The sequence below is a fragment of the Physella acuta genome, unplaced genomic scaffold (genome assembly GCF_028476545.2).
Source record: "Physella acuta isolate Inbredline_101_S28 unplaced genomic scaffold, ASM2847654v3 ptg001905l, whole genome shotgun sequence".
Lineage (NCBI taxonomy): Eukaryota > Metazoa > Mollusca > Gastropoda > Physidae > Physella > Physella acuta.
The window spans coordinates 25,619-169,797 of NW_026733410.1; the positions used below are offsets into that span (position 1 = coordinate 25,619).

A 144,179-nucleotide genomic window follows, 5' to 3' on the forward strand; every position below is an offset into this window, starting at 1 on the left:
TGTCTGTCTGTGTCCACAGGAAGCCTGTAACCTGTCTGTCTGTGTCCACAGGAAGCCTGTAACATGTCTGTCCACATGAAGCCTGTAACATGTCTGTCTTTGTCCACAGGAAGCCTCCGTGTTTGTGTTTGAGAAAAGGATCGCCGACAAGCTCCACAAGCCGCGGCGCCGTGAGGTGGTGGCCGAGACCCTCAGGACAGATGTTTGGCATCTGGAGCAACTCAAGCATCCCAAGATCCTCAGCGTGCTACACGGGATAGAGGAGTGTCAGTAAGTAAGGGTGGGGAGGGGAGGGGGTGTTATAAATGGGGTGTAATGGAAGGTAGGGATGGTAGGGAGGGGGTGATAGGGCGAGGGTGTTAGAGGAGGGTGTTGTGAGGGTGTTAGGGAGTAAGTTGAGGGGGTAAGCAGAGGCGTAGCGAGGGGGGGGGGGGGGGGCGGGGGGGGGACATATGTCCCCGGGCGCCGACCTTAGGGGGGGCGCCAAATTGACAGTTTGAGGGGGGGTGCAAATGAAAAGTTCGAGGGGGGGGTGCAAATCGAAAATTTGCTCCCGAGGGGGGCGCCAAATTGAAAGTATGTTCCCGGGCGCCGGGAAGGGTCGCTACGCCTCTGGGGGTAAGGTTATATGAATGGTAGAGAATGTGTAGGGTAGTGGTAGAGGATGCGTGGGGTAGTGGTAGGGAAAGTGGAAAAAGCTTAACACACATGTACAACATCTCCGAAATGTTTTAAGATATTTTCTTGCAAAAGGTGTAGCAGGAATTGCTTATTTTATTATGTATGTTCGATATACAATATATATATATATATATATATATATATATATATATATATATATATATATATATATATATATATATATATATATATATATATATATATATATATATATATATATATATATATATATATATATATGACGGGGTGGGCGTGGCCGAGTTTATTTGTATGTGAGTCATTTTAATACGTAATTGTCAATATGTAGGTTTTTTTTTCATAATAGTATTAACGCTTTATTTGCTTCCCGTTACAAATTTTAAATTTACTAAGGGAAAGAACCTACCAATATTTTCACACATTATACAGAAATGTAACTGTAAAAAAAAATATAAATCAAAAAGTATTATTTAATTTATTATTAATATAAGTATTTAAAATTGTATATTAAATGTGTCTAAATGCTTAGTTTTTGTAAAGATTTTAATAATTATTTACTTCTAATCTAATTTTGTAGCCATTATAAATTTTATATTCCTAATTTTAATAAATTTAATGGCCAACGAAATATAGTGTTATAAACGCCTTTAAATTGCAGAAATCCAACTTATTTTTGTTGATTAAAAAAAAAAGTATGTTGATTAAGCACCTTGATCCCCTATTCCAGGGGTCGGCAACCGCCGCATGTGGCTCCCTTGATGTCAAAGTGCGGCTCTACAGCACCTTGCACAAATATTAATAGTTATATTATTTTATTTTCTAAACTCATAACAAAAATTATACTGTAAAGCAGGGGTTTCCAAACGGCGGCCCGCGAAGTCCTCTCATCCGGCCCGCGGAGATCCTTTTGTACAAGGAAAAATCGTTTGTTGGTTATGGCTGAGGAACTTTGCGCAGAAAAATCAAAGACATGCCTGGAAGAAACTGGCTCCCGAACTGAAATTTGATAGTTAATGCGGCCCTCGGACTGAAAAGTTTGGAGACCCCTGCTGTAAAGCAACCCAAGTTTAAACAGAAAAATAAAACTCATCAGAGAACAGTGCGAATATGTGCACTAGAAAGTAAACGGACAGCTGACAGCCGCTTGCGCACCAGGCCCATCCCCACATCCGTGTTGTGGTCAGCCCCGTGGCAACAATTCCATGCTTGCCACTGCCCAAGTGCCGACTTTTTCGAATATCGTTAAATGTTGAATGTTATTTTATTCAGAATGCATTTCCCTACAGAGGCGTAGCGACCCCTCCCGGCGCCCGGGGCGAACTTTCAGTTAGGCGCCCCCCATATATATATATATATATATATATATATATATATATATATATATATATATATATATATATATGCGTGTGTGTTTGTGTGTGCGACAGTCTGGAAAAAAAAATAAATTAACAATTACGCTGATTGTCGTTCCCTAAAACTTCACTGGACGCCAATTAATTTCCCCTTAAGATGCCGAAACGAATAAAAAATAAAAAGTAGAAAATCATAAGAGCTTAGAACAGTGGGCTCCATCGAACCCAGAGGTTCGGTAATTCAGTCTCAGTGCTTCCGCGGAGGTCAAGACACACAACACACCCGACTCATAGGATTCACGATCGGATTTTCTCATTGTGGACGATACGACTATTAAGGAGGGTTCGGTGATTGCGCATATGAAACTGGTTGGGTTCGGTACTCCAAAAAGTTAAGAACCACTGCTTTAGAGTGTATTTTGTAGAAGGTGCAAGCTTTATTTGGTCTACTTTTGGTCGTGTCTTTAGAATAATTTCGATAATAGTAGGCCAATATTGCAATTTTGAATTATCAGTTAAGTTGAACAAAGTAATAATCAGTACAATATACTAATTTTCGTCTCTCTTAACATTTTGGCAAAGAGTGTCGCTTCCCATCCACCCGCTCCGACAGTCTGCTAACTCTTTTTAGCGCAATTTCCTTACAGGAATTGCGATTATTAACTCGTCATTTCTGTATCGATGGTTGGATGGATGTGCGCAGCTTTAAGTCGTAACTCCTCCTCAACGAAGCAATATCGAGGACTAGTTCCAAAAGCAAATATGTTAAGCAAGTTCCGAGGATGATTGTGGGTCAAAAAAATTCCCGGAATTCCTTCCTGGATTTCCTGGAAAAGCCAAAAAACCTCGAAAAAAATGCAGTTTTTGGCTCATATCTCGGCAACCAGACCACTTAGCTACTTGAAACATTTACCAATCGATTCCTGCCATAATTTAGAACAATATTGCCGAAGAAAGTTTTCAAAAATATCCTTTCGTTCGGTCACAAAAAATTAATTAAGAACAAATAAGTTTATATTTATAGGATGATATTTACTACTTTTTTAAACTGAGCATCGTGTAGGCCTAGGATGATACTTACTACTTTTTTAAACTGAGCATCGTGTAGGCCTACTCGTTAAAATAAAACTATTTCCGTTGATATAGGTTAATATGGTTGTCTTTTTTTAGCGCAAAAAAATATCCTTTCGTTCGGTCACAAAAAATTAAAAATTGTTATGGATAACATAAGGAAATTGCGCTTAAATTGTCACTAGACTTTTTATTAACTTGTTTATGTTACACAATCGTAAAATACGCTTTAGTTCAATGGGTTTCTTTTCTGGGCGATATCCGTTATTTCCTTAATCCGGTGTGAATTTTTCCGATTTTAGTCTTCGAAAAAGCGCCCCCCCCCCCCCTTCCCCATCTAGGAAGGCTGGAAAGCGGTTTTTCCGCTCACTGTTTCTTAAAGACATACGTTTTACAGTCACACAACCAAGGTAGAAAACAGTTAAATCAGTATGCAAAGGCTCTCAGCCGTTACATTTCTTTATTTTGACTGTTTATAATTTAAAACTGCAGCTTAAAATGAGCTTTTAATTTTTTTTTCTATCCCTTTTGGCGCCCCCCCTAGGGTCGGCGCCCGGGGCGGCCGCCCTCCCCGCCCTCCCCTAGCTACGCCTCTGTTTCCCTATCTGTCAGTAATACTTAATTTGACCTGAGTGACGTAGTTTTTTTTTAGTAATTAGCTTCCTACTGTTGTACCGGGTACTGGACGGTGGGGTATGAGTTTACCCTGCATTCGGTGGGGTGGAAGATAAGCCTGGTGAGAACCAAAGGATAGAAGCGACCGATACACGGTAATCAAACAATATCCAAGCCAGTTAGTCGGAGTTTGCGGTTTGCTTATGGTTTGCTTAAGCCAATGATGTCCGTAAAGAAAGAAAAAAAAAGTTTTCTGCTTCTAAAGTGGATTGGGATAGTCCTAAATTTTTATTTTTTGATTACTAATTTCATTATTCTGGCGAAACAAGTGTATTTTTTATATGAATAAATATTATTTCATATTTAAAACTATTTATTTTAAATAACAATTCAAATTTGCTTACCTATTCCTAATCAAATAATAAAATAGTAAAATTAAAAAAATTTTGGTGGCTCTTTAAAAACTGGGAAAATTTGAAAATTGTAACTTTTGGCTCTTCCATCTCAAAAGGTTGCCGACCCCTGCCCTATTCCCGATAGTCCACATTTCGGCCAACGAAATAGGAAACAGTCTGTTATTGCTTCTTATTAACGGCTGTCGAGGAAATAAACAATGTGATTATATCCTCTTAGAAAATCATAAGACAAATTGATTTAATTAAAAAAACACTTCCATTACCCGTAGATGCTACGAAAGATGTTCATCTCAGTCGGTTAAAATTCTCAATCGTTGTTCTGATTAAAGTCATTGATACTATTTTCTTAGAATAATCCAAACCCTTATTTCTAACCGCATACCCTAATGACACTTAACCCTAACTAGGATATAATGCGTTAAAAATATGGTAACAACAAACAAAAAATTATATAGTTAGACGCGGCGCCGGACCCGAAACATTTTTTAGCCTCTCGATTGTGCTAAGTGGCGCTTGATCTAGGGCAAAACACATAGCTCTTTATTGAATAAAATACTTGTGTTCAAAATGTATTAAATATATGTATGCCTATAAATAGAAGATAATTATGAACCAACGTGTAGAGGAAATACGGCACGTTACTTATCTCCTCAACTTAGAGTCATCCATAAATGACGTCACGCTTTTTTTGACGATTTTTACCTCCCCCCTCCCCTCCGTCACACGTCGTCACAAAAAGCCAGACCCCCCCCCCCCCTTAAATGACGTCACACCTCAACCTACAACCCCCCCTCAAAATTGCAGTTGAATTTTTTTTAAACATCGATATTTTTTCCAAAATCTTGTTTAAACTATTACAATTTATTAAAACAGTTATCTAAAACGCGAAATAACGTCTAAAATTCGTTTTCTAACATTTTTTTAAATGCAAAAATGTGACGTCGCAACATCTGAACCCCCCCCCCCCTCCCCTTCATCACACATCGTCACAAAATTACGGACCCCCCCCCCTCCCCCCTACGAGTGTGACGTCATTTATGGATGACCCCTTAGAGTCTAAGACAATATGAGCACTTCGTCTTTTCCCAAAGCCACCTCCATTTAAAATCAAATTTTTAAAAATTAAAAATTTAGTTTTTTGTTGATTTTTTAACTTCCTCAGCCTTTCCCAACTCTTACCAGAGAATTCAGTTGCAAATTAGTAAATTATTTTAAATTTCAGAATTGAAAAAAATTGAAATTAGACTATTAATATTATTTATGAACAATCATTATAAATGAATAAACGTACGTTTAAAAAAATGTTTAGCTTGTGTAAATCTGAATCAATCCTTACTGAGAGTAATAATGCAAGTGAAGAAGTTGGTAGGCTGGTTTCTAACCATGTCGATGAATCAAGTTACATAAACGCTTATACAAAAATTTTAAGTTTTCAATTAAAGGTTTTTTCATGGGTGTATTTTAAGGCTTTATTTCAGGGGTTTATTTCAGGGGTTCATTTCAGGGGTTTATTTCAAGTTTTTATTTCAGGCGTGTATTTTAGGTGTGTATTTTAAGGCTTTATTCGAAAGGAGTATTTCAGGGGCGTAATTCAAGGGATGTATTTCAGGGGTGTATTTTAAGGTTTTATTTCCGGGGTGTATTTTAAGGGTTTAATCCAGGAATGTATTTCATGGGTTTATTTCAAGGTTGTAAATTTAAGGGTGTTTTTTGGGGTTGTATTTCAGAGGTATATTCTAAGGCTTTATTTCACTTACCTGCACACAAAAACATTAATCGCATGCCTAAACAATTAAATTTTCCTGTTTAAAACATTTTTTACTAGGTAAAACAAAAATGTATATAAGAGAGCGATAAGGCAACACCATACATACTTGCGTACATACGTACATACATTCAAACATCCTCCAACATGGGCCACAGACCAGAGACCCCCAGGCAACTCAGTACACGACCATTCCCTCCTAGTGATAACCCGTCATTCGAGTGTCGCTCTCCAAGTCGCTCTCCAGAACTTTCTTTGCCCCAGGGGACTTTAGGTGAGGGGCTGTCATGTTGTCGTGGTACTCCCAGGGGTAAGGCTTGTCATGTTGTCGTGGTACTCCCAGGGGTAAGGCTTGTCATGTTGTCGTGGTACTCCCAGGGGTAAGGCTTGTCATGTTGTCGTGGTACTCCCAGGGGTAAGGCTTGTCATGTTGTCGTGGTACTACCAGGGGTAAGGCTTGTCATGTTGGCTTGGTACTCCCAGGGGTAAGGCTTGTCATGTTGGCTTGGTACTCCCAGGGGTAAGGCTTGTCATGTTGTCGTGGTACTCCCAGGGGTAAGGCTTGTCATGTTGTCGTGGTACTCCCAGGGGTAAGGCTTGTCATGCTGTCGTGGTACTCCCAGGGGTAAGGCTTGTCATGTTGGCTTGGTACTCCCAGGGGTAAGGCTTGTCATGTCGTGGTACTACCAGGGGTAAGGCTTGTCATGTTGCCGTGGTACTCCCAGGTGTAAGGCTTGTCATGTCGTGGTACTCCCAGGGGTAAGGCCAGTCTATCGCGAATGGGAACTGTTTGTGTTATTGAATGGCGGGATGATTGTTGTATGTATGTTTATTAACCAATGAGGAAGGACTATGTGTTCACTTGTTTCTGTGACATCAGCATGTGAAGAGATAGTGTGTTCAGCACTATGCCAAGGCGCCTTTACTTTCCCTAACGTGAGTTAGGTACCCATCAGAGTTGGGTTGACTCAGAGCGTCTACTTGCTTGAACTCGAAACTTACGGGTTAGCAGTTCAGCCCTCTACCGCTAGACCACTCCGTCACAATGTGTCAATCCGTGGTGTTGCAAGTTTTACGTAACGTTGTGAATGCCCTGTTTGGTAGTCACGCAGGGACTGCCTGTCTTCTCGAAGATGACTGAGAAAATGAACTTTTACAAGCCTTTTAAAACTCGCTTCCGTGTTCTTTTTGTCTGTCGTGCCTCTTCATGGGTAAAAATATGAAAGCGAAATTTTAACCACAACAATCAAAAATATTTAAAAATATAAATGATGTTTGTTTCTTTGTATTCGTTAGAATAGAGGAGTGAAGATCGGAATAGAAAAACGTCTTCTTTGTTACAAAAGCAGAATTACAACGATAGGGCTTGTCAAATTAAAATGTCCATAAGCGTTGCTCATTATGTTGATATTTGCCAATATCAAGAGGTTTACACGTATGCAATAAATGATGAAGAAATCCGTGCAAAATATCCTAGTTATCAACATTGTCAGAGACAAAGTATCTTAAACTATCGTTACAAATTACTGACAAACTACCTCAAATTCATTAGTGTGAGGTCAAAATATCTCTTTTAAAAACTATACTAGGTAAATTTCTCAAACATAATTTTAAAATATCTAAGAATAAATCTAAGTACAAAACATATGAGCAAAAAAAAAAGTCATGCATGTTAAAATTCTCTACGTAATTATCTCCTTTCTAACTCAATAACTAACTCCATGCGGTACATGCAAACGCACGATATTCCACATAACCTCTGTATTTTTACCGCTCACCCTGGCCATCTGACCGCTCACCCTGGCCATCTGACCGCTGAGCACTGAGCCACTCACATCTGTCTCATCGTGAGCACTTGCTCCCAATAATCAGCACATCAGCGCAGACCTGGGACAAATAACGTGTCATTACCCGGTCTCCCATCTTCTCTAAACATTTTCTTCTCCAGCGAGAAAAATTGAATTAACTTTTTTTTATTTTTCGTCTGAACTGAGAAGGATAATTTTTTTTTTATGACAGGACTTTTTTCTTTTACCTTTTGAATTAGCTACGGAAATTTCATTACCTAGATCTATCAGACAGGCTAATATATATAGATTATTTTACATATATACATATAGGTCTATATATATATATATATATATATATATATATATATATATATATATATATATATATGCATATATATTTGTATGTATGTATAATGGTCAACAGTTTATACCAGGAAACAGAAATCTATGCTAGGCTAGTTAAGGAAGAAAACAGGGATGTATATAACAATTGCTCCAGTAGAATCTGATATAAATCCCATAGTGTTTAGTAGCGCTAGTGTTTGCGTCAGCGATCACTATAGGCATGAGGACTTCGTCAGCTAAAATCATTTAAAGTCGTAATTTAAAGTCCAGCTATAAATGTCGTTAAATAATTTAAAGTCAAGGTATATAAATGTTGTAAAAATCATTTAAAACAAAAAAAATATTTATTACTGTTTTTACTTTATGCCATACAGTTTTTTAAAATTCTCTCAGGATTGCCTCGCGATAAATTCAACATGACAGTTTTTACACTTTCAGCCCCGGTGAAATACGGGTCTACTAGCTAGTTTTGGTTTAACACGAGGCAAAACTTATATGAGACTCGTTGCTAGGGACTGCTACGTTGCTAGGGACGGTGTTAGTGATGGTTAGCGTTAAATTTCCTATTATTCACTGTACGTCACAGTATGTCTCTTTTAGATTAGGGTTAAGGTTTAATTAGATAACATCGCTATATTTCACAAAAACCTGTTAGATTAGAGTTTAGGTTTAATTTCATAAAATCTCTAAAATTCACAAAAACCTGTGAGAATAGGGTTAGAGTTAGATTTTTATAGTATCACAGTATATCACAGTACCACTGCGTTAGATTATAACATAAACCATGATACTTTCTTTGGCGACCCTGCATTAAGATTTCGAGAAGACTTAGCACCTATCCGTAACGATATCTCTGTCGGATTAGCGAGACAGGGATTAGTGAGATAGGGATTAGCTCAGGTCTCCTGGATAAATCGCATTATGTTTTATCAATGGTTGCTTGTAATGCGGCCCAAGTTCCTCCATGTCTAGGACAACTCGATCGTCTCCGGAATAGAGGCGACAAATTACGGGCCTTGATAACAAGACTTCACCAAGACCGATTCGATTTGCTGAATTGCTTATGGTAAAGAAGGGAAAAAAAGGATTCGGAAATACCCGTTGTTCTATTTTTATACATTTTTTCCCCAAATCACGCGAGTTTTTTTTAATCTAGAGTTCGTCTAGGCTAATTTAGGCAATCCGATAAATCAGTATTGAAGGTTACAGAACTAGAAAGAGGGAGTTTTCTGGAATCGAATCCTTCATGGACGAGTTATATTCCCTGCCTTGTCTATTTAGACTGACTTTGTTTTGAATTTACATTTCGATTTGTGCGTTGCTCGTACGCTTCTTCAAGATGGAATGGAGCAGAAGCAATCGTGACGCTGTACACTTTATATTGTACACATTTTTAATGTGAATTTTTTTGGTGTAGACATATACATCTTTACACTGAAGAGAGGGGTAAATAAGTGGCAGCCTTAGGCCCCGATAGAAGACCTTAAGCACATTTTTCTTAGATTATGCTGTTTGTTTGTCTGTGGTTTTGTTACCTAATCTTTTAACTCACTTTTGACCTATATCTAATGCTGCGATTTTTTTCAAACTTTGCAGGTAAGTTCATTCCCGATTACAACATAAGGATGTCTAAATTCAACACCCCTCATCCTTCCCCACACTCCACCCATCCCCACACTCAACCCTTCCACACACTCCTCCTTTTCCCATACTCCACTCTCCCCACACTCCACCCTTCCCCACACTCCACCCTTCCCCACACTCCACCCCTCCACCACCTCTAAAAGCTTCTTACATCCTCAAGGTCCCGATCGCTAAAGGGCGGTAACAATAGCTATTTGCTGTAAAAATAGCGATGCTTTGAAGAGTTCTTCTCTCTTGTTATTCCTGCGCTAATTACCGTCCTGTTTTTTTTCCTGTTTGTCCATGTTCAAGATAAAATGCTGGATGGCGGGTGGCATGCAAGTGTCGGCATTTCGGGGGGGGGGGGGGGGTGTGGTCCCATGATTGGGATTTTAGGGATCCCTTTGGAGATTAGGGGTTATGGTTGAGATTTCTTAAGGATCCTTATGGAGAGAGGGGTCCCAGGAGTGAGACTTTAAGGATCATTTTGGAGAGAGGGGTTCCATGATTGAGATTATATGGATCATTTTTGAGAGAGGAATCCCATGTTTGAGATTTTAAGGCCCATTCTGGAAATTGGAGTCCCATGACTGAGATTTTTGGAGAATCCTTTTGTAGAGGAGGGGTCCCAAGATTGAGATTTAAGGGATCCTTTTGGAAAGAGGGGTCGTGTGATTGGGATTTCAGTGATGTTTTTGAAGATTGGGATCTCATGAATGCCATTTTAGGGAACTTTTTGGAGTGAGAGGTCCCATGATCGACATTTGGTAGGGCTCTTGATTGAGATTTCTTAGGGATCAGCGCTAGTATGAGGGGTGGGGGAGACACATGAACCGAATCCTTTGTAAAAAGTACTGTTTCGCAATGTTTTCTTTATTTTTGTGGCGGATCTCTGTTTATGTCGCTGTAATGTATATTCAACTTTACAATCTCAATTGGTTACGAAACGTATGAGTAAACACACACTTATGGCAAAGTTATTTTCTATTTAGCAACGCTAATTGGTATCAAAAATAGTACATCTGTTATTTTAATCACGCTTTTACTGTTTTGTAAGTATTGATTCGCCTCCCTTGCCTATTAACCAATCCAGTTTTAGCAGCGGAGATTACCATCAAGGTTTTTCCTTGACGCTGTTTTTATACATCTATTTCTTTTTTTTTGAACCAATGCCTGTACACTTCAGTGATAGTAGTGGCTTTAATAAGATAAAGCGGCGAACACTTTACACCATATACCACACACCATACATCATACGTTATCGAATCACACATCATACATCATGTATCATACACCACACACCATACATCATATGTCAACGGATCGTACACCACACACCGTACACCACACACCACACACCATACACCACACAACACACAACACACAACACACACCACACACTACACACTACACACCACACACCAAAAATCCACACACCATTCACAATACTTCATGCACCATACACTATACACAATACACCGTACACCACACCACACGCAACACACCACACACCAGACACCACACACAACAAATCACACATCACACACCATACACCATACAAGCAAAAAAGAATACAAATGACGAATATCTATAGTTGACAAACAACCTCTTTCTATATTTATCTAAACTTAAAAGGTTTCTTAATCTTATTTTCATCTAATTTAATCCAACCTTTCAGGATTTACTTTGAGAGTGTAACATGGGACTTCATAAAATAAACAAAACATTCAAAGATTCATTATCTCCCTTGTCCACTTTCTAAATTTAATTCCAAGATCTCGGGGCCTTTTCTTCGCTTTATATTTTAAATCGTTTCAGACATAATTGAATAAAATTAATTTCTGGAATTGTATGGAACCAAAAGAACTCGGGGTTCTAAGAAATAATTATTTCCATAGCTGGCATAATACAACCTTTAAAGGCGCACCATCAAGCTTTTTTCTACGGTTTTTGTTTTGTTTTGTTATTTGTTTACCGTAAAACTGGTGAAAAAAAAACATTTTTTTCTTCAAACAAAAGTTGTTGTTTATTAATGAGATGGTTAGCGAGTTTTCTTGGAAGTTTTTTTTAATCCTTTTCTTTAGCTGAATATTATTGTAAAGAGCAATAGCGGGGGGCTGTATTTATGCAAGAGAAGCGGGGAGAATAAGAGAAAGTGGGTGAGAAAGAAAGAGAGAGCGCGGAAAGGAATACGGAAGTGGAAATACACAAAAGCAGTGTCGTGGACAACGCACTGTTTGTGTACATTCTAAAACCGGAAGTACTTAGATATAAATTGAATGTAGGCTATTTCATAAGTATATTTGTTGTTTTTAAAAATAACTTTTGCTTTGTTTACAAACGCTGTTATTTCACTATCTGGTCAATAATTTATACTCGGTTTTCATTAGTATGATTTATTTATGGATTATTGCCCGCAAGCCAATAGATTGACAGATAATTTCGAACTGTCCAATGTGGGTGGGGGGGGGAGAGATTATGGGAGAGCTGTTACGGGTCATTTCTAGGTTAGATTAGAATAGGAAGAATAGTCTCGAACGTAGGGGAGAGGCGTGTGTGAGTTAACCCCGGGGTGTTTATGTATTGTTATCCCAAGGTCGAATGCGGGTTTAAAAGCGGGAGACGTTACGTTGATTTGTGAGTTAAGATGATATGAATAAACGACTTGAATTGTGTAGATTTAGTGGCATGAAAGTAAGTCTCAACAAAGAGCTAGCCTAAAAGGAGTAGCTTCTCAATATTTCGATTTTAACATCTCGTTTAAAAAAACCTTCAAGTGTAATCGACTACCATAAACTTCAATTCGATTCAAATCACACGCACACACGCACAGACACACGCATATACACACAAGCTGTTTTTATCACACACAATTATGGGACAATATTTTTTAGATTTATTTGCTAAGTTTCCTACGCTTGTGAAATAACCTACATTTAACAAAATTATGAATCACAGCAGGGATTGCTTGAAACCTTTAGAAAAAGACAAAATAACTTTATAAACGTTTATTTAAATACGAATTAAGTCAAAACACATTATTTAACATGAGTTATAATTAAAAGTAATATTTCTATTAGTAGACTGTGATAGCCTGTCAGTGCATGCATTATTCAAATTTTACATTTTTAAAATTCGCATTGTGTTAAAATTTAGTTCTTTAGCACTCGTTACGTCCCTTGATAAATTAGGAAAACCCAATTACTTCCCTTTATCAAAAACCCATTACATCTTTGGAAAAATATAATTTTTTACTTTTTATTACTTTGTTTCGGTGTTGGGAAAAAAATAATTACATAATTAGCGTGGATTGGAATGCAATGTGATAGGTATTTTAAATATTGCGTGTTATTTATTGTATACACTGAGCGTACTGTTTACTAATTATTATTTTTAATCAAAGACAGTAGACGTAACAAAAGACATCTTTATTCGGGAACGGGAATGTGCAGGTATATATATATATATATATATATATATATATATATGAGTGTGCGTGCGTATATATAATATATCTATACATATACAAAGCAAAGTGCTCGGGTGCGCGATTCAGCACTTCCTGGCGCTGCAGGCACTTTAAATTTGGCAGGATCCTGCCTTGGGGCAATAGAACACGAGGGCCGGTGCCGGCTTACCGACCGCAAAGTCCACGGAGAAGGGGTCAAAACTGACCTCGACTGACCGGCGCCTTGTGTGGGCTATATTACGAAAAAAAATTGCCGAACGATCCCCCACCTACCCTTGATATTTTGTTGGGTGATAGAAGAACGCCTGGGGGTGTCACAAACAACTCGGCATATCTGGGAAAACTTCCTAAAGTCGTCAAAACTGACCAGTCGTATTTCCCTATATAATCTTTGTATTTTATGGGAAAAGCAGAGGGTAATTTCAACAAAGAGTTTTGGACACTCACCGTCTGTACATCTGGCTCATTTTTTGCATGCATGTGTAAATGGCTAGGCCGTGTGGGGACTTGTCGGTTTGACTCAAAGCCCTCGAAAAGGGCAAAAAGATGACCACGAGTGAAATTCTCGCCATATCATATCTGGGAAAACTTCCTAAAGAGACCAGTCGTCATCTTTTAGCCATCGTTTTAGCAGACCAAATTTGAAGCGCCTGCTTTAGAATATATATATAGTTTCTTAGGGGGGGGGGGGTAACACCACGAAGTGCCGCGCACTGAACTGGCGACGCCACTGCTAATTCTTTTTTTTTTTCATATTAAGGGCATTCAAGGAAAAAATTATATGAGATGAAGAAGTATAGGGCAGACATAGATGGTTGGTTGTAAAATACAAAATGTCCAGGCTCATACATCTACATTACAAGGTGGTAGACCAAAATTAAGGAATGCGTGTAATGACAACCAAGTAACAAAAACACTTTTGAAAACTTGTCAGAAAACTTACCCTAAAACGATTGATGATATGAGATGGTTAAGTTAACTGTACACTTATATCCTTTCCCACGTCTCGAGGCAGTGGCGTAGCCAGGATCGTCTCAAGGGGGGGGGGGGGGGGTTCCAATTTTTACCCGGGGACAAACTTTCGATTTGCACCCCCCCCCCCCTCAAACTTTTGATTTGCACCCCCCCTCAAACTTTCGATTTGCACCCCCCCCCCTCAAACTTTCGATTTGCACCCCCCCCCTCAAACTTTCGATTTGCACCCCCCCTCATACTTTATATATATACCGAGGGGTCTATGGGGGGGGGGGGTTATGACCCCCCCTAACCCCCCCCTGCCTACGCCACTGTCTCGAGGTGTCTAGGACGTTACACAATGTTTCCTGCACTCAAATTGGTCTGAGAAGGGAAGCGTTGTTTACATCAGGCCAAATTATTTAAGAATTATTTTTCCAATTCAAAAGGAAGGGATTAACCATAACATAATGTACCAAAACTATTTATAAAATTATGTATGTACCATTTCAGGTGGATTTGTCAATTAAAATGACATAATTAATATTTTTTTTATTGTTCAATAATATTGGTATCTGCTGCCCGAACTGGCAAAATGTAAGCATGTAAGAACAGTTCACTTATAATAACAAATTTTTGTAAATTAGTATGGAACGGGATGGCAGAGAGGACTAGGTGTCAGTTATTCAGTTAACTCTCTCACTCTTACATGCCCTGTATGGCTGGGTTCAAATCCTCGGCACTATGGATGCAATAAGCATTTAAATTGGTAGAGAATGTTAATTGAACATTGAAAAATATAAAGAGAACAAAATATTTGGGGGAATGAATTAAAAAGTGAATATGTAAATAAGGATTACAATATTTAGAGAAATATATAGGAGGGAGGGACTGTTGGATGGGGATGGATAGTTGGGTGGATAGGCATCGATAGAGAGAGTTGGATAAGGATGGCTGGGGATGGGGATGAGGATGGATTGGATCTGGATGGATTAGATGGGGATGGGAATAGATTGGATGAGGATGGGGATGACTTGGATGGGGATGTGGATAACGATGGGAAAGGGTAAAGATGGGGATGGGGATGGATTAGGGATGGGGATGGATTGGGGAATGGGATGGGATGGGGATGGATTGGGGATGGGGATGGATTGGGGATGGGGATGGATTGGGGACGGGGATGGATTGGGGACGGGGATGGATTGGGGACGGGGATGGATTGGGGACGGGGATGGATTGGGGGACGGGGATGGATTGGGGGACGGGGATGGATTGGGGGACGGGGATGGATTGGGGGACGGGGATGGATTGGGGGACGGGGATGGATTGGGGGACGGGGATGGATTGGGGGACGGGGATGGATTGGGGGACGGGGATGGATTGGGGGACGGGGATGGATTGGGGGACGGGGATGGATTGGGGGACGGGGATGGATTGGGGGACGGGGATGGATTGGGGGACGGGGATGGATTGGGGGACGGGGATGGATTGGGGGACGGGGATGGATTGGGGGACGGGGATGGATTGGGGGACGGGGATGGATTGGGGGACGGGGATGGATTGGGGGACGGGGATGGATTGGGGGACGGGGATGGATTGGGGGACGGGGATGGATTGGGGGACGGGGATGGATTGGGGGACGGGGATGGATTGGGGGACGGGGATGGATTGGGGGACGGGGATGGATTGGGGGACGGGGATGGATTGGGGGACGGGGATGGATTGGGGGACGGGGATGGATTGGGGGACGGGGATGGATTGGGGGACGGGGATGGATTGGGGGACGGGGATGGATTGGGGGACGGGGATGGATTGGGGGACGGGGATGGATTGGGGGACGGGGATGGATTGGGGGACGGGGATGGATTGGGGGACGGGGATGGATTGGGGGACGGGGATGGATTGGGGGACGGGGATGGATTGGGGGACGGGGATGGATTGGGGGACGGGGATGGATTGGGGGACGGGGATGGATTGGGGGACGGGGATGGATTGGGGGACGGGGATGGATTGGGGGACGGGGATGGATTGGGGGACGGGGATGGATTGGGGGACGGGGATGGATTGGGGGACGGGGATGGATTGGGGGACGGGGATGGATTGGGGGACGGGGATGGATTGGGGGACGGGGATGGATTGGGGGACGGGGATGGATTGGGGACGGGGATGGATTGGGGACGGGGATGGATTGGGGACGGGGATGGATTGGGGATGGGGATGGATTGGGGATGGGGATTGGGGATGGATTGGGGATGGGGATGGATTGGGGATGGGGATGGATTGGATGGGGATTGCGATGGGGATGGGGATGGGGATGGATTGGATGGGGATTGCGATGGGGATGGGGATGGGGATGGATTGGATGGGGATCGGGATCGGGATGGGGATGGGGATGTGGATGGGGATTGTGATGGATTGGATGGGGATTGCGATGGGGATGGGGATGGATTGGATGAGGATGGGGATCGGGATCGGGATGGGGATGGATTGGATTGGATTGGATGGGGATGGATTGGATGGGGATTAGATCGGATTGGATGGGGATGGGGATTGGATTGGATGGGGATTAGATCGGATTGGATGGGGATGGGGATTGGATTGGATTGGATGGGGATGGGATGGATTGGATTGGATTGGATTGGATCGGATCGGATTGGATGGGATGGATTGGATTGGATGGGGATGGATTGGATTGGATGGGGATGGATTAGTTAGTTAGTTATGTAATGTATTTGCGATATTAAAATGGCAAGTTTAGTAAGAAAACATTGTTATTTCTAAAATTTGACTTTAAATTGTAAAGGTAAAGACTCGTGTAATCTAATTTTCAAAACCAAAGACAATAGGTGTAATTACAATTAAGCTGATTAGCCAGTCTTTCCCCATCCAGTTGTTTTCAAAATGTAGTTATGACACGTCGTTCTCCTACTACAACTAAAGGAATACAAAAATCATAAACAAAAATTTTAACGTCCAACCTAGCTTGGTGTTTTAGCATTTTTTTCATTGATAAAGTAGTGTAGGCCTACTGAAATACTGAAGGAAGACAACTCATTTTATAACAGTAGCGAAATCAAGCAGAGTAGTATTGAGTTATGCAGCTTAGAAATGTTAAAGTATTTTATCTAGCTCTGCTAGAATAATAAAAAATAAACCGGGAGTGATCTCCCCTAAACGTTCTCGAATATTCATATATAAAATAACAGGGAATGGGAACTCGGGCTTTAGACATGATTTTTAATCCATTTTAAATACTTAAAGTTTTAAAAATAGAATAAAATCTTGTAGACAAATTAATTGCACACCAAGTGAACGCCAAATAAAAAAGCGCATAATAGTGCGCAATATTATTAGTACTTTTAAAATTTACAATAGTTTTTTGAGAAATCGGAAGTAGCGTAAATTACTACTTCCGGTCAACGGAAATTACTCAAAATTTAACAGAAGGTAGATATAACAGTGAAATGTTGGTGGATTGTATCTTGGGAGTGTGTTTTGTTGAGAGGGGCGAGATTGCATCAGGGAGACAGTGGCTGTGCGCATGCGCGAAAAGAACAAGTGAAAAAGGAGACAAGAAGATGGCGTAGCTTGGCTGAACACGCTGCCTGTGTGAAAACAAAATAAATATGAAAAACTGCAAAAGAAGGCTTGTCTTTTGATTCTGTATATGTAATATAAAAGGTAGGAGAAAGGCCTGTGACAGTAGAGAAATAGATCTTTTACTTACATGTGAAATTTCATTTATCTATCTGAAATAGTACTCAAGTTATAGGCTTTTGAAAAATTCAAAGTAGGAAAAGTACCACTTCCGGTTATCGGAAATCGCTCAAAAGTTGATACGGATCAACGATTTTGATAAAATACTTATATATGAAATTTCATACAGACAGACAGACAGACAGACACACAGACATACGGACAAGATTGCAAAATTATGTTTTTCCGTATCAGTGAGGTTTTTTTTTTTTTGCACGATTACAAGACTTTCTCTATACTTCGTATATACGAGAAAGTAAAAAAGTTCACTTTTCAAACCTGATGGTCTATAGGGCAAGTGAAGTAGAGTTCACTTGTTTTCTGTGACCTCGGCATACGAAGAGATAGTGTGGTCAGCACTATGCTCAGCCGCCTTTACTTTCCATAACGTGAGTTAGGTACCCATCAGAGTTGGGTGGACTCAGTACTTATATATGAAATTTCATACAGACAGACAGACAGACAGACAGACAGACACACAGACATACGGACAAGATTGCAAAATTATGTTTTTCCGTATCAGTGAGGTTTTTTTTTTTTTGCACGATTACAAGACTTTCTCTATACTTCGTATATACGAGAAAGTAAAAAAGTTCACTTTTCAAACCTGATGGTCTATAGGGCAAGTGAAGTAGAATTCACTTGTTTTCTGTGACCTCGGCATACGAAGAGATAGTGTGGTCAGCACTATGCTCAGCCGCCTTTACTTTCCATAACGTGAGTTAGGTACCCATCAGAGTTGGGTGGACTCAGGGACGGTCTACTGACTTGAACCCGGATTTGAACTCGAGACGTATAGCTTTAATTATTGAATACTATTTACAATAGTTTGGCCTTTTGAAAATTTGTTTAAACCTGGCTCATAGTTTGTGTTCAGTTTCAAGCACGCCTCTAGATTTTTATTAGTTAGCTTCTATACTTTGTATTACATTTATGCAAAAAAAAGCTTGCTCGCATTAATATGTTGACCCGAAGATTGTCAGCACTCCAAATGCCAACTTCTTTACCTAACTGTAGCATCCTGCAAGACTATTCCATCCGTCACATAATAGTGTTTCAACTCGCAACATTTCTTTAAGAGCTGTCCACATGTGCAGCCAAACGTGAATGTGTTACTGGTTCTCCAACTCTTCTATTTTGCTCTTGGTTTCCGTGAACTTACCACTCCACAAATGTTTGGTTTTCAAATCTAGCAGTTTCATTTGAAGCGAACTAGCATCAATTTCAAATAGCTCAAAGTTAATCTCATTTGTTTTTGTGTTGAGAGGATCTAATATGAACGTCAGAGTACTTGGATTTGTTTTGAATTGCTCAAATCTCTCAGTGAATCCATATTTTATTCAGATTTTTCGAAATGAAGTAATTTACCGCTCTCCGTGTCTTTGACAAAATGAAGTAATTTTTTTTTCTAAACAAACCACTTCTTCCAGAAAGGCATAAGCTGGGTTTTTATTTCTTTGCAGTTTTATATTTAGCTCGTTTAGGATATCCAACATGAAGGTGAATGTTTCAATTTGCGATAGACAAGGTAATGGGAGTAGCAAAATATTCTAATAGAATAACGAGTGCTTATTGTTTATATTATATCGTTCATTACCAAGAGTTGCAGAACAATATTTTTATGAGTTTTGAAAATAAAATTAAAAAAATATATTACTATTTGTGCCTGGAGCTGAGGAGCCGCAGGTTGCCGAGCCCTGGGCTGTGTGTGTATAGGCCATGCAACAAGGATGATTGATAAACGGAAACGTTCTATATATGTAACCAACAGTTTGAAAAGTTTCTGGAACTCAGCTTAAAGTGAACGTTAACAAATATTATAATTAGGTAGCAAATATAGCTAATGGTTTCATATTGAAACTAAAGCTCAAAAATAATCCAAGATACTATTTAATTATAAAGTTTAGCAAAAATCAAATCAGTAATTATAATATTTAATCAAACATCAAATGTTATTTTCTGTTGTTCTACTATTAAATACTATTTTCTCTTAAAGCTATTTTGGAAACTCAGTGAAAGGTTGTCTCCCTTGAACAATTTAGGAAGTTGAAAAAAAAATGAAACAATTGTGTAAGCGTGTGTGTGTGTGTGAGAGAGAGAGAGAGAGAGAGAGAGAGAGAGAGAGAGACAGAGAGACAGAGAGACAGAGACAGCGACAGAGAGAGAGAGAGAGAGAAAGAGAGTATTTAAGCGCAAGAGCTTGCATGTGCATGTGTATGAGAATGTGTATGTGTCTGTATATTTCTGATTTTATTTAATTTTTATGTTGTTTTTTACTTTCTCGTAATATACGAAGTAAAGAGAAAGTCTTGTAATCGTGCAAAAAAAAATCGAGATTAGAAATCTCGACGTTTTACACCTCACTGATACGGAAAAACATAATTTTGCAATCTTGTCCGTATGTCAGTGTGTCTTTCTGTGTGTCTGTGTGTGTGTGTGTGTGTGTGTAAACACGATAACTTGAGTACCGTTACAGCTAGGTTGATGAAATTTCATATATAAGTATTTTATCAAAATCGTAGATCCGTATAAACTTTTGAGCGATTTCCAATAATTGGAAGTGGTACTTTTTCTACTTTTAATTTTTCAAAAGCCTATAACTTGAGTACTATTTTAGATAGATAAATGAAATTTCACATGTACGTAAAAGATCTAATTCTCAACTTTCTGTCAAATTTTGAGTAATTTCCGTTGACCGGAAGTACTAATTTACGCTATTTCCGATTTCTCAAAAAAACGCATGTTAATTTATAAAGTACTAATAATAATGCGCACTATTTTGCACATCTTTATTTTGCGTTCACTTGGTGTGCAATTCTTTTTCCACGAGATTTTATTCTATTTTAAAAAGTTTAAGTATTTAAAGTGGATTAAAAATCATGTCTATATCCCGAGTTCCCATCCCCTGTTGTTTTATATAAGAACGAGCCGACCCGCTGCGTATCATACGTCGCTATTTAGTTGTTTTTTTTTTCTACTTTTCAGTAATTTATAATTTGTGAATTCGACAGTACCAATGCTGCCACTGAAAATATTTGCTTAAAAACACTAAACCTCCCTCCCCCCCCCCCCCCCCCACGTGAAAGCAGCCTCCTCTTAGTTAACTCCTCTAAGTTTAAAATCGTTTCAAACTAAATTATCTGCCCCCAAACCCGTCTCTATGATTGTAAAATGTAAACAGCGTGAACCACAGCTCACCAGACCATGTGAGAGGGTGGGGGGGGGGGGGTTGTAGCGATAGAGAGGAAGAGAGGGGATTGTAAGGAGCGCTTGCAGCTTGTTTTCTAACGGCTCCCAGAAGAGAATTATATATATAGATAGATAGATATTCGAGAAAGTTTAGGGGAGATCACTCCCGGTTTATTTTTCATTGATAAAGTAGTGTAGGCCTACTGAAAGTAGACAACTCATTTAATAACAGTAGCGAAATCAAGCAGAGTAGTATTAAGTTATGCAGCTAAGTAAGTTGAAACATCACATGTGAATTCTACTCAAGTGCCGACCTTGGAGTGTTGATCACTCTATGTCCTCTTCTGTGCACTTATTCAACCCCACTTTTCTTTCCTCTTCTTTCGTTCTCTACTGGTGTTTTTCTACATACCTCACATAAAGCTTAGACTTAAAATTGTGACAGTCTGTTTCAATTTTTTTTGCTTATTTCAAATCCTGAAATGATTGTCGTAAAATAATATACACACATACATACACACATATTAATATATGTATCGGCAAAGATATTTGTTTTGGGAGGGATGGGGGGGGGGCTTTTTAATTTTTTTCCTTAACAAATTGTTCCTATTTTTTATCATACAAAAGCCCATTTGACCGTTGGATACCGTGCGTTGTTACTTTATGTCTTGTTCGTTATCGTCGCTTCCCTTGTTGTTATGTATAACGTAGTTACGCCCCTTGTATACTCCGTGTTTACCGTGTAGTTGGTGTGTAGCTGATGTGTACCTGTGAGGCAGTTAACTACAGATAGAGCTAGAGACAAAACATGTCGTCTAGGTTATCTATTGTGGGACGGAGTGGTCTAACCGTAGAGAGCTGGACTGCTAACCCGTAACTCTCGAGTTCGAATCCGGGTTCAATTCAGTAGACCGTCCCTGAGTCCACCCAACTCTGATGGGTATCTAACTCACGTTAGTTAAAGTAAAGGCGGCTGGGCATAGTGCTGACCACACTATCTTTTCATATGCCGAGGTCACAGGAACTTTACTTCACTTGCCCCATAGACAGTCAGGTTTGAAAGGGAAACTTTACTTTAGGTTGTCTATTATAATAGAGTACAAGACTATCTGTTGAAGTAATGTAACAAATACGAATACCACACAATTTTGGTAGTTAAAAAAAAATAATTCTTTCTTTTTTTTTCTCTCGTATTTGTTACCCCCCTCAGACATGTTTTTTTGTGTGTGTATCAGACCTGTAATTTACGGCGTCAGTTTGGCTTGCCATGTCCGCTTTAGTATTTCAGTTCTCATTATCAACTAGTGAGGACTGATACAGATCTACAACAGTAATACTTCTATCTGACATGTAACTTAATAAAATAATTGAAAATGGTTTACTTATGCATAACATAAAGCGGCTTATTTCAATTATTTTTTATCCTGAAAAATGTAATATAAGGTGATTGATTCAATAGTATGTGGAGGATCGAGCAGGGAGTCAAAAGTATGTAACCTGAAAATATATAGAAGTGCATTGCTTTCATTTGTTTGGCTAGTGCTGCTAGGTGTGTATATGTACAGCAATAATTTTATTTAGATCTATATATATTAAACGAAAACAATTTCTAAAAACCAAAACTTGCAACCCAAGGAATTCAGGCTAAAGTCAACGTTAACAACTATTTAAATTAGGTAGCAAATATAGCTAATGGTTTTGTATTTAAACTAGAGCTCAAAAATAATCCAAGATACTATTTAATTATAAAGTTTAGCAAAAAATCAAATCAACAATTATAATATTTAATCTATTTATTAATCAAACAACAAATGTTATTTTCTGTTGCTCTACTATTCAATACTATTTTGTCTTAAAGCTATTTTGGAAACTAAGTTAAAGGTTATTTCCCTTGATCAATTTAGGAAAATGAAAAAAAAAATTGAAACAATTGTGTAAGCGTGTGTGTGTGTGTGAGAGAGAGAGAGTGTGTGTGTTTGTGTGTGTGTGTGTGTAAGACACAGAGAGAGAGAGAGAGAGTATTTAAGCGCAAGAGCTTGCATGTGCATGTGTATGTGAATGTATATATGTGTGTATATTTCTGATTTTATTTAATTTTTGTTTTGTTTTTAACAAAATATAATTTAACCTTAAAACTTTAACCCTCTAACCTTAACCCTCTAACCCTAACCTTTAACCCTCCAACCTTAACCCTAAAACCTAAACCCTTTCACCTTAACCCTCTAACCATAAACCTCTTTCTTACCCCCATAAGCCTACCATTCAATCACACTCTACCCTGGTCGCTACAACAATTCCATTGTAACATGGAAATTACATCTGAACTACAAAGATTCTGTTGATAAAGTCAAAATACAAAGTTGGATGAAATAGAAGAGGTGGAAGCTGTTCAATTCTATTGTATCGATTGGACTCGTAAAAAAAAAAAAAAAAAAAAAAAAAAAAAAAAAAAAAAAAAACACGAATTTGATCCTTCTCGAAGCCTCTCATTGATGGTCTCTTTTGTTCTTGCGTGAATGGTTTCAAATAATCTCGGCTTAACACACATGACAATGTTAAACGAAAAAATCTCGAGTTCGAACCATCGGGCAGATGAGGTTCGTTAGCTGGGGACAGCCACTCTTCTAGGAGAGACAACTCCAAAATCAAACAACTGCTGCCTTGTAGTTTGTTATTGGTTGGACAAAGGCTATGGAGGCAAATCATAAAAAAAAAAGAAAAGCAGGCTGAAATCGGAGTCAATGGCCTCAATATCGCATAACCAGTTGACATGTACCCTTATTGTGTTGGAGGGGGATCCCTTCCAACACTAAAATCAAGAACGAAGAAGAAGAACTGGAAATTTAAGTCTACCCCTTCCCCCCCCCCCCCCCTCCCCCCCCCCCCCCCCCCCGACCTGAAGAACAAAAGAGACCATCAAATTTCACTTTTGTCAGATTTTGTAACTTTGTCAGCGTGGTTATGTAACTAGGTCATCGTGGTCGTGTAACTAGGTCAGCGTGGTCGTGTAACTAGGTCAGTGTGATCGAGTGATAGAGGAAAACAGTGTCCGGTTCGGTTATAAGTTCGAGTCTGTTGTACACAAGTAACGGGTATTTAACTGGAATCAATGAAAACAACGACCACTGGGTGTGTTAATGACCTCACAACCCCATCATAAACTAAGGCCACAAAAGCAGATGGACTTTGGACATCATCCTCCCTGGGGATAATTTGCTTTACTATTTAATAATTGATGTACAATCATGATGTTCGAGTGTATCCCCAAAGAGTTCATGTGGCTGTAAATCAGGGGTCTCCAAACTACGGCCCGCGGGCCGGATGCGGCCCTCGAAAACCTCTCATCCGGCCCGCTGAGATCTTTTTGTCCAAGGAAAAATCGTTTGTTGGTTATGGCTGAGGCACTTTGGCCAGAAAAATCAAAGACATGCGTGGAAGAAACTGGCCCCCGAACTGAAATTTGATAGTTAATGCGGCCCTCGGACTGAAAAGTTTGGAGACCCCTGCTGTAAACAATCAAACTCGAGCCATTATAAAACCACCACAATTTTTTTTAAATTGGTTTATTTAAGAATTTAGATTTTCTGAATTCCTTAAAAACACCTTAACCATGTGAATTTTTAAAGAAATAGCCCCCCCCCCCCCTCCCACTCAATTGTAATTTGATTTTTTTTTAATTTTTTTTATGAAATGTAAATTAACTTATACATTATGGAAAAGTAGAAAAATGTAGCAATTAAATAATTAATGTCATGATATAAATTTTCAACATTGTGAGATGTGTTATAAATATAAACACATTGTATGTGACGTTGGCCCGACCTTATTTTCCTTTGACATACAACACTACTGATACATACAACACTACTGACACATACAACACTACTGATACATACAACACTACTGATACAAACAACACTACTGATACATACAACACTACTGATACATACAACACTACTGATACATACAACACTACTGATACATACAACACTACTGATACATAAAATACCAATGTAAGACAGTAACTAGAATTGTTTACACAAGTTTCTCTAAAATCAATCTTAATGTTTCCCAGCTAGGGTTAATTCTTTAGCCCACAAACAACAGACAATCATTTTGTTTTCCAAAAATAAGCAATCTGTTTTGCACAAAAATGAATATTTGAAAATGTGAACACACGATTGTACAATTAGTTTTGCCACAAATTCTTTAATCAATTTTTACAGCTTTATCTATTTTTTACAAAATGTAATCATGTTTTTTTTTTTTTACCATTCTTCCAGCGATAGCTTAGCGTTCGCCACTGAACCTGTGTTCGCCAGTTTGGCGAATGTGCTGGGAAATCATGAACGTCTGCCGGCAAATATATCCACAGAGATCAGGGTATGAAGTTGTTGCTGTAGTTTTGTTTGGTATGAAGTTGTTTCTGTAGTTTTGTGTGGTATGAAGTTGTTTCTGTAGTTTTGTGTGGTATGAAGTTGTTGCTGTAGTTTTGTGTGGTATGAAGTTGTTGCTGTAGTTTTGTGTGGTATGAAGTTGTTGCTGTAGTTTTGTGTGGTATGAAGTTGTTTCTGTAGTTTTGTGTGGTATGAAGTTGTTGCTGTAGTTTTGTGTGGTATGAAGTTGTTGCTCTAGTTTTGTGTGGTATGAAGTTGTTTCTATAGTTTTGTGTGGTATGAAGTTGTTTCTATAGTTTTGTGTGGTATGAAGTTGTTGCTCTAGTTTTGTGTGGTATGAAGTTGTTTCTATAGTTTTGTGTGGTATGAAATAGTTTGTGTAGTTTTGTGTGGTATGAAGTTGTTGCTGTAATTTAGTACAGTATGAAGTTGTTTCTGTAGTTTAGTGTGGTATGAAGTTGTTGCTGTAGTTTAGTATAGTATGAAGTTGTTTCTGTAGTTTAGTGTTGTATGAAGTTGTTGTTGTAGTTTTGTGTGGTATGAAGTTGTTCTTGTAGTTTTGTGTGGTATGAAGTTGTTGCTGTAGTTTAGTGTGGTATAAAATAATTTGTGTAGTTTTGTGTGGTATGAAGTTGTTGCTGTAGTTTTGTGTGGTATGAAGTTGTTGCTGTAGTTTTGTGTGGTATGAAGTTGTTGCTGTAGTTTTGTGTGGTATGAAGTTGTTTCTGTAGTTTTGTGTGGTATGAAGTTGTTGCTGTAGTTTTGTGTGGTATGAAGTTGTTTCTGTAGTTTTGTGTGGTATGAAGTTGTTGCTGTAGTTTTGTGTGGTATGAAGTTGTTGTTGTAGTTTTGTGTGGTATGAAGTTGTTGCTGTAGTTTTGTGTGGTATGAAGTTGTTTCTGTAGTTTTGTGTGGTATGAAGTTGTTGCTGTAGTTTTGTGTGGTATGAAGTTGTTGTTGTAGTTTAGTGTGGTATGAAGTTGTTGTTGTAGTTGTTTGTGTTATAACACCTATTGCTGCTGTAGGAAAGAAGAAGAATTGTCGAGCCTACAAAACCAGTCAGTTAAACGTTAATTTGTCTTTTTATGATGCACCAAGAGTCACTATTAAACTGGATTAAAATGTATTAAAAGAAACAAGCAATGTAGAGAACAAAAACATGAGTAAATAATATAGTTAAAAAGCACCGGAAATCAGAAAAAACAACACCGGAAAACAAAGCATCGCGGTAGAACGGTAAACAAAAGGTATGTAATAGAAAATATTAAAGCGACTACATTTCTCGACAAATTTATCTTCGAACAACGGCCTTACTACAAGATAAATACAAAGGTACACGTGTTTTTTTTTGGTTTGTTAGTTCGTTCAAAAAAACTGCTATCTTATGTGACATATAGGAATGACGGAAGTTGACGAATGAATGCATAACCTCTCCTGTTATATTTTGCCGCGCTGCGAATCTTTTGCCGTTTTTTCCGTATACAATAGAGATCTAGCCGAAGGTTTTATGTCCCGGTAATTGAAAAGTTCAATCCGTCATAGAATTTTCAGATTTAAAAAAAAAATGAATGTGAAGAAAATTTATTTACGAGAGAGAAAAACTGCCAAGAGATTTTTACATTTTTTGTGAAGACACTGGCGTGTGGCTATGGTTTTGTTTTGTTTTGCTTGGGGAATTGTATGTATGTATATATATATATATATATGTATATATATATATATATATATATATATATATATATATATATATATATATATATATATATATATATATATATATATATATATGTATGTATGTATAGTGGTGGGAGTTGCGAAACCTTTGCTGATGTAACTTATGGCTGATTGGGATGGCGTGGTAAAATGGTAGAGCGTTTAGCTGCTAGCCCGAAGGTCTCGAATTCGGATCTTGATTCGGACTTGTGACTGTGGTACATCTTTGAGGCAACCCAGCTCTGATGGGTATTTGACTTGTGTTGGGGAAAGTAGAGACGGCTGAGCATAGGGCTAAACACACCATATCCTCATATGCCGAAGTCAAGAAACATATGAACTCTACTTCATCTGCCCAATGGATCGTATGATCGAAAGATGAATCTTTACTTTTTTAAAAACTTTAATGGCTGATAAGTACTGAGAAAAGTGTGTAATTAATGTAATGTAATTAGAATTTAAGAAATATTCAGCACATTTGAATATGAATGTGAAAGTGAATGTGTGAATATGTGTGAGAGAGTGAGTGTGTGAGTGTGTGTGATGGTGAGTGTATGTGTGCAGGTGTTTGTGTGTGTGTGGCTGTGTGTGTGAGTGTGTGTATGTGAATGTGTAAACGTGTAAATGTGAGAAATGTAGTATAGATAGGCTGTATTCTACTACAGTTAACTGAATGAGTACCAATGTTATTTGAAATCCTAAAACTTTAGAACACAGTCTAACTTAACGCTCTGCAAAATCTGATAATAAAACAATTCCTTTCTAACACAACACGCTCTTAATTGCAGCCGTGTTCGGAACGATAACCGCGAAATTAACTCGCCTCTACCATTGCCTCCCGTGTCATTATCTCCCCTGTGAGGATTTTCCATTTTTGTTGCTAGATATTAGCAATTCTTTTAAAGTATTTTTGTCAAGATATTTTTTTTAAAACTGTTTGCTTAGTACTACAGTTTCCCATCATGATTAAGACAAAACATTCATGGTTTGATTTATTTATAGTCATGGGAGATAATCGGTGACATTTCTCATTTTGGAAAAAAATATTGATCTAAAAATTATTCCTATAACGCAAATAAAATCAAAGACATATGTTCCTTAACAATACATAAAAACAACCGTATAATTTGGACTCTTTACTACCAGATTAGGAAAGGCTAAGTGTATAAACGAACTACACGATATTAGCTATCTCTTCCTCTGTATGTACATATTAATGGTGACGGGTTCCAGATTTAGATCTAGTCTGCGATTATGGAAGTCCTGTTATCCAACTGACCGTCTATAGAAAAATAGTGCAGCCAGCATGCGAATCACCGTCTGCATGGTCCCAATGGGGAAAGTGTACTGTTTGCTGTAATGTATATACTTCTCTTTGCCTGCTTCTTGTATCTTTCATTTTGTCTTATATATATATATATATATATATATATATATATATATATATATATATATATATATATATATATATATCCTTTATATAGTAATAAAGGAGACTAATCACATTGTTTACACTATTGTTTACAGGACCATGAATTTATAGAACTGGAGATAAAGCATGGCATCGTTCAGGTAATTGCTAAATACAATGACATTAATGTATAAAACTGCGACATTATACTCTAACATTAATGTCTAAAACTACATCATATAACCTAATATTAATGTCTAAAACAGCGACATTTTACTCCAAGAATAATCTCTAAAACAACAACATTATGCTTTAACATTAATATCTAAAACAGCGACATTATAATAATAATGTTTAAAGAAAGTGTCATTGTTTATTTTATTCCTGTTGTTTCTTTCCATAAACATCTAACGCTATTTCCCAATACAACTTTTTAAAAGACATTTTTTTCTACGGGTTTTCCCGTTCACATTTATCAATGAAAGCTTAACAAGACGTCAAAACAGTCGTCCATCTCTCGTCGCCTTGATCCCGCACCCAAACAGGCAACATCAGCAGAAGTGACCCCAATAAGGGCCGCATTCAATCTTTCCAAAACCATCGTCCTTGACATTTCCGCGGCGCCGGAAATGCGAATAAGAACATGCTAACATAAGAATAACATCGGTCGATTTCTTGACAGTGTATATAATTAGAAACTAGCCAGGTTTCAGTGCAGAAATTAAAAAAAAAAAAAAAGGATAAATTGTGACGTTTTCAAACCAAGGTTAAATCAATGAGCTTAATTTTATCAACATTATTTTTCCTAAACTTAACTTTATATAAATTACGAAACAAAAAACAATAAAGAAATAATACGTAAATAGCGTCAGCTAATATCCTTTCTTGCTGAGGGCTAATCAATGCTTTAGTTTAATTACTTTGTTCAGAGTGTTTTTAATTAAAACAACCTCATTAACCTAGATTTTAAAGGAATAATTATAAGCTAGGAATATTTGTTTTTGAGCTAAAATAAGGAAGTTATTGATTGGGTTTACAATTTTCTGCGACAAATTCGAAAACTTATCTGGCAATTTTTAAGTGCAAATTTTATTTTTTATTTTTTGTTAAATATGTTAGCAAAACACAACGAACTTCGGCTGTAACTAGTTAATATACGTATTTAGAAATAGTAAATGGAGTATTGTATAACAATTTTTTTTTCGCATTAAGTAAATTACATTAATTAGCATGAACTTAACTACATTTCTTAAACAATTGGGTTTAAAATTGGGCCGGTGTTGGTGTTTTATGCAGATGTGTGCGTGTCTATAAGTGTTTACGAATGATAAATTGTGTATCTGTTGTATATGTCCAGTTAATTTATATGTGAGATTGTAAGTGTTCACTTGTGTGCAAGCGTAATGGGCAGTAGCGTACGCAGGGGGGAGCAGGGGGAGCAGCCGCTCCCCCTCTGGCCATTTTCAGCAAAGTGGCGCCTTTTTGGAAACTTTTAAACTCAAAGTTTTAAACAATGATATTTGTTTAAAAATATTTCTTTTCATGCAGCAATTAAGAATTATTGCACTAGTCTAGTAGTGTCTACGTTTACAACACGTATTAACAGCTGCATCAGTTTGCCATTCTAAAAATAACCATTACGATGCATTGCAATGTTTAAAAAACCTCTACGGTAGTACCATTTGGCAAGAGGGGTGTTAAGTTTAAGGCAACTGTATAATGTATTTGCTTACGAATAATTGAATTAGAAAATGTTATACATAAAACTTGACACATAATTACTTTATATATACAGTTTGAATCGTGTGATTAATTTTAAAAAAATTACAAAATAGAAACAAATACAACTGATGTAGCACCTCTATTTAAATTTACTTATGAGCAAACTGCGTAGTGGTGGGGACATTTTGACAAGGTCAACAACGTCACCACGATGAAGTAGTAGTATTCTTACCGTTTGGGCGATAGTGATTACGATTACAAATCATATGAAACAGTTACAACCCCCCTCGCCCATGGACCCCTCTGTAAAAAAAAATATTGTCATAATACCACTGCTACTTATTTAAATCTATTTCTGTAATATATATTTGTGTAATATATATTTGTGTAATATATATTTGTGTAATATATATGTATGTTTAGAACAGTCATCTAAAAACTGACGCTATGTTCACTCTGAGTTGGTTATCCCCCCCCCCTCCCACACACACACCTCACTACCACAATTGTGTGGAGCGACATTAATGTCACACCTAGGTATACACTGGGTTGTATGATTGACCTAAAGTGAACGGAAAGTGGTGAATGAAGTTGAACCCCGCCCCCCCCCCCCCAACCCACACCGAACTGATCTGTTAAGTACATGTAGAAAAACGCGTAAAGATGTATCAAAGTACCATGCCGCCAGAAAATTAGCTTTTTAAACGTAAAACTCTGTGAATATTGTTTTTGCAATTACCAGTAAAAAGGTGTGTGATCAATACAGTGATCTAATCCATACCTATGTTAAAAAATGATCTATAAAGAACACAAAGAAGCAGTACTTAATTAATAAAATATATGATCTGAACTAAAAGACCGATATTTAGTTAAATGTAGGCTGTTATTCCGAATGTTTTTCTATTATTTCGAAAAGCGTGGTTTTATACCAACTCTGATTTTAAAAACTTTCATTAAGCTGTGATACTTTAGCATTTATGATGACGATATATTGAATTCTGATTATAGACAAAAAACATTTTATAAACATGAATAGTGTTAAACAATATCATTATATTCTAAAGTAATTATTTATTTGTTTTGACATTTATAATTAAATGTGTAGATATATACATATTTATATTAAGAGAGTGATTTATTTCCCCTATTTCACTTGTCTTAAATAATTTCCCAGGAATTATTATGTAAGAAATTCTTTTTACAAGAATTACAAAACAGATTGTGTTACGTTCATTGTTTTTGGTTGTAGTGTATATATATATATATATATATATATATATATATATATATATATATATATATATATATATATATATGTGTGTGTATTTGTAAATAGAACGTGTTAAAAATTCGGCGCCTTTTTTGCACTTTTCGCTCCCCCTACAACGAAAACCTGGATACGCCTCTGGTTATGGGGGTCATTTGGGAGTTGGACAGATAGATTTTTTTAAAAAGGCATATGCCCTGATCAAGTGACCCACCGTGTCCACCCTCAGATCACAGATGCCCTGTCGTACCTCCACAACACGGAAAACCTCATCCACTGCAACATCTGCCCGCAGTCCATTCTGCTCACCAGGAAGGGGGGCTGGAAGCTCATGGGCTTTGGCTTCGCTGTGAAGATCAAGGAAGGGAAGGTGAGTACATTGTAACATCTTAATCTTAATCCAACCAGCCTGGAATCTTTGTACATTTTAACGTCTTAATCTTAGATTAGATTTCGGTACATTTAACGTCTTAAAATGCCAAGAAGACTGGATTATATTATTATGTCAGTACATTTTATCATCTTAATCTTAGTCGACCAGCTTGGATAAGAATTCAGTATATGGAAGGTGAGTACACTTAAACATTGTAATCTTAATACGACCAGCCTGGATTAGATATCAGTACATTTAACGTCTGAAAATGCCAAGAAGACTGGATTATATCGCAGTATATTTTAACGTTGAGGCATATGTTCCATAAGGAGCAAAGAGGACTAAGTCAATATTTTAACGTCTTAATCTTGGTCTATCAGTCTGGATTAAAACTCAGTACTCGGTGCCAACTTATAACTGGGCCAACTTTTGAGGGGACGAACTTTTGACTGGGCCAACATTTGACTGGGCCAACATTTGACTAGGCCAACTTTTGACTGGGCCAACATTTGACTAGGCCAACTTTTGACTGGGCCAACTTTTGAGGGGGCGAACTTTTGACTGGGCCAACATTTGACTGGGCCAACATTTGACTAGGCCAACTTTTGACTGGGGCAACTTTTGACTAGGCCAACTTTTGACTGGGCCAACTTTTGACTGGGCCAACTTTTGATTGGGCCAACGTATGACAGGGCCAACTTTTGACTCGGCCGACTTTTGATTGGGCTAACTTTTGATTGGGCCAACGTTTGACTGGGCCAACTTTAGCCCCTGGTCCAACGTTAGACTGGGCCAACTTTTGATTGGGCTAACTTTTGATTGGGCCAACGTTTGACTGGGCCAACTTTAGTCCCTGGTCCAACTTGACTCCTGTCCTCAGGTTCCAACATCAGAAAAGACACATGCGACACGTTATTTTTTTCTTTAAAATAAAAAGAAAAATTGAAATGGAAAATAAAAAGTGCTAGAGAACGTTCCAAATGTGTTAATCGTTGACCAGCACACGTGTTGAAGTGTGTTGTCAGGGTGTGTAATCAGAGACGTGTACGTGTCCCGTTTCGTCTGTTATTTAATACGAGCCGACCCGCGGCGAATCATACGCCGCTATTTAGTTGTTTTATTTTATACTTTTCAGTAAGTCATTATTTGTGAATTCGACAGTACCAGTGCTGCCACTGAAAATATTTGCTTTAAAACACTATCAGTAGGTCGTTAAGGACGATAACCCCCCCCCCACCCCCTCCTTTCCCCCAACCCCTACTCTGCCCCCCCCCCCCCCCGTGAAAGCAGCCCCCCCTCTTAGTTACCTCCCCTAAGTTTAAAATCGTTTCAAACTAAATTATCTGCCCCTTAATAGTCATCACTAAACCCGACTCTACGATTGTAAACATTTAATTGAACCACAGCTCACCAGACCATGTGGGGGTAGGGGTGGGAGTGGTAGGGATATGCCTAGAGAGGAAGAGAGGGGGCTGCTAGGCGCGCTTACAGCTTGGTGTTGTCTATGGTCTCCATGAAGAGAATTATATATAGGTCACGTCTGCCTTTGGGGCAAGCTGACATAAACACGGCCAAAAGTTACAGGTAAAGTAGTGTAGCACTCGCATGTGACATGGGTAATTATTCATTAATTTACTGGTAGATCGATTGATCGACTCCACTGATCAATGATCGAACTCTGACTTGTTTAATTTACTGCTTGATTGATTACTTAATTATGCCTAGATCGATGGTTCGTTCATGTGACTTGCCGTCTGTTAGATCGATATGCAAATGCGTTCATTGACAGGAAAAAAAAAGTTTTTCCAAGTCCCTGTATGATTTAATGGTAGAAGGTTTTTTATACACTTGTGATATTATTGGATAAATAGTAGCGTCTCATAATACATGTTATGGGCTTATTGTTAGACTCACAAAGCGCGTAAAACTCATTAGTTCGTATAGTGATTTGTTCTTGTATTTACATGTACGATTGGGATACTGATACTTTTCTTATTCTAAAAGAAATTAGAATAATTATTACACTCACAAAGAGAAAAAATATTAGAATAATTATTATACTCACAAAACGAGTCAATTCATAAGTAGGCTACATATGGTAATTGGTTCTTACATTTACATGTTAAATTGCGATACTACCACCTTATTTTCCGAAAAGATATTAGAATAATTATCATGAGTGAAACAAAGAGTATTGTTTTAGAACAAACTGTTAGTGGGGAAATATATTTGACTTGAGAATATGAAAGGATAGTGTGGTCAGCAATATGTCTTGTTCCTTGTCTTTAAGATACGAAGAGAAAATGTGGTCAGCAATATGTCAGTCCTACTCTTCCTTCACCAAATCAACCCAGGTGCCCATCAGAGTGGGATATATGGAGGCTCTAGCAAATCAAACCCGTAAACCAGAATCAACAATATAGTATTCGTATTCGTTCTATCGTTTGACCGCAACGCATGTCTATTAGGAGTCCACTTGTAAATTTCAAGCAGGGTTTAAAACTGGTGTATTTATATATATATATATATATATATATATATATATATATATATATATATATATATATATATATATATACATACATACATATATATATATATATATTAATTTATATATAGGCCCATATATATACATACATACATATATATATATATATATTAATATATATATAGGCCCATATATATATATATATATATATATATATATATATATATATATATATATATGTAACGGGCGAACATCTATCCTGCTCGCAGCGGCAATTGTAACGGGCGGACATTTATCCTGCCGACAACGCCAATTATAACGAGCCAACAGTTACTATGCTCGCACGCCACATGTAATGAGACCTAATTGTCTGTAGTGCCAAATGTTAACGAGTTCTGACCACTCATTCTAGACAACATCGACCACAGTATAGATACTCAAGATGCAGGTTCGCTATTGATCCTTTATTACATGAATCAAGAAATGTTTCATAATCACACAAGAAATCAACAGGAATGCTTCTCAATAATAGTCTGGATCAACTGACTCCCTAACAGTCCTCACTAGGCTTCGTATAACTGAATCCACATGTCTATAGTCCTTCTTTACACAATACGGCTAACCCGTTCAATAACCAACATTGATACTGTCACAACTAGCGGTGAAAAGAGAAGAGCTACGATCTCAGCCGTCCCCTCCTATTTATCCTTAGTATTCGAAGTCGTACTTGTCTCCATTTCCGTAATCGATACTTGTAATCGATGTATCCGAATACTAATGTCGCAGTTTCTGACGTACCGTCCGATTTACTAAAACATCTGCATCCCATCAATCAAAGTTGACAGCTCGTCTGAAACTTCTCGTACCGTTTCCCAAAATAGCACGCGTTGGCTTTGAGATTGTTATCAGACCGATCCAATAAGCCACCTGTTATAGTTGCATCAGATTTCATACTGCGTCGCGGCTTATCGTTCGTTATCAGTTGTAACTAGTAGCCAGGCCTACCCCCGTTACATCCACCCCTGCCTTTTTTTGTGTGTTATCAACCACAAACACGCTTGGCAGGTGCACTCCCTCAAAGTCAAACGCACCACCATAAAAAAAAGAATTTATTGTTCCACTCACTGTCAATGTCGTCCCATTCGTATATGATTGACAGTTATACCTCTTTCACATCAACTGTGTCCACATCATCCTCCTCAGACACCAAACAGTTCTAGAATTCACATCCACCTTTTCCGTTTGGTGCTTTCACCAATTCACCTTTATGACTTTTTGAACAGTCTGTTCTCCTACCAGCGCGACCATGAAAGAATTGATGGTTGCTGACAAAAAATTTCGTATTCTTCCTGTTCCTCAAGCTTCTCCGCGGACCACTATTCTGATGGTCTATTGTCTCTTTGCTTCTGGAGGGACCGGGATCCTCATTGTTGCCGGTATCCTCCCCTTGTGTAACGCTGTTGTTCTGTTGATGGTGACATTGTTCCGGGATGGGTATGTGAATTTCCGTTGTAACTTCCGGTTCCCTAATTCTCTTGGGTTTCTCTGTGTGTAACTGCTCTTCTTGCCTATTCCAATATTTCTTTAATTGAGCAATATTCGCCCACCGATCCGGTTTGGCGTGACCGATGGGTCTTATCTTAAAGGGGCCACCTGCTACTTTAGGCATCTCCACGACTTGCCATATCTCCTGTCCCCAGAGGTCGTGTATCTTGTTTCTGCCTAACGGGTGGCTACGCAGTAATACCCTGTCGTTCAGTTTGAGTGGCGGGTCCTTTGTCTGTACCGGCGGTTCCCTTCGCCGAGCTTCATGTTCTAGTCTTTCCTGTACTACCCTGTACATTTCTCTAATTCTTCGCATATGTTCATTCACATATTCCAGTGCGGTGTATGAGCCAGTCATACTCTCCCTTTTTCCTAGGAACAAATCAAGAGGGAGTCGAGCCTCTCGTCCGAACAGCAACATGTGTGGCGTAAAGCCGGTCGTGGCATGGGGGGTGCAGTTGTATAGATACACCAACTCTGGGAGAAAATCCGGCCAACGTTTTTTCTGTTCAGGTTCTAGAGTGCGCAGCAAATCATGCATGCTGCGGTTGAACCGTTCGCACTGTCCGTTTCCTTTCGGATTAAATGTGGTTGTTCTGGATTTGTTGATCCCGTAGTGACTGCACAGTTGGTTAATTACTTCTGACTCAAAAGCCCTTCCTTGGTCAGAGTGTAATTGTCTTGGTATGCCATATCTGATGAACCAATGTTCTATTAAGACCTTTGCCACTGTTTTGGCAGTCTGATCTCGTGTGGGCACCGCCACAGTCCATTTGGTGAATACATCAGTCATTACCAACACATGTTCCGTCCCATCCGATGATTGCTCCAACGACGTAAAGTCCATAGCCACAATCTCTAGTGGTTTTGTCGCTAGTAGGTGTCCTGATGGCTGTCTCATTTTGACAACTGGCATTTTCGCATGCTGACACCTCACACAAGCCTCACAATGGCGTTTGACCTCCATCTCCATATTGGGCCAGTAACACCTCCGTCGTAATATTTTGTGGGTCCTGTCCTGACCCTGGTGTCCTGCCCTGTCATGTGCCAACCTTAGCACTTCTCCTCGTAATTGTCCAGGCACCACCACCTGGTGTATTGTGCCGTCTATTTGGTCATGAATTCTCCGCATGAGAACACCGTCCTTTATACTGAGACGGTTCCACTGACTCAGTAGTTTCCTTGTTTCCCGACCAAATTGTTCTCTTTCCCTTTTCCTTGGGAATTTTTGTTCCTGGACGTATTTCAATAGCGGCTGTAACCCACTATCCGTTCTCTGGGCATCTCTTATCTTTTTGTGATTAAGGCAATTAAAATCACTCATGTCCATATGTCCGGGCTCTGTGGAAATGTGCTCCACCCCGGTCTGTCCGTTTTGCATCACTTGCACCCCGTGAGGGATATCTGTTGACGCTCTGACCTCACATATTCCTGTCAGCGTTTCTTCCTCATCGCCCGGTCTCTCGTACGGATTCCTTGATAAAGCGTCCGCATTGCCATTGGACCGCCCCGGGCGATATTTTATCTCCAGGTCAAAGAGTGCCAATTCTGCTGCCCATCGCTGTTCGATTGATCCCAACTTTGCTGTTTTTAGGTGGCTCAAGGGGTTATTGTCAGTGTATACCACACATTTAGCACCTAAGAGATAGTCCCTGAATTTTTCAGTCACAGCCCATTTTAATGTCAAAAGTTCTAGTTTCATGGCGCTGTAATTTGTCATGTTCTTCTCTGATTCCTTCAGAGCTCGACTGGCATACGCAATAACCCTGAAACCTTGCTTTTGTTGTTGTGATAATACAGCTCCCAGACCTTTAGAGCTGGCGTCGATTTCTAACCGAAATGGTTTGTCAAAGTCCGCGTATCCCAATATCGGCGCCTCTGTCAAAGCCTTTTTCAAGAGTTTAAACGAGTTCAGGCATTCATCAGTCCATAATTCACCTATCAGGTGTGTTTTGCCTTTCTTTTTCTCCTTACTGTGTTTCTTTGTCATTTTGTTTACCAAGTCATGCAATGGTGCGGCAATTTTTGCAAAACCAGGCACAAATTTTCTATAATAGGAAGCAAAACCCAAGAATGACCTGACCTCTACCGTAGTTGTTGGTTGTTTCCATTCTTTAACCGCTGCAATTTTATCTGGGTCAGTGGCGATGCCATCCGACGAAATCACATAACCCAAAAAATGTACCGATTTCAGACCAAAGCAGCATTTGTCTGGGTTTAGCTTTACTCCTATCTCCCTAAGACGGAGAAACACTTGTTCTAATCTTTTTAGATGGTCCTTCCAAGTTTTTGAATACACCAGTATATCATCCAAGTACACCAACATTATTTGAAATAGAAAGTCACTCATAGCACTCTGCATTACTCGCTGGAATGTAGCAGGTGCATTAGTTAGACCAAACGGCATACGGGTCCACTCGTACAGTCCCAGTGGAGAAATAAATGCCGTTTTATGTTGATCGTTGGGGTGCATGGCCACTTGGTGGTAGCCACTAGCCAAATCCAAGGTAGAAAAAAATCTTGCTCCCCCCAACGCATCAAGACATTCATCAATACGAGGCAAGGGGAATGCATCCCTTCTTGTGATATTGTTCAATTTCCGGTAATCACAACACAGTCTTATCTCCCCTGACTTCTTTTTTACCACTACAATCGGTGCCGCATACGGGCTTGTACTAGTTGTAATAATTCCCTTTTCTAGTAGATCATTCAGGTGTGCCTTCACCGCCGAGTAGTGACTTGGTGGTAATCTTCGGTAGGGTTGCGCCACCGGCTTGTCTTGTAGTAAGGGTATCTGGTGTTTGATTATCTCCGTGTACCCCAAATCACCCTCATACGAGACAAATATATCCTTGTATTTATTCAGCAATTCATTCAGTTTTGGGTCCTCAGTTTCTGGGAATGTATATGATCGGCCATCCTTTTGCTTCACCTCGGCCGTCACATTGACCGACCTAATTGTTACTTCATTACTGCTGGTATTAATCAGTTCGATGCACTGTGCCGACCTTTGTACCTCGACGTTCTGTGGTACTCCTACCAGAGTATTAGGCGGTATAAAAATTTCCTCATCCAAAACATTTGCTACCAACCCTTGAACTAGTCCATTTTCCGCTGATGTGTATGTCCGCAGTAACACGACGCCTGCCCTCAGTGCGGCGCCACATGGTTCTATCATCACATCACCATTTACACTTCTATCACCAATTTGTAATGTGATTGCCTTGACCGTGTTTGCCGGGACTGCTGTCCTTCCTTTGGTCTTGGCAAACCTGGCCAACCTGGATTCTCGACCTGATGTGGGCGATCCGACTATATTTGTAGGAAATTCTGGCAACTGACCAAGAATATTCATGCCCAATAGGCAAGGTATGTTTGACACATTTGTCTCTAGGTTGTGTTTCGTAACGAACACCCCAACCTGCTTCAACTTATGTCCCGCCACCACGACATCCGTCAGAAAATAACCGCAGTATGGAATGGTAAGTCCATTAGCTGCCGTTAGGCGCATGCATGTGTCCGACCTCAACCTATGGTCTTTTCCTTTCATCCATTTGGTGTAAAAATTTTCCGTAATTGTCGTCACCTGGGAGCCTGTATCCACAATTGCCTTCACCGCGATGTCCCCAATCGTAATCACCATTTCGGGACAGACTCCCATCAATTTGTTTCTTGGGCCATAACCTCGCCCCTCTGTAGCTTGGCCCTGCCTTACAGAGGACGACCGTTTCCCTGGCAGTACCGTGCCATATGTCCGGGTTGTGAACAGGACAAGCAAATTGGTCTACCATCCGCCGTCCACCGGAGCGATGGACCGGCGGGTCGCGGCCGTCCAACCCGTCTCTGTTTTGTCTCGTTCCTTTCCTGATTCTCAGCTGTTGACCTGCTTTCTAACCTCTTCAAGCGTTGGTCAACCTTCTCTATGTGGGCCAACAGTTGAGCCATCATGGTCTCCATCGTGTCGGCCCCTGTGGGTGGGGATTGTTTCTGTTCTGGCACAGAGACTTTGTCCACCGAACAGTTCGATTGGTCCTCATCCTCGGACCTGCGGATCGCTGAGTTCCTGACCTGAAGGAAGGTCAACTGCGGGTTTCTGTGGACCTCCTCTTTCAACTCTCTCCTTAAGATCGGGGTTGCTAGCCCCTCAATGAAATGGTCCCTCAGTAGGCGTACATCAATGTCAGGTGTTTTGCCCTTTACCAAATCAAAGGCCCTGTTCATCCGGTGTGAGTACTCCATCACACTCTCCGCCATTCTCTGCTTTAAGCCTACGAATCCCGATAGCAGTTGCGATCCCGACCGTCTCTCCCCAAAGGTCTCCATAATCAGATCTAGCACCTTATCTGGATCTGATTGGACGGTTTTATCGTGGCATTTTACCTCTGCCCTAACCGTTTCACCTATACTGCCCATCAGCAGTCTTAATCTTTCCTCTGGTGACATGTGTCTCGAGGCCCAGGCCGCTTTGACCTCTTCCCTGAACCTGTTGGTTAAAGTTGGATCTCCGTCCCCGTAAAATTTGTTAATGTGGGACTCTCTGGGTAGGACCACTATATGGGTCTGCTTCTCGTCCAGAGTAGACATTTTATTCCTTAAGTAAAAAAAAAAGAGTTCTTTCTTACCGTGTGTGTATGAAAAATTTTTCCTCGATTTTCACAGTTCCTGAATGTCCGAATTCACACACACACAAAACACAGTTATGCACAAGGTTGACTATGGGTGCCTTAAACGGCAAGTCTAGTTGAATCCATCCTGATCGCAGCGCCAATTGTAACGGGCGAACATCTATCCTGCTCGCAGCGGCAATTGTAACGGGCGGACATTTATCCTGCCGACAACGCCAATTATAACGAGCCAACAGTTACTATGCTCGCACGCCACATGTAATGAGACCTAATTGTCTGTAGTGCCAAATGTTAACGAGTTCTGACCACTCATTCTAGACAACATCGACCACAGTATAGATACTCAAGATGCAGGTTCGCTATTGATCCTTTATTACATGAATCAAGAAATGTTTCATAATCACACAAGAAATCAACAGGAATGCTTCTCAATAATAGTCTGGATCAACTGACTCCCTAACAGTCCTCACTAGGCTTCGTATAACTGAATCCACATGTCTATAGTCCTTCTTTACACAATACGGCTAACCCGTTCAATAACCAACATTGATACTGTCACAACTAGCGGTGAAAAGAGAAGAGCTACGATCTCAGCCGTCCCCTCCTATTTATCCTTAGTATTCGAAGTCGTACTTGTCTCCATTTCCGTAATCGATACTTGTAATCGATGTATCCGAATACTAATGTCGCAGTTTCTGACGTACCGTCCGATTTACTAAAACATCTGCATCCCATCAATCAAAGTTGACAGCTCGTCTGAAACTTCTCGTACCGTTTCCCAAAATAGCACGCGTTGGCTTTGAGATTGTTATCAGACCGATCCAATAAGCCACCTGTTATAGTTGCATCAGATTTCATACTGCGTCGCGGCTTATCGTTCGTTATCAGTTGTAACTAGTAGCCAGGCCTACCCCCGTTACATATATATATATATATATATATATATATATATATATATATATATATATATATATATATATATATATATATATATATATATATATATATATATATATATATATATGTATGTATATATATGTATGTATATATATGTATGTATATATATATATATATATATATATATATATATATATATATATATATATATATATATATATATATATATATATATATATATATATATATATATATATATATATATATATATATATATATAACCTAAATATAGGAGGCTATGTTGGGACAGTATAAGATCAAATCATGGCACTAATGATCAGAGAGCTAAGTCTAAATGCACTAATAAATTGATTGCACGTATCAGCTAAACCTGCTAGACAACGCACGTAAATATTCGTTCGATCAGGCTGTACAGATTGATTAGATACGGGCAGATCGATAAAGAGATGATTAGACATGTGCTGAAAGAGGATATCAATCGATTACATTTTATTGATTAGTTTGCGGAATAAATCGTGCATTATCAAATTTTGGGATCTTCGCGAGAAACGAAAAACCAATTATCTACGCTTCAAAAAAAAACTTCATTAAAATATTTTGTGCGCGAATCTTTTAAGAGAGTTGCACTAAAAAAGATGTCAGACTATATATAGAAACTTGTATTGCTGATCGTAAATTAATCTGATTCGTTAGGTAATAACTAACGACAAATCAATATTATAAATTTTAAAATATAAAAAATTAAAATGTTAAAAATAAAATACCACTTTAGAGAAGTTATGTGTAGGAAAGAAGATCTAAGTGCATTATATATTTTTTTGCCTGCCTCTGTATGTGATGGTTCAGGGGTGTGGAGGCTGGGGGGGGGGGGGGCGGTAACCATCTTCATCATAGTTTCACCCATATATCCCCTAGACACATGGGGCAGATGAAGTAGAGCTCACCTTTTTCAATGACCTCGTCATACAAGCGGATAGTGTGGTCAACACTATACGTCCAGTCACTTTTGTTTCTCTAACGTGAGTAAGGTACCCATCAGAGCTGGGTGGACTCAGGGACGTCCTATAGACTCCAGCCCTGGTTCCAAACTCGAATCTCTCAAACTATTAGTCGTAAAATCTACCATTCGACCACGCCATCTGTAAAACTGTTTAATTATCTTTGCAGCTAACGTGTTCATAATCTGTTTAGTTAAAGCATTAATGATCTGTAGCTCTGTATAATGATCTGTTCAGCTAGTCCATAAATGATCTTTACCTCTGTATGATGATCTCTTCAGATAAAGCATTAATGATCTGTAACTCAGTGGCGTAGTGGGGGGGGGGGGCGGAGGGTGCGCACCGCACCGGGTGACACCATTTAGGGGGGGGGGGTGACACCAAGGCAAAAAATAGCAAAATATATAGAGAAAATGATAATTCCACTTAACTAAGTGATTAATTCGAGTGTTAAAACGTCTTTTAAGAGCAAATTTTAAAGTTTGCAAGTTTTTCCCCCGGCGCCGGGAAGGGTCGCTATGCCTCTGGGGGGTGACACCATGAAGTGCCGCACCGGGTATCAACCGACCTCACTACGCCACTGCTGTAACTCTGTATAATTATATGTTCTGCTAGTCCATTCATGACCTGTTCTGCTAGTCCATTAATGACCTGTTCAGCTCGTCCATTAATGACCTGTTCAGCTAGTCCATTAATGACCTGTTCAACTAATCCATTAATGACCTGTTTAGCTAGTCCATTAATTACCTGTTCAGCTAGTCCATTAATGACCTGTTCAACTAGTCCATTAACGACCTGTGCCAATGTATAATGACCTGTTCAGGTAGTCCATTAATGACTTCTTCAGCCAGTCCATTAACGACCTGTGCCACTGTATAATGACCTGTTCAGCTAGTCCATTAATGACCTGTTCAGCTAGCCCATTAATGACCTGTTCTATTAGTCCATTAATGACTTGTACAGCTAGTCCATTAATGACCTGTTCTACTAGTCCATTAATGACTTGTACAGCTAGTCCATTAATGACCTGTACCTCTCTCTGCACACAGGAAGGATGTACCGGTCAGGCGTGGACGACCAAAATCCCCAAGATGGCGCAGCCGGATCTGAACTTCATGGCACCGGAAGTGCAGCTGAACAAAAAGTGCACGCCCCTCAGTGACATGTTCTCTGTCGGGATGGTCATCTGTGCCATTTACAACGAGGGCAAGTCTTTGATCAACGCTGACCACAACCCTAACCTTTACGTCAAACAGTTAGACCAGGTAGGATTCGTACGCATGTGTCCTTTTCAATCTCAATCAATTTAACTTACTGACACACATACTGATATATATATATATATATATATATATATATATATATATATATATATATATATATATATATATATATATATATATATACATATATATATATATATACACATATATATATATATATATATATATATATATATATATATATATATATATATATATATATATATATATATATATATATATATATATATATATATATATATATATATATTGACTAACGCCACTCTTGACCCCCCCCCTCCCCCCCCCCCCCAGATGCATGACACGTTTGGAGTTGTGGCCCATAAGATGCCCCTACAGCTTGTAGAACCAGTGGAGAAGATGATCAACAAAGATGTCCGCTACAGACCTACTGCTCAACTTTTTTCTTTGGTAGGTCACTGGGGATAGTTTAGTAGGTCATTAGGTATTTTTTGGGAGGTCATTAGGGCTAGTCGGGTAGGTCACTGACTCACTGGTGTGTGTCAGGTAGGTCATTAGGGATTGTTTGGTAGGTCACTGAGGTTCACAAATCTAGGGGAAGGGGTATTACGTGCAAATAGCACGATGTCGATTCATACGTCCCCCTCCTTCAGATGCAAAGAAACAGTTGAATTCTCACATAATTTTACACAATATTTCAAAATGCTATTAAACTGGACGGTTTTTTTCCCTTAAAATATGTTTCTAAATAAGATTTATGTGGTAAGGGAAGCAATTCAATATATATTTGTACTATCTTTGTTTCTCTTGGTTATCTCCCTTAGAGAGGTGGGGTTGTTTTTGTTTGTTTTTTTGTTTTTAATTTTTTTTATAACTATTCCTTGTTATTTATACATTTTTATATAATCGAGAGTTCATCAATTTTAGCTACTCGGTTGTGACTAAGCAACAATAAATGTGTTAACATATGTTCCCCAGTTAAAATATTTTAACGACCCGGTTGTGATTAGCCTACACGGCATGGACATGTGTGACCGACGGGACGCCGCCCAACGAGTCGAGGCCTATAGCAGCCTGTCGCAAGTTGTCCCCAATATACCCAGGGTAGGTAACTCTCTTCTCTTGTTATTCATATAACTTTGAATAAACTATATTTTATTTCATATTGTTATTATAAAACTTTGTAATATTATTTTTATTTTAAATCAAGACTGATATAAACTGGAACGTACATCATTTAAAAAAAGTACTAACTTTTTACATTTTTGACAACGGCTATCTCCCTTTTAAAACGCTTTTTTTTTTCTTTCAAAATTATTTTAATAATTGTTGACGGATTTTTTTATTTTTACAATAGCTTGAATTTTAGCGTATTTTCAATATCGCAAAAATAAAGGAGGTTACTCTCAGATAGTTTTTTTTTAATCTTTGATGCCTCCCTGGAATAAAAATACATATTGAAAAAATTTAAATAAGTAACTCAGAAATAATATTCTTCATTTTAAAAAGTTTAACTTTTAGAAACTATTTCAATTTTACCATTGTAAAAAGTACTAAATCATGAATATCTCTAAAACATGTTCGCTGTTATAATATAAAACTTGATTGTTCCCAGAAAAATCCTCTATACATACGTGTTCCCTGATAATATACTATAAAACTTGATTTTCCCAGAAAATCCTCTAAACATACATGTTCCTTAATATACCATAAAACTTGATTGTTCCCAGAAAATCCTCTATACATACGTGTTCCCTGATATACTATAAAACTTGATTGTTCCCAGAAAATCCTCTATACATACGTGTTCCCTGATATACTGAACGAGTGCAAGTGTCCAGACTCCGTCATCTTTGCCTTACCTACCCTCATCACCATCATAGACTATGCTACTAGGGCCGACTATGTAGATATTATAATGCCAGAGTTTCGTGCTATTCTGGCCAATGCCAAGCCTGTCCAGGTAAGTGGGTGACGTTTTTGTCACATTTCATTTTACGGAATATTACGTATAAATACGTATAAATACCCAATGCCGAACAGCGGAGAAAAACCGGGAAAAATACTTTTGGCAAAGAAATACAAAAGCTAAATAAATTGGACATTATTTTGTCTACCCAACTCGGCCACTGTGTAGACTACATATTGAATAAACTGGACATTATTTTGTCTATCCCACTAGGCCACTGTGTACATACTGAATAAACTGGACATCATTTTGTCTAAATCACCGCTGGACGAAATTAAGGGCGAGGTGCTACCATTTGTCTTCAACACACTAGACTCATCCTCGTTACAGGCACAGGTGAGATTAGTCTCGGGGGTGTTTGGGAGGGGGTGTGGGGGGAGGGTGTTAAGGAGGGAGGAGGGGAGGGGAGGGTGTTTGGGAGGTGTGGGGGGGAGAGTGTTTGGGAGGTGTGGTGGGAGGGTGTTTGGGAGGTGTGGGAGGAGGGTGTTTGGGAGGTGTTGGGGGAGGGTGTGGGAGGTGTGGGGGGAGGGTGTTTGGGAGGGAGGAGGGGAGTGGGAGGGTGTTTGGAAGGGTTGGGGTGGGATTCATAAGTGCAGGTTAGTTTAGTTTTGAGGTTTTGGGAGATGGGGGGGGGGTCCTAGAGATAAAGATCTAACAATTACAGTAACGTGAGAGGAAATAATGAGTAGTGAGGTCATGGAAGGTTTGGAAGACGATTGTGATGTTATTACAGTGTGTCATCTTGTGTCAGTCAACATGTCTTCTTGTGTCAACGTGTCTTCTTGTCTCGTCTTGTGTCTCTCATCGTGTATATCCTGGTGACTACGTGTGTCTTCTTTTGTCAATATGTGTCTTTTTTCGTTATCGTGTGCTTTGTTATGTCAAAGTGTGTCTGTGTGTGTCTACGTGTGACTGTGTGTCTACGTGTGTCTGTGTGTGTCTACGTGTGTCTTCATTTGTCAACGTGTGACTGTGTGTATCTACGTGTGACTGTGTGTCTACGTGTGACTGTGTGTATCTACGTGTGACTGTGTGTCTACGTGTGTCTGTGTGTATCTACGTGTGGCTGTGTGTCTACGTGTGACTGTGTATCTACGTTTGGCTGTGTGTCTACGTGTGTCTGTGTGTGTCTACTTGTGTCTTCATTTGTCAACGTGTGTCTGTGTGTGTATGTGTGTGTCTGCGTGTGTCTACGTGCCCCACTCAACATATCCTGTAAAATTCCAATCTTCCACCCCACCAAGGAAGCGGCTCTTGTTGCCATTGGCGACATCAAAGAGTTCCTTGACGACAACATCCTAAGGAAGGTCGTGCTCCCCAAGGCCAAGTCGCTCTTCTTCCGCTCAAGCAATGTCAAGGTCGGGTCCATATCTAAGTTGTCTATAAACATTTTGTAAAAATAATACTTGCAGGATAGATAGGTTAAAAGTGTACGTTTTTGCTTTTAATTCCGCTTGGCATTGGTTTTGAATAATAAAGTTTTTTTTAGCAAACATTTCTACACAGAAAATACTTGTTACAATTAAGCTTGAATTTTAACAATATATTTTTCTTTTAATAAATGTTATAAAGAATGTACGATTTTTTAAAAAATAATTATACTACATAGTTCACACTTCTGGGTGTACTACTTCTAGATTGCTTTATTTTTAAAAAGTGGTCCCTATCATAAAATAATAATATGTAATAATATCCTATTGGCATAGGCCTACTCTTTATCTTTTTTTTGTGTTAATTAGTATTAGCAGTATTAGTTTTTAAGCATTAAATATTTCACAGGAATAAAAAATCTTCGTCTTATAGTGTATGCTATCATCTTGTAATAGTGTTTTATGATGGTTAAAAAAAATATACACAAAGACCTATTTCTTAAGATGATCTTTTATGATTGGTGGAATAAAAAAAATACCCCACTCACCAAAACGGAACTATCGTCCACTTCCAGATCCGCATCAATGCCCTGACCTGCATTGACCACTTGCTGGACAGTCTAGACAAGATGCTCATACTGGACAACATTCTACCTTTCCTGGCCAACATTTCTGGTCAAGACCCGGATGTTGTTATGTGTGTCGTAGGTAAGATCTTTAAATAGGTGGGAGTTAAAGATGATCTTTAGATAGGTGGGATTTAAAGATGATCTTTAGATAGGTGGCATTTAAAGATATTTAGATAGGTGGGATTTAAAGATGATCTTTAGATAGGTGGGATTTAAAGATGATCTTTAGATAGGTGGGATTTAAAGATATTTAGATAGGTGGCATTTAAAGATATTTAGAAAGGTGGGATTTAAAGATGATCTTTAGATAGGTGGGATTTAAAGATATTTAGATATGTGGCATTTAAAGATATTTAGATAGGTGGGATTTAAAGATGATCCTTAGATAGGTGGGATTTAAAGATATTTAGATAGGTGGGATTTAAAGATGATATTTAGATAGGTGGGATTTAAAGATGATCTTTAGATAGGTGGGATTTAAAGATATTTAGATAGGTGGGATTTAAAGATGATATTTAGATAGGTGGGATTTAAAGATGATCTTTAGATAGGTGGGATTTAAAGATATTTAGATTGGTTGGATTTAAAGATAATCTTTAGATAGGTGGGATTTAAAGTTAATCTTTAGACAGGTGGGATTTAAAGATGATCTTTAGATAAGTGGGATTTAAAGATGATCTTTAGATAGGTGGGATTTAAAGATATTTAGATAGGTGGGATTTAAAGATGATGTTTAGATAGGTGGGATTTAAAGATGATCTTTAGATAGGTGGGATTTAAATATAATCTTTAGATAGGTTGAATTTAAAGATATTTAGATAGGTGGGATTTAAAGATGATCTTTAGATAGGTGGGATTTAAACATGATCTTTAGATAGGTGGGATTAAAAATGATCTTTAGATAGGTGGGATTTAAAGATGATCTTTAGATAGGTGGGATTTAAAAATGATCATTAGGTAGGTGGGTTTAAAGATGATCTTTAGATACATGGGATTTAAAGATTATCATCGTAAGATTGTTTTTTATGTCTCAGGCTTGTAATCTTTATCATCGAGCCTCGATGTTGCACCAGAAATGTACGCTGTTGCATTACTTTGTTCATTATTTTTAATCATCATTCGACATATTATTTTTTTTTTTGACTGGAAAGTTGTTTATTAAGTCACATTTTATACATCTGAATGTTCTATTTATAAGCATTCTCTCTTTCATTCAAGGTTTTCACAAATGGTACATGTAACAGCACATTTAATGCAATTGTTAATTTAAAAGATGTATGCTATGTACATCCAATAGTAAACACCTAAAACGGCACAATACCATTATCTAAGAATAACAATTATATTTCTAATTTGTATACAAAAAGTTAAAATAAGCAAGATAGATCAAGATCTAAACAAAAATATTAGTAAAATCAATATCCATAATTGTTAAACCATAAAAAAGTTTATACCTAAAAATGATTAGTTATGCTTGTGTAGTGATTCATTTAAAATTCTTGGCAACAAATTCCTCTCCTTTCTTGATATTTGCTAGCAATTCTTGCATTGCCAAAGTAACAAGATTACGTTCATAATCCAACAGCTTGCCAATTCCAAGATTCTTCTCAATACCATTTTTCCCTAATAAAATAGGCGTGGCAAAATATTTTGCCTCTGTCTCATCTGATCTCACAAAAGCACATTGTACTTTTCCTTCTGTGCCATTCATCGCTTCAAGTAAATCATTTGCAAATACACTGGCAGCATAAGCCATAGAGAGTGTAGCAGAACCATTCGACATATTATTATTCTACTTTATTTTTTTATTTTTTTTTAAACTTTAAGCATATTATAATGCTAAAGAGGTATTATTTTTTTTTTTTCTTTTTTTTTTAATTTTCTTTTTTTTTCTTTTTTTTTTTTTTATTTTCTTTTTTTTTTTTTTTTTTTTTTTTTATTTTCTTTTTTTTTTTTTTTTTTATTTTTTTTTATTTTTTTTTTTTTTTGCTTAAATACACCAAATTTGTGGAAATGGACATAACTCCGATTCTTGTAATCTCTAATCTTAATGTTTCGCTAACATTTTGAATAGTGTATCAGTGTTTGACACAACTGTAGCAGCACTAGGTTAAAAAGTTAATTTACTTAACTAATTTTATTAAAAAAAACTTAATTATATAAAAAAAAGCTAAAAATCTCAGTAAAGCATAACGAATCTGATATTTTAATTTATTTTTATCGCATTGAATTATTCTGCATTTAACATTTTAGGAATAAATGTATAGGTTTGTTCCCTTGTATATTGCGGTATATTACATGGGAAATAAAAAATGAAAATTAATAATATACTATGTGCAAAAACAAAAAACAAAACAAAAAAGTAATGACCAAATAAGTCAGGAAAAATATCTAAAATAACTCAAGAAAAAAACTAAATTGCTCTGGATAAATTATCTTACGGACAAAATATCTCAGCACAAGACCTCTACAAGTACAAAAATATCATTACTAATATCTCCTTTACCCAGTAATACACAAGTATATTATCTCCGAAAACTACAACTATTGCTATACTTATTTTTATATATTAAATCTGTGTTCTGTATTATTTATATTCGACTTCCCCACCTTCACTAATATAAGTCCGCGAATCGTCAGAGAAACGCACCATATACACTATACAGTACACAAAACACATACAACATACATCATTGAGAACTAACTCAACATTTTCTGTTCTTGCAGGGATATACAAGCATATGCTCAGTGACAAGAAGTTTGGTCTCACTCCAACATACAACATACATCATTGAGAACTAACTCAACATTTTCTGTTCTTGCAGGCATATACAAGCATATGCTCAGTGACAAGAAGTTTGGTTTGACTCACAACTTGATAGCCACCAAGGTCATGCCAACCCTCATCCCACACACGGTTAACCCAGGGTTGAACATGGAGCAGGTACACATCACGTTTAACTTTAGTAGCGTCAGGTTTAACTTAGCGACATCACGTTTAACTTAAACTACTTCACGTTTAACTTTAGCAACATCGCGTTTAACTTTAGCTGCATTAGGTGTAACTTTAGCGACATTAGGTTTAACTTTAGCGACATCCCGTTTTACTTTAGCGACATCAGGTTTAACTTTAGCGACATTATGTTTAACTTTAGCGACATCACGCTGAACATCAAATTTGACTGTGCATCTTGTCTAACGTTATTTACATTTCGTCTAAAGTATCCAAATCTTGTATAACTCAATCCCCATATAGTCAAATTCTGTCTAACTATATCCACACATTGTCTAGCTGTATCCACATACTGTCTAGACTTATCCACATACTGTCTAGACTTATCCACATACTGTCTAGACTTATCCACATATTGTCTAGCTGTATCCACATATTGTCTAGACTTATCCACATATTGTCTAGACCTATCCACATATTGTCTAGCTTTATCCACATCTTGTCTAGACTTATCCATATATTGTCTTGCTGTATCAACATCTTGTCTAGCTTTATCTATCCTTTATAAGTGTACGCAACCCCACTGACGATGTTGTATAGATTTGCTTAAATGAACTATGTTTCAGTGAAAGTATAGATTGTTTGTTTGTGAAAACGAAAAAAAATTACTTGACGACAAAAAAAAGTCAATACTTATATTTTCAATTAAAATAAATAACATCAACATGTGAGTGGGCGAATTTTTCTGTAGTAACTTTAAAAGTTTTACAGCAACAAAATGTAAATATAAATGCATAATACTATGCATGTTGTGAAGCTTATTTAGATATGCACAGCGCAAAAAAAGGGTAATTAGTAAAATGAATTTAAGCAAAGAAAAAAGGTTGGGATATGGGTGATGGGTGAGACCAAGGGGTCATGGGGTCATGGGGTCATGGGGTCAAAGTCGTTACAAGCGAAGAGGATAGGTTGGGGAGGGATTACGGGTTATTAGTTTAGTCCGGTTTAGTATAATGTTTGGACTCGGGGAATGTGGGTTGGGTTTGGGTGGGGGGGGGGGGGAGGTTTTGAGAAAACTTCCTGAAGTAAGGTAGGTTGTACTAATCAATCGAAAAAAAAATTGCATAAGAAAAGTTTTAATAATCTTTATGTAATAATGCACAAATAAAGGACAAAATAAATGATTTTCTTTAAAATATACAATGATACAGAGGCGTAGCGATAGAAGGCGGGGGTGCGGGCCGCACCAGGTGACACCATTTAGGGGGGAGACACCAAGGTAAAATTGTAAAATGTACAGAAGAAAAAGTTTTTTTCTGCCAGTGCCATTAATGATTAATTTAAGTAAAATAGTATTTTATTTACAAATCGACAACTGTTACAAACCATGACGTAAACGTGCTAACTATAGAGAAAACATTGCTATCCAACTGTATTATTAACAGACTAAAGATAAACATCGTTACTCTTATGTCTGCATTGATTAAAGCTTATACACATACATAGGTAGTATGCGGGATATATTTATATTACAGGTCTAACACACACACACACACACACACACACACACACACACACATATATATATATATATATATATATATATATATATATATATATATATATATATATATATATATATATATATGTATATATATATATATATATATATATATATATATATATATATATATTAATTTATTTATTCATTTATTTATAAAAATATATATACTTGGTTTCTTGTGTGTGGGGGGGGGGTGACAAAGTGGCTCACCGGGTGATACCCGACCTATTGACGCCACTGTAATGATACACTACTATTTAAATATCTATAGAGAATTGCGTGGTCCACTATATTAGTTATTGGATGCCTTTACTAATATTTAGGAAGAATCCGTCTATTTTCTTTAAAATTATTTAAATAGTAGCGTAGCACTATATATTTTCGAAAATCATTTATATTCTATTTTTTAGTGCATTATTACATAAAAATTTGTTATTAAGGCGTCTTTTATGCAATTTTTTTATTACTTTAAAAATGTTAATACAATAGAGTTACATGACTAAAAACTATTGCGCACAAAATGAACAAGATAACGCGGGTATAATAGTGCGGAATAGTAATAGGACACCCCACTAATTTAAGAAAAGTTTAACCAATTCTTTAAAATTAATTAGTCATACAATTAAGTCAAATTGGTGTCAGATCGCGTAGTCTTAACCCACGTTAAAATTATTATATTAATCGGTCAGTTAGCAGTGCGCGAAATTTCTCTCGCCCTTTTTTATCTAAGACGGCATATCCACAAGCAGAAAGCAATGGTTTTTTTTTTGTTTTTTTTTGTTTTTTTTAGCAATTTTTTTTTATTTAGGTAAGGTCTTTATTAGATAAAATGTGTATCATACAAAATTTATTTAAGTTTTAGCTTAGCTTGAGTTGTGTTCAGAACAAATTAAATCTATAATTTTACTGCATAATTAGGTCAGTATGAAATGTTGCATGTGTAAATAATTGAGTGGAGTAGTTTAATTGTTTAAAGAATTGCGTAGTTTACTTGTGTGTTAGTGGACAAGTTTAAAAAATAATGTATGACAACTGTCAAAATAAATGAAATCATCAATGCCAGTATCAGTGGCGTAGCGAGGTCGGGTGTCACCCGGTGCGGCACTTAATGGTGTCACCCCCCAGAGGCGTTGCGACCCTTCCCGGGGACAAACTTTCATGTTTTTGATTTGCACCCACTCCTCAAACTTTTGATTTACACCCCCCCTTAAGTCTATATATTTTGCTATTTTTTGCCTTGGTGTCACTCCCTAAATGGTGTCACCCGGTGCGGTCCGCACCCCCGCCCCCCCCCCCCCCCTCGCTACGCCCCTGGCCAGTATCCTTATACAGTGACAATAATTCAACAAAAAGTTTTGAGTATAATCATGAGCTTGTTAATACACTTATGAATACAAACTATATTCAAATGAAATCAATGTCAATATTTACAGTATTTAGTGTTTAAGTGTAGGCTGTCTACGATGTTACATGAAAATATTAACAAATGAATGATGGTTTGGTGAAATATATTACAATGTATAAAAATTTCATCATGATATTGTTATTTTAAAACGTTTATTTACATCATTTTTACTTATTTTTTGATGGAGATAAAATAATTTGTAGTTGGATGTGGAGAAATACACAAGTATGGAGACAACCAATGTATGAACTTAATAAGATATTACTGATCTGTCTGTTAAAAGAATATAAATTAGAATTTTGTAATTCAGACAATATCTCTGAATAAATAAAAATGCTACAAAAACTAGACCCATTATTAAATATCGTACAATATCCTTAATTATTTTAGAAGGTATTTGATAAAACTAAAGGTTTCTGTTTTAAATTAGAGTCAAAAGATAATTCAAAACATAAGAAAATATAATAAACAAACAAAAATTCATATGGCGCTTTAATATTTATATTTAATATTATAAAACTTACTTCTATTTTTCCTATCAAACTAATATTTAATTTTGACCTACTTTTGATTACTTTACTAAACATTGTTCTAAGTTGTATCCCTTGATTAGTTATATTTCTTTTTTTTTTAATAGGGGAAGTAACTAACAAAATTTAAAATTGATTTTAAAACAACTCTCAACTCTGTGTAATGTGACTGCGCCTATAACATGAAGAATTTTAAATTACATTTTTATATTTGATTACTGAAAAATACAGTTATGCAGAATTTTTTTTTATTACAATACATATAAATACGTATTGTTACTTTTAATTGTGTATATATATTATAATGTTCCTGACTACCATAGCACTGGTTTAGAGTCCAGTCGAGTTTAAATGAGAAATGGGCAACAACTGGCATAACATTCAACAAGCCGGGAATTAGCGGATTCACTCCCCTTTAATTATAAAAACATTGTGATGGTGATAGTTAATTATAATGAAGTTTTGGGATGAGCTTTTAATACCTTGTTACATAATTGTGCTTTTAAATGCCCTGAAAATAATAGAATAAAACAAATTTGGTTTTTTTTGAATGAAGACATCGGTTTATCTTAGATTCCTCCATACCTTGTGACCAATGTTTTCATTCAAACACAGATTCAGCAAGTTTTTTTTTTTTTTTTTTTTTTTTTTTTTTGTAAAACCCTGATCGTATTTCTGGGTTGTTTCGTCTATGTTGTCTAGATCCTGAGTTTTCTACATATTATGAGAATAGTCTCAGTATCTATTGGCCTTAGTCTTGAGTTGTCTAAATCTTGTGAGAATTGTATTAGGATCTGTCTGTTTGTTAAAATTAATTAATTTTAAATAAAGCCACCAACAAGTCATTAACTTAATCAATTTTCAAATGTAGAGGGGGTGGGGGTTGAAGATTTCCCCCCTTCATTTACCCCAAGAATTACTGTAAATTATGTTGTTTTCAAACTCAAGGCTGAGACCAACGTATCCTAATACAATTCTCACAAGAGTTAGACAACTTAAGACTAAGACCATTCCTAATTTACCATTTGCCTACCACCCCCCCTTCACCTCTACATCCTTCAACTCCTACCTACCCCCCCCCCCCCCCCCAACACCAACCCTACCCGGCTCTGTATATAAAGCAAGCTAAAGGCTGGAAACTTCAATGAAACTAGCACCAGTACTAAAGTATCCAGTCACGGCATTGTAATGGAAAGGGGGGGGGGTGGGAAATTACTCACCCTAACACGCCCACGCCACGTGCCGGATACAGCCACCCTCAGCAGGTGATAGGTGTAGATACAAGTCCTACACCCCACCCCAGGTGCGAACTGTTACCGGCGAATCAAAAGACTGGCAGACGATCTTTGGTCGGTTGTGTTTTGTTTACGTCCTGAGCTCGCCCTCGCTTTCATCTTGCTTTGCCCTTTCATTAACCGCGGACTGTGTACCACGTGATGCCCGGCTACAGCTTTGGCTTGTGTTTACAAAATGAACTTTTTTTTTTACTTTCAGAAAGTTTTTAAAATAATTATTTTTTAATTAAGAGCGTTTGTTTCGTCAATTTAAAAAAAAAGCATTCCATATTTTTACCAGTTACAAACAAAATTAATGATCTCCTTTTACTTTTAACACCTAACTCTTACTTTCATTAACAAAATTACATTTTCTAACTAAAACAGACGCTACATTCTGTTTCTCGTTTTGACAAAACGTATCTAGAATCTCAGTTTAATGAGCAGATGTGTTCATTTCCAGGTTTAATTACAGTTAGTTCCCCATGTAGTTAACTTTTCAAAACACTTATCCATAATTTTAACTAGTGTTAATTCCACATTTGTTTATATATTAACAGTATTTTTCTTTAAGCATTGATTACTAATTTGTTAAAGAATAACATAAATTAATTCTAAATTTAATTTCATAACAAATTTCCCATTTTTAACGCTAACGTAAATTTGCTTTTGTGTATAACTTACAGGGTCGGTTACCCATTTATTCTCACGAAACATTTTGTTATACAACTATACGCCATAATTATGCTAAATGACTTGCAATTTTGTATAACTGAAATATTAGCCCATGAATTTACTACAAACCATGCCCATTTTTTTTTACAAATTCTGTCTAGTTCTATAACTAAACTCTAATCTAAATCCTTCAATACAAATCATTGACTAGATTTATGACTAACATCAACAGCCCATATCACCAATACAATCCATCCACTTGTTGTATAAGGCGCAGAGGAGTAGCGAGGGGGGGGGGGGGGCGGGGCACCGGGTGACACCATTTAGGGGGGTGGGGTGACACCAAGGCGAAAAATAGCAAAATATATAGAGAAAACTTGAGAAGGTGCAAATCGAAAATTTGAAAGTTTGTCCCCGGGTAGGGTCGCTACGCCTCTGGGGGTGACACCATTTAGTGCCGCACCGGGTGATACCCGACCTCGCTACGCCACTGATAAGGCGACAATCCATGTCCTTCACTACGAACCCTCTACATGTTGTATAACACTCCACCCACATATTGTATAACACTCCACCCACATATTGTATTTCAGTCCACTCATATGTTGTATAACACTCCACCCACATGTTGTATAACACTCCACCCACATGTTGTATAACACAACCACACGTTATATATAACACACACACCCACATGTTGCGTAACACTCCGCCCACATGTTGTATAACACTCCAACCACATGTTGTATAACAACCCCACACGTTATATAACACACCACCCACATGGTATACACCACACCACCCACACATCGTATAACACCACCCACATGGTATATACCACACCACCCACACGTCGTATAACACACACACAAGTTGTATACCACACCACCCACACATCGTATAACACCACCCACATGGTATATACCACACCACCCACACATCGTATAACACCACCCACATGGTATACACCACACCACCCACACATCGTATAACACCACCCACATGGTATATACCACACCACCCACACGTCGTATAACACCACCCACATGGTATACACCACACCACCCACACATCGTATAACACATCCCCCACTTGCTATCCCCACAGTTTAGCTCACTGATGGAAGTTCTGCGCGAGATGTTGGAGCAGGTAGACAAGCAGAGACGGGACAAGATGAAGCTGGAGACGGTCACGTTACCTGTACCCCCCAGGTAGGTTTACTTCCTACTCACGACCTTGTTCCTCCCCCCCCCCCCCCCATATTATACAATCTCCGCCTCTCGACAGTATACCCTCCCTCCCTCCCCAACACAAGGTTACAATCTCACCCCCCTCCCTTCGACCATAAAAACCCCACACCCTCACCTCCAACACTCGACCCTACACCCTTCCCCCCCCCCACATCCCACACTCGACCCTACACCCCTCCCCCACATCCCACACTCGACCCTACACCCCTCCCCCACATCCCACACTCGACCCTACACCCCTCCCCCACATCCCACACTCGACCCAACACCCCTCCCCTTTCTTGACCACCCCCCCCCCTCCCTCCCACACACTTATCAAAAAATGCAACCTGGAGACGTTTTTAACCCAACGTTTTACTCATTACTTCCTTCCTTCTTTAGCTCTTCTCTGAACACTACTGCAGGTACGCGTTAAAAACGTCTTTCCTTCTCATAAAATGTAAAGTGTATAGTGACACAGGCTCCGAACTAAATTGTTACTTTTTTCTTTGCTAATTATGTAGAGAACGTGTCGGGAGGGGGGTAAGGGATGTTCAAGTCGTGTTTATTTGTGTGTCATGTTTTTGTTCTGTTATCCTACTCGTGTGTTGCCGTGTTTGTGCTACCACATATGTTTTATGTATGTGTTGTGTTTGCAGGTGTGTGTTATGTATGTGTTGTGTTTGAACAGGTGGGTTTCTAACAGAAAACAATTGCTAACATGTCAAAAGATGCTGTAAATTTAGTTTTGTTTTCTATTTCTCAAGCACCAACAACAGAGAAGTACAATTTTTGACAAGAATCACCTGAAAAAAAAGGAAGAAAATAAAAAGAAAATAAGATGTTTTAATAAGTAATTTTTCACAAAGATTGGATAGCGGACTTCGACACACACACAAACTGCCTGATAAAAATGTTATGACTTCTTAAATATTCACGTTTTAGCGTATTTGTGTTTTGTTTTAAATGTAATAGATGGCAGATGATGTAGGGAATGGGAATATGTTTAGGTCAGGAGTAGGACGTTCTTGATGGTGGGTAATGGGGGGGGGGGGGACAACAGGGGGTAAGGGTAAGGAGTGGGGGTGTGGTGATGTCAGACGTGAGGGGAAGTTAGGGTGGGGTAAGAATAGAGGTGAGAACCTTAAGTTGGACAGAGAGGATTAATCCGTCTGAGGGTGAAAAAGACGTGCGTCTAAATTGACGATACAAAATAAATTGGTTACTTTTTGTATTCTCTTTATTAGCAATGTATAGTTGAGTTCGCAGATTTGAAAATATGTGTCTGTGTATTTTGCAAAACCGTTTTTTTTATTGGCTGATAATATTATTTATAAGTGTATTGTAAAGTCGTTTTTTCCCTTATAATAGAGTATTATTTATTTGTTAATTGTAAAGTCGTTGATTCTCTGACAAAAGATTATTATCTGTGTATTGTAAAGTCGGTTATTGGATTGGTTGTTATCTGCATCACATGGGGATTTAAATTATCTGGATTTTTTAAAAAGAAAAACGTCATTAAATCTCGATGAACGCCTATCTGGTTATCGCGTTATTAGATCTATTTTTAGATCAAATATGGGGGAAAACCCGAAGTTTCTTGCTAATTACGTGCAGCTTTTGTGTTACGTTCGTGGGTGTTGCGTAATCTTAGGTTTTGCATATGATTTTACAAGACTTTGGTCAGTAACAATTGTTGGACATTATAAGAATGGTGGTAGGACACTGCGAGAATGATGGTTGGATATTTTGAGAATGATGGTTTCACATTGTGAAAATAATGGTTGCATATTGAGAGAATGATGGTAAGAAATGTTGATACTGATGGTTAGACATTGTGATAATAATGGTAGGACATTGTGATACTGATGGTTAGACATGTTTATAGTGATGATGCTATATCAGGCAACAATACTGGTGACAGAGACTGGAGCTTTATTTCTCACTCTAGGCGACACCATCAGCACACTGTACGGTTTATCCGTTACAGAAACAGCAAGTGTGTTTGTGTGTGTTGGTGATTGTGTGTGTGAGTGTGTGTTGGTTTGTGTGAGTGTGTGTTTGTGTGTGTGTGTGTGAGAGTGGGTGGGTGGGTGGGTTGGTTGTGTGTGTGTGTGTGAGTGTGTATATGTAAGTGGTTCTCTTTCATGTGAGTTTGTTTGGCTGTTGTTTTGTTCTAAAAAACAAACATTGCCTAGCAGCGTTAGATATTTTGAATCTCTTAAGACAGGGGAACCCAATCCCGTGCCCGCGGGCGCCATGGCGCCCGCTGAACGATTCGTATGTGCCCGCCTCTCACTATTCGACAGAATTTTTTTCATAAACATTATTTTAAAATATGATTTATTTTTATTCATTTGTTACAGTTTTAATTTTTTTTTGAATGCTTAGGTTTATTAAATATGTTTGATACTTGTCCCAACTTGTCTAGCGGCGAGCCAGACTGCTCTATTTACGGTTTGTAAATACATTTCTCTGTGTGTATGCAATTTGAAAAAAATGCCAAATAATTTTATTATTTTGAAACAGTTTTGTTTATTATTTATTAATACATTATGACTATAATATAATAAGAAAATAAGAAACTAAATTATTGGAAAATGTTAATATGACACGTTATGGAAGGAGTTTGTCGATTTAAAATAGGTGATGCCCGCCGCCCTACCGATAATTTAGAATGTGCTCTAGAGTAGAAAAAGGTTGGGAACCCCTGTCTTAAGATATGTATTTGTAAATATGCCGTTCGACAAGTCGGCGGAGTGTTTCTCGATTTTATATTACAGATTTTCTTATTTAAAAATGTCGGGGTGGGGGTTGCACAGGCAAATGTATTATCTTTAAATATAGAAGCTCAAGCCATATGGACCAAATAATGTTTCGCATGATTGAAATCACATATTCACATATCCGAAAGGTCAAACAACCACTCGAATGTTGTGTTCAGGTTCAGAGGTCAAACTTTGACCGACATCATTGGACCTCCTCACCCAATAGCTTAACCTCCCCCACCCTCCCCACCACACAACCCCCACCCTCCCCACCACACCACACCCCCAATCTACGCCACCCCGCCCCGTGGAGTTAATTATTCATTAACTTTTACTTACGGCGAAGCTGCCATCCCTGATTAAACTTTAATTACGTAACCGTAACCTATATACACGTTAGCGAAAGAAAATTACGAATGCGATTACAATTGGATTCGATTACCATAATCTATTTCCAGTCACAACTCGCTAACATCTCTATGTAAACTGGTTTAGGTTTAGGTTAGAGTGTAATAATGTGTTCAGGTGATACCTTTTATTTTATTTTTGGTCTCTCCACTTTAAAAACAGACGTCATTGTCAGGCTTGCCAGATTGGCAGTTAAGTGCCAAATATTAGAGACAAGCCAAGCAAATATTCAAATCCAACTACAAAAACAAAACAATTTTTGCGTCTGAGGGCATCTTTTATAAATTACATTTTTTAAATAATTGTTTACGTTTCAACTTTAAATAAACGAAATTAAGATACAAGTGTTTATTCATGTTTAAAACAACGTGATTCGAGCAATGTATAATGGAGAATAAAGTACCAGGTATATTTTGAAAATCAGGGAATGTATAATGTCATAGAAGATCAAGTACTGACATCCAGATATTTAAACTATCTTAAGTCGTGCAGATGTAACTAGCAGAGTTTATCTCCCTTGACGACGCTTAACTACTTCAAGTAGAAATTTACACCTGGGTACAATCGAATATGTAGCATGTATAACCGATTCTGAAAATATCGTAAGTATCGAAATAATTTTCTCTTTTCAAAAATTAACCAAACAATATTTCTTCTACGCTTTTGTTTTTAGAAAAACAAATAACTACAAAACATCGACAAGTCTGGCATTTTTAACAACCATGTTTTAGCTCTGGTGGTCGTAATCGAAATCACCCGGTTGATTTGATGCGGTCCGACATTTTATGAAATGACCAAAGTGATCACGCGATACGCCAACTCTCGCAGAGTGTCGTTCAGTTGTTTTTTTTCTGACGAGATAAGGACGAGATAGGGCAAGATGGGCTATTTGAACTAATGAGTAGATGGGTGACCACTCCTAGTTGGTGATGCCCCATTAAGGTTTTATGACCAGTCACCGCCTCTGTCGTGTTGATAAAGGTCACGCTTAGCACGCAGACCTCGTTGTGGTGGAGGGGGGGGGATCTACTACAGCGGTTCTGTAAATGTTCTAGCACACCTCGTTGTGGTGGAGGGGGGGGGGATCTACTACAGCGGTTCTGTAAATGTTCTAGCACACCTCGTTGTGGTGGAGGGGATCTACAACAGTGTAGTAGACCTAGCTGTCATGGGGGGTGGGGGGGGGGGTCCTACAACAGCGGTTCTGTAAATGTAGTAGACCTCGTTTTGATGGAGGGGGTCTACCACAGCGGTTCTCTGAATATTCTAGCAGACCTAGTTGTGATGGGGGGGGGGGGGATCTACAACAGCGATTCTGTAAATATTGTAGCAGACCTAGCTGTGATTGAGTGGATCTACAACAGCGGTTCTCTTAATATTCTAGCAGACCTTGTTGTGATGGAGGGGATCTAATACAGCGGTTCTCCGAATATTCTTTGTAGGCCTATCCCTCTTTTAGTGCATTTTGTTGGTTCTATGATTGTAATAGTTTTTAAGAGTATAGTTCTTATATAACTGTTCTATGTAAACTAGCCCCTTTCTTTAGTGTATCTTGAATTTTCTACCTTAGTGATAGCTGATAGGCTATAGTGGTTTTCCAACTGTTGTATGCAGACGTAAACACCTATTTCCTACTTCGAGAATGTTGATTGACAACGACAGTTTTAGTAACTCTAAACTGTGAAAAGCAATTATGATTAGCAATTACAAAGGAAGTTTCGACCCATGGTCTTCGTCAGCAGAGATCAGACTTTGTTCATCGTTAAAAACCATTCTCAATCATCCATGATGACTGGGGTCTTGTATTATGATGACATGCGTGTTCTGGGATGGCACTTTGGGGCGTCGTGTTCATTTGATCAGATATCAGGAAACGTTTGTTTAGAGCAGTTGTGACGGTGGGACATTTGATAGGGGCTCCTTCTTCCAACACAGTTAAGTATTACGTGTCAACATGTTATGCGCCATATGGCTCGTCGACTATGATTTCAGCCTGCTTTTCTTTTTAAATTTGCTTCCATATTGTTTGCCAATCCAAGAACAAACTACAAAGCAGCAGTTGTTTGATTTTGGAGGCGTCTCTCCTTGACGGGTTTCAGTCCCCAGCTATCTGGACGAGGGTTCGAACTAGGGAATTTTTTATTTAGCAACCATGAGCTTAACCAGCTCGACCACGCCGACCCGCTGATAAAGACGATTTTGACAGCAGAATCTTTTTTAACCATTTTGGCTGCGGATTTTTTTGGGGGTCATTTCCGCTACCAAATTTTATAAGGGACCTCTTTGGCAGTAGAATATTTGGTTGGGACCATTTCAGCTACGGGATATTTTACTATTCCCTCGAATATTCGATTGCAGAATTTGTTGTGAGCATTTTGGATATCGAATATTTCGTTGGGGTCGCTTGCGAAACGAAATAACAAATTCCATGCAATGTATATACAAAAATGTCTCGTTCTCTATAACAGAACCATACAAACTTATAAAATACATAGGAGTCAGAGACATCAAAAGTGATCACCGACCCGATGGGTGCCGCTTTCTACGCCGATTCCATATCCGGCTTTTAATTGCCGGCAAGGCTGTTCAAGTATCCCAATTATCCGGCTATCCGTGGATCTAACGGCTGGTGTACCTCCCGGCAACATGGGAACCTGTACAGATTTTTTAAAATCTCCTGGTCAACTTGTGACTTGATATATTGACCTCGACAAACCAACAATGTGGCTGTGATTGCCTTGTGTTTCATGGTACCCTCGCTCCTTCCTCTCGACTTACAGGCAGTGTTATTCGATCTCTGGTTTTTAACGTTTAAAACTGGGGTGGAGGGAATGGGAAACAGGGAATAGAGCTAACTGCAAAGGGTGACGGGGGAGGAGCTTTATAGAGAATGAAAAAGATGTAGTATACGACGAGTAAGATTGGTGGAACACGTATTCTTTGAGATTGATGGAGTATGCTTTCATACTAAATGGTGGAATGTACCTTTAAAAGAGATGGTAAATTAAAGCTTTAGTGAGAATTGTTGGGCATACTTACAGTAAAGTCAGTGGAGCATAAGGTTGATAATGGTGGAGCATACCCCGAGTAAGATTGGTAATGGTGGAGCATACTTTTAATGAATTTGGTGGATCATAGTTTCAGTGAGGTTGGTGGAGCATGCTAGCAGTGGAACTGGTGGAGTAAGATTGGTGATGGTGGATCATACCTTTAGGCGGTGGCCGATGTTTAGACGGATGACGTCATTATCGGCCAGTGAGACGGTACTTGCTGCAAGCGACAACCTAATGTCTAGCTTTCTCCAACAGCGTAGACTTCTCGTGATTCCACTTTAGACCCAGGACCCCCCCCCCTCCCCCCTCCCCAGTTATAGGTAGTTTTTACATCTAGCAGTAATTGACTACTACAGAACGAAATACAGCCACGAATATAGCCACGAAACGTCCTTAAAGTACATCGGGCGAATTTCTACTTGACCCTCGGGCTAACTAATGATAGGGGAAATATTTTGCCATGATATTATTCATCTGCTTCTTCTTCGTTCTTAATTGTAACGTTAGAGATGATTTCCTCCATAACAATAAAGCATTACGTGTCAATATTATCCGTAGTCTCCGACTTCCGATTTTTTTTCTGTATTTGCTTCTCATAGCATTTGTCCAGCCAAGAACAAACTACAAGGCAGCATTTGTTTGATTTTGACGTTTATCTTATAGATGGGTTGCTGTCGACTCTCATCTGCCCGGGGGGTTCGAACTCGAGACTTTTTTTTCGGTTTAGCAACGATAAGCTTTACCGACCCGATTTGACCCCACTTAACAAACACGACACCCCTTACACACAGACGATGATTCCCACAGCCATACCCACACACAATCCCTCTCACACGCACACACACATAAACCACTCACACACCAATCACACAAGTATTCCCAGAACCCTACTTACCTACACACACCGACACACAATCGCCCACACACAGTCCCCTCGCCCCACTCAATCATTCCACTCACAATTCCCAATCACCACCCACACAGTAACCCACACGCCCATAAGGAACTTAAGACTTAGAGCGACCAATCCTTAGCGAACATTAATTAAAACAAAGACAGAAATAAAACCAGATTAGTCCTGTCTAGCTGTGCGGGTTTCTTATTTAATCTGATTTTCTTTCTTAAATATTAATGTTTATCCTTCAAGTAGATATAATATTGTGTTTATACATACATATATATATATATATATATATATATATATATATATATATATATATATATATATATATATATATATATATATATAGCTACATAGGAGTGAAATATAGTAGTCACATAGTCACAACCATCTATGTAAATTAACGTGTCACCGTGAGACATGACGTCACACGCCTTCACTACCTGACACGAGCAACACTCGCATAGTCACGTGCCATATTTCCGTCAGACGACAGCCTCGACTGTCACCCCCTCCCCTCCATCTCCCCACCCCTGCCATAACTAGCAAATCAAAATATAACCTGCCCTGACATCCAAACCACATTTTTACTTACACCTGTGTCTAATCGATGCTTAAACTAAAAAAAAAATGATTCGCGTGATCCTATAATGTGAGCAGTATTTATGTCTAGAAATAAACACAGTTTAGACGCGAAATCATGAAATAACAGACAAACAGCTACAACTTCTGCTTAAAATAAGATGAAAGCTTGAAATATTCTGCACTTTAGTCCTACGTTATAATCATTAAGGTCACTACATGAGACGTCAATTATTTGTCTTCGCCACCCACGTCGTATCTTTTATCATATAACCTACAACAATATTATTATCCAATTAACTTGCACCAGTAACACACATCCGCCGGCCCACCTATACCCTTTACTATGCTAAAATATATTTCAAAACACGACTTCCGACATTTTTTTTTTAAATGTAAAAAAAAAGAGATCTACCCTGTTGCCAATTAATTAGAACCTTTGTATAAAGATCAAATGATGCCTATCCTCTGGGCAATTTTTTTTTCTTAATGATGTTCGTATAATGGCGTCTAGTATATCACTCTTTGAAACTCAGCTCTTCTCATTCATGTAGCAAAAATACTTTACGCGCTAGGCTAACGCCCCACCCCCACCCCCTCGCTAACACACCTTCTAGATCCGCCTCTATTTTACAACACCACTTGCGAAAAACCACATGATACATTGAGTCAGAAACAGCATTAAACTGGTAGAACTTCCAATATTTTAAAACAAATATTACAGTCAATTTAATCACCTACACAATTTCCAAACACCTTTGCGTAGTGTAAATATCAAACGCGTATCAAACACGGAAGTAATATAACGAGCCAAATTTGTGTTTGGTGATTAACTCTATAAGTCAAATTATACTTTTACCCTTCCTCCACCCCCCACCCCACCCCCACCCGTGCCTGCGAAGCTGTAGGTAAAGTATAAAGGAAAATAAAGTTAATTATGTATACGGATATAGCCATTAAGAAAATAAAAGGAAGATCGTAGTGGGGGGAGGCGGGGAGGAAAGTGTGTGATTAGAGTCATTAAGTGGATGTTTGCGTGCTTGACCAACTTCTCAACGTTCGTTAACAAGACTCGTTTGACGCGGGCTCCGTAGTGCACCTTCCTTCGCGTTATCGGAAATTCCCATTAAAAAAATACCTCCAGCGCGTAAACTACCGTGCAAGGTTTTCGCATTAAAGCCAGCGGTCTCATCTACACTATGGTCGCGTGATGTTTGTGCGACCGTAATTGGACGTTTGATCGACCAACCGTCATGTACCCGGGGTGGGGACGGCTAATCGATACGACGGGGAGAAGATGCAGTTTTAAGTGGGCTTATTGTCCCACCGGTCCTTAGCTACAAACCCAGCCCCCCGGACTTCCGTTGTCTAATACCCCACCCCCGGGCTTGGTTTGTCTAATACCCCACCCCCGGGCTTCCGTTGTCTAGTCGAGTCTGTTCCAGACTGTGTTTTTTTCCTTGCATGTTTTTTGACATTTAACGCTAAATATAGCCTGATGAAAGTATTCATTGCATCATTTGTTTCGTCTAAAGGACGTCCTGAGTGTCTTTTGAACTGTAAACACGTAATGTAGGTGTAGTGTTGTATGAAAATGATGAAGTGTGGCTGGGTGCCGTGCTGTAATGTACCCTACCCACAACCTACTACTCCTGCTCCAAATAATGTGTCTGCTCTTACTCTCCTATCCTATCCTATCCTATCCTATCCTATCCTATCCTATCCTATCCTATCCTATCCTATCCTATGCTATCCTATCCTATCCTATCCTGTCCTGTCCTGTCCTGTCATGTCATGTCCTGTCCTGTCCTGTCCTGTCCTGTCCTGTCCTGTCCTGTCCTATCCTGTCTTATCTTATCTTATCTTATCTTATCTTATCTTATCTTATCTTATCTTATCTTATCTTATCTTATCTTATCTTATCTTATCTTATCTTATCTTATCTTATCCTATCTTATCCTATCCTATCCTATCCTATCCTATCCTATCCTATCCTATCCTATCCTATCCTATCCTATCCTATCCTATCCTATGCTATCCTATCCTATGCTATGCTATGCTATGCTATGCTATGCTATGCTATGCTATGCTATGCTATGCTATGCTATGCTATGCTATGCTATGCTATGCTATGCTATGCTATGCTATGCTATGCTATGCTATGCTATGCTATGCTATGCTATGCTATGCTATGCTATGCTATGCTATCCTATGCTATGCTATGCTATGCTATGCTATGCTATGCTATCCTATGCTATGCTATGCTATGCTATGCTATGCTATGCTATCCTATGCTATCCTATGCTATCCTATTCTATCCTATTCTATCCTATTCTATCCTATTCTATCCTATTCTATCCTATTCTATCCTATTCTATCCTATTCTATCCCATCCCATCCCATCCCATCCTCTCCTATCCTATCCTATCATTTCATGTCGTATCCTATCCTATCCAACCCAATCCAATCCCATCCCATCTTATTATCCTCTACCCTTCTCTGCTCTACCCTACACTACTCTACCCTACTGAACCCTACTCTACTTATACCCTACTTTATTTACCACTATTGACAGAAAAATCAAAGTTGAATCCCACCTTCTGAAGAGATCTCATCCTCGACTGAACCGCCCTGATTACCTCCTCGGTCCTCCTTTAGCACTACAAGACTCTGATCTTTTGTCTAATTGTCTCCCCTGGTACCCTCGACTCCAGAAATAGTCTGACACTCAAGACCCCGGCTACCATACAAAGGTTATAATTTGGACTTTGACCCCCCTCTCCCTCCCACGCCCCGCCCCATCCCTAACAAATATCCCACCTGCTTGAAAAGCTCCCGACCTCTAAAACCGCCTGTAGGGTTCCAGACTTTTTTGCAGACGACAACCTGATATTACCAGGCGTTATTAGTATTTTCATTTGGGGAATTTCGTCCCCGTGTGTGACGTCATCGTCCCTGTCAACATGAAGGGATCAAATAGGGGTCGCAGACACGCAGCAGTGTCAACATAAAGGGATCAAATAGGGGTCGCGGTCGGGGTGGGAAAAACATCAAATAACCAATAGATGAGTCCTCGTCATTTTGCCGTCGGGGGAAGCGTCACATCAATAAACCAGCGGGGGAGGGGGGGGGGGGCGAGTCAGCCGGACGAGGGGTTGTTGTGGCTGAAGTTGCTGACACCACATCCAACTACTGCATCAAGTACGGACTCGAAATAGCGCCACTAAAACTATATTGACTACAAAGCATTGGATAGACCAAGGCTATGGAGGCAAATCTAAAAAAAAAGCAGGCTGAAGTTGCATAACAAGTTAACACGTAATATTTGTGTTGGAGGAAATCATGTCCAACATCACAATAGGGCTGGTAAGTAGGTCACCAACCAGTTCTACGGCTCAATAAAACCTGCATGAGCCATAGAACTGGTTGGTGACCTACTTACCAGCCCTATTAAGAACGAAGAAGAAGAAGATGATGAATTGTGTGTTTATGTTTCAGCCGGGTGTCTTAATCTCTCTGTCACGTGGACATGTGTCACGTGATAGTCACCTGTGTAGGCGGAAGTCACAAAATACTACGCATGAAAAATCATTAAAGTACAACGGATCTAATTATAAACATAATACTGTTTTTTTAATGTCGAATTTTTCCTAAAGACATCATAGTACAAAATTAGTTTTCCAACTATTATTTTTGTCCTTTCTAATTAAATTGTCTTCTGTCTGTAGCAAATTTTACCAAATTTTTATATCTACCCTTTAATCGAAGTTTAAAAGTACACATTTTTTTATTTAGCAGACAAAATAATTTTCTTAGTTTGATTGTTTCGTTACTTAATTAATAAAGAATTTTTTTTCTGAGTTTAATTGACCTCTTATTTAGTAAACAAAATTACTTTCTTAGTTTCTTCTTCTTCGTTCTTAATTTTAGTGATGAAATGGATTGAAACACAATTAAGTATTACGTGTCAACTGGTTATGCTCCATTCGTTGTCCAACCAAGAACAAACTACAAGGCAGTAGTTGTTTGATTTTGGAGATGTCTCTACTAGAATAGCTTCTGTCCCTAAGCTATCGATTATCATCTGGGGGATTCGAGCTCGGGACTTATCGGTTCAGCAACCATGAGCTTAACCAACCCGACCACGCCGACCACCTTTCTTAGTTAGATTATTAAGCTATGAAAAAAATATTTCGGCCCCCAAACTTTCATTTCCACAGTTCACGTGCAAACTTTATAAATCGAATGTGACAAACAGGAGTCCATCGGATGTCCAAATTCGGATACGACTTGCCGTTAACAAAACAAATATATCAGTGCTTTCTATTTCTTTTTTGCTGATTTCAGTCTCGTCACGATATTTTCCGTTCCATATGCATTTAATTTTAAATTTTGCCCCAGACATGTAATATACAGCGTCAATTGCAACTGTGGATGTTTATAATTTCACTCTTTGTGTACATTGTGATCAACATCACGAACCATCAGCTCTTTTAAAACTCTCACCGTCTATAATGAAAGACGAAACCAGACTCATTCTAAATGCACATGTGTAGATATTGCATTTCATCTTCCTTTATTGATGTACATTACCTTTATAAAATCAACTATTTGTTAGAGAAATATGTCTAACAGTGTTTGTTTTTTAATTTTGCTCTATATTTAATGGCATGTACAAATCGACTCGATGTACTTAAAAGCATAAAAATTGCTTTTCTCTTAAAGGAAAAACAATGTTCTAAAACTTTTGTTTTGCAAAAATAACAATTGTGTTTTAATGATTAAAATCCTAGTCATTGTGTTCCATGAAATTATGCTCCATATGATTGTGTTTTATGAGATTATGTTTGCGTTCCATAAGATTGTGTGAGATTGTGACCTATGTGATTGTATTCATTAAGATTGTATTTCATACGATTGCGTTCGATATTATTTCGTTTTTGTGATTGTCTCCATTACGATTGTTTTCGATGTGATTGTCACCAATATTGTTGTGTTTTTTAATTTTTGTAACAGATGCGATTGTGTTTTTATGATTGTGCTCCAAGTGATTGTTCTCCGTGATTGTGTAAAACGTGAATCACGTGTTTCTATCCTCAGAGGTTCGCTCAAGATGGCGACGGCAGACAACGGATCAGACGACAACCTGTCGACGTCACACCAAGCCATTCTGTTGGAGAGTACGAGGTCACAACAGCTGCAGAAGACAAAATGTAAGTGTAAGAGTAGGGGGCAGAGGGTGTAGAATGTAGGGGGCAGAGGGGGCACAATGCAGGGGTAGAATGTAGGGGGCAGAGGGGGCACAATGAACGGGTAGAATGTAGGGGCACATAGGGCAGGGTGTGGCAGAAGGAGGCACTGAACTGAGGGCAGAATTAAAGGGAAGAATACATGGACATTAAATAAGGCAGAGTTATAGAGCAGATTATATGGCTTAATCAAAGTTATTATTAAGTAATAATTGGGTTAACACAATTTGAAGAAAAGAAAAGCATAATCGTGCTTAATGCATATGTTTTAGACTAAGCTTCCAAGAAATACATTTTCTTGGCTTCCGACCTGTAATGTACAGCGTCAGTTTTCGCTTTAGTAATACATTTTTTTTTCATCGGCTTGTGAGGACTGATGCAGATTTACAATAGTAATACTTCTTTCTTACTTGTAGCCTACTTTCATTCATTTAAGATGGTTTACTTATACATAGATTTAATACAAAACCTCTAATTAAAATTTTATTTTTAAACCTGAAAATACAAATGTGTAATTAAATTCTGATTCGATGGACGTTTTTAAATTATCTGTACGGTGGGTTGAGGAGGTTTGAGCTTTTAAGTAGGGCTGAAATAAAATTTGGGATTAAAGAAAAATAATATTATAAATATTATAAACAACCGAAAATGATGAGTACAATGAGACACATCAAATCAAACATTCTTCCCTTTCAAACAGTTGAAATATCTATAGCAGTCCTCCTACCGTTTTTTTTTCTTCTCTTTTTTTAGTAAATTTATTTTAAACATTTAAAATATAAATACATTATTTTGTAGTTTTATAGTTTCAAACACATGAGCATAAATTACATTATTTTGTAGTTTTATAGTTTCAAACACATGAGCATAAATTACATTATTTTGTAGTTTTATAGTTTCAAACACATGAGCATAAATTGTATAGTAATTAAATGGAGAGGGTAAAATTAGCATAAGAATTAGACTAAAATAGGGCGTGCAACTCTTTTGACTGTATAGTAATTAGTTTACTGTGCTCCATCTTCACCTGTGAAGCCAAGAGTGGACCTATGGACAGAAACACAAACGACCGTGGGAATATAGCGACTCTGTATTACTCAAACTACTACAACTGAAAATTTTGTTAATAACAAGTAATGAGAAAACTTTTTTATCTACTAATAAATTATTCAAAATCGTAAAAGTTTTGTATATAGACTATTACAAAATGATATATCCAATATCTAAGCGTAATAATACTAACGCAATCAAAATTTTACCAATAATTTAGATTACAACATTATTAATAGTATACAAGAATTTATATATTAAATTTAGCTTCTGATGTGTCCCAAAATTTTTAACAATTTATAGAATTTCAAAAACAGTAGTCTCCCCTGATTATATAAAATTTTAACATGGGAAGTAACTCAAATATTTAAAAAATTAAATAATATTCTATGTTTCGATGTATTTATTATTGCATTTTAAAATTGCATATTAATTATTCATTTTTATAAAAAAATATCTAAAAATCGTTTTATGTTATCAATTAGCTTGTTTAGAAACATAGGATGTTTTAAACCATTTTGTTGGTGCTAGAACTAGCAAGTGCTGGTCATTCTGTGTTTCTTTTGAAACTATATAAGGGAAGGAGTTTGCACAAACAACAAAAGAAGTATTCATGCTCGAATGTTCAAAGTTCAAACGCATCACATTGATCATACAATCTTTCTTTTTTAATTTTGTACCTCAGAACAATTTTATAAAGTACTACACAACCCGGATTACCATTGAAAAACAAAATTCTACCTACACCACCCTACTGAAACGCATCTGCGACCAATGCTTCCCTCAAGCATCACACCAATTCCACTAGCGATCTAATAGTTTACAATATTAATAGTTAAGATTAAACTCATTTATAATTAACTAGCTGCATCCCGTGCTCCGCCACGGTAAATCTTTTTTAAATGTACCAACTTGGGAACAGAACAAAACTAAACACAACACAAACGAACGCAAAAAAAAAACAAAAAAAAAACGAAAAAACAAACACAACACTTATAACATAAACACAATTTAAATGCAATCATACAGGCATATTGCTCACAGTCTAGCCCGTAGCGCCGAATCGCGCCCTTTCCGGTGATTTGCACCCCCCTCAAACTTTCGATTTGCACCCCTTCCCCCCCGCCCTAAAACTTTCGATTTCCACCACCCCCCCCCCTCGCAAATTTTTTCCAACCCTCTTTGGCGCCCCCTAAGGTCGGCACCCGGGGACCTATGCCCCCCTCGCTACGCCTCTCCTATAAAACCCGAAAGATAGAATAATAATTAGAAATCAGTATAAATAATAGGCAGTATTTAAAATATCCGTGTTTTACCTACAATATTTCACTTTATCCATTCACGCATTTTTTTCCAGTACTTAAACATTTTAAAAATTTACAATAGAGTTTCATAACTAAAACCATTGCGCACCTAATGAACGTGATGACGCGTCTATAATAGTGCTGAATAGTTGATTAAAAATGATAAGTAATAAACGGTAGGGCCTACATTCAGTGAATAAAATAAATAAAAGATTGCCTTTTATCAATCCATGCTAATTATAATTTTCTAACAATAATTTCCTCTTACACATCCGAATAATTTGCATTCACATTTTGCTAATTATATTATTGCAACACTAATTCCTTCTATGACGAACGTATATTTGCATTCATATTTTTTATTAGCGTGAGTTTAATGTATTTTTAAATTACCTCCTTTGTCAAAATTAGAAAAGAGTTAAATTAATTTGATTTTTCTACCGTACTGTTATTATGTTATTAAAATGTATCCACTTTTTCTAGGAATATAAACGAAAATGATATTTGACATTGATGCTTTTAATATGTTTTAGCAATGCGCGTGTATTTAATATTTTCTTTAAGTTATGCAAAAGAGTAAACACAGTGGCAATTATAAAATAGCTCTATGTCGTTATATAAACAAACCCTACTCTATTACTTATAATAAGACACTGCGGTGCACTGAAAAGCACAGTATGGTGCGATGTTTACTTTTATGGTTCCAAAAGCTATAGCGATGACAGAAGGAAGGAAGGAAGGAAGGAAGGACTGACACACGCTCAGCCCGGTTATATTATAGACTAGCTGCATCCCGTGCTCCGCCACGGTAAATCTTTTTAAATGTACAACTTTGGAACAGAACAAAACGAACAAAAACACAACCACAACACAACCACAACACAAACACAACCACAACACAACCACAACACAACACAACAACACAACCACAACGCAACCACAACACAACCACAACACAACCACAACACAACACAACCACAACACAACACAACCACAACCACAACACAACCACAACACAACCACAACACAACCACAACACAACCACAACACAACCACAACACAACCACAACACAACCACAACACAACCACAAAACAACCTCAACACAACCACAAAACAACCACAAAACAACCACAGCCACAACATTAGAATCACCACCAAACAACACGCTTTTTTAGGCGTCCGCGCCCAAAGAGAGCCTTTATTTAAGTCACAAAAATAGATTCTACTCTATAACTTACAATAAAACAATGCAATGCAAATAAATGTACGGCAAGTGGTGTTTACTTTTATGGTTCTAAGAAAACACATTGGCAATGTAATTAGAATCACCACCGAAAAACACGCTTTTCCCAGGCGTCCGCGCCCGTAGAGAGCCTTTTCAGCATTCTCTATACTATAATCCTAAAATTTCACCATCTGTTAACACCGAAAAACAAAAACAAAAAAATGTGATTTTGAGAGATCATAGACTAATTAGAAAATAATATAAATAATCTTAACATTTTTCTATTTTACTTATGAACCTTAACATATAATAATCAATGTGGAAGTAATAAAAAAATAACTTAAATTATTGAGAGTGAGTTAAATATTAAAAAAAAAAATTTTCCCATACGTCCGCGCTCAGAGAGAGCCTTTCCAGTCTTCTCAAAAAGTCAAATTTTACCATCTGTTTTCATAACACCGAAAAACAAAAGCAAAAAGAAAGTGATTTTTGAGAAATCATAGACTAATTAGAAAATAATAATAAATAATATAAATAATCTTAACATTTTTCTCTTTTAATTATGAACCTTAACATGTAATAATCAATGCGGTAGTAATAAAAAAAAATTAACTTAGATATTGATGAGTTAAATATATTTTTAAATTACCTCCCTTGTAAAAAAATTACCAAACAAAAGTTGAATTAATTAGTTTTTTCGACCTACTTTCATGAAAATATATCCATTTTTTCTAAGAATATAAACGAAAATGATATTTAACATTGATTTTTTAAGTATGTTGTAGCCATTTTCGTGTATTTAATATTTTCTTTAAGTTATGCAAAAGAGTAAACACAGTGGCAATTATAAAATAGCGCTATGTGGCTATATAAACAAACCCTACTGTAATACTTATAATAAGACACTGCGGTGCACTGAAAAGCACAGCATGGTGCGTAGTTTACTTTTATAGTCCCAAAATCTATAGCGATGACGGACGGAAGGAAGGAAGGAAGGACACGCTCAGCCCGCTTATATTATAGATACTAGGCTGCAGTGAATTTAAACAATATGAGTAACAATGTATTGTATCACGTCATTGTTTCCTTCGGGCATGTCTCTAGAGGCGGGCCGCAGTAGCACCCCCCCTCCCCCACCTCCTCTGACCCCGTCCAGTGCCCCACTGGACAAAATTAAATTTAATTAAATAGAAAATTTATATTTTAACAATCCACCCCCCCCCCACACACACACACATTCACACTCACACACTAACTCGGAAGTTTCAAATCCTTACCTGGAGCAAAATGTCTAAAATAAGCACTAACTATGGTCAGAAATTCTTCAAGCATCTTTTCGGGCCCCGCCCCAGAAAAAAGTCTACCGGCCCCCCCCCCCCCCCGGAACGACAAGGAATTTATATAGAAAACATATACTTTTACCAGTGTCCCCCCCCCCCCTCGGAATTTATTGATTGACCGTTAACCCACCACCCCCCCCCCCACGAAAACCGAAAATATCAAGTTCCCCCCCCCCCCCTTCCCCCCCCCTCCTCCCCCCCCCCCCCCCCGAGAAAAAAATCTGGAAGAAACACTGCCTAGGGTTTTCCTCTGTCCGCAACACTTTTCTTAGAAGCTTTAACACTCTTTGACACTCCTAACATGCTTAATCCACCCCCACAAAAACACATCATATTTTAACACTCACACAAAATGTACCAATGTTACATTCATGAAAAAAAATAATATAAAAAATATAATAACAAGCTTTAAAACAAATCTCCAAAAAGAATAAAATAGTACGCCTTTCTTTAAATTTAAAATAAGGTATAAATGAATATATATATATATATATATATATATATATATATATATATATATATATATATATATATCGAGTTTGGTCTAGCCGTCCTGATATGTGCCGTTTTTTGTTTTTAAAACGCCAAAATTTTATTCTAAATCGATTTTTTTGCACGTTATGGATGTTGCGTAACGATTAATCGATTTTTCGACTGAATGTGTGACTGATCGGCATATTGACACATTTTACTGACAGAGCGGTTTCTGCATAAACAAATCGAAAAATCAATTTTCTGATAATTAATATCCAAAATATAATTAAAAACTTCGCGATTGAAGAAGTTTTTTTTTTTTTTTACAAAGTTTCCAAAGCCAAAAAGTGGGATGGTGGTAGGAAAGGCATACATATTTTTCTTTTTTTTTTAAAAGTAAAGTTCCCTTTTCAAACCTGACGGTCTATAGGGCAAGTGAAGTAGAGTTCACTTGTTTCTGTGACCTAGGCATATGAAGAGATAGTGTGGTCAGCACTATGCCCAGCCGCCTTTTATTTCCCTAACGTGAGTTGGGTGGACTCAGGGACGGTCTACTTTCTTTTTTATCGTGTGTGAAAATGTGTTGAGAAAGCTGTCCGTTATGGAAAGTGAGAGTTGTCTAGCGAAGAAACAGAGTGGATTACCCTGGGTTATTAAGTAAAGTATTACTAGGCTTAAAAAGTGATGGTATGTAGAAAATCACATACAAACGGTCACCGTCAGATATTAACGTCACGTGATCATAAAATTTAAAAAAATGTTATGTCAACATTCCCAAAGTCATCTCTCAATTATGTGACTCTTAATTTCTCTACTCCAGCACCATGTCACGTGACTTAAGTTATCTGACCAGCACCAAGTCACATGACGTTTCTTATCTCTACCTCAGCACCAAGTCACATGACTTATGTTATCTCTACCTCAGCACCAAGTCACATGACTTATGTTATCTCTACCTCAGCACCAAGTCACATGACTTTTGTTATCTGACCAGCACCAAGTCACATGACGTTTCTTATCTCTACCTCAGCACCAAGTCACATGACTTATGTTATCTCTACCTCAGCACCAAGTCACATGACTTTTGTTATCTGACCAGCACCAAGTCACATGACTTATGTTATCTCTACCCTAGCACCAAGTCACATGACTTTTGTTATCTGACCAGCACCAAGTCACATGACTTATGTTATCTCTACCCTAGCACCAAGTCACATGACTTTTGTTATCTGACCAGCACCAAGTCACATGACTTTTGTTATCTGACCAGCACCAAGTCACATGACTTATGTTATCTCTACCCTAGCACCAAGTCACATGACTTATGTTATCTCTACCCCCAGCACCAGGTACCCCAGAAACACAACGCAACAAGATCGGCTGCAGCCCTAAGACAGCCCGCAAGAACCAGAGCCTGCAATCGTTAGGGATGAGCTTGGTAAGTTGTGTGTTATGTGTGTGTATGTGTGCTATGTCTGTTGTGTGTGTGTGTGATGTGGGTTGTGTGTTGTGTGTGATTTGTGTTGTGTGTGTATGGTGGGTTGTGTGTGCTATGTCTGTTATATGTGTGTGATGTGGGTTGTGTGTTGTGTGTGATGTGTGTGTTGTGTGTTGTGAGTTTGCTGTGTGTCGTGTGATGTGTGTTGTGTGTGCTGTGTGTGATGTAGGTGTTCAGTGTGCTGTGTGTTTTGTGCTACATTTGCTGTGTTTAATAAGTATGTGAGTAATTTGTATTGTGTGTGTTTATCTCGATTGGAGTGTAGAGTGTGAGATGTGTATGTAGTGTGTTAAGTGTGTTGTGTGTTGTATGTTGTGTGCCGTGTACGAGTATGTGTGTAATGTGTATTGTGTGTGTTTATCTCGATTAGACTGTAATGTGTGAGATGTGTATGTAGTGTGTTGTGTATTACGTGCGTTGGATGTTAAATGTGTTTCAGTGAGCTCGTGTTACGCTCTATGTGGGCTACGTGTGTTATGTTTGATGGTTTTTGTGAGTTAAACTATTTGTGTTGAGTGCGTGTTGTGTGAGTATTTTGTGTAATGTGTGACCTAGTTAGTAGTGAGTGTGACTTGTGTGTGTGTGTGTGACTTGTGTATGTGTAAGTTTTATTGCTTTTAATTTACAATAAAATCAATCAAATGTGTACCTTTGTGTAATTGTGTAATGAAGTTGTATCACGGGGGATATGTTTAGGGCAGGGGTCGGCAACCTGTGGCTCGCGAGCCTCATGCGGCTCTTTTGATGTCGAGATGCGGCTCTTTTGCTCCATACACAAATATTAATAATCATTTTATTTTATTTTAAAAACTCACAAAAATATTTTTCTGCAACACTCGGTAATGAACGATAAAATAATAAACATAAACAATAAACAATCGCTATTCTTAGAATATTTAGTTACGCCATATTTTAATGTACTTCCTATAAACTTGTCTATCCCAAATTGCAACATTCAACTTCATGGTGAAGATCACAAAGAAAATAACGAGTTAAAGTAAGACTGCATGGAAAGAAAAACCCAGCCTATACCTTGCTTGAAGAAGAAGATTGTTTCGCAAAAATTGCTTCATTTTGTTGAAGACACGGAGAGCAGTAAATTACTTTATTTCGAAAAATCTGAAAAAAATATCATGATAAAACCAACGTTACTATTAACATGAATCACTTCAGTATTATTATAAACAAAATGAAGGATGGGTTCACTGAGAGATTTGAGCAATTCAAAAGAAATGCAAGCACTCTGACGGTCATAGTAGATCCTCTCAACACAAAAACAAACGAGATTAACTTTGAACTATTTGGAATTGATGCTGGTTCGCTTCAAATTAAATTGTTAGATTTGAAAACCAAACATTTGTGGAGCGATAAGTTCACAGGCCTCAAGAGCAAGTTAGATTATTTGGAGGTCCAGTAAAACATGCACGTTTCACTGTACAACTGGACAACTCTAATAGAAATGTCGCGAGTTAAGGCCCTATTATGTGACTTATGGAATAGCCTTGCAGGATGCTACAGTAAGGTGAAGAAGTTAGCATTTGGAGTGCTGACGATCTATGACAAAATGTTATTTCTTCCGTCCCAAAAGGTTGCCGACCCCTGATCCTCCTGAATGACGAATATTGAGCAAACGGGAAACTGCGCAAACGATATAATGCTTGCTATTACCCGTTTCTTTTCGCACTTTTATTATTTATTTACACAATAATTTATGTCACAGTAAACATTGAGCGGTATTTAAAGAAAAACCTTTTGTATCTGTGTAAATTAAAGGGTTAAAATAATACTAGTTTTATATTTAAATTAGAGCCAAATTTTAAATTTTTAATATAGTAAACAGATAAAACAAATTAGATAAACATAAATTGCTTTTCTTTGTTCTGTATAAATGAAACACAACGATTAGTTCTAATAAATTTGATTTTGTTTCTATTTTAAACCATTATTGCGAACTTACGTATAAGTTATTTCCCTTTACAACTTACTCCTATACTAAGCATACACGAGGCATTGTAATCGTGCAGAAACATCGAAATCTGGACGTTCTACGTTCTGAGTCGGAAATACTTAGTTTTGCAATTTTTTCCGTATGTTTGTGTGTGCGTGTGTGTGTACGTGTGTCTGACTGTGAACACAATAACTTGAGTACTGTTGCAGCTAGGTAATTTTGTCCGTATGTTTGTGTGTGTGCGTGTGTGTGTACGTGTGTCTGACTGTGAACACAATAACTTGAGTACTGTTGCAGCTAGGTAATTTTGTCCGTATGTTTGTGTGTGTGTGTGCGTGTGTGTGTACGTGTGTCTGACTGTGAACACAACAACTTGAGTACTGTTGCAGCTAGGACAGGGGTCGGCAACCTGCGGCTCGCGAGCTGCATGCGGCTCTTTCGATCTCAGGATGCGGCTCGCCATAATAATTATATTATTTTCTTTTCATAACTCAAAAAAATATTATAGTGTAAAAACTTTAAACAAGATAAAAGCATTAAGAATAGGTGGAGTAGAGCGTATACAGACAGCTGACTGCAGCTTATCAGCTCCACAACTGTGATGTGGCCAGCCCCGTGGCAATGGTTCCATGATTTCCACTACCGAAGTGCACACTTTTTTCCCCGAATATTTTCAATAGTAGCCTAATTGTTATTTTATTCAGAAGGCATTTTGTATGAGTCAGTGTGCATTAAGTTGATTTGAGTGAGATAGTTTTTTAGTTATTAGCTTCTAAATTGGGAAGGGATAGTGGTATAGTTATATAACAGAACTAGCTAAAAGAACTTTATTATGTTTTGTGCGAACCATGCATATAATAAATGGGTTTAAGTATGAAATAATATTTATTTTAAATTCATTTACCTAATCCTAATCAAATAGCATAATATTGACATAAAATGTTAGTGGCTCTTTATAAACTGTGAGATTTTGTAAATTGTAACTTTTGGCTCTTCCGTCTCAAAAGGTTGCCGACCCCTGGTTTAGGGTAATAAAATCCTTACATTTGTATTTATATCACTGATTAAATAGGTTAAGTAACGTTTTGAACCTTACGGTCTTTTGGGCAGGTGAAGTAGAGTTCATTTGTTTCATTTACCTCGGCATCTCAAGGGATGACGTGGTCAGCAAAATACCTGCCACCTTTACTTTTCCTAACGTGAGTCAGGTACTGGGGTGGACGCCGTAATGACTCAAACCAAGGATCTGAACTCGAGACTTTCCGGTTAGCAGTCGAACGCGCTACCATTCGACCACACGGCCCCATTATCACGCCTTAGTTTTTAGAAGTAACTTATCATAACCAGAAATGGAATGACTAGTCCTGTATTCAGATCTAGACCGACCCTTCAGAACCTGCCCTAAGTTTCCATTCATGATTCTCACACTCACTTCTTTGTCTTCGCCGACGAGTAATTAACGACCAGTCCACCAGTAGGACTAGCAACCGCCCGACCAATGATTAACATTAGTACTTACGCCTGGGTAGTCTACACGTGCGTTCAGTGAGGCGTAGAGGGGGTGGGGCATTAGGGAGCCGATGATTACTAGGGCTGTAATTTAGCGCCAGTAACGAATGGCTCAGCCGATTCTTGAGCAGTTGGGTGCAAATTATTCCCATGGTTTTTGTTTCTGTGATGTTTCTTTAGGGGTTCGGGGGGGGGGGGGGGAGAGAACGGGGGTGTTTATTCCAAATTTTTTATCTACAGTTAAATGTTCTAGTACCAAATTTTATATCAACGTCATTACGTAGTTTGAAGTAATGCTTTACTTTGTTTATAACGCTGAATTTAGTGAACTGTGTCTTTTGGAAAAAAAAATTGCTTTATGTTCATGGATATTTGTTGGTCCTATTCAACACCCCATCAACATCAACTATAATCATCTAACATCCACTATCATCATCCAACATCATCTGTCATCATCCAACATCATCTGTCATCATCCAACATCAACTATCATCATCCAACATCAACTATTATCATCCAGCACCATCTATCATCCTACATAACGTCATTTAACCAATTATATACACTAAATATATGCTCAAATATCAATCATATTAACCAAAACTGTATGCTTCATATATTTATCACATACATCATTCTGTCCATTTATGCATTGATACACCCTATTTTAGCCAATTCCATCTGTTCATACACCACATACATCCATCGAATTTACTATCCATCCACACATGCATCTATCAAACCTACCCATCCATCCACCGAAACCACGTATCCGACCCTCACATTCACCAATCCATCTATATAGTATTCACCAAATACACTCTTCCATCCACGAAATCCACTTTCCATCCACTTAATCCACTTTTTCATCCTCCAAATCTACTTTCTATCCACTTAATCCACCCATCCACCTAATCCATTTATCCATCCTCCGAATCCGCCAATCCATCTTCACCTAATCCACTCTTCCGCCAAACCCACTCTTCCATCCACCGTATCCACCAATCCATCAAACTCACTATTCCATCCACCAAACGTACCTACTCACCAAACCCACTCACCCATCCAACCATCAAGTTAAACCGTCCCTCCCACACACCCCCCCCCAGGGAAATACAGACCTATTGAATATTAATAGCCAATTACGTCTCCTCAAAAAGTTCTCAAATCCCCGGGGAGTAAAAAAAAAAAATCTTAAAGCCCAATCTAAATTTAAGCGACAACTCTCTACGTTACCTTCAAGTTAAAATGAATTGACGTGAAAGACCTTTTTTTTTTTGGTGGTGGCGTCGCTCAGGTCATTGCCCTCCGTGGCGTCTAGCAGCTGTTTGGTGCTGTACTGACTCTGCTCGCATAGAAGACTACTGGTTCACTCAACCGTGACGTTCATTAATTAACATGTATTCGAGATTTTAATTTGGAGATCGAGGCTCCAATATGTTATTCTAGCTTCAGTGAAAAATATTTCTACTTTTAATTCTATCAACATAATAGGTAAAAGATCCGCTTACCTCACTATACATAGGGAAGATGAAGTAGAGTTTATATGTTTCTTGACCTCAGCGTATGACAGGATGGTGTGTTCAGCACTATGCCCGGCCGCCTTTACTTTCCTCAAAGTGAGCCAGGTACTCATCCGAGCTGGGTAGACTCAGATATCAGAACTCAAGACTTTCGGGTTAGCTTTCACACGCTCCACCTCTTCACCACCCCGTTCCACAATATTAACATAATAAAATCTTGTAACAGTTGGGGCAAATAATACTTTACCTTAAAAAGTTTTACCTTACCTAACTTATTTTTGACACAAAGGACATAAAAAATCATTTTTCTTGTTACATGATATATATTTTTTCTCCAATAACAAAAGAAAAAGTATTTTTACTTAATATTATAAAAAATGTATACGTTTTGTGAATTTAAAAAATAACTGCCTTTAGAATCAATTTTCTTCCGTGTGCAATTGATTTTATTTTTATTTATTTATATATATATATTTTAATTTAATTTTTTTTTTCTGTAAAAATATTCATCCAGATTTTTATTTTATCTATTTTTATTTCCAGGATGAAAAATCTACTTTGGACAAACCCATCGAGACCATCCGACGTCACAGCCTCGTCCCGCCGTCGTCTGGCAGCTCGGCGTCGCCTAGCAACGGCCCGGCCTCCAGCAACAACCCCACCATCTCCATCACGACAGATGACCTCAGTCCCGACCGGCCCCGGCGGCCCAGCACGCACAGTCTGGGGCCCTTTTCTGTAAGTGGCTTCTCAGATTTCCTCCACCGGGGCAGTACTGACCGGACCTCGGGTGCCCCCCACCGGCGCCCGAGCATGGCTGGAATCCTGCCGGTGTCCGCCGACAGTCGGCGCCCCAGCACCCATAGCGTGGGCATCCTGCCCATTTCCATGTTCGGAGAGGGCGGGGAGAAGCCCCGGCGCCCAAGCACCCATAGTCTTGGGGTCTTCCCGTTCGGTTGCTTCGGCGATGAGAAGCCAGAACGCCCTCGACGATGTAGTACCCACAGCCTGGGGCCTCTAGTAGTACCCGTAAGTTGTCTCCCCTGTTCTGGTCGGTGTCCTAGTAACTTCCCCTTTTCCAATGTTGTTATCATTATCAATTTAATCTGCCTTATATCTTTTTTTTTTCTGCTTCGCTGATTGCAGTATTGGTCAATGTTTTTTAATACTCCCTAATTTTATTTTTATTTTTATTCTTGCTTACGTAACACCTCGTGTATTATACGTACCGTCACGTTTTTTATTGATACATTCATTTTTATTAAAAACTTCAAATGTCTATTTTTTAATGCAACACAAGATTAATATATTTAAATATGCACACATCACATTATAAAAGTGAGTTCTTTTTCACGCATTTTTTCTTATAAATTAGACAGAAACAAATAATTTATCCGCGTTCTTTAATTACATTAAAATTAATAGGAAAAGAAATGTAAATTTATTGTTTTTTCAAAGTTAAAATAAAATCCATTTAGCAAAAATTACAGATTTTTAAAATCTGGAGATCATTTTTTAAAAGAATAGCATTATTGTAGTTTTCTCTTTTAAAAAACAAATGTCAAGCGACTTGGCTTAAGCTTTCATTCTTTTAAAATATCGATTTTTTTATAATCCGGAGGATTCACCTTTACAACCAGTTTGTAATCACAAGATGACGTCACGACCATCCCATAACCCATCCATTACTTAACCTCCCCATTCTATGGGCAGTCTGGGCTGGTACGTTTAAACAAACCGGAAGTACACACACCAACCCACTCGTTATTTCCCCACAATTCTTCACAAATGACTTCCATTTTTGGATTCGCTAACCACGTGACTGTCGTCTGCATGTATTGAAATCCTTCTGGGCGGCCCGTCTATACATACAGTACAACTGTCTGGTTAGTGTCGCTTAGGATATTGAGAGAGAAAAATTTGGTACTTCGCGCTTTAATCCAGATTTTTTTTTCTTTTTTTTTTTTTTTTTTTTTGAATAAAAAAAAGTGAGGGTAAATGGGTTTGTGAAAATTGAGGGTTTGAAAAAAAAACGTGTCGTCGCATTACTGGTAATTGAAAGCGGTGAGGCGTGGTGGTTTGTGTTGCTATTTTTATTCAGTCAGCCGTAACGGGGGAGAGGATGTTTTAAAGGATTGATCCTAATCAATGTGTCTGGGTATAGTGAATGGGGGATCAGCGGCAGTTTACCCAGGGGTAGGCAAGGTGTGATTGAATAGGCAAGGTGTGATTGAATAGGCAAAATGCTGATTGAGTAGGCAAAGTACCGATTGAATAGTGCTCATCAACTGGGATAGGTGCTTAATAGATGGGCAAGGTGCTTAGAGGATGTGCTATGTGCTCACTGAATGTGCTAGGTGCTCATTCAATCGGTTAGGTGCTCAGCGGGTATACTGGGTGCTCAAAGGTTGGGCTAGGTGCTTAACGGATGAGCTAAGTCTTAATTGGCTTCGAGTTCGTTGATGTGCTAAGTGCTCAACTGATGTGCAAGGTGCTCATTGCATTTGCTTGTTGACTATGCTGGTGCTCAATTTTTACGAGGACCGGATGGTATAGTACACGAACCTGAAAGCCTCGAGTTCGAATACCAGAACTCGAGTATGTTGACCGTTCCATAGCCTAGCTCTGATGTGTGCCTGACTCACGTTAGGGAAGCTAAGAAAGTTGGGTATAGGGCTGACCACATTAACCCCCCCTCCCCGAGGTAATTGAAATAGACAAACTCTACTTCTCGTACCCAGTTTGTCTTGGGCGCGTCTAAGCGAATCAGCAGTAGTTTTTACCCTACATTTTACTTAATATAGTGCGTATCGGACATACGGTTTTTGTAGATTGACATAGGTTTTCCTAAACGATAAGCCTAGTGGCATTTGAGTATATCAAACTTGGCGAACTTAACTGAGCACTCATTATTATTTAGAGTTTAATTTTGGTATGTGTTGCTTTTAGTGTAGACAGAGGCGTAGCGACCCTTCCCGGCGCCCGGGGACAAACTTTCAATTTGGCGCCCCCCTCGGGAGCAAATTTTCAATTTTCACCCCCCCCCCCCCTCAAACTTTCGATTTGCACACCCCCCTCCTCAAATTATTTATAATGCAAAAGCGCAGCTAAAATGACATTTTACTTTGTTTTTACAACCCATTTTGGCGCCCCCTAAGGTCGGCGCCCGGGGACATATGTACCCCCTGCCCCCCCCCCCCATCGATACGCCTCTGAGTGTAGAATAACAACTATCCAAGACACACACATATATACATACACACTCATACACTTACAGAGACACACACTAACGCCCACACTCAAACAGATACTAACCCTCACACTCAAATACACACGATCACACATACAAACTAGTGATGACTTAGTAATTTGTTTTCGAACGTGTTCACTTCTGATAGGATTGGGTACGGAGTGGGGTGGGGTGGATGGGGGTGGGGAGGTAGAGAGAGGAAGAGGGTTCTGTTTAGAGAGAAATTAGAATCTCATTAGTTGGGCTTAGGCAAAAAACTACTCCTGTATTAAACAGTGGCCGTGCGTACGTCAGAAGTGGACCAGCTGACCCCACTAGGCTATAGATTTTCTCAGACGCGGCTTACTGTCTACCAAAGTGTTGATTTTTAGAAGACAAAATATTTCTTTCTACAACATCACACCGGACACTATACTACGTATCTAACTTAACACATACACACGTGTATATATATATATATATATATATATATATATATATATATATATATATATATATATATATATATATATATATATATATATATATATATATATATATATATTCTTATTCCTGTTTAGTACGTTGTGCTAATTATAAATTGATATCATAAAATGAAGTGGACTAAAAAAAATATTTCAATACATAATTGACTGCTGAATTTCGTCAATTTCTACACTGATTAAATTTAGATATGTCACATGACTTGCGAGTGAGTTGTGTCTTGTCTTGCATTATTTTTCTTAACTCACCACTTCACAGCACGAAGCATGTGCTTGTATGTTTGTTTGTTTGTTTGTTTGATTATGTGTTCGTTGCAAGTGATTTTCGCTTTGTTGAAATGCGTGTTATTTTCTAAACATGTCTTGCGCTAAAAGCCCAACATTTTTTGCACCGTGTTTTTTCTATAAAAGCTTTAAATATCTGCTGATCCCAATGCTGTATTTAATATCTACATTGCATTTTTTTAAATGTTTCTGAATATCCTTTTAAACGCAAAAAAAAATATGTAAATATTATTGTCATTACTACTTTAAAATTCACAATGAAAGTTGCTCCATAATATGTATTTTAATGGAGACATATACGTCTTTAAAAGAAATTTTGATAAACATAAATGATTACAGATGCTCTGTATTTGATTTCTTATATGTGCATATAAAAGCCGTTTCCTATTATTTTCTTCTAGAAATATATTTTAAGTTAAGAGAGGAGAGTTAAGTGTGTAGGCCAGGGGTCGGCAACCTGCGGCTCGCGAGCCGTATGCGGCTCTTTTGATATCAAGATGCGGCTCTCCAGCTCCTTGAACAAATACTAATAATCTTAATAAAATAATAAAATATTTGAAATAAAAAAATGTTAGTGGCTCTTTAAAACCAGGGAAATGTTGAAAATTGTAACTTTTGGCTCTTCCGCCGACCCCTGGTGTAGGTGGTTGTATGGTCGAAGGTCAAAAGGTCAAAGGGTATGCAGTATGTGAGTTTTTGATTTAAGGGGTTAAAGGTCGGGAATTATTTTTATCAAGGGTCATTGTGTTATGAAATTATGGGTTTAAGAATTCATAAGGTGAATCAAGTTGTCTGGGGGTGGGGGGGGGGGGGGTATAAATGTCCTGCAGTCATAGGTTATAGGATCAGGGGTCAGGGGTCATGTCACCATGGGTCATCAAGTTATGAAATGATGAGTTTAAGAATTCATTAGGTGAATCAAGTTGTCTGGGGGTGGTGGTGGGGGGGGGGATAGATGTCATGTAGGCATAGGTCATGAGTCATAGGATCAGGGGGTCAGGTGTCAGGGTCATGTGGTCACGGCGATGTGGTCATGTGGTTTTATGGTCATGAGGTCATGGGTCATGGATCATGTCACGTGATTTGTACGTTGCATTAATCAATAAATGTTTATTGTTCAGGTTTATTGCGAGGTCGGGTGTCACCCGGTGCGGCACTTAATGGTGTCACACCCCCCCCCCCCCCCCCCAGATAAGTAGCGACCCTTCCCGGGGACAAACTTTAAAATTTTCGATTTGCACCCCCCCCCCCCACTACTCAAACTTTCGATTTGCACCCCATCCCTCAAACTTTTGATTTGCACCCCCCCCCCCTCAAACTTTTTATTTGCACCCCCTCCCCCTCAAGTTTTTCTCTATATATTTTGCTATTTTTTACCTTGGTGTCACCCCCCCCCCCCTATTTGGTGTCACCCGGTGCGGTCCGCCCCCCCCCCCCCCGCCCCCCCCCCCCCCCCCTCGCTACGCCTCTGGTTATAGGTCATGGGGTCAATGATCATGTCACGTGATTTGTACATTAAATTAATCAATAAATGTTTATGGTTCAGGAAAAGACTGACCATGAGATTACGGCATGATTAATTTTTTTCACAATTGTCGGTCCAAGGAAGCTGTGTATCACGTGGTCTTTAGTTGGTCATGTGATTGGTCAGGTTCCTGGTATACCTAGCTCATGCTAAGACTACTCCTTGTTTATATCTCATGCAGTTTCACAATTAACAGAACGTTGACGTGCTAGGCCTATTAATTTAAGAAAATAATGATGCAAATTAACAGGAAATTCCAACGCACAACCAAATTACACCATGATCGAGTTCACCTTTATGCGGCCACGATAGACGAGAAAATTAGCAATATTTAAATTACCGATTTTGAAGATTGGTCTAATGAATCATCTTGTAATATTGTTGGAACCTAACGAAACAAATACAAATAAGTGCTTTGTTAAAGATATAGCCGAAAGAGAATAATTCAAGAAAATGCATTAAACATTATTTTTCTTTCTGATTCAAATGTTGAATCTCTTAAGTATTCAACCATTTGAATATGAATTTCTGACAACTAAATCATGCCAGTGTTGGTGTAAATTAACAAGATAGAATTTATGCAGAAAATGTTATATTTCCTGCAGGACTTTTGATACTAACTAGTTTAAAAAATTCGTGTAATGAAGTTAAAATGTAATGCTTGTTGTTAAAATAATAAAATTCCTTTTAATAATTAAAAAAAATTGTCTAAAAATTGTCTAAAAAATTGCGAGGCTAACAAATTGAAATAATTACATTTAATTTTGATTTTTATTCCTTACTTCCCATCTACTTATTTGAAATTTTCAAGGGAAACAACGTTTTACAATGTTCTTTAATATTTTTGAAAAATTAGTTGTCACAAAACAAAAAACAAAAAAAACTATTTAATACGTAATTAAAAACTTTAAATAACCGATTGATATAGTTTTTACAAATTGTTTATATTTATTGCAATTTTATTTTATTTACTGATTCTATTTTAAAATAAAGAACATTAACGTTTGTGAATTATTACTCTTTTATAGACTTTTATGATCTTGAGACGTTGTTAAATTCCTGGTGATAATTAGGTGTCTCGTTTATAAATAAAAATAAACTTTTTCTTAAATAAATAAATAAATAAATAATTAAAAATAAACGACCTAGCACAGGGTCGGCAACCTACGGCTCGCCAACCGCATGCGGCTCCCCTGATGTCATTATGCGGCTCTCCAGTTCCATATTAATTATATTATTTTCAAACCTCAAAAAAAAATCAAACTGTAAAAACAAAAACAATTTTTAAAAAAATTAAAATAAAATGAGAATAGGTGGAGTAGACGGGGGCAGGGGGTGCGGACCGCACCGGGTGACACCATTTAGGCTGCGGTTACACTATACGTCGGCAGACCGAATTTCTGTTTCTGACAAGGCCGAACAACTGGAAAGGAAACAAAAAGTATAACCCAGTTCTATTGGTTACACTAGAGCCGAACAGTCGTCAGACCACGTCAGGCACCTGATGATGAACTTAAAATTTTGTTACTGTTCTGATATAGAGCTGTCATTCAAAGACAATAAACAATGTCAGACAACTAATATAGAACTGTCATTCAAAGACAAACACATTCTGATGAAAATTTATCTGGCAGGGATAAACTAAAAATAAAATAAAATTGACGAATCCCGACAAGGGTGGGGATGACACCATGACGTAAACCTGCAAACTATAGAGAAAAGAATGCTACATCCAACTGTATAAATAACCTACTTTAGATAATCATCATTATTGTTAACTGTACATACTATAAAGCTATCAGTATCACCCGAAGGTGACATCAACTGCAAAATTTACAGAGGAAAAGATGTTAAGTTGAATATTTTCAGTTACTGGTAAGTGTAAGGGTGTCACCATATCTAATAATTTACCATTAAAACGTTGCTTAATAGGTATATGTATATATATATATATATATATATATATATATATATATATATATATATATATATATATATATATATATATATATATATATATATATATATATATATATATATAAACACACACACATATATATATATATATATATATATATATATATATATATATATATATATATATATATATATATATATATATATATATATATATGTTTATATATCCTATGGGGACACCATGAGGTTCCGCACCGGGTGATGCCCGGCCTAGCGACGCCACAGGGGTAGAACGTATATGGACAGCTTACAGCCGCTGGTCATGTGGCCCAGCCCCACAACTGTGCTGTGGCCCAGCCCCACAACTGTGCTGTGGCCCAGCCCCACAACTGTGCTGTGGCCCAGCCCCACAACTGTGCTGTGGCCCAGCCCCACAACTGTGCTGTGGCCCAGCCCCACAACTGTGCTGTGGCCCAGCCCCACAACTGTGCTGTGGCCCAGCCCCACAACTGTGCTGTGGCCAGCCCCACAACTGTGCTGTGGCCCAGCCCCACAACTGTGCTGTGGCCCAGCCCCACAACTGTGCTGTGGCCCAGCCCCACAACTGTGCTGTGGCCCAGCCCCACAACTGTGCTGAGGCCCAGCCCCACAACTGTGTTGAGGCCCAGCCCCACAACTGTGCTGTGGACCAGCCCCACAACTGTGCTGTGGCCCAGCCCACAACTGTGCTGTGGCCCAGCCCCACAACTGTGCTGTGGCCCAGCCCCACAACTGTGCTGTGGCCCAGCCCCACAACTGTGCTGTGGCCCAGCCCCACAACTGTGCTGTGGCCCAGCCCCACAACTGTGCTGTGGCCCAGCCCCACAACTGTGCTGTGGCCCAGCCCCACAACTGTGCTGTGGCCCAGCCCCACAACTGTGCTGTGGCCCAGCCCACAACTGTGCTGTGGCCCAGCCCCGCAACTGTGCTGTGGCCCAGCCCCGCAACTGTGCTGTGGCCCAGCCCCACAACTGTGCTGTGACCCAGCCCCACAACTGTGCTGTGACCCAGCCCCACAACTGTGCTGTGGCCAGCCCCGTGGCAATGGTTCCATGCTTTCCTATAGCGAAGAGCACATAAAATGTTAGTGGCTCTTTAAAATGTTTGAAATTGTGTAGATTGTAACTTTTGTTCCGTCCCAAAAGATTGTCGACCCCTGACCTTGCAAAGTTGTTGTTGAGCTAAACTAATAAAGGGCTATGGCGTTTTGGATTTTGCTTGAGACTTGCTTACATTCGTCATCGTTATTTTGGCGTGTGGGTTGTTGTAATAGGTTATGCCGTAAAGTTTTAATTTTTTTTTGTACCTATCAGGTTGAGTGGGTAATTTGGTTTGTTGATCCAACGTCCAAGTCCCTTGATTTGGGTTTTCATTAGGTTAATTTTTAACCCGCTACCCAGCCCAAAGTCAAGGAAAGTGTCTGTTATTAGAATGATAGATTTTTCGGTTTGGAGGGTAAATGCTGTGTCATCGGCGTACGCTAGAATTTTTTTGTTTAATTGCAGTGTTTCTTCCAGACTTTTTTCTCCCGGGAGGGGGGGGGGGGGGGAAGGGGGGTCAACATTTTTAAATGCCACAAAATTCCCCAAAATTCAGTGTTTTGAACGTACACAAATTTTGAAAATTCATAATAAATTATTTTGAAGAAACGCACTTTAAATTTTAACTGAGTACCATAAAATATGGAAGAAGATTATGAATTCATTACTTGTTGGGCATAAAATATAATATTTTATGAATGGTGGAAAACCTACGAGGGGGTTAGTGTTTCAAGATGGCCGCCGTTGTCATAGTTACCAAGATTTGTCCACCTCTTTTTTTAGTGGAGATGCATGTGCGGATGTATCTTAATAAAGCTGTAAAGAAATAACTGTTTTCTAACGAGTATTTAAATGTTGTTTTTTTTACCGGAGCCTCCCCCCTTAAAATTTATATTTTGAAAGAAATCACATAAGACCAAAATCGACATATGTTCCCGGGCGCCGACCTTAGGGGGCGCCAAAATGGGTTGGAAAAATAAATTGAAAGGTTGAGGGGTGTGCAAATCGAAAGTTTGAGGGGGGGGGGGGTGCAAATCGAAATGTCGAGGGGGGGGGTGCAAATCGAAAGTTTGAGAGGGGGGGGGGGGTGCAAATCGAAATCTCGAGGGGGTGGGGTGCAAATCGAAAAGTTTGTCCCCGGGCACCGGGAAGGGTAGCTACGCCTCTGCTTGGACGCCCTCTCTTTTGCCTTCACTGCTAGAACCTCCCTCCCCCAATGATTTTGAATAGTGCGATGTCTAAATTTACTTTAAAAAACATCTGATTGATTTATATTTTGTACCCACGTCTTTTATATAGATTAATTTTAAAAATCTTTTTATCAGATCTTTGTTACTTCTGTTTATCTCGCAGTTTTGAAAAAATTTGGTTATCTGGTCTATATTTGGTTGGTATCTCTCCTATGGAGAATCTTCTTGACGTTTGCTTATCTTGGACTGCTGTAAGCATTTCTAGTTCGTTTAACCCTTGTCCTAAGACCCAGTAATTCGCTCTGGATTATGTCCAGTGATATTTTAAGACACCGCGTGAGTATTTCAAATGATGATCAGATACCCCAAAGCACACGTCTGCTGATGAGATCTGACTTGAGATCTACAAAATGGCGGGATAGTTTAGCCCAGTTCTAAGACTTGTAGCAGTATCTAGTTGATGTAGCTTCAAAAATAGATTTCCCTAACGTATCAATGGCTACAGCGCACCTGAATCTTTATGGATTCTGAAAGGTTGTTGAGTAGAAGAATCATTACATAAATCTTTCCGAAATGAGAGACTAACAACCCTTTAATGACACTGGCGTTTTAAATTAGATAACGAGATAATTAATGTCGCTATTAAAACTCTCCAGTGAGTCGTTGGAATTCTCTATGGAGTGCTTTGGAACTCTCTGTAGAGTGATTGTCAATGATGGAGGGAAACAATGTTTAGAGTGACGAGCACCTGGAATTTGAACAATTTTAGGTTCCTTCTGTATCAGATGGAACGGCGTGGCCTAGCGGTGGAGCACTAGACGGCTAACCCAAAAGTCTCGAGTTCCAATCCAAGTTCAGTTCAATAGAGCGTCCCTGATTCCTGCCAGCTGTAATGGGTACCTGAATCGCATTGGGGAAAGTAAAGACGGCTGGTCATATTGCTGGCCACACTATCCTTTCATAAGCCGTGGTCACAGAAACAGGTGAACTCCAGTTCATTTGGGCCTTGGACCGTCAGGTTCGAAAAGTGAACTTTACTTTTTTTGTGTAGTCAAGTCTCTTCTATAGCTACATATAACATATCTAGATCTCATCATTAGCCGCCTTAAGTCAATAGATCAGATTTCGATCCTATTCGCCTGAAGTCAACAGATCTTGATTTGAATAACGAACCACGCCAGTGGGACACTGAAGAGGGGGAAAATCCCTTTGATCTTTGAGTTTATGACAGCCTCGTTTTGAAATTAGATCCAGCATGCGATATACGATGTTCAATCATCGACCAGTTTGGTGATCTGATGATTGCCGACATTTGATATTGATTGATTTTTTTTAAAAGCCACTCAACACATGCGAGATACTGTCAAGTACATTTTTAAAAAGTTGTCCTTCTGTGATGTGGTCTAGATAGACCGTAGCAGAGTTTCTTCCAGGCATCTCGGAAGAAAGTATAACGCCCCCCCCCCCCCCCTCCAACCCCGAACGAAATGGAATTTATATAGAAAGTATATACTGTTACCGGTGTACGCCCCCCCCCCACCCCACCCCCGTCCAGTCCCGGAAAATTTAGTCGCCCCCACCCCACCCTCGAAAATGTTCTCTGGAGAAAAAAGTCTAAAACAAACACTTGACCGCAGGGGCGCCGCAAGTGACCTTTTGACTCTATTTCTCCATTCTTCTTTGTCTCTGGCGATCCTCATAGCCTTTCCCATTGTTAAACTCGTCTATCCCTTAATGTTGTCTTCCAATTTTTAATAAGGTTATAGCCTAAAACAACTTCAACAATGCCTAGTGCAGTCAAAACTTGATATGGTCTTGTGGTCAATCGCTCTTCTACCCTACCACGTCGCTCCATGTATATGGCTGAGATATATTTAAAAACTCAGTTTTTTTAATTATTTATTTTCAAAATAGTTCATTGTCTTAAAATGAACCTTTAAAAGGATGTCTTTAATTAACTTATTTTGGTGTGACGCTATGGACAAGTTTCACCTATGTGATGCCTTTGTACCCAGTACATTTAGACCTTAACAGTGAAACTCGATAAGGTGACTGTTCTGATGATTTCTCTATAGATAAAACTACGGTAGTTCAAACGATCTTTTAATGATATTTGATACAGTTGTTTGACATATAATTAAACCAGGACTAGTATATAGATAAAACTATGGTAGTCCACGCGATCATTTTTTTTATATTTGATATATGTGTTTGACATTCAACAAGGCTAGTGTAGGGTTACATGTATGTGGGGTAGGTGTGATCTTATGTCAGTAGGTGCAAGTAGTGTGATGTGATCGTTTTTTGTAGTGTGAGGTGTGAGGATTTGTTGGGTTTTGTAAGTGTGGTGTGTTCGTTTTTGTAGTGTGTTATGTGTTGTAGTTTTTGCAGTGTGTTATGCGTTGGTTTTTGCAGTGTTTGATGTGCTGGTTTTGTAGTGTGTAGTGTTGCGTTTTGTAGTGTGAGGTGTGTTAAATCGTTTGTAATGGTCAGTTTATGACAGTTGTGCAGGTTTATTTATTAAGTGGTGTGTCTGTTCTTAAACTGTGTGGTATGTTGTTAGTTTATGTACGTGTAAATTGTTGTTTAAGTGCTGTGTGGTCTATTCGTTTGTGGTATATTTTTTACGGATTGTGTAGTTGTTCCTATGTTATATTGGTTTATGTATTATGTGGTGTGATGTGGTTTTATTCATCTGGTGTATTGTTTTTAAAATGATGTTCTGAAATGTGGTACGTATATTATTATGCTGTCTGGGTCATATAAACCATACACTAAATTATCATTAAGCCACTACATTTTCAAGTTTTTAATAAAGACTTTGAATAAACATTCGCATCTCTAATCATACGCAGTTTCATTCATTTTAAACCATTCAATAACTGCTGTCGTCTGATCATCGTCTGTTTCTATTATAGTCAAAGATAAATCTTGAAAAGCACTAAATTAAAATTGCGCACAAAAATTAGCACGCAGAAATTCGTGTGAGCAAAAAGAACCGTCCACAAAAAAAATGACACGTTTTCTCCAAATGGGACGCGAGCTTCCGCCGGAAGTGGCCGATGCATGAATACGGCACCAAGATCTCAGCAAGAAAAAAAATTACGCGCAAGTTAAAAATGTCGAAGTCGTAATCAGCACTCTCTCTGTACGGATGTAAAAAAAAATATTTATGACGTTTAAAAAAAACCACTTTATGTGTGTAAAAAAGACTTTTTAGAGAGATTTTTCTAACATATTAACTGAGATAAGTGTACTAGCAGTAAATTTAGTGGAGAGTACATTGGCGCGTTTTTTTCTTGTCTAGCACTACTTAGTGTAACATTGAAATTTAAACCAACCATCCTTTAACGTTCGCTCGTCATTGGTTAAGCAAATATACAAGAGGTTGGTGTGTTCTCCTTTATTCTCCAACCGTCCACCAACCCCACAAACTCAGTTACAAGTTCCGACCTATTGCCAACCCCACTAACACTGATGTATAATTCAGCAACCATCCGCCATCACAATACATAATGAACGAGCCTTAAACCGTTTACCATCCTGATAGGAACCGTTTATAATTTAACCACACAACAACGTTTTCCAAATCGTCAAATATACGAGAGCTAGTGGCAGTCTCCCACACCCACACCACACACACACACATACACGCGTACACACACACACGTACACACACACAGACAAACATCGTTGAAGAGCCCTAACATGCCTCAACATGCAAAACTTAACGATCCCGCCAAGGTCAAGGTTTGCGATCGCCCGACTCAGTGTATGAATGCCATCAAATTACCCCCCCCCCCCCCCACACACACACACACAATGGTGCGCAATACGATGGATGTGGGAGATATGGACAGCCGTGGGAGAGAAAAATGGAATTATAAATGAGACCATTTTAAGCCAGAGATTTCCCCCCAGTTCTGGAGAAGAAAGAAATAAAAGCAACACTGATAAAAGGAAAAAAAAACACCAAAGGCATTATAGTTTGGTCTTTGTGTTGGGCTGATCAAAGAGAAGAAAAAATAACCTAGTTATACTATAACAGGATTATAATATATATATATATATATATGTATAAAACAATATATATATATATATATATATATATATATATATATATATATATATATATATATATATATATATATATATATTGTTTTTTATTTATTCAAAGTCAATTTTTAAGGCATGTTTATAACAACGCAGGACAAATTGCTTTGAACAAAATCTTTGTTAATTTAAAACTATACGTTAGGCTCCAGCAGATGACAAAGAAAAATAAACAAAGACAAACCGGTTAAATTAGAAACAAAGAAAAACCGGTTAAATTACAAGTCCCTTAGATTTTTCCTAGCCTTATATCATGTAGACAACGTTTGAGACCAATGATAAACAAGTTTGTAAATTTTCAGCTTACTGAATACACATCTTGTCAAAATTTAAGGTTCAAGTGGGATGGGCTGCATATGTCTATTATATGGGATCAACACAGGAAGGTCCGCGGTTCTAATACAAGTCAGGGTCCTTTTTTTTAGATCGTTGTTGCGTTTCGACTCAACAAAGAGGTGAAGAAAATGTTGCAAAGTAGAGGTTGAGGAATGTTTTCTTGCATATATTGTACCGGGGAATGGATTTTAGAGTGCATGACAAATGATCTCCGATGATCATTTGTTCTCTGACCGATGTAAAAGTTCACTCCGGTAGCTGAAATATGTATGTATATGGTCCATTTAGAAGAACTTTGTATTTCTTTCAGGCAACTCGTCGGGGGGGGGGGGGGGGGTGCGAAATAGAAAAACATACAACTTGTGTAGGACATATGTACTTTTACCGGAAATTTACGTATGCCTTCCCGGAAAAAAATAGTCTGAAAGTGACATTGACTGATTCCTTTCACAACTCTGTTATTATCCCTTTATACACGTTTAAATTTCTAGAAAAGTTGAGCGCTGTAAATTACCGTTTCCTTAGTTACACAGACGCAGATGTTGTGGTGCTGTGATAACTACAACAAAAACGTTGTTGCTATCAGCTTCAAGCTTGCACGTGCTATGAGCGGTCAATAACTTGTACACTTGGTGAGCAAATCAAGCGTCCAATGTTGAATCACGTGTTTATTATAACGGAAGTGACGTCACAGCTTCCGGCTTGAGTAGAACACGTGACGCCAGAACCTACGTCACACTCATCATGTTGATTTGATATGACGTCATTACGGTATCGTCATATCTACCATTTAACAACCGATTAACCGGAAACCGGCACACGGCAATCACGTTAATTGCCGGCCGCCATTATATAACTGTACCGGCATCGACCGGAGCGTGTTAAGTCGCGCGGAATGACGGGAATGAATGAAAGATTTAGATTTCATTACGTAACAGATTGCGATCGGAGGATAGGTTGTTAACTACGTCATCAAAATGTGTTGATCGGCGAGAGATTGCAGAGTTTTGATGCTGTCTATTGTGGGGAGCCTATCGGGTTACTGAATAGAAATCAAACCGTATTGCCTTGTTTGTAAAGCTAATGGTGTCTACGATGTCATTTGTAAAATCACATTTTTAAATTGCTGCTTTGATTGTTATCTATATTGTCTTTTTTTTTGCGGACAGTGGAAGCCATAAGTATCCATAGGTGGATTAACGAAATGGAATTGAGATGTTTACACCTCCCCTCTACCAACACACACACACATACACACAAACACACACACACACTCGTGTAGAGATGATCAGGTCTGGAACGGAGAGTTCGGGCGTCCTCGGGAAGACAAAAGAGGTCATAACTGGCTTAATTTACTGATAATATGGCATCTCTTTGCCTTCCCCTCCCGTTACCCATTCCCAAAGCACATTTACCATCTTTCTCCTCCTCCCCCCCCCCCCATCGAAAGAAACATTGTTTATATACAAAAACTTCAGCCTGTCCTACCCTTCCCCCCCCCCCCAACTCTTATCCATCTGAAGTTTAAATCTGCCCCTTCAAAGTCTCAACCCCCCCTTTCCCCCCCCCCCTCCCCAAGAGACAACTATCGGAGAGAAACCCCGCCCACCGGTATCCTACCATGTAACCATGCGGTACATACCACCACGGGAGATAACACTGAAGGAATATTTTGAAATAGTAATACAGACCACTACATTGATAGGTGACAGGACAACTGATCTCAACACAAATGATCTCAGGACAAAAGATCTCAGAACAAAATATCTCTGGACAAATGATCTCAACACAAATGATCTCAGGACAAAAGATCTTAGGTCAAATGTCCTGAGATCTTTTGTCCGTGGGATATTTGGTCTGGTATATTTTATCTGAGATCATTAGTCATGGAACCCATTGATTGTATTATGACCTGTACAGTATAATCTATATATTTTGTAAAATGTATAATCAAAACATCGGCAGGACGTTTTTCGGCGCTACAGATTCTGCAACCCTCCACCCTGTCACTAACCTGTCTCTTAACCAAAACTAAATCCTTATCTCTCCATGATCAATGTCCTTACTCTGATAATAACCCTAAGTCTATTCATTACCCCTAACATTGGAATCGACATTTAACATACCCATACGATACTATGTTGTTCTGTTGGCGCTTTTTACACGAATCGAAGTCAACACTAAATATTGTATAGGCGCTGACCTTCTGGCTGTAACCGATTACGTATTCGCACACCGGTAATCATCCAGTACGATACTTTTCTACTTAGTGTGTTGGTGTTTTCGTTATCGTAAACCTAAGTGATTTTGAAAAAGATTAAGGGGAGAATTAAGATTTAGGTTTGGGTCAAATATAGTAGCCTGCTGCCCTTATTACACTAACACGTAATAATATTATCACGACCAATAGGAAAGTTCAATGTACTGTTGTAATCGAATCGTATTTAGTACAATGTAATAAAATGGGCGCTAGAGTACAAATCCAATACTTTTAACGTGGAGGTAATTAGTGTGATTAGATAATGACGGGTCTGTCTGCCTGTCACGGTTGAATGAATCTGATGATGTAATGCTCTGGGTGGTGGTCATGGTCTGCTGCTGATGCATTCCGCCACTTGTTATTGGGAGTGGGTGTGGTATATGCCTGAATGGGTTTTGTATATGCCGGAATGAGTTTGGGATATGCCGGAATGGGTTTGGGATATGCCGGAATGGGTTTGGGATATGCCGGAATGGGTTTGGGATATGCTGGAATGGGTTTGGTATATGCCGGAATGGGTTTGGGATATGCTGGAATGGGTTTGGTATATGCCGGAATGGGTTTGGTATATGCCGGAATGGGTTTGGGATATGCCGGAATGGGTTTGGGATATGCCGGAATGGGTTTGGGATATGCCGGAATGGGTTTGGGATATGCCGGAATGGGTTTGGGATATGCCGGAATGGGTTTGGGATATGCCGGAATGGGTTTGGGATATGCCGGAATGGGTTTGGGATATGCCGGAATGGGTTTGGGATATGCCGGAATGGGTTTGGGATATGCCGGAATGGGTTTGGGATATGCCGGAATGGGTTTGGGATATGCCGGAATGGGTTTGGGATATGCCCGAATGGGTTTTTTATATACCGGAATGGGTTTGGTATATGCCGGATTGGGTTTTTTATATACCGGAATGGGTTTTGTATATGCCGGAGTGTTTTTGTAAATGCCAGAGTATTTCTGAAACTCACGGCCAACGTAAAACACAGTGCTGGTCCAATTGCGTCAAATCCAGTGGCGTAGCCAGGAATTGGTGATAGGAGGGGTTCAAACATTTATAACCCCCCTTTGCCTACGCCACTGGTCCAATTGTGTTGTGTAGTAAGTCAGATCTTTTGTGTTCTGATGTCAAAGACCCAAGTGTTGACGGGTCAAATGACGGGGTCAAGGCTGGGTCAAGGCTGGGGTTAAAGAGTTAACTCTCTGGGTTGCGTTATTACACCATTACAGACGCTAGGAATGTTATATGGAATGCATCACTGGACAGTGGTGTGTGCCGATGTGGGTGTGTACAAGTAGAGATTCTACCAAACACTAAATGCTCTGGTGAATACGTCTTTAATTTTCTCGTATAAGAAACCCTTCTGGGTAAAAATGTTTTACCGACATGGTCAACATTACCAACTGCAGCACATCCAAAGTCTAGTAGCGATACAGAGAAGAGAATAAATCCAACGTGCATAAATTCTATGTTCCTTGCTTCTTCTTGTTCAGGGTTGGTCTCTGTGGAACTGTATCAAGACATTAGTTACTTTACAAGTTTTCGACTTAAAATGACTATGTTATGACTGTGTTATGACTATGTTATGACTGTGTTATGACTGTGTTATGACTGTGTTATGACTGTGTTATGACTATGTTATGACTGTGTTATGACTGTTATGACTGTTGTGACTGTGTTATGACTGTGTTATGACTGTGTTATGACTGTTTTATAACTGTTTTATGACTGTGTAATGACTAAGCTATGACTATGTTATGACTAAGTTATGACTATGTTATGACTAAGTTATGACTGTGTTATGACTGTGTTATGACTGTGTTATGACTGTGTTATGACTATGTTATGACTGTGCTATGACTTTGTTATGAATGTGTTATGACTGTGTTATGACTGTGTTTTGACTGTGTTATGACTATGTTATTACTGTGTTATGACTTTGTTATGACTGTGTTATGACTGTGTTATAACTGTGTTATGACTGTCATGTGACTGTGTTATGACTGTGTTATGAATAGGATGAACTCATGACAAAGTCTGTCAAAGTCTGAATAACTTGACGGTACGCTGACAATTCCACAGAAAGTTCGCGTGTTATCCTGTTGTCTGACAATTCCACAGAAAGATCGCGTGTTGTTCTGTTGTCACCAAGCTTAACTCCTGCTCGGCTCAATCAAAGCGCCTGCTGCCGCTTTATGCCTGGCAACCCTTTGTTGTCTCATATCAACCGTGTATTGTCGCCTGGCAACCGTACGTTGTCACATGGCAACCTTTTGTTGTCTCCTGGCAACTATTAGTTGTCGACTAGCAACCATGAGTTGTCACCTGGCAACCGTGCGTTGTCGCCTGGCAACCGTGCGTTGTCTCCTGGCAACCGTCTGTTGTGTCCTGGCAACCATCTGTTGTCGCCTGGCAACCCTGTGTTGTCGCCTGGCAACCGTCTGTTGTCACATGGCAACCTTCTATTGTCTGTATGCTATTGTATTAAATATTGTAACGTACTTCTAAAACAAATTTTGAAATTATAAAAAAAAATAACAAACGTGTGTAATGCTAGACAAAAGACTAAAATAACATAATCAAGAGCTTACTTTTTCAATATAGCAACTGAACTTTGGACTGAGATCGCTTCATTAACCTAGAAGAAAGTAGATCTGCCCTCTAGGCTGGTGTGATATGGTAACCTTCTGTTGACCTAATACTTTGTGATGTTTGTTCTCTATTAGGATCTGGATCGACGGGGCAGCCGAGGGAGTATATTCGGCACCCTGGGCATCGGGGAGCTGACGGGGGGAGGGGGACCCTCGCAGAGTGGGCGGCGGCCAAGTTTTCAAGCTTTTGGAGAAAGCGTGGTGAGTACCTCGTCTCATTTCGTTTGTGTGTGTCTGTATTATTTCGGTTTTTAGTGTTTATTGGTGTGTACAGTTGTGTACGTGTTGGTGTGATGACTTGTAACATAAAGAACTGAATTTGTTTATTCTTTTTTTTAATTTTGAGCGACTCAAATCACTTTAAGTACATTGAAGCTTTGATTTTAAAAGAGAGTGTAGTCCCTTTCCTTACTATCTTACTAGTTACAATTATGTCTTCATTTTCATCAATACATTACAAAACATTATACCCTTTTATATTTCTTGCTCTTTAAGAAATAAAGTATAACCTATCGCTGTGTGTTTTTATTCGAGCGAAAACTCCAAGATGTCCTCTACTATATACTAACAATATTAGTACTAGCATTCCTTTAGGGGAGGGGGGGGGGGGTAATATTTAGGAATTTTTTTTTACTGCTCTGATAAGAGGCGTAGCGACCCCCCCCCCCCCCCTCGAGATTTCGATTTGCACCCCCCCCCCACTCAAACTTTCGATTTGCACCCCCCCCCCCCCCTCAAACTTTCGATTTGCACCCCCCTCAACCTTTCAATTTATTTTTCCAACCCATTTTGGCGACCCCTAAGGTCGGCGCCCGGGGTCATATGTCGTCGTCCCCCCCCCGTCCCCCCTCGCTACGCTACTGGCTCTGATTATGAAAAAAGTAGGTAATAAAAAAAGACAACTTTTTTGAGTACATTTAATGAGTGTTCATTAGGAATCTAAAATGTGAAGACGCCTTGTTTCTGTTTTTTTTACAACTCCGACATAACGACGTTAACTTACCCCGACACAACGACGCTAATTTACCCGGAAACAACGACGCTATTTTACCCGGACACAACGACGCTAACTTACCCCGACACAACGACGCTAATTTACCCCGACACAACAACGCTAACTTACCCCGACACAAGAACGCTAGCTTACAGCAATGTGTAGACTATAAGGGATGACGGAAAACTGAACGAGAGAAATACATGTAACAAAAAGAAATGAGTGATTGAAAAAACACAGCGCGTATTTGTTGTTAGGATTAGGTTTGTGGCCAGCTAGGAAGCCATTGAGTTATCACCTACGTCCCTGCAGACATTTGTTTCTGTCCCTTTACAGTTCTAAGCTTTAAGCTTATTTTTGACGGTGTGTTCGACTTCAGTGTTGTTCTTATAGGGATTTTTATACCTGAGCCAGATGCCGTTCTGAACCACGTCCCGTCTATAGCGTCGTTCTGTTATGTGCACCGTTACAACCTTGTTATGTTTTGTGATCCGCTATAACGTCCATCTTACATGTATCCCGCTATAGCGTCGTTCTGTTCTATATCCCACTGCAGCGTCGTTCTGCTCTATGTTGCGCAATAGCGTCGTTCTTCTTCGTTATATTCCTCTATAGCGTCGTTCTACTCTATATCCCGCTATAGCGTCGTTCTGCTCTATATCCCGCTATAGCGTCGTTCTGCACTATATTCCGCTATGGCGTCGTTCTTCTTTATATTCCGCTATAGCGTCATTCTTGTCTATAACCCACTATAGCTTCGTTCTGCTCTATATCCCGCTATAGCGTCGTTCAGATCGGTGTTCCGCTATAGCGTCTTTCAGTTCGGTGTTCCGCTATTGCGTCGGCCTTACCTGTATCCAGCTACAGCATCGACCTGACGAATGTCCGGCCATAGCGTTGTTCTGCCGTGCTTCCATCCAGTAGACACGCACGTAGCATTAGATACCCCCCCCCCCCCCCCCGCCCAGCAGACGATAACAGCTTGACGCTTGACGTCTGCCTGATGGTCCCACAGCCTTCTTAACGTCGTGATGACGTGTCAACATGTCCGACCTTCTATCTGCCAGGGTGACGTTTACGTGACGTCCAACATCAGTCGTGACAAGCGAACTACATCCAGGTTAACCTTCTGTTAAACCTTAAATTTAACCTTAAGTTACCGATAAATCCAGAGTTATAGTTAGACACATAGTTAGTGGAAGCTAAAATACAAATTAGAAGACTTTTATTCGAATACCAACGCAAGGTTCTACTTTATTATACATAAAAAAAAAATTCGTTGGTTTTGTTACTACATTTAATATATAATATGTTGTTAAGAAGTCATATTTACATATTTTCTCGCGCGTAGGGCAAATATCAAATATCAAGTCTCATATTTTAATAGCAGGCCAACATGCGAATTCATACAGTACGCCATTGCCACGTATTAATTCTACTCCACCTACCCTATTCGTCTTTGATTTTTTAATAATCTTCTAGTGATACAATTTCTCAAGCTTTGAACATAAATGCCGTGAAATTTAATACGATTCATTGTTTGAAGTAAAAAAAAAAACTATTTTCCAAAGAAATAAGACTACATTTTTTAGTGACGAAAACTGATCGCATTAATTACTTTATAACTCAAGTAAAGAATGCACTGCGCAAACAGCTGAAGAAACACGACCGGCCGTGCTTTGTAAGCGCTAGATGAAACCGTAGCAAACCCTGGCTGTGCCGCTCTTCAGCCTGTTGTTGTGTTTGCTCAGAGTGTTACGTCCCTACGAGAACAGCTAAGATGATTAACCCTTGAGTGGCGGTGGCGTGATGGTGAAAGGCGGGCGCAGCGACATCAACAAGCAGTGTGCGTTGGGGTAGGAGAGGGTTAAGTAGACTTAGAGGACACAATGGGGTTGGGGATGGGGGGTGGGGGGGGGGGGGGGGGGGCTGGGGTTGTGGCATCTCAGTGATGGTTGTGTGTGTGTGAGGGTGTGTGTGTGTGTGTGTGTGTGTGTGCTTATGTGAGTGGTAGTGTGGTGATGAGGATATTAGAGTGATCGATGCTAGAAAAACTATGTTTGATTGATATCAGATGTGTCTAGTGGTGAGCTTAGTTAAAGCCATGGAGTGGGTTGAGGTGGTTGTGTGGTGTAGTGATTTCAAAGGCAGGGGTAGTTATGTAGTGTAGTGGCAAAGGTAGTTATGTAGTGTAGTGGTGGAGATAGTTGTGTATTGTAGTGGTTGAGGTAGTTGTGTAGTGCCGGGGTTGAGGCAATTATGTAGTGTTGTGGTTGAGGTAGTTTATTGGTGGAGGTAGTTATGTAGTTATGTGGTTAAGTAATGTTGTGATGGAGGAAGCTATTATCTTTTTTATATAATTGCAATAATTAGTTATTCAATAAAACAGCTGAGCTAGCTATGGAAGTGTGTGCAGAAGTTATGTAGCCTCGGTTTTAATTTTTTTTTAAATAAATGTTCCAGCCTCTAGTAATTAAAGCTACATGTATCCATGCATCAACTTAACTCATAGTTAAATTTATTGTATATAAACTTATTTTATAGTTCAAGCACTGGTCCAGACACAGTGAAGATTGTCAACTATTCAACACAACCCCGTGATATTTTCTCTAATAACTTAATCAATCTTCATGTTTGGTAATGTGCACCTTATATACACGTACACCTTTCATCTCTGTACGCAACAAACAACAAAGATGGAATTAGAATGTTCTGCTTCAAAGAGCGTCGGATACGAATAATGTCTCAATGATCAAGGGTTCCCATAATGTTGGCAGAAAATTGGTGTTTAGTAAAGTGACAACATTGAAATTTTCAATGAGTTTTTATGATAGAATTTTTAACAGAGCTAAAACCTGCGTGATGAGCGTGATATTTAGGAGGAATGTAATCATTACATGGTAATGATGTAAGGAGTAAGGTTGCAGGGTGCGAAAATGTAAGGAATCCAGGCGGATCCATGTCAAAATTGTAAGCAGAGAGACATCACTAAACCAACGATGTAAGCTTAAAACTAAAACAAACGACTCTCAACTCATCTACCTTCGTAATGATACTTTGCTCCATACTTTACATGTCATAGACCCCCCCCCCCCCCCCCCAATACATATCTCGTCACTTCGTAATTTTCTTGCTTTGCTGCTGAATCTAAGTTAAATTATTTCAAATACTAAAAGCTAAAAACTGATCATGTGATGAGAGTCCTCCAAACAGCTTTAACCACCAGTTCCCTCACATATTTCTACACTTTTCTGAAGATTTTTACCATCTCCAATTTTGATAGAGAAAGTAAATACTACCCTATCATACCTAAAGATTCAACTAAGCAGATTAAATAGTTCACTTGTTTCTTGACCACGACATATAGATTGTGTGGTAAGCACTATGAATTTACTTTCCTTAACGTGAGTCAGGTACCCATCAGACTCACATAAAAGAGTCAAAGGGTTACACCCCCCCCTCCCCTGGAAACCTGTAATTTGACATTATACAAGCAATTAGCCCCCACCCCCACAAATCCCCCCTAACCTAATTAACTTGACTCCATAATACCCATGTCTACAAGTCCCGTCATCCCAGCGTCCATTGCGTGCCTGTCAGCAGTTACCTGCCTTACCTGTCCTTTCATCAGCCTCTGATACTGTGACGCATCGCCATGGTTACGGCTAAAATAGATGTTCGGTTGTCTTTTTTGGTAAAATAAAATGGCAAACCGGAATTCGAATAGTGAAATAATTCTGTTAGTCTACCTTTTTCGTTTCTTTTCTGCTTTCTTTTTACTTTCTCGTATATACGAAGTATAGAGAAAGTATTGTAATCGTGCACAAAAATAACATCAAATTTTGACCGTTTTCACCGTTTTACTCCTGTCCTTCATCACATCCGGAGTATAGAGGACTTATTTTAATCGGGCAAAAATTATCAATCCAGATTTATCAAAATTAAAAGGTTTTATGTGTAATCCAGTCTGAAAAAACTGGGGCTTTGCAATTCTGTCCGTATTCTGAAAAAACTAATGTAAATTTTTAAAGTACTAATAATATTGCGCACTATTATGCACTTTTATTTGGCGTTCACTTGGTGTGCACTTCTTTTGTCTACGAGATTTTATTCTATTTTTAAAACTTTATGTATTTAAAATTGATTAAAAATCATGTCTATAGCCCGAGTTCCCATCCCCTGTTGTTTTATATAAGAATATTCGAGAAAGTTTAGGGGAGATCACTCCCGGTTTATTTATAATAAAGTAAATAAAATTATGTATTAAATTTTCAAAATCTTGAAATAATATAAAAGGCAGGATCTTGTCTATTTATTTTTGTCATGAACTATTTGGGAATTATTCGATGTTTTAGTCAACTTTTTATAGAACCATAATTTTTATGTGGTAATTTGTCGCACCTAACTTATAAAATGATCATTTTTGGTCAATCAACCATAAGCTGGGTCATTTTTGTTTCATTAGAACCATAAGATGGTGATCTTTCTTACCTGATTTATAAAGTTGGCATCCACCTTCAAATAGAAAAAACAGATTATCAAAATAACTCATCCATTTTGAGCAGCCCCTAACCTAGACCAGGGTACATAAAAATAGAGATATCCATTTTGTTTCTCATTCCAACCATTCTGTTTTAAATCGACATCCAACGTTTTATTTTATTTTTAGCCTCTAGGACCAATCAAAAATTCTTTTCAACAGTTCCATCTTTAAAAATAAAATGTTTTTATCAATAGTTCCAACTTTTAATTTAAAAAAAAAAAATTTCAACAACTTTAATCTTTAAAACAACAATAGTTCCATCTTTAAAGATAAAAATCAGTTTTTCAACTGTTCCATCATTAATATAATAATAAGGATAATGAAAACTATTTTTCAACTGTTTAAAAATGTGAAAGCCAATTTACTTTTCAACAACAGTTCTAACTTTAGAGAAAAAATTTCAGCTTTTTAAAAATAATTTAATTTTTTACACGTTTTATGTTTAGCAAAATAAAGCTCCATAAAATAGCCATGTGTCGTGTTGCTTCCACGTAATTTTCTTAAATGTCCGGGTCTAGGTGATGGCTGACAAAGATAACGTTCGTCCTAGTTTTTAGACAAATGTAGAGACTGATCTTGTCAAACGTCTGGTTATGGTTAGGCTATGGCGGCAGTTTACGTTGATACTTGTAGCCTACGTGTAAACTTGGTCATGTGTAGCCTACGTATAACCTTGGTCAAATTGTTGGGAAACTTTCCTTTTTAACTTTATTTTACGATGACCTAAGGTAAATGGTAAGTCTACCTGCGACCAAGATCATATTGTAGGCTACCTGTGGCTGTGACCCAACTGTGGATAAAACAATACTTTAATTTCCGACTCCTTTCATTTTACTTGTTGCCATGACAAACAGGACAATTCTTCTCCTGTCCTGGAATAAACAACTCACCTTCGCTCTATATTTCTCGCTTATGTAGAAGTTATTTATTTATTTATTATTATATATAATATATATATTATTTATTTATGTTTATATAAAAGACTATACTTTTTTTCTCATGTACACATTTATAAATAAAAATATTTTTTTGTTGTGTACACGTTTTATTTTGTTTATCTTTTATAAATTAAAACTATTTTTTCTACACATTTATTTTGTTGCTATAAAATAAAACTCTAATTTTTTTTGTAATATACTCATTTATGTTGTTTATCTGCTATAAATTAAAACTATTTTGTACCCATTTATTTTGTTTCCTATAAATTAAAACTCTATTTTTCCCATCCTCCCCAGATGCAACTGTTTGGTAACAAATAATTCTGGAGGGTCAACCCGACGTACTCACCCAACACACACACACACAGTGGATGGTGACCTTTGAACCCCACACAAGGGACTCTACTCTCCTGTAAAATTTTATCCCTCCTTTATATGTTACGTTTGTCAATCCAACTGCCATTTTTTATATTTATATCAAATCTTACTATTCTTATTTATATCAAATCTTACTATTTTTACATATTTTTTTTTTGCTTGCAATAATTTGATATTCTACATCTTAAACTTAGTTTGACCGTTGATTGACTAGAAACATGAGGATTATAAGTGTGAGCATTGGGAAATGACTTTGAGCAGTGCAAGTATTAGAAGGCATCCATAAGTAGAAGTATTGTGAAAGTATTGTAAAATATATTTGGTGATATAAACGAAATGAGAAAAAGTCTTTACATATGAAACTAGTACATTGATTTAAACATTATTTTGGTATGATAAACTTGATAAGAGTGTAATTATGAGTTTTAAAAAACATCATGTAGTGTATACTTGTTTTCTTTTAGTACTAAATATAGTTTATTGATAAGTGTTTTAAAAGCATAATGTAGTGTACACAGGATACTTTTTGTGGTAAATATAATTTAATAATTTTTTTAAAGGCATAATGAAGAGTAATTGTCCCGGATTATGTTTTTTTTCTGTTTGGATTTTGGATTTTTTTTCGGGGGGGGGGGGGGGGGGTGAGGGGGGGGGGAGAGGTGGTAAAGATAGGATTCTTTTTTTTTTACTGCGGATGATTCACGTTGTATGTCTAATGTCAAGAATCAGGGCTGAGAACCTGATTCCTCGGACTAGAGAGACGCCTGACAGGTCAGTCGGTCGGTGCCAGACGAACCAATGCCATCCGTTGACGTCAGTTAGTCCTACTGTATTGAAACATCCCGCAGACGTCCCGCCGTGACGCCGTCTGCTTCAGCCGCCCGCCCACGGTGTACTTTACCCTGTTTCCCGCCTTCAACGTCCGCCATCTTAGGCTAAACTAACCACGTGACCGTTTTCAATTACGTATGCGAAATAAATATATATTGATCGTCGATATTTCTACGTCAAAAACATCAACTTGTCGTATATAAATATACAGTGTTTCTTCCAGACTTTTTTCTCCGGGGGGGGGGGGGGCACTTGACACTTTCGGGGGTGTGGACTAAAATTTTCGGGGGGGGGGGGGGTGGTTAAAAGTATATATTTTCTATATAAATTCCATTTTGTTCGTGGGGGGGGGGGGGCGGTAGACTTTTATTGGGGGGACTACGTCCCTCCCCCCCCCCCCCCCCCGAAGAGATGCCTGGTAGAAACTCTCTCTCTCTCTCTCTCTCTCTCTCTCTCTCTATATATATATATATATATATATATATATATATATATATATATATATATATATATATATATTCACATAAATATATTCACATCCATTTTAATAATATTTCCATAAACATAGAGAGTGTATGTTTGAGTACGTGTACGAACGCATGTCTATCTAAGTATGTCTGCTTGTTTAAACCTCTCTCTGTGTATATAGATCTATGTATGTTTGTTCCGCTGTAAATTACACTGATTTGACTTTCAGTTTTTGTGTAACCCGTTATTTCGTCCCAATTATCGCCAACAAACTACATCGAGTAAATACATGTATGTGAGTACGAACCCGACTATTTTACTAGTTTCTCGTACGTATTGATGTGTGTTATTTTTAGCCCTGCTTCGTATTGAACCGTCAAACATACTATTAGCTTACTTTGAGCGCTTAAGAAGCGCAGGTGAAATACTTACGATAGTTGAGAAATCGCGAGGCAAAACAAAACTTTAGATATTGTTAATTCGGTAAAGTCCATTACATTACGCATAGGATTAGAGGTGTTTAAAAATAGTGGTGACTATTGATTGGTGCTATAAAAAAAAAGAAAATATTTTGAAATGAGTTTTATTTTGTCGCTTAGATTTAAACAGGATAAAGTAAAGATTGGTAAATTGGGAACTATATTTTTCTGCGGATATTGAATTGCGTGGATGTAATGCAAGAATGGAAAGTAGGCTGCTGTTGTTTATTTTGTTATTTTTGTTGTTGTGTGGGTTTGGATCGACTTTTGGGTTGTGAAATGGCACCAGGTGTGGTGGTAATTCATGTGGGTTGTTCGGTTTCTTTCAGGCAAGTTTTTCAGGGCACGTCCACCGCATCTACACATTTGATAATCGCCCCACCCGTAATCCAAAAGAAAGAAATCTAAACAAAATTTAGTGTTTAACGTTAACCATTCTTATAACTGACCTCACCCCCCCCCCCCCCCCCCCTCCACTTTCCTCCCCCAGCTGAAAATTTAAAAAAAAACCTGAATATAGGGGATTAGAAGTATGCAATGCAGCAGTATGTGTTTTGGGTTGGTGTGGCTATGTGGTAGTACTTTGATATGTTGCATTTATGTGGCTGAAATATGTGCATGTGTACTGTGGCTGTAGGTTGTGTAAAGCGGTGGTGTGGTTATGTTGATGTATGGTTATAGAGTTCTAGGACTGTGTGGCTGTTTTGTCGAGTGGATGTGTGGTGTATTTAGTGTTAGGGTTGTGGGGGGTGTGGTTGTGTAATGTGATGTGATTGTGTGATGTGTGGTGTGATTGTGAAGTGTGTTATTGTGGTGCGGTTGTGTGATGTGGTGTGGTTGTTGGTGTGATTGTGTAGCGTGTTAGTATGTTGCGGTAGTATTGAATTTTGGTGTGATTTTGTAGAATGAGTAGTGTTTGTGGTAATGTGATTTGGTGTGGTGCTGTGTGGTGTTTAGTCGTGTGATTGTGTCGTGTGGTGTGGTGTGGTCATATGATATAGTGTGGTATGTGTGGTGGTGTGTGGTAGTGTGTGGTGGTGTGTGGTGGTGTGTGACTGTACCCAGCTCCGAGCTAGGGTCAACAAAGTAAAGATCAATACATCATCCCCTAGATCGCCGGCTGCCGGTCAAATTGCCCAAGTGAACCGGACCTGCCGGCAGACGAGGCGCCGATCAAACGACTAATCTCATAATATGACGAGCAGGCGTAGGGCTATTATTTTCTCACTCTACTCGTTATGACTCACTTCTGCTAGTCATATGAATCATTCTCCGCTCCGACCTGCCTCCGGTTCTACTCGACTTACGGAAATTTGGTCCGGATTTTTTTTGTTTACATCCACTCGATTGCCAGATTTTTCCATTAATGCAAGCCGAGTACTTTAATAATTAAATTGGCCGTAGTCGTTATGTTAAATATTTTGGTCAAATACTCCGTCGATTTCTATTACAATTTTTAATGACTAAATTATTCTGCGACAATGTTTTGATGGACTTACGCTTAAGTGACTTCTTTTTTATCCTGGGACTTTTTATCCCGGGGTAAAAAAAAAAAAAAAAAAAAAAAACGGATTTTTAGTCAATATGACTATAACTGAAAACGACGGGGTCTTCTGCTTGGTAAAATCAAACATTGTATGACTTCATTCAGTTTGAAGCCCCGCTTAGTTTTATACGAAGCGGAAAAGTCCTTGTTTGTTTCTCTCGAATTATTTTTTTTTTAATAACCAGAAAACTTTATCAAGCCACAATCTAAAGAAAAACATCCGAAAAAATTGAATATAAATCAACTCTGGGAATTAGATAAATAGCTGATATTGTTTTTTTCTTTCTAATAAACATTAAGTTGTGAGCCATTAGCGCAGTATTTTATTACTAATTATTATAAATAATCATCTATTGCCATTAACAAAACTAGATAATAACAGCGTGTCGTTAAAGAGCTATTAATCCACTGCTCATCATGGCTTTTGCGAACAATCGCATAATCAATAAAAACAACAGCAATACACATTCGCCATGAGTCACGTTCATGACCTAAGTAAAGTTCATACATATATATATATATATATATATATATATATATATATATATATATATATATATATATATATATATATATATGACCAGAAAATGTGCGCAATTGAAAAATGCGCAACCGAAGGCGGCGTACAGAAAGTGCGTAAGTGCGCATATAAATTTATTTAAAAACGATAATTCAAAGACATTAGCAAAGAATGACCACTTGTCAAATCTAGAACAATAAAACATCTTTCCGCAAAAAGTGACCAAATGCAAGTTTATAAGTATAATGAGTGTGCGTGCTTTGGTGTATTTCTCTGTTGCGCGTTTTTGCGAACTTTACATGTGCATAAATGTATATATTATTATATTCAAAAAGCCATATATATATATATATATATATATATATATATATATATATATATATATATATATATATATATATATATATATATATATATACATATATATGCTTTTGGTCGATTGATGTACAGGAAATGTAAAGGATTTAGTTGAACTCCTATGAAAGCCACGTCTGCCCACATATCGAATGAGTCTTTTATCGACCAACAGATGACCTTACATAAACCTAATCCCATCGGTTGCCCGTCTATCGACCTTGACCTCTCGTGTGAGTGCGTTATCGTTTGCCACGACGGCCGACGGAGAGAGAGAAAAAAATGCAGCGGCCTTTGTACGAGAGTAATAAAATGAACACGCGTGCATTTGTTTTGAGTGAGTGGATAAAAGTTAATGTTGTATTTATTTATTTTATTATTATTTCTTTTTTTTTTTTGGTTTGCGTAGATCACACTTGTAAGAGTTGAGTTAAATCTTACACCCAAGGGAGACGACCTAACTCTGTATAAGGACACGGTAGATATTGTAACAGTATATCATCGCTTTGTGTTGTGTTCGCTTGGTTGTTGTATCGGTAGTGGGGGGGGGGGGGGGAGGGAGGCTCGGTTGCCGGGGGTCACGGTGACATGGCTGTTTATGCTGTGATCTAGAATATTCTCCAACTAAATTACAAGCTTTTATAAAAAAAATATTTCATTTTATATTTTATTTCATTTTCTGTTTAGCAAAGTGGTGCATTATATATGCAGTACATGAAAATGGCTAGTAAGATGGAAATCTATGGCGTAGGAGGGGGTTTTGGGTCTTTTCTGCGGGGGCGAAGGTTGGTTTACAATGCATAGAAGATAGCAAGGGGCTACAATGCAGAAGGTAGTTAGGAGGAAACGATTCATTAGAATAATATATATTGTTTAAAGGGCTTCGTGTGTAGTATCTTAGTATCTGTCTTTTTTTTTTGTAACTTGCTTGACTAACGTTCAGTCAAAGTCTGGCGCCATCACAAAACAGAGAAAACACTCAAGGAGTTATATCCAACAATGCTGTACTTTGCATTGACTGCGGCATGAGAGGGGGGGGGGGGGCTACTATAGTAGTGGAGGAACTTCCAATGGCAACAGGTGAAGTAGAGTTCACCTATTGCTCGTTGCTGTCACCCGTTTCTGTGACCTCGGCATATGGAGGGATAGTGTACTCAGCCGCCGTTACTTTCCTGGGTGGGACTTGAACCCCTCTTTACCCCATTCTAAACAGGGCCTAGTTCTTACAAAAGGAGTGATCTTTGTTGATCTAAACTCTCTGGCCAGTTGTATTCGGCTGGGTAGTGGCCTTAACGGCAACTTACCACTTGCCGAATCCTACCCCTCGGAAACTAACCCTCGGAAACTCTGTGAATGATGAAAGGGTCAAAGAATAACGGATATTAAGTTTCCTTCTAAGGACAAAAAGCTTGAGTTGATCCACTCGTCCGCTTACCTCCGCCAACAATCGTTGTTGTGATGTATGACATATGGTCACGTTGTTGTTATATTGTAGGGTCACGTTGTGTTATATCGTCGAGATCACGTTGCTGTGGTGTATCACATATGGTCACGTTGTTATTATATTGCAGGATCGCGTTGTGTTATATCGGCCAGATCACGTTGTTGTGATGTATCACATATGGTCACGTTGTTGTTATATTGTAGGGTCACGTTGTGTTATATCGGCAAGATCACGTCGTTGTGATGTATCACATATGGTCACGTTGTTATTATATTGCAGGATCGCGTTGTGTTATATCGGCCAGATCACGTTGTTGTGATGTATCACATATGGTCACGCTGTTGTTATATTGTAGGATATCTTTGTGCTATATCGACAGGATCACGTTGCTGTGTTGTATCGGCGAGATCACGTTGATGTGGTGTATCACATATGGTCACGCTGTTATTATATTGTAGGATCGCAGCGTGCTATATCGGCGAGATCACGTTGTGATACATCCACAGGATCACGTTGCTGTGTTGTATCGGCGAGATTACGTTGCTATATTGTATCGGCGCGATCACGTTGATGTGTTGTATTGGCGAGATCACGTTGCTGTGTTGTATCGGCGAGATCACGTTACTATATTGTATCGGCGAGATCACGTTGATGTGTTGGTAGAATCACACTTTGCTATACTGTAGATGAACAACCTTGTTAAATGGAACTTTTTTCCCAACACGCAAACCCTCGTGCTGTAGTTAATCTAGAATTTCTCTCCCCTTTTTTCCCCATTAAGGCAAGCCTTCTCAGCAAACTTGTCTAGACATTAAATTGATTCGAACCCATTTGGAAGTATTACAGCGTCAATAAATAACTTTCAATTCGACAAAAATACCATGAAAATTATATTTTTATTTTAATATTATTGCTGTGGTGTTCGTATTAAATCTAAATCTAGATGAATGTTATTTCTAAAACGTCGGTTCAGCAAATTTCTCCGCCATACTGTTTTAACAAAATCTAGTTGGGTTTGTCGTTTTGTTTTCTTGTTATGTTGATGTACGTTATTCTTGTCGTTTTATTTTAGTTAGTTTAACTTATAATTCTCAACTTTGTGTTTTTGTTACATGATCTTCGGTTATTTTTGTCGCTTACGTTTCTGTTTAGCTTTTAAAGAAACTGATGTGACCGTTTGACTAACATTGTCTTTAGATCCAGTGGCGTCACACGGTGTCACACGGTGCTGTAATTGAGGCTGTCACCCACCCCTCTCCCCACCCCTCTACAACAATTTTTCATTTTCGGTTTCTTCATCCGTCTATCCTCTTACTTTATTATTTTTACGAAATAAATCATTGTTCTGACAGTGCACTTTACAATTTTTAAATTTAATGTCATCGTGCCCCATACGCCCACCGTCCTCCCCCCATTACCCCACCTTGTAACGCCACTGCTTCGACCAACTTCTAATACAACATCCCCCTCTATAATGAAGCTCTCTATGTCTATGCAAACATTGACAGACATTCAGCACTAGAACAGAAATCACCATAGCTTTGTAGAATATTACGAACAGTTTCTAACTTTTTTTGATTACGCTAGTGTTAGATCTAGTTCATGTCGAATCGCTGTCTATTTTAAAATGATCCGTTACGAATCCGACAAACTGAGTTAATGAAAATCTATGTTTATTTTAGTTTTAATATAACTTTCATAACGGTTGTTGTGTTGAAATATGTAGGTTATATTTCAATGTAACCAGATAAGTAACAGTGCTGTTCAGAATTCGATACATTAGATCGTAATGTAATGTCATGGCAACAGGTTAACATTAAATACAGTACAACGGGAGACCTAATGTTATACAACGTTTTTGGTATGGAGGGGGGTTGGGGGGTAACGTGATATTATAGGACTAGGAAATATTTTGGTATTAATAGTAAGTAGGGGGGGTGAGAAGATCTTGGTGCTCATATTAAGAAAGATGATGAGAAGATCTTGGTGCTTATGTTATGAAACATGATTGGAAGATCTTGTTGCCCATAGTTAGAAAGATCGAATGGAAGATCTTGGTACTAGAGGCCAGTATTTCATGAATATATTTCTAATACCTAGAGAAGATCTTTTATAGCTTCTATCGAAATATTTTTAAACGCGCATTGGAGTTGTTAAGTAAAAATTGTAAGTTTAAGGAATTTAAAATAAACAAAATAAACTTTTCTCCGTATAAGATATTAATAATTTACTCATTTAATTAACTTAGTCGACTCTTATTTCATATTTATTTTAATAAGTTAATTATTTTATCATTTAAATTTACCATTCAATACTTATTTCAACAAATTTTTGTACTGTCTCTCGGCTACAGTAAATTGATACGAATTATTATTTAACCTCCCGGTTGTGCGCCGAATATCATGAAATGGGTAACTTTCAACGATTAATTTCCAACACACCCTGTGGCACATTGCCCAGTACTAGGACACCGCCCGTCAGGCGTATGTCAACAGTCATCAATTAATTAAACACGGGCCACTTCAAACGTTGTCAGGTATATCGTCAATATCGATGCGAATTCGCTTCTGTTCATTATTTGTAAGGGGCGGTAACTAATGCAACTTTCTTTTTATCTCGATCTAGTCCATTTAACTCAAGTATTTGCATTTTGTAACCATATATATATATATATATATATATATATATATATATATATATATATATATATATATATACACACAATGTAATTAATTTCTGCTGTGGGTCGCGGAAATTTTATTCATTGAAAAATGAAAATGTGCTGACGCACAAAATATTAATACCCTCTAAAAAAATATTGTGAATTTTCTATGGCGAGCCAGACATGGTTTAATGGAGGCTTGGCACGCGTTGTTAGGGACGTATTAAAGACTCGACACGCAACTGAGAATTATATTAGATAAATAAGAGGGGGAGTTATTTTTTTTTACAATTGGCATTAGATGTACTTGAATGATTTCATAAGAGGATTAGCGCGGTGTGTGGGATTGGAGGGATTTATGGGATTATAGATAAATGCTTAAACTTGGGGGGATTAATTGTATGTATATGTGAGTGTGTGAAAGAGAGAGTATGTGTGTATATGAGAAAGTGTGTGTGTGTGTTCTTGCGTGAGGTCAGCTGCGTGTTATAGGTTGATCCGAGTGTAGGTTCGTATTGCTTTTATCTACCTATAAAAGTCTTTAAACATTAGGTCAAACTTGATGTCACCCTGAAGTTTCATGGTTCCTTTCTTTTGTTACAGAAAATGAGTTGTTTTTTTATGGTAAATATAGGTTTACTGGTTTTGGAACACAAATATCTCATAGATTTACTTTAAAGTAGTATCCTTTTACCTATATTATCGTTAAAGATATCCATTTTTTTATTAACGTTGTTATATGTCACATAGTATTTTTTTTTGTTAGATTTTTAGTTTGTTTGTTTCTTGTTTTTTGAGGTGTTGGAAGGTAAAGTGTACAGTTAGTTTTAAACTAGTTTTTTTAATTTATTATTTTTTTTCTTTTAAACTCTATTATAAACTAAAGTAAAACAAGACACTTTGAATCTGATCCCCACCCTTAAGCACATCCCTAGGCCTACTTTAAGATACTATTTCCACATATCTTAACTTTACAGTAAAAATAAAAACCCTGAACTTCTGCAAAAACGCCGAAACAAAAATACTTTTTTTAGGCTCAGTTTGTCGACATTAAACAAACACACATACAAAGCCACCAGCACTCCGCCCCCACCCCCATCAACCTATTCTACCCCCATCTCATTTTCTCAATTTTCCTTTCATTTTCCTGACATGCTAATCTATTTCCCCCAAAATCTGGAAAATGCCAAACCCCTTGTATCGTGAACCAGAGTTTCGGGTGATCAACTAGTTTCCCTGCCAGAAAGTATTAGCTGGGACGATGCGTTTTTTAAGAGGAAAAATTCTGGCCAAACGAAATTCTTCGCGGAATAATACTAACCTAGGACCGATAACTCTGAAATAAATACAATTATGAAACGCTTTGCTAAATTTGTTTTGTGGAGTCGTCTTGGTTACTCCACGACAAAAGTTTACATGTAAGTTAAAGGTGGAGAGGCCTAATTAATATTTTTATTTTAGTACTACAATAAATTATTTTAAAGTTAAATTCTGTCTATAGTCAATTCAAAAAACATTTACCGGAATTGTTTGTAATCTGGCGAATATTAATTTATTGGAAAGTAATTGTATTCTTCATTATAACTGTTAGACATACTTTGCTCTCTAAATTAAAATTTTCAAGTTAAAATTTATACGATTAGTATTATAACCATATGCTACAGTATCTGATATTTATAAATAAAATTGTACGGTATTCAACATACAATGTAGAAAGCTTTTCTGTCGTTGAAGCAGTAAAAAAAAAATGTTCTCCACAGTCCACGATACCAAAACAAACCAACCCCTACAACCGTTTATTACTGTAGTCATGGCAACCTAAAAAACGACTTGTTTGCTTTTCTAATTTATTATATCATAAAGCTTCTCTCACAGTCGCGGTTAATTTTTTTACCCGTCGCCTTTGTAAACACACTTCAGTGAAAATCGATATCAGTGAAAATTGACTTTTTTGTCAATACAGACTACTATCAAAATTGACTTTTAACAAAACTGACTTTTGACAAAATGGTATTCTAACAAAATTGCCTCCATTCAAGATTGACTTATGTAAATACCGACTTCTATGAAAATCCACTTCTGTCAAAATGGAGATATGTTAAAAAATGACTTATGACAAAATTGACTTCTATAAAGTTGATTTCTTTGAAAATTAACATCTGTGAAAATTAACGTATGTTGAAAAGATTATTCTGACTTCTGTAAAAATTAACTTTTGTAAAAAAAATTATGGAAAAATTAATCTTTTTTTCAAAATTGAACCTTGAGAATAGGCTTGTGTGAAAATTAACTTTTGTAAAAAAAAAATAATAATAACATATAAAAAATAAACTTTTGTCGAAATGGAACCATGAAAATAGACTCGTTTAAAAATAAACGTTTGTAAAAAAAAAAAAAAATAAAGAAAATAACTTGTATAAAAAAATCATCTTTTGTCGAAATGGAACCAAGAAAACAGATTTTTAAACTGCTAACTAGAGCGTTGGCCCTACACACGCCATTGATACACGAAATGGTTTGGCTGTGAAAGAAGCCACTAAAAATTTTTTTTGACAATTTGGCTCAGGTAATTGTTTTCACTTTGTGTTTTTATAGAAGCGACGCTATGCGCCAATGGCTTTGTTTTCATTAAGTTAGTCAAGAGCTTGAGTAAACAGCTTCTTACTATACACTCAGGCTAGCTAGAATTCTAAAAGTTTTACTCAACTATCTGATTTCCCCCCACCCCCACCCTACCACAGTAGGGGTGGGGGTGGGGGGAAATTCATCATTCATCATTGAATTCAAATATAATACGCCATAATATCAGCCTGCACGATTATCATTATTAAAGACTGTATTTCATCCCTCAAAAGTATAAGTAAGGTTTTGCAAAACGGTATTTTGAGTACAAAACAAATGTCTACTTTTATTTTCACTTCACTTGCATATATTGGTAACCACGGTCCGTTTTATCTTTCTCCATCTAACTTAACAATCTAATAAAACGTAAGATTAATGCACCATTTTTTTCACATTTTAAAGAAATAAGTCGCTTAACATATTGAAAACAGCAGAATGTATTAGTTCACAGAGCCGATTTTATTCATTCTTAGAGCCGAATTTCCTGCCACTGATCACAGTGATTACCTCCCCGTATGTAACATGTAGATTTATGCAGATAATGAATTCCGCAGCCGATTGCTTAAACCCGAACAAATGTAAACTCTGGTTAACCTTAGCCTAAACAGTTTTGTGAATAATAGAGACAGCAATATATATGCAGATTACAACGGCAGATATATATATATATATATATATATATATATATATATATATATATATATATATATATATTTATATATATATATATATAATATATGTGTGTGTGTGTATGTATGTATGTATTTATTTGTGTGTATCTTATTTATGCATACAAACACACACACACACACACACACACACCCACACACACACACACACACACATATATATATATATATATATATATATATATATATATATATATATATATATATATATATATATATATATATATACTGGTTTGTCTTGGCGAAGAATTGCTTAATGCCTGTGTTGAATGGATTTCTTGAAGCAGACCCTGGCAGCCTCTCATCCATACGTAAATCGAACACGAAGAGCAGGGCCGAAACAAAATGACGACAATAATGGGAGTCCCCTGACGCCCCCACGCCCCCCCTCCAGCCCATTAAGACTCCCTGAAGGATCTCCCCTCTGCCAAATTAAGAATCATTGCCTTCTTTTTTTCTTCTTTTCCTTGGCGTAAATGTCGCTATCTACATTTGTTGTTTTTGTGTATGTGTTGGGTGGGTTTGTTTTTAAACGCCAGGTTTTTTTGTAAGACAAATCGTTGAGGTTAAAAAAAAAATCTAAAAGAAGGCCAGATGTAAATACATTTAAGATGTGTGAAAAGTGTTTTAGTTTTGAAATAGGATTTTTGGTTTTTATCCGTATGTGAGACTTATTTTATCGTGTTGTGTTTGTTTATCTGTTTGTATGTGTTTATATGTATGTGATTATTTTACAATGTATTAATGCCGCTATGTTGTCCTTGTGTGATTGTTATTGAAGTGTTACGTGTTTCCGTGTGTGCTTGTGTGTATGCTCGTATTTTTGTGTTCGATATCAAAGTGTGTCTGTGTGTGTTTGTGTTTAAGTGTATGTAAGCCGGTGTTTAAAAGGTCTGACTACAGCTCCGACTACGGCTATGACTACGGCTCTTTCATGAATGCAAGTCCCTGTGAATGATCTATGATGTGTGTTGGGGAATGGACGATAGTCAAGTCCCCGTGAATTATCTACTGTATGTGTTGGGGAATGGGCTAAGGTCAAGTCCCTGTCAATGATCTATGGTGTGTGTTGGGGAATGGGCTAATGTCAATCCCCTGTCAATGATCTATGGTGTAATTTGGGGACTGGGCAATGGTCAAGTCCCTATGAATGATCTATGGTGTGTGTTGGGGAATGGGCTAAGGTCAATCCCCCTGTGAATGATATTGAGGTGTGTTGGGGAATGGTCTAAGGTAAATCCCCTGTGAATGATCTATGGTGTGTGTTGGGGAATAGGCTAAGGTAAATCCCCCGTGAATAACCTACGATGTGTGTTGGGGAATGGACGATGTGCTGTGTTCGAAGTATCTTGTATCATCAGCCAGTGTTTACTGGCGTGTTGTGATCAGTGTGTCGGATGGTCACTGTGTTTGAGGATCATTGTGTTGGATGGGTTGATGTGTGGGTGATGGTGTGTGTGTGCGTGTTTGAGGATCATTGTGGCGGATGGGTTGATGTGTGGGTGATGGTGTGTGTGTGCGTGTTTGAGGATCATTGTGGCGGATGGGTTGATGTGTGGGTGATGGTATGTGTGTGTGCGTGTTTGAGGTTCTTTGTGTTGGATGGGTTGATGTGTGGGTGATGGTGTGTGTGTGCGTGTTTGAGGTTCTTTGAGTTGGATGGGTTGATGTGTGTGTGATGGTGTGTGTGTGTGTGCGTGTTTGAGGATCTTTGTGTTGGATGGGTTGATGTGTAGGTGATGGTGTGTGTGTGCGTGTTTGAGGTTCTTTGTGTTGGATGGGTTGATGTGTGGGTGATGGTATGTGTGTGTGTGTGCGTGTTTGAGGATAATTGTGGCAGATGGGTTGATGTGTAGGTGATGGTGTGTGTGTGCGTGTTTGAGGATCTTTGTTTTGGATGGGTTGATTTGTGGGTGATGGTATGTGTGTGTGTGTGCGTGTTTGAGGTTCTTTGTGTTGGATGGGTTGATGTGTGTGTGATGGTGTGTGTGCGTGTTTGAGGATCTTTGTGTTGGATGGGTTAATGTGTGGGTGATGGCATGTGTGTGTGTGCGTGTTTGAGGTTCTTTGTGTTGGATGGGTTGATGTGTGTGTGAGTCGAATTTTCTAGTAGCATGATAGCATATAATTTTACCCATCATATTAAAACAGTTATCAAGAATAATTTAAATTACAATTATACTAGAAAATCTTATTTTGGTGTTTATTAATTTCTTTACTAATTACGACATTTTAACTCTATGGGGGTTATGGGTCACTTACTTTCTTATAAAAGGGGGTCTCCACGCGAAAAAGTTTGGGAACCCAGAATATATACGTAATAAGAACGACTAGATTCAAGTTTAATTTGCTCAGACCAGACATTTGAATTAATAGGTTACTGTATGTAATTGTTAGTTAGAAATCAGTGAGTGGGGAAATAAGGAGGTGGAGAGGATTGAAACTCGACATAGGATTAGTGATTATTAATTAAGGTAGATGATTTGATATTTATATTAAATAACTTTGGAATTAAAATAATCAGATTAATGAAGTGATAAGGCTTTATAAAAGAGTAATAGATCATTCTTGAAGTAACGTTTATTGAATATTTTCTATTTATATATATAAGTACAGTCATTATAAACGGTAATAGTTTTCTATTTAAACTATTATTAAGCAATAATCAAAAACTTTATTAAATATAAAAACAAGTAAACGTTCTATATTGCGTTTTTTATTCTATCTGCAACTATACATTAAAAAGTAGAATTTTACTTTACAGTGTAATAACTTAATTTTTAACAATTTTTAGGAACATTGGTTTGTGTTATTTCCCTTGACATTTTATCTATCTAAATGGGAAGTAACGTATACATAAATTAGAATTCAATATAATTATTAAAATGTGCATAAAAAGGGTTAAAAATTAGGATATTATATTGAATATTGAATATCTATTGGTCAATGAACATATATTTTTAAAATTTAAGTTTGTTATTTGCACAACATGCATGACATTTTTGCTCCAGTTGGAGAATATATTTTTTTACAAGTAAACTGCGCTGGTAGTAGGACTCCACTTAAAACTCCAGTAGGAATCACAACTTACCCAAACGTAAATATTATTTTATAAATCAGCCCATTCCCCTCCCCGAAAAAAAACTGACAGGCTGGATTCACCTATGCAGTGTTTCTTTCAGACTTTTTTTTGGTGGGGGGGGGGGGGCACTTGCAATTTTCGGGGTCGTGGGGGCGGTCAGTGTTAAAAGTATATGTTTTCTATATAAATTCCATTTCGTTCGGGGGACGGTAGACTCCCCCCCCCCCCCCCGAAGAGATGCCTGGAAGAAACTCTGCACCTATGCAGCTAACTATGACTTCAAGGTTTCATCTCTCCTGGCTCTACCAGCCTAGTTTAGGGGGTGGGGGAGGGGGTCGGGGTCAACCAATACACGCCCTTTTGAGTGTGTCAAAAAAGGAAAAGGGGAGATCAATAGCTCATCCCAGTTTGACTTACACCACCACTCGTTACCCACATTGTGTGACTACAAGTAAAGTTTCAGGAACTTTAATATGACAACAAGTTAAATATGACAAGTCAAGTTTCAGGGGACTTAAATACGACAACAAGTAAAGTTTCAGGGACTCAAATAAGACTACAAGTAAAGTTTCAGGGACTTTAATATGACAAGTCAAGTTTCAGGGACTTAAATTCCATTCCTTTTTTAACTTTTAAAAAAATTACTTTTACTTAATCGAAAGACATTTCTTTTAGTTATTGGAATTCAAAGTTTCTAAGTATTTCTTGTTAGATCGACTTGAAATTATTGTGTGCTGTTGGTCTGTTGTCTGAATCCGTTATTTTTATCTTATACACTCTGGCAATAAATGAATCGCAGTTCTAATGTTAAGTATTTGGGATACTCATACTTAACCCAAAGTAACCATGTATTGAATGATATTCGAACTTCGGTTGTTTGAAAATAACCGACTGGCTAATGTTGTAGTCACCTACCAACCTCGGGTTGTCACGGAAAGGCCTGCGAACATTAGGTAGTGACTCTACTATCGTAGTACAGGATAAGCAGTGACTCCACTATCGTAGTACAGGATAAGTAGTGACTCCACTAATAGTAATAGATGGGTAGTGACTCTACTAATAGTTCCAGATGTGTTTCTGGCTCTATTTTGGTACCAGATGGGTAGTGACTCCATTATTAGTATTAGATGAGTAGTGACTCCACTAACAGTACCAGATGAGTAATGACTCCACTATCATAGTACCAGATGTGTAGTGACTCCACTAATAGTTCCAGATGTGTTTCTGACTCTATTTTGGTACCAGATGGGTAGTGACTCCATTATTAGTATTAGATCAGTAGTGACTACACTATTAGTACCAGATTAGTAGTGACTTCACTAACATTACCAGATAGGAAAGTGACTCCACTAATAGTACCAGATGAGTAGTGACTCCACTTTTAGTACCAGATTAGTAGTGAGTCCACTAATAGTATCAGATGGATAGTAACTCCACTAATACCAGATGAGTTGTGACTCCACTAACAGTACCAGATGTGTTTCTGACTCTAGGTACCAGATGAGTTGTGACTCCACTAACAGTACCAGATGTGTTTCTGACTCTAGGTACCAGATGAGTAGTGACTCTACTAACAGTACCAGAAGGGTCGTGACTCAACTAATACCCTCGCTCGAAACGAGATTACGATCTTTAATAAAGCCACGATACAGCCGAGGATCGATACCAACGCTCAATTTCTGATTACTATCGGTTGACATCCACTTTACAAGTATCTTTCCCGAGCCGCCGATTCAATCTATTTCCACATCGGGGTGAAGGTTCTCTCCCCTTGTGTAGAGTTGTCGTTCTTTGCCCGCTCGGTGGTTATGATGGTGGTTTTTATTAGCCCTTACTGTCGGGTGGGTTTTAATATTCCCACCCTCTGGGTGACGTGGGTTTGTCGAGAGGTGGGGTGTGGTCATCAGATAAATGGGTGCTGTGAGAGGAAGTGTGCTGACGATGTATGGAAATTTGGGGGACGACATATTTGTGCGGGCGATAAAGAAAGTTCATGTATGTGATTGGGGGGTTTGAAAATGTTTACCTGAATTGCAGTAAAAAGAATTTTCGATTCTGTTATTTAAAGTTAGATTTTTCGTTAGTTAAAATACATGGTATTGGCGTTATTTTGTGTTTGGTTAGGCGTAATTGAGTGGTCTGTTGGTAATTAGTAATTAGGTAATTAATTGCCGTTCGGGTGATGAAGGAAAGGAAAAGACTGGCTAGATTTAGTTAGGTGATTGGTAGTTGAATGTAGGAAGATAATGTGTGGTCGTTCAAACTCCGATTAGTACGTTTTCGAGTAGGGAATAGTAGGTGAATAGTGACCCGAAATTGTATTGGGAAAATGGGTTTTAAAAAATGACCGGTGGACGTAACGGGGTGGGTGATATACAAGAGACAGGTAGGTGTATGGGGTCGGAGATGGAGATTTGTTGAAGACTGTCTTGTGTTGGTCACTGGTGGAGGTTGGGCCTAGCGATTAGAAACATGAAGAGAGCAGCTTTGATGGTTGGTGTTTCTGGATGGTTAAGTATGTGTGTGGGTGTATGTGTATGGGTGTGTGTTGCTGTGAATATGAAGATTATTTGACTTGCGTGGATAGGGGACGTTGATTAAAACATTATTGGTTGGGGATGCTGTGGGGGGTGGTGTGGATTTAACAACATGCAAAACGTGGGTGGGGTTATGGTTTAGACATATAGGGGCTATTAGATAAATATGGGAGGTAGTAAAACACGTTGACATATTGTAGGTTGATATGGGAGGTTATAAGTCGTTTGGTCACTCTCTAATTTGATATGGGAGGTAATAAAGTTCTGATGATACTCTACCTAATTTAAACATTTAAAAAAACCATCAAAATCTTTAACCATTTATCGCTTTACCTCTTTTAAGTTATATTTTTATGTCATAAACTGTGGGTTTTTTTTTTTAGATTACACCTAATTAGCTAATCTTTCTGAGTCATTAATTTTAATATTATCATCCTATTAGAAAAAACTTAATTCGCCCGGTTATCAAATAACTGTCCAACTAATTATCTTAATTTAGTGGCGACCATTGTTGATTGAGTGTGAGCTGTGGGATAATATAATTATAACTACCCCAAACATATTTTTAATCAATTTCAACTTGTAAATTTAAATATATTTAGAAAGTTTCCGAAATTGAACATACCTTACAGAAAAATTCTTAGCCAACTAAATTACTGTCTAAATACACACACACACACACACACACACACACAGAAAATGTTTGTAGTATTTCATTAATTCCAATATTCAATTAATAAAAAATCCTATGTTGATACTGTAAGCCCTAGAGATTTAGAAAATTAAATTTCACCGATGATTCGGCGGTCCCCCTATTCGCACGGGTGAGTCACACATTTTTTTTTACCTTAATTTTTTTTTCGCGATGGTTTCTGCGAGCAAATGCGTAAACACTGTATCAATTTACGGCGTCTCTTTCACGCCATTCAGTTTAAGGTGCGAAAAAAAAAATTCCGTTTCCTAAACCGGAAGTGTACGCCGAGGAAAAAAGTTTCGCGGCACCCCGTAATCCGGGCCTCTTTATATTTTCTATTATGAATGCGCTCCCCTGGACATCTATTTTAAGAACGGGGCGCCGGCGAGAACAAAATGGCCGAACAGCACTCAAGTGAAATCAAGCCGGGCGCGTATTGACGCGGGGTGGACGAAATTAATTGAAGTGGTTAGTTGGTGAATGCAAGCTTTTAACGGTGGATCTGATAGCAGGGGAAGATTTCAAGCGAACTCTGGTCTAGTGACAATAGACAATTTTTGTCGTTGTGCCTGTTTTGTTTCAATCGCCGGCCATCGCTTGCCGTGTAGGTGATGTAGGTTATGGAGCTAAATATAGAAGCTTTTAACTGACCCTCTTACTTACAGAAACTGTTGCGTTATACCGTTAAAGTAGAATCAACTGGGGATGGCTGTAAATGGGGAAGATAAAGTGGAGTGAAATTCCCTGATGTGTATCTTTTTTAACCAGTTTAAGCTAGGTACTCAATAGAGCTGAAAGCTCAGGTCTTTCTTTGGAATATTTTTTTTTTTTTTTTTTTTTTTTTTTTGAAAATTGCCGAATACGACAACAGATGCCAATGTAAGAGAAAAGTTAGGTATGTAGGAAATATGCAGTCAAGCCAGGCTTTTTGACAGGGTTTCAATTTGAAATTAAATTCTACATGTTTTATACCATAAACTTGGATACACCAGACTGTTAAACTAACAAGGTAGAATAACAAATTACACCGTGAGAGAATTAAGTAATGGAACAATGACATTGGCGTCGACGTACTGGGCAGCGGGTCGACTCTGACTCCAACTTGTGACTCCTGCTAATCATATATCAGTCTTTAAGTCAACTTTAATTTTAAGTCAGCTTTTTTTCAGTTTACGCTCAGATCTAATCTGGTAATTGACTTCACTAAATCATGAGATTTTTTTATTTCTAATATTATTTTACGTACATTTTATATGTATTTTATTTTTATTTTCTGACTTAGAGTAGGAATAACTTTTCAACGATAACGTATTTTAAATGTCCATTTCATAAAAAGTTTATTAATTTTTTGGTGTATTTTTTTTTAAAATAATTACCGAGTGATGGGTGAAACCTGTGATATCAATTAACATAATTAGCGTTTGTTCACTATAAAAATCTGCCCAAACTGATCATTTTTCGATGATTGTTCAATGTTATGGTTTTTTTCCTCTAGACGTTCAGTGGTTGTTTTTGTTTTGTTTGGTAGAGTTCAGTGGGTTTTTTTGTGTATGAATTTTACTGGGTTTTGTCTTAGTGTGGAGTTCAGTGAGTTTTTTTCTTTGTGTGAATTTTAGTGGGGTTTTTTTTCTTTGTGTGGAGTTCAGTGGGGTTTTTTTGTGGTGGGGTTGAGTGGGTTTTGTCTTAGTGTGGAGTTCAGTGGGTTTTTTCTTTGTGTGAATTTTAGTGGTTTTTTTTTTCTTTGTGTGGAGTTCAGTGGGTTTTTTCTTTGTGTTAATTTTAGTGTGGTTTTTTTTTCTTTGTGTGAAGTTCAGTGGGTTTTTTTTTTCTGTGTGAATTTCAGTGGGTTTTTTCTTTTGTGTGTAATCATTGGTGTTTTTTATGTGTGTGGAGCGTTAACTGTAATTTTGTGTTGTTTTGCGCATGTCCGTAAGATTGAAGAAGATTGAAGGGCGGTGATTGGTGAATATTTGATGCAGCTGAGACCCAGGCTCACGACCTTTGAACTCTCGTATTGATGAGGTGTCCATGACCCCCGTAGCCCTCACGTGATGCGTCACGTGCACTCTCTGGCAAGCCTGACCCGGCGTCACAAAAAGTGTCACATCCCGATCGTGACAAAACGTCACACGTTTTTTTAAAGTACGTTTTCATAAACTTTGTCGCTTGTTTTTTTTTTTATTAATTTAATTTAATTTTCCGTTTAACATTCCGTTGAAATATTTTCAAACATGTCAAAATTGTTTTTAAACATGCACACAATTTTACTTTATATTTTTTTTTATTTACGTTAGCCATGAACTTTGATTGCGGTTGATATTTTTGTTCTGTTTATTATGCATCAAGGATGGAAAAAAAAATTGGATGCTATTTAAAAATGTTTCAATATGTTACTGATGCTTGTTGAAAATGTACTTGCTTTACAATATTGTTGCTCAGCTTCTGTAGTCTTTTTTATAAAAATCTGGATACTATTCTAAAGCGAATACGTAAATACCATTCTATCAATGTTTTTTGATCGTTTGTTCAGCGAACTAAATTGAATGAGATTTTTAAAAATTGAATTAATGGTCATAAATGACGTCACGCTTCTAAAGGGGGATGGTTGGTTTGGATTTATAAGTAAAGGTTTGCTGAGGAAAGCGTGGGAGGGGGTGGGAGGGCTTGTAAAAACTAAACTGTCAACTTTAAGCATGACGTCATATTTTGACAACTACTTAGAAATTTAACAAATGTACGTAATTTGCAATTATTTTTTTAGACATGTTTTTACTGGCAGTAAATATATTAACTATTAACACATATCTCTGCCCAATTTATTTTATTATAATTTTTTTTCACTGTGTTTACTAGTACCTACCGTATGCATAAATATGTTACATTTTTTTTCTTTAATTCATGTTCGTAAAAAAACAAAAATATCAACTATTTTTAAAGACATTTTAATATATATTCAGCAGTACAATATATTCCATTTCGCCATCTGTGTTAATTTTCTTAACCACGTATACATTCTATATTGCTATCGTATGTGTTATTTTAATCACATATACATTCTATATTGCCACTGTATGTTTCGCTATGTTCTATATATAAATTTATATGTATCAATGTATATTAACCTTCGCCCACCCGCAGCCCCCACCCCACGCCTGTACACTCCAATTTGTTTATATGTACATATGACATATGTATGACATATCTCCTTACGCACGGTATAAGCCCTGAATATCTCAACAAATGTTGTAATTATATTATTTTAAAATCCCTATTGTATTAATAATTAACCTATATACACGTATAATATATAATGTGTATGTGTACGTATATATAGATTAAAATATGTATATGAATATGCCCTACTGTGTGGTTCGAATTCATGCCATCACTGCGCATGCGCAGAAATAGAGGTACATCCACCAATCAAGCACTGGATGAAGAAGAGCGTGGAAACTTTGAGCAACCATAAATTCTGTATTGAAAAACAAATTATTTTGTAACACAAAAAATTACCATTGGAATAAAAAAAACTATTTTAAAATATTGTTTTTTTTTTAAATTTGTTTTGTATTGATTGTTGTTATGGTTTAAGATTTTAATTAATCAATTGTTTGAAAGATTGTACAAATGTTACCTTCCTAATCGAGGATTGCTTGTAGGCACAGAAAAATGGTGAAAAATCTAAATTTAAAAAATAATTGCCAGGTACTAATTTAAACTGTGGACTCAACATCCAAAACGAAATGGCGTCTTGACATATCTAATAGGTTAAATGGGTTAAATAGTAACAGTCATCATATTGCTGCCTCTGGCGATAAAGGAATTTTGTTTTAATTAAAAATTATAGTGTATCTTTCATCGTCTACTTTTTCCATTCGTGCTTTATACACAATGGGTAGATGAAGTAGAGTACATCATTTTCAGAGACATCGGCATATATATAGTATGCCCAGCAGACTTTCTTTTCCCTAATGCGAGTTGGGTACCCATCAGAGCTGAGTGGTCTCAGGGACATTCTACCGACTTCCACCCGGATTCGAACTCGAGACTTTCGTGATAGCTGGCTAGCTCTCTCCCGCTAGGCCAAGCCGTCCTTATATATTTCATACACTACACAGTATCAAAGAAATCGTAGGAAAGCTGAACCAAAGTGTATCTTTCATACACTACACAATATCAACGGAAGCGCAGGAAATTGCTAGTTCTTAAATTTAGAATCTTACTAAAAGTTCCCTGACGGTCTATGGGGCAAGTGAAGTAGAGTTCATCTGCTTCTGTGACCTCGGCATATGAAGGAGATAGTGTGGTCAGCACTATGGCCAGCCGCCTTTACTTTCCCAAACATGAGTTAGGTACCCATCAGAGCTGGGTTGACTCATGGACGTTTGACTGAATCGAGCCCGGATTAGAACTCGCTTGTCCACGCCGTCCATATCCTACTAAATTAACTTTTAATGTAATTCAGTAAATGCCAATTCTTAACTGACGAGACAGGTGAAGTAGAGTTAATCATGTGTATGTTTATGATAGTATAGCCAGTGTCCTGATGGGCCCAGCTTCACACCTGGACAGTAGAGTTAGCTCTACAACATCAGCACAGAACCGAACTCTGGACTTTCAGTGAGCAATCACCAGCTCTACCACTTAACCATCTCCACCTTTGCCCAAGTGTGATGAAAAACCAATCTATTTTAAGAACATTCGTTTAACACACATAATCCCCTCAGATTAGCTCTAACCCATATGTCAAATTGACAAAACCATAAATCTTTTTTTTTTGACGAAACAAAAACGGCACAAACCAAAAACTGGTCAATTCAAATCAATGTAACTTTCTTCGTCTAATTAAGTGCTTTTCTAGTTTTTTTAACTTTGGAATTTCACAGAGAATAAATGGTAGAAGAAATTCAAATGCTAAGCCTTCAAATGCCATGTTTGAAGATGGATTATCTTTCCATTCCCTGTTCGGAGTTATCTTCCCCTTCTTTGTAAGGAATAATCTTTCCTTTCTCTGAAGCCGAACACGGACAATGAAGGTTAATTAATTTTTAATACCGGGTTTAAAGGGATAGAATTACACCACAAGAAAGCGTACATTGCTTCAGAACTTAAATTCAGCTACATTGTAATCTGCATTTTCAGAAAGCGCCGTATTTGAAATACTTAAAACTTTGCCTTTAATGATTTTTTAAAAATATCCTGCTTTCGTCGAGTAGGCCTATATTATTTAAAATTTTCTTTAGGTATTTATAATAATAGGGGACGGCGTGGTCAGATGGTAGAGCATACGTCTGCTAACATGAAGGAATCGAGTTCAAATCCAGAGCTCAAGTTGGTTGGAGTCCACCCAGCCCTAATGCATGCTGGACACACTAGCCCCGCGTATGCCGACGTCAGGAAAGAAACAGAGAAACACTACCTCATCTGCTTTCTCTGTCTTTGGCATAAATGGAAAAAATAATAGATAATATTTATGATATATATTAATCGTATATACATAATTTCTTAATTGAAGTTTTCCGAAAAAAAAAACTCGCAATTTTTAACAAATGCCTACTAGTTAAATAACCATTAACCAGTGTCCGAATGACGTATAGCCATAGGTTAAATTCGTTTGAAGCCGGGGGTTACAATTTTGACAGGTGTGTGTGAAAAGGTGATGAAACGGCAGGTAACTTTAGTGGGAAATTATAAAAAGCGATAAATGTCGTGGTAAATTACTGTAGATGGGCCGTTGTTGTTTTAATCAGGGGCGTCGCTGTGGTGGTAGAGTGGCCCCTAGGGCTGTTTGTACATTTACCCAGGGGCGTCGCTGTGGGGGTAGAGTGGCGAACCTTTATCCAGGGGCGTCCCTGTGATGGGTAGAGTGACCACTGGGGCTGTTTGTACATTTACCCAGGGGCGTCGCTGTGGGGGTAGAGTGGCGAACCTTTATCCAGGGGCGTCCCTGTGATGGGTAGAGTGACCACTGGGGCTGTTTGTACATTTATCCAGGGGCGTCGCTGTGGGGGTAGAGTGGCGAACCTTTATCCAGGGGCGTCCCTGTGATGGGTAGAGTGACCACTGGGGCTGTTTAACCTTTATCCAGGGGCGTCGCTGTGGGGGTAGAGTGGCGAACCTTTATCCAGGGGCGTCCCTGTGATGGTTAGAGTGACCACTGGGGCTGTTTAACCTTTATCCAGGGGCGTCGCTGTGGGGGTAGAGTGGCGAACCTTTATCCAGGGGCGTCCCTGTGATGGGTAGAGTGACCCATGGGGCTGTTTGTAGCTTTATCCAGGGGCGTCGCTGTGGGGGTAGAGTGACCCCCTTAGAGCTGTTTGAGCCTTTATCCAGAGGCGTCGCTGGCTGTGAAGGTCAGAAAACCTCTGTTGTTAAACAGGGAATGTCCAGCCCAGGATTTGGCTAGACAGGACTGTAAGATGGACGTCATTGCTTAAAAACGTGACCGCTCTATCTCCGCTAAAGTCTTGAGTTAACACATGTTTATTTTAACTTAATTAACAAAAATGTCTTGGCTAGACTTTAACGAAAATTGACATTGCTAGCTAGACCTAAATATAATATTTAGGTTTCGGTCAAGCGCATCAATACCACCAACAACAAAAACAGTAGCCTCATAGAGTATAGAGTAATTCAGTCAAGACACGTTGATTGATTCGTTTGATTATTTGACGCGTATCGAAGTGTATTGATCTCAGCCTAATTTATTTTAAAATAAATAATGATGGGGCAATGCATGTTTCGTTAAAGTAAAGTCATTATGCATTCATACGATTTTATTTACGTCTATCTAAATGTATAAGTTCATGTGAATGTTTAACGTAAACAAGACAGGTTGTATTGATTTTGTCTGTCGCTAGACAGGTTGGTATGATAATGTCAGAATCTAGACAGGTTAGTCTCTTAACGTCTTGCTTGACAGGTTGCTTTGATAATGTCTATAGAAAAAAAAACAGGTTGTTTTCATAAAGTCTGTCACTTGTCTGTCGCAATAGAAGACTTTTCATAATGTATTTGGAGTTATTCTCGTATTGTCTGTCGACAGACTTTTTAGAATGCTAATGTCTGTTTGTTTTTTCTCTGTCACAATAAAAGACATTTCATAATGTCTAGGAGTTACCCTGACCTGATATTGTCTGTCGACAGACTATTTCGGCTGCTAACATTGCATTTCATAATGTCTTGGATTTATCCTGACCTGATATTGTCTGTCGACAGACTATTTCGGCTGCTAACATTGCATTTCATAATGTCTTGGATTTATCCTGACCTGATATTGTCTGTCGACAGACTATTTCGGCTGCTAATATCTGTTGTTTTTCTGTCACAATAAAACATTTCATAATGTCTTGGATTTATCCTGACCTGATATTGTCTGTCGACAGACTTGGTGGTCTGATAATGTCTGTCACAATAAAACATTTCATAATGTCTTGGATTTATCATGACCTGATATTGTCTGTCGACAGACTTGTTAGTCTGCCAATGTCTGTCGACACACAAGCCCCCCCCCCCCCCCCCCACCCTACCGTGAGATGACGAAATAACTGATTCTCTTTAGTTCCTACATTACCACTTAGAAAAACCTTCGCGTGCGATCTCACTGACAGTGGCAATAAAAGCTGTCTTTGTAGATAATGTATAGTTCACTCCCTTTAATGTATAGTTCTCTCCCCTTTTCTCTCGTTTACTCCCCCCCCCTCCCCCTGGTTCACCGGCCGCCTGGTGTCAGCACTATCTTCAACTGTCGTCTGATCTAAAAGCTTGTAATCTGTCGTCTGCTTGAGTTTGTTTTGTTGGATTCTTTGTTGTTGTTTTTTTTTTTTTTAACATTGTTCTGGCTTTATATTCAGGATTGTGTATTGATACATTTGTATGTAGATGTAAAACACGTCAGCTTTTATAATAAATCTAGTCAAGATATGAACATGTGGTCTAGAAGGAAAGCGTGCAAATACTACAAACACAAACGTGGAAAGTTCAATTCCGAGCATCACATATAAGTCAAACATAACATTTTAAAATTATTTTTTCTTTAGTTTAGGGGTCATCCGTAAATGATGTCACGTTTTTTTTACGAGTCCCCCCCCCCCTCTGTCCGTCAAACATCGTCACAAAAAGCCAGACCGTTACTAAAATGACGTAATACCTCAACCAACAACCCCCCCCCCTCCCCCACCCCCTTCAAAATTGCAGTTGAACTATTTTTTAATTGTCGATTCCTTTAATCAATTTCTTTTACAATTTATGAAAACAGTTTTCTAAAACGCAAAAATAACGGCTGAAATTCAGTTGTTAACATTACTTTTTTAAAATGCAAAAGTGTGACGTCACGCTATCTGACGCAGTCATACCTTCTCATCACATATCGTAACGAAATTACGGGATCCCCCCCCCCTTTTTCCCAAAACGAGTGTGACGTCATTTTGACCGACTCCTTACTCTCTAAAAACACAAAATGGAAAAAATGAGGAAAATATTTAAAGATAGAAATAAGACGACGCTTTTATCCACTATACTCTGCTATAAAAACAAATATTTTTAAAAATTTCTAATTGCCTCCCCTTTTGTGATCGTTTATTGATTCGTATTTAACCAAACCAGTTCTTCACTCATGCTAAAAAAAAAACAACCAAGTCTGACCCGCTGTTTACTACTTCCTGTGCGTTACCCAGCATTCCCGTGATGCGTCTACGTCACCAAAGCCCCCATAGCCTGCATTGAAATAAAACTCGAAAACGAGGCTTGTGCCACGGTGGCTGATTTTAGATGTTCATCTTTTCCCCCTAAACTTGCGGCCACTTTAAACACGGGCCATTACCGCGCGGCCCACACTTGCCATTTTTAGATTTTTCTTGAGAGGTCTCAAGTGGCGGTCCGGACCGGGGCCAACAAGGGAAAGTACTCTAGGTAAAGTGTCTTGGGGTGGGGGTGAGACCGGGGGGAGTGGTCTGACCTTCAGACTGTCTTCTGCTTGAACAAGACGGGCGAGGGGGGGAGTGGTGGGGGGGGGGGGATTACAGTTAAAAATGAGGGGACTAGGTGTAAAATACGTTCAAGTTCGACTCAAAGCAAAGGTCAAGGTAAAAAAAGAGGTTACTTTAAATGTTGCAGATATAGATTTTTAAAAAAATAATTCGCAATCAAGTTTGATAACACCTGGATTTGTCAGTATTCGGATTTCGAGGCATAGATGAAAGAATAGTTCGTACTTTTAGTCATAGACCATGACTCAGATCGAGTTTTGAGCCATAAACTCCTGAATGACTTCTGGATGAAAGCCATACTTGGTGTCATAGATCATTGAATAATCTGTAAGTTAGGAATCATAGACTCACGCATTTAATTTGTGTTCAGATTCATCAATTCAAGTTTCGAATCAGAGAACATTGAATCGGTTCGAGTCTTCAGACTTACACACTTCCATTGCCAGTAGCAGTCTGCAATAACTTCAAACAACTGCACTTAATAATACTGGAAAAAAAACACGATCAATGTGAAATAACCAGCTTGCCAAGACTGAATGGTAAAAGAATATAATTACTGAGTTTTAAATTTTAGTCTTAAACAATCCGTATGTGCTATATAATTTTGTTTTAAAACATAAAAAGAAGTGAAGATTCTAGCCACGTAAAATAAAGATTTTGTAATTTAAATTTTTTTGTTGTTTTTTTTTCTGTCTTGTACCTTATGAACAGCGTTAAAAATTTTAAGGTTGCTGTGAACTAATAGTTATGTCTTAGTGTCGCCACTAACTGTTCTTATATGGCCACTGTTCCCTATGTTCTTGCCTGAAAACTGCCCTCAATAATCTTATCTGGCAACTGCTCCCAATAATCTTATCTGGCCACTGCCACTAATAATCTTATCTGGCCACTGCCACTAATAATCTTATCTAGCAACTGCTCCCAATAATCTTATCTGGCCACTGCCACTAATAATCTTATCTAGCAACTGCTCCTAATAATCTTATCTGGCCACTGCCACTAAAAATCTGGCCACTGCCACTAATATTCTTATCTGGCAACTGCTCCCAATAATCTTATCTGGCCACTGCCATTAATAATCTTATCTGGCAACTGCTCCCAATAATCTTATCTGGCAACTGCTCCGAATAATCTTATCTGGCCACTGCTCCCAATAATCTTACCTGGCCACTGCCACTAATAATCTTATCTGGCCACTGCTCCCAATAATCTTATCTGGCCACTCCCACTAATAATCTTATCTGGCCACTGCTCCCAATAATCTTATCTGGCTACTGCTCCCATTAATCTTATCTGGCAACAGCTCCCAATAATCTTATCTGGCCACTGCCACTAATAATCTTATCTGGCAACTGCTCCCAATAATCTTATCTGGCCACTGCCACTAATCATCTTATCTGGCCACTGCTCCCAATAATCTTATCTGGCAACTGCTCCCAATAATCTTATCTGGCAACTGCTCCCAATAATCTTATCTGGCAACTGCTCCCAATAATCTTATCTGGCAACTGCTCCCAATAATCTTATCTGGCAACTGCTCCCAATAATCTTATCTGGCAACTGCCACTAATATTCTTATCTGGCCACTGCCACTAATAATCTTATCTGGCCACTGCCACTAATAATCGTATCTGGCCACTGCCACTAATAATCTTATCTGGCAACTGCTCCCAATAATCTTATCTGGCCACTGCCACTAATAATCTTATCTGGCAACTGCTCCCAATAATCTTATCTGGCAACTGCTCCCAATAATCTTATCTGGCAACTGCCACTAATAATCTTATCTGGCAACTGCCACTAATAATCTTATCTGGCCACTGCCACTAATAGTCTTACCTGGCCACTGCCACTAATAATCTTATCTGGCCACTGACACTAATAATCTTATCTGGCCACTGCCACTAATAATCTGATCTGGCCACTGCCACTAATAATCTTATCTGGCCACTGCCACTAATAATCTTATCTGGCAACTGCTCCCAATAATCTTATCTGGCAACTGCTCCCAATAATCTTATCTGGCAACTGCTCCCAATAATCTTATCTGGCCACTGCCACTAATAATCTTATCTGGCCACTGACACTAATAATCTTATCTGGCCACTGCCACTAATAATCTTATCTGGCAACTGCTCCCAATAATCTTATCTGGCAACTGCTCCCAATAATCTTATCTGGCCACTGCCACTAATAATCTTATCTGGCCACTGACACTAATAATCTTATCTGGCCACTGACACTAATAATCTTATCTGGCCACTGCCACTAATAATCTTATCTGGCAACTGCTCCCAATAATCTTATCTGGCCACTGCCACTAATAATCTTATCTGGCCACTGACACTAATAATCTTATCTGGCCACTGCCACTAATAATCTTATCTGGCCAAAGCCACTAATAATCTTATCTGGCCACTGCCACTAATAACTTTATCTGGCAACTGCTCCCAATAATCTTATCTGGCAACTGCTCCCAATAATCTTATCTGGCAACTGCTCCCAATAATCTTATCTGGCCACTGCCACTAATAATCTTATCTGGCCACTGACACTAATAATCTTATCTGGCCACTGCCACTAATAATCTTATCTGGCAACTGCTCCCAATAATCTTATCTGGCAACTGCTCCCAATAATCTTATCTGGCCACTGCCACTAATAATCTTATCTGGCCACTGCCACTAATAATCTTATCTGGCCACTGCCACTAATAATCTTATCTGGCAACTGCTCCCAATAATCTTATCTGGCCACTGCCACTTATAATCTTATCTGGCCACTGCTACTAATAATCTTATCTGGCAACTGCTCCCAATAATCTTATCTGAACACTGCCATTAATAATCTTATCTGGCAACTGCTCCCAATAATCTTATCTGGCAACTGCTCCCAATAATCTTATCTGGCAACTGCTCCCAATAATCTTATCTGGCCACTGCCACTAATAATCTTATCTGGCCACTGACACTAATAATCTTATCTGGCCACTGCCACTAATAATCTTATCTGGCCACTGCCACTAATAATCTTATCTGGCAACTGCTCCCAATAATCTTATCTGGCCACTGCCACTAATAATCTTATCTGGCCACTGCCACTAATAATCTTATCTGGCAACTGCTCCCAATAATCTTATCTGGCCACTGCCACTTATAATCTTATCTGGCCACTGCCACTAATAATCTTATCTGGCAACTGCTCCCAATAATCTTATCTGGCAACTGCTCCCAATAATCTTATCTGGCAACTGCTCCCAATAATCTTATCTGGCAACTGCTCCCAATAATCTTATCTGGCCACTGCCACTAATAATCTCATCTGGCCACTGCCACCAATAATCTTATCTGGCCACTGCCACTAATAATCTTACCTGGCCACTGCCACTAATAATCTTAACTGGCCACTGCCACTAATAATTTTATCTGGCCACTGTCACTAATAATCTTATCTGGCCACTGCCACTAATAATCTTATCTGGCCACTGCCACTAATTATCTTATCTGGCCACTGCCACTAATAATCTTATCTGGCCACTGACACTAATAATCTTATCTGGCCACTGCCACTAATAATCTTATCTGGCAACTGCTCCCAATAATCTTATCTGGCAACTGCTCCCAATAATCTTATCTGGCCACTGCTACTAATAATCTTATCTGGCAACTGCTCCCAATAATCTTATCTGAACACTGCCATTAATAATCTTATCTGGCAACTGCTACCAATAATCTTATCTGGCAACTGCTCCCAATAATCTTATCTGGTCATTGCCACTAATAATCTTATCTCGCCACTGCCACTAATAATCTTACCTGGCCACTGCCACTAATAATCTTATCTGGCAACTGCTCCCAATAATCTTATCTGGCCACTGACACTAATAATCTTATCTGGCCACTGCCACTAATAATCTTATCTGGCCAAAGCCACTAATAATCTTATCTGGCCACTGCCACTAATAATCTTATCTGGCAACTGCTCCCAATAATCTTATCTGGCACATGCTCCCAATAATCTTATCTGGCAACTGCTCCCAATAATCTTATCTGGCCACTGCCACTAATAATCTTATCTGGCCACTGACACTAATAATCTTATCTGGCCACTGCCACTAATAATCTTATCTGGCAACTGCTCCCAATAATCTTATCTGGCAACTGCTCCCAATAATCTTATCTGGCCACTGCCACTAATAATCTTATCTGGCCACTGCCACTAATAATCTTATCTGGCCACTGCCACTAATAATCTTATCTGGCCACTGCCACTAATAATCTTATCGGGCAACTGCTCCCAATAATCTTATCTGGCCACTGCCACTTATAATCTTATCTGGCCACTGCCACTAATAATCTTATCTGGCCACTGCCACTAATAATCTTATCTGGCAACTGTTCCCAATAATCTTATCTGGCAACTGCTCCCAATAATCTTATCTGGCAACTGCTCCCAATAATCCTATCTGGCAACTGCTCCCAATAATCTTATCTGGCCACTGCCACTAATAATCTTATCTGGCCACTGCCACCAATAATCTTATCTGGCCACTGCCACTAATAATCTTACCTGGCCACTGCCACTAATAATCTTAACTGGCCACTGCCACTAATAATCTCATCTGGCCACTGTCACTAATAATCTTATCTGGCCACTGCCACTAATAATCTTATCTGGCCACTGCCACTAATTATCTTATCTGGCCACTGCCACTAATAATCTTATCTGGCCACTGACACTAATAATCTTATCTGGCCACTGCCACTAATAATCTTATCTGGCAACTGCTCCCAATAATCTTATCTGGCAACTGCTCCCAATAATCTTATCTGGCCACTGCTACTAATAATCTTATCTGGCAACTGCTCCCAATAATCTTATCTGAACACTGCCATTAATAATCTTATCTGGCAACTGCTACCAATAATCTTATCTGGCAACTGCTCCCAATAATCTTATCTGGTCATTGCCACTAATAATCTTATCTGGCCACTGCCACTAATAATCTTACCTGGCCACTGCCACTAATAATTTTAACTGGCCACTGCCACTAATAATCTTATCTGGCCACTGCCACTAATAATCTTATCTGGCCACTGCCACTAATAATCTTATCTGGCAACTGCTCCCAATAATCTTATCTGGCAACTGCTCTCAATAATCTTATCTGGCAACTGCTCCCAATAATCTTTTCTGGCCACTGCCACTAATAATCTTATCTGGCCACTGCCACTAATTATCTTATCTGGCCACTGCCACTAATAATCTTATCTGGCAACTGCTCCCAATAATCTTATCTGGCCACTGCCACTAATAATTTTATCTGGCAACTGCTCCCAATAATCTTATCTGGCCACTGCCACTAATAATCTTATCTGGCCACTGCTCCCAATAATCTTATCTGGCAACTTCTCCCAATAATCTTATCTGGCCACTGCCACTAATAATCTTAACTGTCCACTGCGACTAATAATCTTACCTGGCCACTGCCACTAATAATCTTATCTGGCAACTGCTCCCAATAATCTTATCTGGCCACTGCCACTAATAATCTTATCTGGCCACTGACACTAATAATCTTATCTGGTCACTGCCACTAATAATCTTATCTGGCAACTGCTCCCAATAATCTTATCTGGCAACTGCTCCCAATAATCTTATCTGGCCACTGCCACTAATAATCTTATCTGGCCACTGCCACTAATAATCTTATCTGGCCACTGCCACTAATAATCTTATCTGGCCACTGCCACTAATAATCTTATCTGGCAACTGCTCCCAATAATCTTATCTGGCCACTGCCACTTATAATCTTATCTGGCCACTGCCACTAATAATCTTATCTGGCCACTGCCACTAATAATCTTATCTGGCAACTGCTCCCAATAATCTTATCTGGCAACTGCTCCCAATAATCTTATCTGGCAACTGCTCCCAATAATCTTATCTGGCAACTGCTCCCAATAATCTTATCTGGCCACTGCCACTAATAATCTTATCTGGCCACTGCCACTAATTATCTTATCTGGCCACTGCCACTAATAATCTTATCTGGCCACTGACACTAATAATCTTATCTGGCCACTGCCACTAATAATCTTATCTGGCAACTGCTCCCAATAATCTTATCTGGCAACTGCTCCCAATAATCTTATCTGGCCACTGCTACTAATAATCTTATCTGGCAACTGCTCCCAATAATCTTATCTGAACACTGCCATTAATAATCTTATCTGGCAACTGCTACCAATAATCTTATCTGGCAACTGCTCCCAATAATCTTATCTGGTCATTGCCACTAATAATCTTATCTGGCCACTGCCACTAATAATCTTACCTGGCCACTGCCACTAATAATTTTAACTGGCCACTGCCACTAATAATCTTATCTGGCCACTGCCACTAATAATCTTATCTGGCCACTGCCACTAATAATCTTATCTGGCAACTGCTCCCAATAATCTTATCTGGCAACTGCTCTCAATAATCTTATCTGGCAACTGCTCCCAATAATCTTTTCTGGCCACTGCCACTAATAATCTTATCTGGCCACTGCCACTAATTATCTTATCTGGCCACTGCCACTAATAATCTTATCTGGCAACTGCTCCCAATAATCTTATCTGGCCACTGCCACTAATAATTTTATCTGGCAACTGCTCCCAATAATCTTATCTGGCCACTGCCACTAATAATCTTATCTGGCCACTGCTCCCAATAATCTTATCTGGCAACTTCTCCCAATAATCTTATCTGGCCACTGCCACTAATAATCTTAACTGGCCACTGCCACTAATAATCTTATCTGGCCACTGACACTAATAATCTTATCTGGCAACTGCTCCCAATAATCTTATCTGGCCACTGCCACTAATAATCTTATCTGGCCACTGACACTAATAATCTTATCTGGCCACTGCCACTAATAATCTTATCTGGCAACTGCTCCCAATAATCTTATCTGGCAACTGCTCCCAATAATCTTATCTGGCCACTGCCACTAATAATCTTATCTGGCCACTGCCACTAATAATCTTATCTGGCCACTGCCACTAATAATCTTATCTGGCCACTGCCACTAATAATCTTATCTGGCAACTGCTCCCAATAATCTTATCTGGCCACTGCCACTTATAATCTTATCTGGCCACTGCCACTAATAATCTTATCTGGCCACTGCCACTAATAATCTTATCTGGCAACTGCTCCCAATAATCTTATCTGGCAACTGCTCCCAATAATCTTATCTGGCAACTGCTCCCAATAATCTTATCTGGCAACTGCTCCCAATAATCTTATCTGGCCACTGCCACTAATAATCTTATCTGGCCACTGCCACCAATAATCTTATCTGGCCACTGCCACTAATAATCTTACCTGGCCACTGCCACTAATAATCTTAACTGGCCACTGCCACTAATAATCTTATCTGGCCACTGTCACTAATAATCTTATCGGGCCACTGCCACTAATAATCTTATCTGGCCACTGCCACTAATTATCTTATCTGGCCACTGCCACTAATAATCTTATCTGGCCACTGACACTAATAATCTTATCTGGCCACTGCCACTAATAATCTTATCTGGCAACTGCTCCCAATAATCTTATCTGGCAACTGCTCCCAATAATCTTATCTGGCCACTGCTACTAATAATCTTATCTGGCAACTGCTCCCAATAATCTTATCTGAACACTGCCATTAATAATCTTATCTGGCAACTGCTACCAATAATCTTATCTGGCCACTGCCACTAATAATCTTACCTGGCCACTGCCACTAATAATTTTAACTGGCCACTGCCACTAATAATCTTATCTGGCCACTGCCACTAATAATCTTATCTGGCCACTGCCACTAATAATCTTATCTGGCAACTGCTCCCAATAATCTTATCTGGCAACTGCTCTCAATAATCTTATCTGGCAACTGCTCCCAATAATCTTTTCTGGCCACTGCCACTAATAATCTTATCTGGCCACTGCCACTAATTATCTTATCTGGCCACTGCCACTAATAATCTTATCTGGCAACTGCTCCCAATAATCTTATCTGGCCACTGCCACTAATAATTTTATCTGGCAACTGCTCCCAATAATCTTATCTGGCCACTGCCACTAATAATCTTATCTGGCCACTGCTCCCAATAATCTTATCTGGCAACTTCTCCCAATAATCTTATCTGGCCACTGCCACTAATAATCTTAACTGGCCACTGCGACTAATAATCTTACCTGGCCACTGCCACTAATAATCTTATCTGGCAACTGCTCCCAATAATCTTATCTGGCAACTGCTCCCACTAATCTTATCTGGCAACTGCTCCCATTAATCTTATCTGGCAACTGCTCCCAATAATCTTACCTGGCCACTGCCACTAATAATCTTATCTGGCCACTGCCACTAATAATCTTACCTGGCCACTGCCACTAATAATCTTATCTGGCCACTGCCACTAATAATCTTATCTGGCAACTGCTCCCAATAATCTTATCTGGCCACTGCCACTAATAATCTTATCTGGCAACTGCTCTCAATAATCTTATCTGGCCACTGCCACTATTAATCTTACCTGGCCACTGCCACTAATAATCTTACCTGGCTACTTCCACAAATAATCTTATCTGGCCACTACCACTAATAATCTTATCTGGCAACTGCTCCCAATAATCTTATCTGGCAACTGCCATTAATAATCTTATCTGGCAACTGCTACCAATAATCTTATCTGGCAACTGCTCCCAATAATCTTATCTGGTCATTGCCACTAATAATCTTATCTGGCCACTGCCACTAATAATCTTACCTGGCCACTGCCACTAATAATCTTATCTGGCCACTGCCACTAATAATCTTATCTGGCAACTGCTCCCAATAATCTTATCTGGCAACTGCTCCCAATAATCTTATCTGGCCACTGCCACTAATAATCTTATCTGGCAACTGCTCCCAATAATCTTATCTGGCCACTGACACTAATAATCTTATCTGGCCACTGCCACTAATAATCTTATCTGGCCACTGCCACTAATAATCTTATCTGGCAACTGCTCCCAATAATCTTATCTGGCCACTGCCACTAATAATCTTATCTGGCAACTGCTAGCAATAATCTTATCTGACTACTGCCATTAATAATCTTATCTGGCAACTGCTACCAATAATCTTATCTGGCAACTGCTCC

At 38.4% G+C, this 144,179-nt stretch overlaps 2 protein-coding genes across 2 annotated transcripts; both read left to right on the forward strand.

The window, feature by feature from the left end:
* Positions 1-15,010: 15,010 nt before the first annotated feature.
* On the forward strand, positions 15,011-82,916 carry LOC131931174 (SCY1-like protein 2). The gene is made up of 16 exons (XM_059287878.1): positions 15,011-15,126; positions 25,289-25,388; positions 28,643-28,687; positions 31,745-31,885; positions 43,512-43,727; positions 44,685-44,810; positions 45,493-45,669; positions 45,889-46,011; positions 46,920-47,033; positions 47,621-47,753; positions 50,500-50,618; positions 57,183-57,286; positions 70,117-70,229; positions 77,003-77,097; positions 82,681-82,875; positions 82,911-82,916. Exons 1-16 carry the CDS (start codon positions 15,011-15,013, stop codon positions 82,914-82,916), a joined length of 1,923 nt encoding a protein of 640 aa, XP_059143861.1.
* A 34-nt stretch (positions 82,917-82,950) lies between these two features.
* On the forward strand, positions 82,951-108,022 carry LOC131931173 (uncharacterized). The gene is made up of 3 exons (XM_059287876.1): positions 82,951-83,166; positions 101,302-101,427; positions 107,999-108,022. The coding sequence occupies exons 1-3, from the start codon at positions 82,951-82,953 to the stop codon at positions 108,020-108,022; spliced, it is 366 nt and encodes a 121-aa protein (XP_059143859.1).
* Positions 108,023-144,179: the final 36,157 nt, after the last annotated feature.

Bases quoted from the DNA above. Each gene is read 5' to 3' on its own strand.
- LOC131931173 (XM_059287876.1), top strand. From the start codon at position 82,951: ATGGCTGGAATCCTGCCGGTGTCCGCCGACAGTCGGCGCCCCAGCACC. The intron at 83,167-101,301 runs GTAAGTTGTCTC...GTTCTCTATTAG, and splicing joins TGGGGCCTCTAGTAGTACCC to GATCTGGATCGACGGGGCAG. The intron at 101,428-107,998 runs GTGAGTACCTCG...CATCCTCCCCAG, and splicing joins AAGCTTTTGGAGAAAGCGTG to ATGCAACTGTTTGGTAACAA.
- LOC131931174 (XM_059287878.1), top strand. From the start codon at position 15,011: ATGGCTGGGGATGGGGATGAGGATGGATTGGATCTGGATGGATTAGAT. The intron at 45,670-45,888 runs GTAAGTGGGTGA...CTATCCCACTAG, and splicing joins CCAATGCCAAGCCTGTCCAG to GCCACTGTGTACATACTGAA. The intron at 57,287-70,116 runs GTAGGTTTACTT...TTCTATCCTCAG, and splicing joins ACGTTACCTGTACCCCCCAG to AGGTTCGCTCAAGATGGCGA.